The sequence below is a fragment of the Phoca vitulina genome, unplaced genomic scaffold (genome assembly GCF_004348235.1).
Source record: "Phoca vitulina isolate PV1807 unplaced genomic scaffold, GSC_HSeal_1.0 scaffold2, whole genome shotgun sequence".
NCBI lineage: Eukaryota > Metazoa > Chordata > Mammalia > Carnivora > Phocidae > Phoca > Phoca vitulina.
The window spans coordinates 46,151,245-46,295,423 of record NW_022589705.1 but is presented as its reverse complement, the minus strand read 5'-3'; the positions used below and the strand labels follow the sequence as shown (position 1 = coordinate 46,295,423).

At 42.9% G+C, this 144,179-nt stretch overlaps 2 protein-coding genes across 3 annotated transcripts in view; both read right to left on the bottom strand.

The window, feature by feature from the left end:
* DIRAS3 (DIRAS family GTPase 3) overlaps nucleotides 1-1,389 on the bottom strand; it is a 2,682-nt gene extending 1,293 nt beyond the window's left edge. The window contains exons 1-2 of the mRNA XM_032416474.1: nucleotides 1,242-1,389; nucleotides 1-126 (exon numbers count right to left, since the gene is read on the bottom strand). The exon at nucleotides 1-126 is cut by the window's left edge and continues 1,293 nt beyond it. Of these exons, the coding sequence (XP_032272365.1) occupies nucleotides 1-63 (63 nt within the window). The 5' untranslated portion in view covers nucleotides 64-126; nucleotides 1,242-1,389. The remainder of the gene's footprint in view (nucleotides 127-1,241) is intronic.
* Nucleotides 1,390-40,977: 39,588 nt separating this feature from the next.
* On the bottom strand, nucleotides 40,978-139,715 carry WLS (Wnt ligand secretion mediator). Of its 2 annotated transcripts, XM_032426448.1 has the most exons (13): nucleotides 139,307-139,380; nucleotides 98,471-98,614; nucleotides 97,889-98,161; nucleotides 74,449-74,573; nucleotides 68,930-69,091; nucleotides 67,785-67,921; nucleotides 64,460-64,628; nucleotides 62,986-63,083; nucleotides 62,564-62,627; nucleotides 60,462-60,605; nucleotides 59,140-59,223; nucleotides 51,466-51,619; nucleotides 41,126-41,912 (listed from the first exon to the last, which is right to left on the bottom strand). In XM_032426448.1, the coding sequence occupies exons 3-13, from the start codon at nucleotides 98,130-98,132 to the stop codon at nucleotides 41,803-41,805; spliced, it is 1,491 nt and encodes a 496-aa protein (XP_032282339.1). In that variant the 5' UTR covers nucleotides 98,133-98,161; nucleotides 98,471-98,614; nucleotides 139,307-139,380; the 3' UTR covers nucleotides 41,126-41,802. The 2 variants fall into 2 exon arrangements, with proteins under 2 accessions (XP_032282337.1, XP_032282339.1); XM_032426446.1 differs by lacking the exon at nucleotides 98,471-98,614 and having other exon boundaries at nucleotides 40,978-41,912; nucleotides 139,307-139,715.
* Nucleotides 139,716-144,179: the final 4,464 nt, after the last annotated feature.

Here is a 144,179-nt window from a genome sequence, read left to right as displayed (position 1 = left end):
GGTGGGCAGAGGACGCAGCCGCTGAATCAGCCATTTCTTAAAGCCAAAGCAGTTATTGCCCATTGCAGGGAATTGGCGGGGAGACGGGCAGGCAGGTTATTGGCACGGACCCGGGAGCAAAAGATTCTTAGGGAGAAAGAACGGGAGAGTGAGATGGGAGTTCGAACTTGGAAGGTCGTCCCTGTGTCTCCTTGTCTAGCTGTTCCCTGGGGACACTCGGGAGGGTCTAGGCTCACTCCCCAAACCCACCTCCCTCCCTCCTCTGAAACAGAGCCAGGCTCAATGCCCACCCTAGGCGCCCATCAAAGGCGGTGTGAGCAGGGAGGAGCGGAGGCTCGCTCAGTCTTCCTACGATGCCTTACGTTTACTTCCCCAGTAGCCACACATCCATTTTCTTTCACACCACACTACTCCAATCTAAATACAGAATGAGAAGCTGAAACAATGGACAGCCCGCCAACCTGAGACAGAGTAGAGACTGGGGTCGGGTCCCCTCAATCCTGAGGGAGAAGCCCAGCATTCCTTGATAGCTGAAACCCTATGCCCCTTGGGTGGAGAGAAGTCTAGCAGGAATGCGGAGGCAGGACGCTTACCCAAGAGAGGGCTGCGCTACCAAGACTGGGGAAGATCAAACCAGGCTGCGCCAAGGTGGACCCCATCGCTGTCTCTTCATTGACTTTTTTCCCTATTATGATACTAAAAATCATGCCCGGGGTGGAGATTTAACATGTTAATTAGACGCGTGAGGCACGAAGAGGCATAACCTTTAAGTGCACAGGTGCTAATAAATTCCTGCCTCTATGTGCTTGGAGTCACCCTTTTCCACCTAAGTTTCTTTAAAAAATTCTCCCTGACCTCTCCCCAGGGAGTCAGCCTGAGGATTCTCTTCTTTGTGCTGTCTCCCTTGTGCTGGAGCATAAGCCCCAGTAAAGCCTGGCCTCGAACTCCGCTGGCCTCTTGTCAATTGCTATTGCTTGGAGACCCCCAAGGACCCGGTTCAGCAATAATGGGCGTAAGGACAGAGTGTCCAGGGAGCCCACGGGGGCCAGGATGCTCTGTTCTGGTGCCCGTAGAGACCTATTACCTACAGCGACTGTCCCCGGGACATCGAGGGACGAGGGACGGATAGCCACTTCCCCAACACCTAGGCCTCCCATTCTCACCCACAGCAGCCCAAACTGGTTTACCCACCACGTTTCACTTTGGAGTGCCCCCCAATAAAGGCGGAAGACAGCTTTTACCTCTCTCCAAGGCAGGAACAAGTGCGCTAGCGGGCAAATTCAGTGCTCCCAGAGTCAGCATTAGCGATGGTCGCAACCGAGCGTGCAGGCGGGCAAATTCACTGCTTCTGGAGTCAGCATTGGTGGGGATGGGGGCAGTGGCAACAGCAGAGACCAATCACAGCCTCGGGAGCGCGGTCGGATGCAACCTGTGAGCCGCGAGGCTCGGGGGGACGGCTGGAACTGCAGGGCTGGGCCTGAAGCGCCAGAGGGCGCAGGCTGGGCGGCTCTACTGGCACCTCCTGCGGAGGAAGGACCAGTGGGGGGTGTGCCCAGTGTCCCCCATGTGAGAGGAGCTGTACCCACCGCCAGGGGGCGATGAGGGGGAGGTCCTGGGTTCACAGGCCCTGGCCATTCGGGTGGGGGTGGGTAGGCTTCCAGAATTTGCACTTGTAGTTCCGTGCAGGCCTCCTTCACCACTTCTGTGCCCTTTCGCGGCTGTGGGGTTAGCCCTTTCCAAGCCTCGCTGCCTTCGCTTCACTGCAGAATGGCCAGTTAGAATCCTCCCCACCACCGGTGCCAAGCACTTCATGGCATCTGATCCACTTTGCTCAGGAAACATTTGTCCAGCACAAAACCCGGTTTTTGTCCCTCCAGAAAGTCTCAACTAACACATCTGTCATAAGAGACTTCAGAATCTCCTCCTGGGAGGATTACCTGTGGTTTAGACAGGTTCTATGGAAGAAGGTTGAGGGATGGCCTCTAAACCCAGCAACCTTAAGCAGTGATCACATTCCTCACCACTGTTTGTACAATCGCTTTCATTTGATCATCATCACAAAAACCTTGTAAGCAAATCAGAATAAGAATGTGGGCAGCCTCTAGAAGCAGAGAGCCAGCAAGAAAACATGGACCTGAGGCCTACAACTGCTAGCAGCTGGATTTTACCAACAACCTCAATGAACTTGAAAGCAGATTCTTCTCTAGAAACTGCACAGAAGACCGCAGACCGGTCAACAACTTGATTTCATCCTCGATTAAGCAGAGACCATCCAGACTTCTGACCTATAAGATCGTGGGTTCGGTAGTTGAGCATTATTTTAAGCCAGGAAGTTTTTAGTCATTTGGTATGCAAAGAAATATGTAATTTGCTTACAAATTTGTTTCTTGTTTGCCAAAGAAGGACTAATGTAGCAGGTGAAATTACTTGTTCAAGTTTACAGGGCTCATAAATGATGGACATAGGCCCAAACCGGCTTTTCCTAACTTCAAGTCTTTTTCTTTTTCTGGTGCTGTCATTGTAGGTCATTAATCTGATATGCTATTTCTTGTTCATTAGTAAAAAAATTTCCATAGCTTTTTTATTATTACCCAAAAGCACATTCATGTTGGAGAGATCAAGGGCACATGCTTTACAGGCAGAAAATTTGGCTTAAAATGTTTTTTTTTCTCTTCTTTTGAATATACCTTAATATGCCTTTGAGCTATGAGATCTTGGAGAAATTACTTTTCTGTAAAATGGGAACTAATACCTATTTTAAAAAGAACTGTGGGGAGCATTCCAGGAGATACTACCAAAGACTGTCCACAAATCCACAGTCTTTGAGCATTTTAACAATGCCTTTTGGAAGTGTCATGATCTTTTTATTTAATCTTATCTAATCCTGGGTTAGAGTCCCACACTGGGCTCCCTGCTCAGCGAGGAGCCTGCTTCTCCCACTCCCTCTGCTGCTCCCCCCGCTTGTGCTCTCTCTCTCGAATAAATAAATAATATCTTTTAAAAAGAATAAAAAAGGGCTAAAGGAAGATATGATAATGGAGAATAATTTGAAATTTTAGAAAGGAAAGTAGAATCTTAAAATAGGTAAAAACTGGGGTAAATAGAATATCCTTGCCATGAGTTATTACAATCATATTTGATGACTGAAACATCTGATATTCGAGGTAATAATATTAAAAATTGGGGAAGGCAAAGGGACCTAAACAGAAGTAAGGTTTCCATACTTCACTTGAAGTGGTAAAATGTTGATACCAGCAGATTGTGGTAAGTCACATATGTTTATTGTAATACCTAGAACAACAATTTTTATACAAAGGGATAAACTCAAATACCCTAAAAGTAAACTAAGATGGCATTCTGAAAAATGTAACCCACAGGAAGGTGAGGAAGGAGAAACAAGAAAACCAAAAAACAAACGCTAAAATGGCATACGTAAGCTCAAATGTATCAAGAATTACCTTCAATGTAATTGGTGTAAATACACCAATTAAAAAAGCAGATTGGCAGAGTGGATTAAAAGAAGCAAACAAAAACAAACACAAGCCAATTACATGGTGATTGAAGTGAGAAGAAACTCACTTCACATTTAACGACACAGGGAGGTTGAAAGTAAAAGGATGGGGGCGCCTGGGTGGCTCAGTCAGTTAAGCCCCTGCCTTCAGCTCAGATCATGATCCCACAATGGCCTCCCTGCTCAGTGGGGAGGCTGCTTCTCCCTCTCCCTCTGCTGCTCCCCCTGCTTGTGCTCTTTCTCAAATAAATAAATAATCTTAAAAAAAAAAGTTAAAGGATGTTTTTGTATGGTAACACAGGTTATATGGAAACCAAAATTAAAAAGACAATATTATTTACAAATGCTACAAAGAAAATGGAGTACTGTGTATACATTTAACAAAACACATGAAAGATCTGAATGCTGAAAGTTACAAAATGCTAATAAAAGAAATAAAATTAAATAGAGACATAATATGTTCATGTATTAGAAGGTTCAACTTAGTAAAGATGTCAATTCCCTCCAAATTGACCTATAGGTTTAATGCAATTCTTGCCAAAATCCCAGTAAGGTTTTTGTAGACATAAACAAACTTATTCTGAAATTTATATGGAAAAGCATAGTACCTAGAATAGTTAACACACTCTTGAAAAAGAGACATAAAGTAAGAAGAATCACTCTTTGATAGTAAGGGTTAAGATATAGCTGCAGTAATTAAGACAGGGTAATATTGGCAGGGAGACAGACATATAGATCAATGGAACAGAATAGAGAGCCCAGGAATAGGGACCCACAGATATGCTTAGCTGATTTTTGACAAAGGCACAAAAGCAAGTCAATGCAGAAGGATAATCTTTTCAACAAATGGTGCTAGATCAATTGGACATCCATAGACAAAAACACATAAGCAAACAAAAAAACTTGAACCTAAATCTCTCACCTTACAAAATTAATTTAAAATGGATAATGGAACTTATATATAACATGTAAAATTATAAAATTGTTAGGAAAAAAGACAGAAAATCTTTGGGATATATCTTGATTGTGGTTACATATATACACATCTACATATATGATAAAATTTCATATAATTAAATACATACACCGATGAGTACAAGTAAAACAGGAAATCTGAGTAAGAGCAGTGGATTGTATTGATGTTAATATCCTGGTTGTAATATTGACTACGGTTTTGCAAGGTATTACCATTGAGGGAAACTGAGTAAAGTTACTCAGGATCTCTATTATTTCTTATAATTGCATGTGAATCTTCAATTAGCTCAAAGTAAAAACAAAACAAAACAAAACAAAAAACAACATTAATTTTAAGAAGTACTCGCAAAACAACAAAAATAACGCAACTCCATGGCTCCCAATTAAAGCCCAAATTCTTTCTTTTCATATTCCCAGCTCCCTATAAACAGACCCCAAATTCCCATTCAGATCTTACCTTCCGCGAGCCTTCTGTACACACTGGCTTAAAAATTCAATATTCTTGGAAGTTCCCTAGGTCTCTTAGCTCAAGCCCCAACCCAGTCCCCTCAGCCACACACCCCAGTTCTACTCTTCTTCAAGGTTCACCTCCAAATGGTACTTCCAGCTGGAAGGAATCCCTCCCCCTGAGTTCCCAGGCACGTTTTCACCTTGTATTAAAACTTTGTCAGTACTTGTTTTCTCTCTTCCACAAAGCAAGGAGCTTTTCTCTGACAGAGCGGAGATTCATTTAGCCTGATTCCCTCACAGGTGCTGGTCAGCGCCAGCAGGTAGGGCTCAGAGGCAAGCAGGATGGTACAGGTTAACGTAGATTCCGCTCAGAGGGGACGGAGCAGCCTAACTGCTCGCCAGTCCTGCTTTCACGACCTCTTTACAGTTTAGCCTTTAACCTCAGGATCCTCAGTTGATAATAGGGGAAGTACATGGCAAGTGCTGCATGTTAACAAGTACCTTTGTCAGTATCTGGCACAGAGTACATACTCAGACAATGGAGCTGGAGTTTGGAGACCTGCTCTCCAGTTCCTGTTTGCTCACATATTCGTTGTAGGGACTTAGACAAACAATTTGTTTGCCTTTTACATCGTTTCTTCACCTGTAAAATGGGGCCTAAAGTAGCTTTGTTTGAAGTAAGATTAGTTGGCTCTCTTGTGTAAAAGTTAAGCGGGGTGTTGCTTCTAGAATGTGACTGAGCTAACGTTCATTTGAGTGTTCGCCATGAGATAAGGCATTATCCTAATAATTTCACATGTGTGAACTCATTTAGTTCTATGAGTCTATGAAGTGGAGACTATTTTATCTCCATCTTCCAAATGAGGAGATCAGGCATGGCGAGATGAACTAAGTGGTAGAGGCTGGGAAATCTGGCTCGCTTCAGGGTTTCTGCATTTTCCACCATGCTGCCTCTTTAGCAGAGACAGGTGGTGATGTTCGGGACCCTCACAATTGTAATTTTAGAAGTCTGTTTTCTTTCACTTTCTTTCTAGGCTCCTCCCCCTTTTAAGCTCTGTAGAAAACTAATGGCAATTGTGTTTCCTATCCTTCACAAAGACATGGTATCTTTACAATTTTGATTTCCAGGCAAGGCTGCTTCCGAATCCCTTCTCTTATCCCATGCAAGCATTTTCTCCCATTCCTACCACTTCTGTTCCCGGCCTGACTGCTTTCTCCTACCACCCTGTGGCTACAAATAGCCCCTTGTTCACAGAGATATCATCTCTTACCTCATAAAGAAATAAGGCCACCAGATAAAACTCCACCAGCCCCTGGTCCACACATATCCTGCGTGATATTCTCTTTTCTCCACCCAGGGTGAACGCTTTCATCTGAGCCCTGGAGTGATTCTCAACCTGTGGTCCTAGGATCAAGTGGATTAGAATCACCTGGGGCTCTTGTTAAAAATAACCAACCCAGGGGCGCCTGGGTGGCTCAGTTGATTAAGCGACTGCCTTCGGCTCGGGTCATGATCCTGGAGTCCCTGGATCGAGTGCCGCAACGGGCTCCCTGTTCGGCGGGAAGTCTGCTTCTCCCTCTGACCCTCCCCCCTCTTATGTGCTCTCTCTCATTCTCTCTTTCTCAAATAAATAAATAAAATCTTAAAAAAAAAAATAACCAACCCACATCTACAGAATCAGAATCTATAGGTGAGACCTGGGATGGGGGGGTAGTTTGCATTTTAACAGGCCCCCCTCAGGTAATTATGATACAGACAAATCTTAAAACTACTCCTTTAGAAGCTTACTTGATCACTGTATTCCTTTATTAACCTTTCAATGTTCATTGTATCAGTAGTCACGATCCTTATTTCATTTCTGATATCAATAATTTGTCTTCTCTCTTTTTTGTCTTGGTTAGCTAGGTGAGTGATTTATTAATTTTATCAATCTTTTCAAAGAACCAACTTTTTGTTTCATTGATTTTTTGTATGTTTCCCAGTTAATTTTGTTGTTTTCTGCTCTAATTTTTTAAATTTCCTTTATTCTGCTTGATTTAGTTGTAAATTGCTCTTCTTTCTCTAGTTTTCTAAAATGAAAGCTTAAATTATTGCTTTTAGATTTTCCTTCTTCTCTAATATGGGCATTTCAGTCTATAAATTTCCCCTGTGAGCGCTGCTTTCTCTACATCCAGTAAAAAGTGTGTTGTTAAATCTCCAAATATTTGGGAGGGTTTTTTTAAATCTATTATTCTGTTATTGATTTCTAGTTTAATTCCACTGTGGTCCGAGAACATACTTTGTATGAGCTCTAGTCTTTTACATCTGTTCAAGTCTGTTTTATGGCCCCAAATGTGATTGTGTTGGTAAATGTTCCACATGAGTTTGAAAAAAGAAACGTGTATGCTGCTGTTGTTGGATGAAGTATTTCATAAATGTCAATTAGATCTAGTCGATTAATGGTGCTATTTAGTTCAACTGTATTCCTACTCATTTTCTGCCTGCTGGATCTATCCATTACTGAAGGGGTATTTAAGTTTCCAACTATAACAATGGGTTTGTCTATTTCTTCTTGCAATTCGTTTAGTTTTTGCCTCACATCTTTTGATATTCTGTTATTAGATACTTACATGTTGAAGATTGCTATATTTTCTTGGAGAATTGACTTCTTTATCATTATGTAATTTCCCTCTTTACCCCTGATAATTTCACTGTTCTAAAGTCTAATTTGTCTGAAATTAATATAGCTATCCCAGCTTTCTCTTGATTCATGCTATTATAGTATATCTTGTTCCTTCCCCTTACTTTTAACCTGTTTCTTTATATTTAAAATTTAAAATTAAAATTTCTTGTAAAAATATATATAGTTTGGTCTTTTTCTTATCTACTCTGACAGTCTTTGTCTTTTAGTTAATGTATTTAGATCATTCATATTTAACGTGATTATCGATTTTTTTTGGTTTAATATCTACTATGTTTGTAACTGTTTTCTATTCATTGTATTTGTTCTGTGTTTATTTTCCCCCCTTTTCTGCCTTTTCTGGTTTTAGCTGAGCATTTTATATAATTCCATTTTCTCTCCTCTCTAAGCATATGAATTTACAATATATACGTTTTTAAGAAATTTAAGTCCACTTTCAAATAACATTGTACCATTTCACATGCAATGCAGGTACCTTATAACACAGTATCCCCAATTCATAACTTCCATCCCTTATACCATTAATGTCATTCATTTCACTCACCCATATGCTATAATCCCCTAATAAATTGTTACTATTTGCTATTATTACTTTGAACAATTATCTATTGGATCAATTAATGAGAAAAATAAAAGATTTTATCTTCATTTATTCCATCTTTAACACTCTTTCATTCTTTATTTAAATCTGAATTCTAGGAAAAGCTTTATAGAGAACATGCTGTTGGAGAGAATCTTGAAGGGAGAAGAGGACATTGGGGAAAAGACATTTCAGAAAGAAGAATGATGTCAAAAGGGCACAGAGCCAGGAAAGTATCTATGGATGAAACAGTAGTTGAACTGGAATTTATCCTAGAAATCATCTGTGGTTTAATTACCTCATTTCCTAGATGAGTAATTTGCCCAAGTTTACACAGCCTGAAAGTTGCAGCACTAAGATTCAAACACAGGAAGAATAACTTCAGCACCTCTTCTAACCACAGAAGGAGGTTAAGACCTGTTCAAGATGGCCCAGACCATCAGACACAGCCAGGACAAGGCCTGTCCCTATCTCTCAGACCCTTCACCTTCATTCTCCCACTGGTACACATTCTGAAACATAATTAATGTTCAGAAATCCCTATGGAGATTTTAGAGATGGAGTTAATATAGTCTTCTGAGGTCAAAGAAGAAAAAGTTCCATAGGAATCAGAAATGATATATTCTCAGGAGGCAGAGAGGGTTTATAGAGTAGCACTAATTATAGCTTTGAATAAGCTGCCCACAGTCTTCTTAATGAAATGAGCTGGAATCCTTCCTTGGAAACTTTCCTAGACAATCAGGTCTGTGTAAGTGAATACTTATACTCTAGACTCAAGGGAAGGCACCAACCAACTGAAGCCTCCTTGAGGAGGGGGTGGTTGGGAGGAGAGTGTCAGACACCACAGTGGGACTGGCAAAAGAGGGTCCTTTCTTTCTTTCTTTCTTTCTTTCTTTCTTTCTTTCTTTCTTTCTTTCTTTCTTTTTCTTTCTTTCTTCTCTCTCTTTCTCTTCCTTCCTTCCTTCCTTTTCCTTTCCTTTCTTTTCTTTCTTCTCAAGATGCTCAACTTAGAATATTATGTAGCAATTATAAATATGTCATATATTCACATAACAATAAGAATGGTTGTTAAAAACATAGTGCTCGCTGAAAAAAGAAAATGGGATGAGATATATGGCACCTCACCATTTATGTAAATTAAAGATACATGCCTACAAAACAATATTATACATTTTTGCAGGAACACACACATACAAGATACATACTAAGTACATTAGAAAAGTTGTCTATGGGAAGCAAGGAAAGCGTGATCTATGCAGGATATATATGGTTTACATATTCACAATTACTAGACACACATGTTATATAAGGATGTAACTTGCATATCCTTATTACAAATTGTAATATGTAATTTATATGTTCACATATAAAGCATGTGTGTGCGTGTTACAACCCTGAACAATGATAAGATGCTTGAGGGTAGCATCTGTAAATGATTCATTTTAAAAGCCTCACACTCCCTGGTATATAGTAGGCAAACAATAAATATTTCTGAATGAATGAATGGTTTCATCTACAACTTGCCTGATGTTCTGAACATGACCTGCCAGACAGAGCAAAGACCTACTAACACATCTCTTACCCCCACTCCCAGTTCTTTATTTTCACCATGGTGGTCTATTAAAGTGGCAAAAAAGAGCTAACTAGAAAGAGAGGAATAATTATTAAAGAATGAAAATGATTTACCCCATCAAAACCAAGAAGCACATTTTATGTCCCTTTTAAGTAACAGAATTCTGCTTTCCAGTGTATTCCCTTTTGATTGTTTCCATATGCACAGTGTTTCTACTGTAAAACACTCATTGGCTAAACAAAAGTATTTTTTTGTGTGAGTCCATAAAGAGAAATCCATTTTCATTCCTTTGTGTCACTACAGCAAGGCTCTGGATGCTATTGTGGAACATAATGGCATATGCTCCTCATTTCACTGTTTGAAAGCAAAATCCTATTTCTGCCAGTAAAATTGAATTCTGCAAGTCTGATTTTTTAAATTAAAAAAAAATTTGTAACAGTTCTAGATTTACAGAATCATTGCAAAGATAGTAAAGAGATATGCCCCATAGACCCCACAGGCAGTTTCCCCTATTATTAACATCTTACATTAGTATGGTGCATTTGTCACAATTAATGAACCGACATTAATACATAATTATGAATGCCAAGTCCATACTTTATTCAGATTTCTGCTGAGAGGACCTGTTTTTCTCTTAAGGCCTTCAACTGATTAGATAAGGCTCATCCATATTATGGAGGGTAATCTGCTTTCCTCAAAAGTCTACTGATTTCACAGTAATCACTTCTAAAAAATATCTTCATAGAATCATCTAGATTTGTGTTTGACCAAACAACTGAGTATCATGGCCTAGCCAAATTGACACATAAAATTAACCAGCACAGATAGTATAGAGAGTTCCTATATATCTCATAGAGAGTTTCTCCTCTTATAAATATCTTACATTGTCATGGTACATTTGTTACAGTAAATGAACCAATATTGGTATGTTATTTTTAACTAAATTCCATTCTTTATTCAGATTTCCTCATTTTCTTTTCTAATGTCCTTTGGCTCAGGAACCCATGCAGGTTACTTACTGCATTATATTCATTCATCATGTCTCCTTACTTTCCTCTTGGTCATGACAGTTGCTCAGACTTTCCCTGTTTTCAATGACCTTCACAGTTTTGAAGATTACTGGTCAGATACTTGGTAGAATGTCTCTCCGTCGGGGTGTGTCTGATGTTTTTCTCCTAATGAGACTGGGGTCATGTTTGGAGAGGAAGAGTACAGACAGCTTTCCACAGCAGCCCTGTGAGGTAAGTAAGTACTCTCCATCTTGCAGATGAAAACAACAGGTGCAGAGAGTGACTTCAAAGAGGACAAGTAACTTGTCTAAAGTCACACATCTCATAAGTGACGGAACCAAGACCGAAATGCGTGCATTCTGGCTCTAGCGTCTGTCTTGCAGCCACTGTGCTCTACCAGCTCTGAAACTAATGAGCATCTACTGGACCTGGTATTTCCAGGTGGCTCCCTGAAGCCTTCTTCCTCACACATATTGTCTTCCCGTTGCCTGTGGGACAGAGCTCCAGCTCAGGATGCACTGATCTGACATGGACAAAACTCCATGGTCAGGCCCAGCCTCCTCTCACCCAGCTTCTCTCCCTACTGGTTGCCACAGCTGACCTAAACCCCGACACCCCTGCTCTTCCCCACATCTGTGAGCAGCTCTGTGCAGTGTGGGGAGCACGTCCTGAAGAGTCAGACAGAGCTGGGTTTGAACTTGGGCTCTGCAATTTATTGTTTCTAGAATAACCTTGAGCAAGTATATAATAACATCGACCTACTAGGATTTTCATGAGGATTCAAGGAAGTAATGTATATGAGTTTAACATAGTGCACACCTTATATAATACACACTTCCATAGTAGAAAAAACGATTGATATGGGAAATTCCAGTATTTCCACTTTCAAACATCTCATAAAATAGCTACTCATACCCAAAACTGGTTGACAGATCCTCTGCAGACCACGCATTCTTTTTTTTTTTTTTAAGATTTTATTTATTTATTTGACAGAGAAAGACACAGTGAGAGAGGGAACACAAGCAGGGGGAGTGGGAGAGGGAGAAGCAGGCTTTCCGCTGAGCAAGGAGCCCGATGTGGGGCTCGATCCCAGGATCCTGGGATCATGACCTGACCCGAAGGCAGACGCTCAACGACTGAGCCACCCAGGCGCCCCCAGACCACGCATTCTGGTTTAGGGTGTGGAAAATAGGGCTGATATGTAGCCAGTGGAGTGTACAGGGAAGAGCATGCACAGGGGCCTCAACTAGTCAGCAAAACCTTTCAGAGGAAGCTGCATTAAATTCAGCCCTGAAGGCAGCATTGATTCATCCAGGTAGAAATAAGTGGGCAAGTTACAGACAAATGCTCAAACACAAAAAGCACACAGTATTTTGTGGTGGTGATTTTTGTCTGGTTAATGGGCACCACCCAGGGGATCAGCGGGAGATAGGTTAGAAAAGTTAGCTTAAGGAAAGACTATAAGGGTCTTAAAATCCAGGCAAGGAAATATGAGATTGCTCCCTGCCTCCTTGCCTTTCTCTTATATAACAACAAAAACAGCAACAGAAAAGACAAAACCCCTCAGAGGAAAACAGCCCAGTTACTAAGCTGCACTCTCAGATTAAAAATTAAAACCCAAATCTCAGTATCCCACATGTAGATGAGGGAGCCTGTGGCCACACAGAAGGGTTCTGGCAAGTGTGTTCCTCTTAAAACAAAGCTCTCTGAGGGCTGCATTCCCTAGGGATAAGTCACGACAACTTGCAGCTTTGTGCTGTTGGAGACGGTTCCATTCTGCTGTGAGCCAATCAGTGTTCAAGGTGTTCTGCCCTCATGTAGTCCTAGATTAAGACAAAAGTGTCACCAGGACCAGAGGAGGTATAGGTTGGGTATGAACCAGGAGGAACCTCACAGAGTGAGCAGGGGTTGGTGGGTGCAGAGGGAGAGGGAGAGAGAGAATCTTAAGCAGGCTCCATGCCCAGCACAGAGCCTAGCCAGGGGCTCAATCCCAAGACCCTGAGATCATGACCTGAGCCCAAATCAAGAGTTGGTTGCTTAACCAACTGAGCCACCCAGGTGCCCCAAGAAGCCTTCTTCTAAGGTGTTTGGTGTTTGTTGAATTACCCTCTTCAAAAGTTTCAGGTTATATTCTGTGTGTAGCTTTTTTCCCATGAGTTCAACTTAATTCTTTAAAAAAAAAAAAAAAAAAAGATTTATTTAGGGGTGCCTGGGTGGCTCAGTCGTTAAGCGTCTGCCTTCGGCTCAGGTCATGATCCCAGGGTCCTGGGATCGAGCCCTGCATCGGGCCCCCTGCTCCACTCTCTGCTACTCCCTCTCCCACTCCCCCTGCTTGTGTTCCCTCTCTCGCTGTGTCTCTGTCAAATAAATAAGTAAAATCTTAAAAAAAAAAAATTTATTTATTTATTTTGACAGAGAGAGTGAGAGCACAAGCAGGAGGAGTGGCAGAGGGAGAAGGAGAAGCAGGCTCTCCACTGAACAGGGAGCCCGATGCGGGGCTCGATCCCAGGACCCTGGGATCTTGACCTGAGCCAAAGGCAGACACTTAACAGACTGAGCCACCCAGGCACCCCTCAACTTAATTCTTTTATTAGTATTTATTAATCTTAGGTAATTTCCCCCTTTTATTTCATCAATGTTGCTCACAAATTGTCACATCAACTATCACATTATTATAACTGATAGTGTAAACAAACAATTCTCTTAGATTGATCTGATTAAGGCAGTGCTGATTATTGAATTAAATTATTGAAATGTATGTCACATAAAAAAGAACATACAAATCATAAGCATACATCTCAATATAATCCAACACCATAATCAGTAGGACATTTCCAGCACCCCAAAGAAGATGTGGTATATATATACAATGAAATATTACTCAGCCAACGAAAAAATCAAATCTTGCCATTTGCAATGATGTGGATGGAGCTAGAGTGTAATATGCTAAGGGAAATAAGTCCGTCAGAGAAAGACAAATACCATAGGATCTCACTCATATGTGGAATTTAAGATCAAAACAGATGAACATAGGGGAAGGGGGAAAAAAGAGGGGGGGAACAAACCATAAGACACTCTTAATGAGGGTTGATGGAGGGAGGAGGTAGGAGATAGGCTAGATGGGTGATGGGCATTAAGGAGGGCACTTGTTAGGATGAGCACCAGGTGTTGTATGTAAGTGATGAATCACTGAATTTTACTCCTGAAACCAATATTACACTGTATGTAAACTAACTAGAATTTAAATAAAAATTAAAAAAAAAAAAAACAGAGACAGATTCATAAACACAGAGAACAAACTGGTGGTTGTCAGAGGGGAAGGGGCTGGGGGGTGGGTGAAATAGGTGAAGGGGATTAAGAGGTACAAATTTGCAGTTGTAAAATCAATAAGTCATGGGGCTGAAAAGTTCAGCATAGGGATTATGGTTAATAATACTGTAATAACATTGTATGGTGACAGTGGTAACTATATTCATCATGGTGAGCATAGAGTAATATAGAGAATTGTTGAATCACTATGTTGTACTCCTGAAACTGACGCTGAATGTCAACTATACTTCCATAAAAAAAAAAGTGTATGTATTTCAACCTGGTCATGTGTGTTCAGGCATGACTACAGGAGAGACATAATGAAGTTGGCAGATGCTTGCTCCTACTTACAATAAGTAAATTTGGATGTAAGACAATACTCAAATAATGTTTATTGCTGACACTTTTTCTTTATATTGCACATTTTGAGATAAAAGCTAAATGAGCGTGTTTGTGTGCATATACAAGTAGAATCATTATGAATGTGACAGCTACGAATGCAGACTGATACAGGTGGGTTGTATTGTTGACTCAAATACTAGAAGCAGTGTCACTGATGATGGAATATTTCTAAGTGGTGATCAATTCTTGGTCAAGTTCTGAAACTAAGTACAATCTTCCCTTGATTTACATGGGAGTTGCATTCCTCGAAAATTCAGTATATATTAGAACCATGTACAACATCCTTTTAAAAATATGTAAAATGGAGTTAGGTGCTAGGTTCTGGTAACTGTAGAGATTTTTTTTAACTATATGAAGTTCCAGTGGAGCATTTAAAATTTGTGTGGGGCTGTCTCCCTCACTGTAGGACATCAGATTTGTCCCTTGTCCTACTGGACAATCCCAATAGCAGCCCGTAAATATTGTGACAACCAGTCTCCCCACACCCAACAAATTTTCCAAACACTCCCCCAGGGAGCACTGCCATCTTTGTTGAGAACCTGTACCTAGTTCCTGTTAAGACAGCGCTGTCTCCTTCACTCCCACTCTTCTAAATCCTGAGCGAGCACAGCACGGGCTCTGGAGGATCCAACAAGCCACTTAGGAAGATTCTACATGGTATCATTGAATCACCTTTGTTTTTATTATTTTTTAAAATTTTCTTATCATCTTCCAAAAAGGATGTTTTGGTAAATTACAAACAGACATGTCCAGAGGGGGAATATACAGTGGGATGAAGAGTCAGAGAGACATCGGCAGGCAGGTGAAGCTGGAGGTGAACCTGGTACCTCAAACACACATTCCCAGGGCTCGCACTTTTGCTAAAGGTGAGAAGTAACCTGGTTGTCATGAGGGACATTTGATCAGCTACAGAATTCCATCGTCTCTGAAATAAAAACAAGGTAAGAACATGGAGTCTGGAGCTGGACTGCATAGATTCAACTTGGCTTCATCCTTACTAGCTTTGGGACCTTGAGTAAATCGCCATGTGCTTCAATCCCCCTGCCTATAAACAGGGTAATAATAACACCTATGATACCTACCACAGAGGTCTACTGAGAGGATTAGTTATGTTGATGTAATAAGGTGCTTAAAACAGTACACAGTAGCCAGTGTGTGTGTGTTATCTAAGCATTTGCCAAACAAACAAGCAAATCTCGTTGCTCAGAAAAAACACAGCCTTTCCTAGCAGTTTCTCTCACGGACTGATGTAGGACTGGATTACCTAGTTTGGATGCGAAGGGGAAACTTGACGTCATTCATCCATTCCAACCTGCTTGTGCTACAGTGCAGGAAAACCATAGCCAGAGTCTGGAAGGCTAGTGGCCAAGCTCGCGTAGCTAAGTTAGTAGAGGATCCAGGTCTCCAGCTTCTGGTTACTGCTCCTTCGAATACACCATGGCTAGAGCTGGCCTGGGGTGCAGAGAACTGGCCTGTGATCTCTCTTACCCAGCGTGCCCACAGCTCCCAAATCCAGCCTTCTCCCAACTATCCTCTTCCTCCTCAAACTCCCCTCTCTTCCTAAGTACAGAGAGCAAAGAACAAAATAAATCAAGTGTGAGTGATCCATAAACTCTTAAGGAATAGGCAAATTCCAACTGGATTTCCTTTAAATAAATCTTCTAACTTTGGGTAGGACCAGGGATGGGTAAGGAGCGGGCAAAGGTTTTGGCAAGAATTTAAAAGTAAACTATCTGGACTGGCGAAGTTCCTCCACTTTCTAGTTGAAACTGCACACAAAGTTCCTTCAGAGTCTCCACACCTCATTTGGTTCCTCTGTAACATGGGATTGCTGTAAGATTAAATGAGGTAATATAAAGTAACTAGCACCACGCCTGGCACAGAGTCGGGCTGATAGATGTTAATCACCATTGCTGTGGTTATTTTGGGCGTCAGCAACCTACCACAGGAGAGATCTTTCCTTTCCTGTCTGAAAAACTGAGGCCATATGTTATTCCACACCAGAAAGGTTCTATTTCCGTGTCTCCCTGCTCCACAAACCCAGTTACCTAGCGGAAGGCAAGGGGGAAGTCTGGAAAGAAAGAAGCTGAAAGCTAAGTTGCTCCAGGCCCATGAGAAGCAGTGCAAAGAGCATGGACGTGGGATTGAATCCAATTCAACCACTCGTGTAGCACGTTCTTGAACGTGTTGTTCTCCCTCTCTGAGCCTTAGACAAATATTCATTCATTGTCCAGAACATAACGCATGACAGGGCTTGCCATTACTAATGTGCTAAATATGTACTAAATGAAGAACTTTGAAATACTGTACAAAAAATCTAGAAAGGCAGTGAAGTAGGATGAATCTTCCGATGGTGATAATTCAGAATGATTGGTAGCAAAGGGCTTTGCAAAGTACATGTTTAAAAACACACTCTCTCTTTTACCAGGAAAATTATAAAACTATGTTGAGTCATAGCGAGAGATATTAGAAAACTTTCTAAAATGTTTTTATACCCTTAAAAATTCAATAACTCAATAGTTCCACTCCACTCAAACTTGTCATTGGAAAGACATGAAATGTCTTATTGCAGATTCTGATTTTCAAAGGGACTTGGACCTGTGGGCGGGGGGGAGGGGGTGGTAGTAAATGCCTTCTTCGTGGCTTCTGGGAGCTGCAGTCTCTCGGCACGCAGAGGTGTGGGGGGCCAGACATCTGTTCTCTGGGGAGTAAGGAGGGGCAAGGAGGATCCACCATTACCCAGATGTGTGCCTTCAGTATTCCACCCTATGGCTCCCTCCCTGTGTTAGGAAACCATGTTCTCCCCTCCTGCATTCTTGCCAGTCTACAAAACTGGAATTTCTGCCCTCTTGAGGGCATTAGAAAGCAGCTTGTCCCCATGCCTCTACCTCTCCTTCGCTTCTTCCAACAGGAGGCAATGACCTCTCTTCCCAGTGAACTTGCATGAGTCCCGAATGGTGGGCTCTCTTTTCAGGCTGACTGCACATGGGTTAGAGCCCTTTGTCACTGCCGCTGCTTTCCTGTGGGAAAAACAGCTGGATCCCAGCTTAGGGTCCAGAGAGCCAGGTCTCTTTCGCCAGAATTCATGGGTTCGAGACAGGCTGCCTGCCCCCAAGCATTGTGCCATAGCCCCAAGTCTGCCCCCACTGGGGGTCCGGACTCAGCCAGGGTAGTGCCATTTTGAAAGCCATTTGGTGGCAGGTGCGGTCCAACATGACCACCAATAAAGCTGCTATATCCATCTCTGTTTGACTAGAAATATGACATATTTTAATTGGTTCAGAACCAGAAAAGTCCTACTACTTAAAAGAGCTGAAGGAGCCAGAGAAAGGGCTCAAGCCCCTTACCGTGTAGGTGGAAAGCTGAGATCCGAATGCCCTCTGGCTGGCCCAGCCTCCCAGACCCCAGCAAGGTGCTGGCCACGTAATGAAGCGCATTGCCCGAGATTGTTCCATTGCCCTGCTGCTTTCAGCATGGCCCGCGCCCTGTGGAGCTAGATGAGCGGGCCCTCCATCAGACCTCACTGTGTCTCGGCTTCCTCCAGTAGATCCCTGGCCTCAAATTATTCTCTGCCTGTTGCTTTCACTCCCTCAGAAATACCTGAGCCTTCCTCACCCTGGCACTGCTCAAACCCTTTTTCTCTGCTGGGGGCATCACCCCCAGTGTCTCGGGATAAGATCCTGGAAGCTGAACATAGGCCTCCTGCCCCATGCCCAGTGCTCTTTTGGCCCACACCTGGGTGGCTACTCACCGTGAGTTACATACTTGGGCTTCTCTTCATATTGGACTCCATTAAATAGAACAATAGTTTTAGCTCATCATGTGACTCAGAGATGGTTGCTAGGGAAACCAGTGGGAATAGGTTTAATTTGTAAATCCTGTAATTGCCCTAAATTAGCACTAATTTGTGCTTTTGTTTCAAAAGGATTTGGGCTGAGCTGACTGCGAAGCAGGTGAGGAGGAGGGAATAATCACGAGTTGGCTTCCACTGCGATATGGTCACAGTCCTTATAAAGGGTTTTTTTTCCACTGCTTTGCCAAAAAAAAGCCAAAGGGATTAAAGAGGGAACTACAGGGAATACCATGGTGTCCTTCTAGTGGACGGGGAAAGCTAGAAAGACAAAACAGTCCCTCCTACTCTCCTCATGAATCAGATGGTCAGAGCAGAGTGATGGGGAGGCGGGTGGAGCGGAGAGGGCAGCGCCCTCCTGAAAGGGAGAGATTAAAGGATGTTTCATTTTAAAATGGATTTGGGGAGCGCCTGGGTGGCTCAGTCGTTAAGCATCTGCCTTCGGCTCAGGTCATGGTCCCAGGGTCCTGGGATCGAGCCCCACATTGGGCTCCCTGCTTGGCGGGAAGCCTGCTCATCGTCCCAGGGTCCTGGGATCGAGCCCCGTGTCAGGCTCCCTGCTCCACGGGAAGCCTGCTTCTCCCTCTCCCACTCCCCCTGCTTGTGTTCCCTCTCTCGCTGTCTCTGTCAAATAAATAAAAATCTTTAAAAAAAAAAAAGGATTTGGAATGAAATCTTGCCATTTGCAACGACCTGGATGGAGCTAGAGGGTATTAGGCTAAGCGAAATAAGCCAGTCAGAGAAAGACAAATATCATATGATTTCACTCATATGTGGAATTTAAGAAACATGACAGATGAACTTAGGGAGAAAAAAAGAGAGAGAGAGGCAAACCAAGAAACAGACTCTTAACTACAGAGAACAAACAGGCTTGCTGGAGGGGAAGTGGGTGGGTGGGGGGATGGGTATTAAGAAGGCACTTGTGATGAGCACTGGGTGTTGTATGTAAGTGATGAATCACTAAATTCTACACCTGAAACTAATATCACACTCTACGTTAACTGGAATTTAAATAAAAACGTGAAACTAAAAAAAAAAAAAAGCATAAGTAAATAAATATGTACAATTGTTTCGGAATCCTAAAATTGTAATTCATAAGAGGCTGCTAACTCCACATTAAAAGAATCAAGCTATTTGGGAAGTTCCATCATCAGAGAAAGACCTAGGGTGTACTAAATGTAGGATGTCAGATTTGGAAGACAGACTGGCATCGTCTCTGCCAAACCTTTTCTTGATTCACATCCGCAATCAGAGGGTTGCCCACACTCCACTCTCGGACGTTTTCAGTGATGAAGGACTCCTTCTCAAGGCAGTCAAATCTGTTTTGAAATAGCCGAGATAGTCACTGAATCTGCCTGATCTTGAGTTAAAATGGGTTCCTTCCTTGAGATGCAGTTGACTGGCTGAGTTCCGAGGCTTGTTTATAAGCCTGAGACGTACTCACCCTCTGTCCTATGTACCGATTCCTGAGCAAGCCACGTGGGCTCTGCGGCCCAGGACTACCCATCCAGTTGGAGACTCCCAGCTTCAGGCAGAACGGAGAAACAGTAGGGAAAAAATTCAATGTTCCTTGATTCAGTGTTTGATTAAGAACAAAGAGAACCACCTCTGTCTCTCAGGACCTTGTGGTGTTTACCACAATTTGTGTGATAAAAACCAAAAATCAAAGACCCTGTTGCCTGGGGTAAATGTCATATAAAACTCTTCTTTCCACAGTATCCGTATCAATGCAGGAGGACTGTGTTCCAGATGTGGCCAGGTGTGTTAAGTCCAGGGGGTAATCGTGCCTTCTTTTGGAAACACCCACAGTCCCATTAATGTGGCTGAACTTCACATTAGCTCGTGGCAGGTGCATCCCACTGGTAACCAGTGCAAACCCCCAAGTTGCTCTCTCCTTTGTGGGTGCGACATCACATGGCTCCCCACACCTGCTCTGTTGGTCTATGGGTGTCCAGGACCCCTTCTGGCCCCTTGGCTTCTTTTGTTGTCAAGTTCATCAGCTCAGCTTCAGCATTTTAAAATTCAGAATTGCAGGGACTGTTTACCTCACTGTGATGAAAACCAAAATCAAAGTGCAATCCTATCTCTGGTTCTTTAGCACCTCTCCAGGTTTTTAAGTCCCCAAGAGGTCACTGTGCATGGATAATTGATCTCATCTGCATGGTCCAGTTTTTTCAACTCTAATTTATCCAGACCAGCATGTTTAATGTCTAACCTGCCCTTTATCAATGGCTCTTCTCTCTCTTTCCAATTCCTTGACAGGAAAGTTGGAGGAAAGGCGGGAGCTGAGGAGTTCTGCTCTTTCTCGAATCTGTTGAAGCATCATAGTTAATTTGCCTGGCAATATATTGCCCTTGTGAGAGGTAATAGTTTAGGATTTTGGAAAAAGACTTCCCACCTGAGCGTCTATCCTTTGTAGGAGTGCTCTTACATTGTCTAGTACTTCTGTACGTAATTGTTTTTTTAAATATTTTATTTATTTATTTGACAGAGAAAGGGAGGGAGAGAAAACACTAGCAGGGGGAGCGGCAGGCAGAGGGAGAGGGAGAAACAGGCTCCCACTGGGCAGAGAGGCTGACACAGGACTGATCCCAGGACCCTGGGATCATGACCTGAACTGAAGGCAGATGCTTAACCGACTGAGCCACCCAGGCGCCCCTGTACTTAATTATTTTAACAAAGAGTTCCTAGGTCTATTAAAAGGGATACATTTGCTAAATTCTCATTCAGTTCAATTACTCTTGTGGAAAGTCTAGTTTATTTGCCACAGAGCAAGAAAGGTTTGCCTCACTGTAGAGAAAGAATCCAGGAAGAACTAAATGGTCATGAGTAGCGACTTTGTAGATTCCAAACAAGGAAGTGGGCAGAAATCACTGTCCAGGGGTCCTGGGCCCCAGGAGGTCCAAATCCCAGAGGAAAAGGGATCCTATTTTTCTCTCTGAATTCTGCTCAAGATTTACTAGGAAACTAGCTGCCATGCAAAACTAGAAATCCAGAAAGGACATATTTCTTGGAATGTAGGTATGTGAGTAACCTCAGTCTTAGAGCAAGGAGTCAGAATATGTCTGACCTAAGGAAATAGGCGTGGGAAGACAGGACTGAGTTCTGAGTCTGCATCTATGGAAATAGATCAGGACTCTACACTGAAAGTCAGAGGAGCGTACAAAGACATTTCAGTAGGAGAAAAGAAAAAATGTCTTTGGCCTCTAATGGGAAGGTGCATGGGCTTGGTGTCAAGGAACCAGGGGTGAGAAAAGAGGAAAGATGGTAATATGCCATAATTTTTCTACTATTTTCTTTTAAATAATGACCTTAAACTTAACATTGGTCACTGCAGTCAAAGTTTTGTTATAGGAAACCAAGTGCATGGCTCTGAAATTCTAGAATTCCTTGGTGCAGATTTGTGTCTGGGAAGAATCCCAGCTAAAAACAACTAATGGTCACTCTCCTAGCAATGCTCTGTATTTAAAATGTAGCTACATCAATAATATATACGTTCTTGAGTGGTTTATTAAAAGGCACTTAGAACCATTCATAAAGAGCAAATGCTAGTGTAAGGCAACATGCCCCAAGGGCCAGGAGGGGAGTCAGGGGAGAGCGCTCCAGCAAGATGTTGAGTCTGCACCGGTGGGGCTGGCTACACGGAGACACCAAGGGACCCCTGAAAGTGTGCCTGGAAGATAGTATCCTCAGGGTTCCCAAGACTCTGTGTGACCGCTGCAGCTTGACCGCACCAAAAGGCAGTGTGAAGGATAAAGACAGCATCTCTGGGCAGGAGGTAAAATCCCAGGCCCAGTGGCCTCCAGGTCTGGGACCCTCCCTCCTAGACCTGGGAAAGTGGGCTGTGATTGATTTCACCCAGGAGGCAAATTAATCCAAACTCTATTCCAGAAACTTGGTGAATCTAGGAACTCACCACCAGCCGTTCAACAATGCCAGATTTCAGGGCAGAAGAGTTCAGTGTTTCTCAGGCATTAAATGCCTGAGGCCTCTACACACACACAAACACATGCATGTGCAGGCACGCGCATGCGCGCACGCACACACACACACACACATTGTGACAAGGCAAACAAGCCTCACACATGTCCTGGTGCACCCTGGGAGGGGGAACATTTAATCCTCATGGCAAACCTGTAAGGCAGGTACTATTCTATTGCCCACATTTTACACAGGTAGAAAATGAGACAGGTGCACAATCCGCCCAATCCCAGGCACAATGCTGGAAGTGGCAGAATGGGGACTCGGACCCAGGTCCACCTGACTCAAAGCACAGGCTCCGAGGTGAACCTGATGCAGAAAAAGGCACATCCTGCAGTTTTGCTGAAAGCCAGCTCTAGAACCATCACTGCCCTCCCCACCTGGCTCTCTGGGAGATGAATGGAATTTGGGGTGGAAACAATGCTAAGGCCAAAGGGGTCCTAACAAGCACCACAGCCTAAGTTCAAAGGGAGTTTTTATCAGTCTTGAAAATGGGTATAATAATCCTTATATGTACATAACAGCTGTATACTTTCAAGTTGTTCGCCTTCCATCCTCTTACTTGGTCCCACTGATAGCTCCATGGTGTGGGTGATGTAGGTATCTTATAAGGGAAGAGTGGCTTCTTAAATCTCACACTATATATTGGGATGGAGAAAACTCCAGATGGCCAGTTCCCAAATCATTTGAAAGGGACATGTTCCCACCTTACTGGAAAAGGAGCTGGTCTTAAAGTAAAAAAGACCTGGCTTTGAATCCTGGCTTTTGCACTTAATAGCTATGCAGCTTTGGTTAACTTACTTCACGTCTCAGATTCTCAGATTCTTCATCTTCTAAAAGGGGTCATTAATGGGTCATTAATAATGTTTATATCCTCCGATTGTCTTGAAGACCAGATAAGGTCATGGAGAATTAGAAATGTCCACCAGCTGCCTCCCCCCTCCCTCAAAGAGTGCACCCACCTCTACCACTCAGCCCCACATGTGCTCTAGTCCCCCCCCTCCCACTTCCTTCTCCACTGGGACTGATTGGACCAAGGTGGGCAGTTAAGTTTAAGAGTAGTTAGCTGAACTCAAAGGAATCCATCCATATGCTGAACTGAGTCACTTAGAATCTCCTCTTTTGAGATTTTTTTTTTCACTGAGAACTGAATTTATTTTACTTCATTTTAATTAGCCACATGGGGGGTGCCTGGGTGGCTCAGTTGGTTCAGTGGCCAACTCTTGATTTCGACTCAGGTCATGATCTCAGGGTCATGAGATTGAGCCCCACATCTGGCTCTGTGCTGGGCGTGGAGCCTGCTAAAGATTCTCTCTCTCTCTCCCCCTCTGCCCCTCCTCACCCCACCCTTCTCTCTCCCCTTCTCTAAAAATAAATAAATAAATAATAAATAAATAATAATAATAATAAATGAATAGTCACATGGAATGAGTGGCAACCATATTGAACAGCTCAGGTCTATAGCCTTCTTCTCTGGAGAAGGTAAAACTGAAGTCAAAGAACTGGAATGAGTGGCAACCATATTGAACAGCTCAGGTCTATAGCCTTCTTCTCTGGAGAAGGTAAAACAGAAGTCAAAGAACTTGGAAGTAGAGATGATTGTGAAGATCAGGTAATTTCTGTCTTGAGCATATACACTGAAATACCCATGTTAGTAGAATCCAGTAGTATTAAAAAGCATTCTGGCATTATGGAAAACTATGTTTGATGGAGTGCTTGCTGCTATAAGACCAATACAACCTGATAAAACATACCTTTCATTTGATTTCCAGGCTTGCACGAAGAGATGGAGGACTCTTCCACTCGCACCCTATCCCAGCAGTAAGTGATAAGTGTAGGTGAAAGCAGTTCACCCACAGTTCACAGCAGCTGGCCCTGCTGGCAAATGTTAAAACCACAGTCCAAAGCTAAGTAAGCAGGCAGACAGATTAAGCCTGGGATGCTGGCAGGGGGCAAAAGTTTTTAATAGGTGGGTAGCACCCTCTGGCTCTGAGCAAGGGCAAATGCAAATGCAAATCTGGCTCTGCGCAAGAGCAAATGCGAATCCTCTCTAGAGGAAAGCTCCCTCCTTTGGCTTTCTAGGATTTTCACTGATTAAGATCAACAATATAAATATCAGCTCTCAGGAAAATACAACCAAACACTCAAGAAACCAAACCAAACCACTATGAGGAAGAGGAAGAAGAAACAAAGAACACCTAATTTAGAGCTTGAAGGACTTTAAGTAGTGGAACAATCACATATAAAAGCAAAATAACAATGTATTAAATCCGTAAATAGAATGTAACCTCACAGAAATAAGCATGCAAAGCCATCAAAAATGAAAAGGGAGATTTCAAAGAGAGTTAGATATAACTTTTATAAAGGAAAAATATTATTCAAATAAAACCCAGTAGATGGGTTAAACAGAAGAAGAGAGAATCAGCGAAATGAGAGATAGAGTTGAAGAAATTAAACAGGGTACATCCGAGGGAGAAATAGAAGATGATAAGTAAGAAAGATTAATAAATAATGATCATAGGTTCCAGATAAAAATAGTAGATTGAACACATACATCTAACTTTATTCCTTTCCCCAAACCCATTAAAACTGCAGTAAACGGATTTTTTTAAAATGATATAAACCTACAAGGATGAGCAGAATATGAGAAAAGATAATAGCAACAAACTTTTAGAAAATGGAAGGCAGATGAACGAGTGATAATAGATATAGAACTAAGAAAGCCAAATCCTAAATTGATGGTGAGAAAAGCTTTGAATCAACCTGATTTTCTAGTAAAACAAACACAAGTAAAGTAGGAGGAAGGATATAATAGAGAAATTAGTATAATAGGAAGCAAAAATACAATACAGAAAAACTACCAAAGCAAAAGTTGTTTGAGAAGACTATAAAAATAGATTAATCTCTGCTAAGATTGAGAAGAAAAGAGAGAAGGTGTGAATATATATGAACAAAGGGGCATATCCACAGATTGGCAGAAGTTTTTATTTTTTTATTTTATTTTTTATTTTTAAAGATTTTATTTATTTATTTGAGAGACAGAATGAGATAGAGAGAGGGAGCATGAGAGGGTCAGAGGGAGAAGCAGACTCCCTGCTGAGCAGGGAGCCCAATGCGGGACTCGATCCCGGGACTCCAGGATCATGACCTGAGCCAAAGGCAGTCGCTTAACCAACTGAGCCACCCAGGCACCCCTGGCAGAAATTTTTAAAAGGTGGTAATAGAATAAAGTATTTATATATACTTTCAAAGAAATGAAAAAAATTCTTGGAAAAATATTCCTTATAAAAGTAACTGAAGAAGAAATAGAAAATCTAAATAGCCTTATAATTATGAAACAAATTGAAACAGTATCCCAAAATCTTTCTGCAAAGAAAAGGTTCAGATAGTTTTACTGACATACGATTATATCATTTAAAAAAAATATTTTATTTATTTATTTGAGAGAGAGAGAGCACGAGAGAGCAGGGGGAGAGGCAGAGAGAGAGGGAGAGGCAGACTCCCAGCTGAGCAGGGAGCCCGATGCTGGGCTAAATCCCAGGACCCTGGGATCATGACCTGAGTTGAAGGCAGATGCTCAGTTGACTGAGCCACCCAGGCACCCCTGATTATATCATTAAATGGAAGAGCAAATGTCCAAGAAGAGCCAAGACATTTTGAAGACAAACAGGACAAAAGAACTTGCTTTTCTGGATTGCATGACTTACTAAACAGCTAACGCAATTAAAACAGGATAGTGAGGATAGTCAAATTGGTCAAAGGAGTGGACTAGAGAAATAGAACTACATATATATGATAAGTTGCTAGATGAAGAAAGTGATAGTAGATCACGGGTAGACCATTCAATACATGGGGCTGAGGTCACTGGTTATCCAATAGGAAAAATATGAAAGACAATCCTTATCCTCATATCCAAAACTTAATTTCTGATGTATTAAAATCTTAAATATGGAAAAGCTTTAAAACTTTTAGAGGAAAATCAGAATATCTTTATAACCTTAGGATTTATTAAAAGATAAAGTACCACCCTCCCAAATTGATAAATCAACTACACTGATATCACCAAAAGACACCATTAAAAAAGTGAAAATATCAAATATCTTGGTAAGATATTCATAACAGATATAACTGACAAGGGACGAATGTCCAGATTGTATTTTTTTTAATTCTACAAATCAATTAGGACAACACAATAAAATATGGAAACAGAATACAAATAGGCATTTTACAGAAGAAACAACACAAACAACAAATACACATATGAAAATATGCTTAATTTCAGTAATCAGGAAAATGAAAACTAGGACCAATGAGACACTATTTTATACACTAGACTACACACTAGATTGGGAAAAATTAATACAATAGCGAGTGTTTATGAGGATGTGGGTTAACGGGAACTTTCATACACAGCTAGTAGCAGTGAAATTTGTACAATCACTTTGCAAAACGATCACCATTTAATGAAGTTGAAAACTTGCATCTTCTATGACCCATTAACCCCATTCCTAAATTCCTAGCTAGGGGAACTCTTGCACACATGTGCTTGGAGACATGTATAAGAATGTGAAATGAGGATACTGCAGTTATATGACCAACTCCAAATGCAGCTCACATAGTTTTGAATTTTAGAAAGAAGTAGCTCATATAGCACATTATCTTTCCCTAATGTTCAAAAAAAGCAAGATGAAACAATATATTGTTTAAACGTTCATAAGTATGTGACAAAATATAAAAATAAGGCAAAGGAACAGTAAACAACCCAATTCAGAAAAGTGATGACCTGGAACATGCCAAGAAATCGTGTGGCGCAGGGCTCCAGGACATAGGCAGATACAAAACTGCTGGTAATACTCTAATTCTTAAGTTGTTGGTGGGCTTTTATTATTTCATTTAATTTCTTACATAAACATTACATACACATTTTGTATTATTAAATATTACATAATAAAAATTTTAAGATACTAGAGGAATATTCAAAGTTATAATAGTAACACAGATATTGGCTGCAATTTATTATTAGGTATTAATGCGAAGGGCCCAGGAATCTGCAAAGGGCTCTTTCTGAGTTCTGTTTCTAGAGATCACGGTGGGTTTGAAGCCTATGGCTGGTTAGGACCTATGTTGCCTCCCAGGGTCACACACGGGGTCCAGATAGAGGCACAGGGATGAGGTATGCAGTCAAAAGCTGGGGGGCTGGGCACTGGGGCTGCCTGCCCACCACATCCCCGGCCTAGCCCCCTGGAGGAGTGAGAAAGTTTACCCTTCTCACTCTAAGCACAGCCACCTGGCAAGGAGCAGGGAAGGTTCACCTAGTACTAGTCCGCGGGGTGAACAAAGTGGTGAGTTACTAGCTAGGCTGAGAAGGTTGTGTGGGGGATGCGGGTCCAGCCCAGGGGAAAGAGAGCGCACAGCAGGACCCCGTGGGACCTTGGAAGTCAGGGCCAGCCAGCTGCCCCACACATCTGTGTTCACATGAACCCAGCTCTCAAGACAGAGGGCTAGAGATCAAAGCCAGGGGCCTAACTGTTCTCTCTCTCCTCTGTTTAGCTGTTAGGAGCATTTGGGAACCATGGGTGAACTTGGATCGGTTGGTTCCACTGTGTTCCGTGGTCTTAATTCAGAACCCTAGACAGCGAATGGGTAAGGCTGGGGGAAGGAAGGACCCTGGTGGTGAAGTGGGGGAAGCTGGTGAAAACTGGCGCAGTGAGCAGCCTGCACACTAAGCCCGCTTCGCGTCTCCCTAGCTCTGAGAGCCTGGACATGTTACTGTGCTCCAACTCTACCTTCTGTCAAGAGAGGGGATCGGTTGTTCTCATTTGGGGGTGCGTCGACCCTGGGGACAAGCCCTTTGAAACATGCAGGGGAAATTTTTGGTTGTCACAGTGACTGGGGCACAAAATGCCAGTGGCGCCCCGAACGAGACACGCTCGTTCTTACCGCCCTTCGGGCCATCAGCATTTCTCTGTCATCTGCGTCTGTGATAGTCACTGCTGCCGGCCGGCCGGGAACCTGGGGGACCCTGTGTCAATGTGCACATCTCCCCCCAACCCCTTGGGACAGCTGGTTGCTGGCCCTAACTTTAGGATCTCGAGCGCCACAGATGCTCTGTTCTCACTTATTTCCTGCTTGGAAGCTGAATCATTCTTGAAGTAAGAAGATTTGGTTGAATTCGGTTGGAGAGGCCAATTACAGACACTACAGACCACTCTCGCTCCCTCGCTTGCTCATTCTGGCAGCCAGCGAGAGAAGAAAACTGGTTTGCTCCAGTTCTCACTGCGTTCTCGGAACAACTGTGCCTTCGGGCCTTTGTTGCCCGGTGCAAGGCTGAGCAGCGCCCTCCTTGGGACACACTGGGAAATGCACAGGAATGCCTGCTCTGGGAAAATGCCTTGCCTTGAGGACAAAACACCCCGCGGCTGTGACGAGCCAATCAGACCACAGGCAGCCCCTGGGGGAGGCAATCAGACCCCAGGCAGCCCCTGGGGGGAGCGAATCAGACCCCAGGCAGCCCCTGGGGGAGGCAATCAGACCACAGGCAGCCCCTGGGGGAGCGAATCAGACCACAGGCAGCCCCTGGGGGAGGCAATCAGACCACAGGCAGCCCCTGGGGGTGCCTTAGTTAACACAGAGGAGAAAGAGCCTGGTTTCAGTGTTCACCTGCTCCGTTGGCCAGTTGCTCTTGTGCAATACGTGAGATGTGCACTGTATTTAGTGGCCAGACCCTCTCATTCCCTGTCAGTCTGGTGACCCAGCCTTGGCTTCACTGAGGAGCCTCTCTCTGACTGCCTTGTGGTTGCCCGAACCTACCAGCACATACCTCCCAGACTCTAGCTCTAAGGAAATGGATCCAGGTGTCCAGCCCCCATGACCTGACCTTGCAGATTCCAATTTGCTTGTCCACTCACCACACCCGACTTTCTTCTATGCAGTCTACTTTAGTCCTTGCCTCCCAAATAATGCTTATGAAATTTCACCTTCACACTCTCACACCCGTTCTTTGTGCTTCCCTGTGATCCAGCTATTTGAAAGCTTGGCTCATTTTTGCTTCTCTGGGAAGCCTTCTGAGATGGCCCCAGCACAGGAATCACCGAAAATACTCCCTGTATCTCCTTTTGGGCACGGGCTATACAGCTCAGGCGTTGGTAGCCCTGCTGCCCAAGATTTATAAGTTCCTGGAAGGTAAGAACTGAATTTTATATCCTGTGACTTAGCTGAATTCCTGTATCAGTTCTAGCAATTTTTTGGTGGTTTCTTTAGGGCTTTCTACATAGACTATCAAGTCGTCTTCAAAGAGTGAAAGTTTGACTTCTTCTTTGCTGACTTGGATGCCTTTTATTTCTTTTTGTTGTCTGATTGCTGAGGTTAGGATTTCCAGTACCATGCTGAACAACAGTGGTGATAGTGGATGTCCCTGTTGTGTTCCTGACCTTAGGGGAAAAGAACTACCCTACGACCCAGCAATTGCACTACTAGGTATTTATCCAAAGGACACAAGAATAGTGATTAGAAGGGGAACACACACCCCAATGTTTCTGGCAGCAATGTCTGCAATTGACAAGCTACGGAAAGAGCCCAGATGTCCATTGGCAGCTGAATGGATAAAGAAGACGTGGTGTGTGCGTGTGTGTGCGTATGTGCACGTGTGTGTATAAAATGAAATATTACTCAGCCATCAAAAGGAATCAAATCTTGCCATTTGCAATGACGTAGATGGAACTAGAGGATATTATGCTAAGCAAAATAAGTCAGTCAGAAAAAGACAAATACCAAATGATTTCACTCATATGTAGAATTTAAGAAACAAAACAGATAAACAGGGGAAGGGAAGGAAAAATAAAATAAGATAAAAACAGAGAGGCAAACCATAAGAAGAGTCTTAACTATAGGGAATAAACTGAGGGTTGCTGGAGGGGAGGTAGGTGAGGGGATGGGGTAAGTGGGTGAAGGGCATTGAGGAGGGCACTTGATGGAATGAGTACTAGGTGTTGTATGCAACTGATGAATCACTAAATTCTACCTCTGAAACTAATAATACAATATATGTTAACTAACTTGAATTAAAAAAAAAAAGAACCAAATTGGGGGAGACTTGGCCCCCATGCTCACCTACTTAAGAAGCTCAATGAGCAGTTACCATAGTAACAAATAGCTTATCTTCCTGTTCTCTCTGATCAAAACAGACAGATAAACTGTTAAAGAGCAAGAAAGATGAGGATGCTCTCAGAAAAGACACTTGCTTAAAACACCAATGCTCCTCAAACTTATTTGACAGCCCAGTGATGACTCAACAATGTTAAACATTCGATGGAACTAGTGTCCTGTGGAATGCACCTTGGGGAAAACTGTATAGCCCCGTGGCATGCACAGATTCAGCTTACTTGGTTTAAATAGTTCCAGATGGAATGAGCCTATAGCATGGTAACTGGCAGCACAAATCTGAATCATGCTCGCTGCCTGGCTGGGGCTCTGGGCAAAGGTCTCAGTGCTGGGGGACAGGGACCCAGAGACCGCTCCCTCATATGGCTGGGCTGGTCTCTGCCCATGACTGACTGAGTCTATGGCAATGCTTATGAGGAAATAAAGACACTGAATCTCCGTGAATACTGGCCACCACATCAGAGGTAAGCCTTCATTCTGATTTAAATTGCTGGTTAACTTATTGTGAGAATATACACAGGGAACACTGCATTCTAGAAGGAACATGCCATCTGCAGAAACTCAGGAGCCAATATAGCATTTCTTATTTGTCACTGAGGGAATTTGAGATGGTCCAGAGCCATATATAGTCCGCAGGTGTCAAGAATCCGTGATGATGATGATGATGGTGATGATGATGGTGATGATGGTCATAGCCAACATTTACTGATAGTTCCTTACACGCCAAGCACTGTCCTAACTCATGTTTTCCTGACAGCAATGCTATGAGATGAGCAGTGTATTCATTTTACACATGAGGAAACGGAGCAACGGGGCTAGTTCCTCATTTCAATTCCTTTCATGTGAATTGTGACTTCTAAGATCTAGGTGCCAAGTGACTGGTGGAGACCAAACCAGCCAGACGATGAAGTGGTACCTGGGTCCCCCAATCCCTTCATCTAGCTCCCCAAGAGCTGAGAGCCTTACCCAGAGCCCCAGCCCAAGGCAGGTGCGATTCAAATTTGTGCCTCAGCAGAACTGCCAATTACCATGCTATGGGCTCATTCCTTCTGGAATAGTGTAAACCAAGAAAGTTGAATCTCCTTTGAGAAAAAGTCTCTCGTGTTCCAGTTTAGAGGTGCCATTTCAGATGGGAGGCAGCACTAAGTGGGCACGTGCAGACAGGAATGGCCTCAGTTGTGGGCCCAAGGTTGGGAGGGGATGCCTGGTTTGCCCGAGATTCTGCATTTCTTTCATGCTCCCAGGGGATGCTGATGTTCCTGCACTGTCCCGAAAGAGGGCATGGTGCTCGACTGCAGGTAGAAGTAACCTTGCACTTGCAAGGCCTGGGCTTTAGTCCCAGCACTGGCCCCCAGCTGCTGTGTAGCTTCTGCAAGCCTCTTCCGCTGGGCCACAGTCCCTTCTCTTTAATACTTGGAAAAACGCTATTCCCTGCCCTCCCCACCCCCATATAAGGCTGCTGAGAGCCTCTCCTTTAGTGTGGGGGACAGTGCTTGTCACCTCATGTTTGAACGCACTGCTTCTCAAGAAGTCCTTTCCAGCCCCCCCCACTCCCCCGCCCCAGGCTCGTGGCTGCCCCGCACTGGTGATCTCCATCACATGATAACCGGCCTAACCACCCCTCTCTCGGGGACACACAGATCTGTCGTCTCCAACAGAACCCCAGAGACAAACCTCAGACAAAACCCAGGGATACATTCTCTCTGCTTCTTGGGATGATACGTAGAGGTCCCTGGGTCCTAGAGGTGAGTCACTCAGTTTATCATGCTTCCCTCATCTGGGGACTTAGCATAGAGCGGTGGTAATGGAGTAATCCAGGCACAGCCTTGAGTGTTGAGTGTTGGCTGTGTAACCCCAGGCAAATGACCTAACCTCTCTGAGCTTCAGTGTACTCATCTGTACGTGTCATGAATGACAGTACCTATGCCATGGGGCTGCTGCAAGGGGCTGGCACATCATCAGTGCTTCATTTTTGCTATAACCACTGTTACTTGGACACTGGTTACAAGAGAGCACTCTGGGATATACTGTAACAGTAAACTCTTAAAAACTGCCTCTTAAAAATATGTTCTTCTCTCCTTATGAAATCAATATTTTGTCTGAGGTTGAGCACACGTGATGTTTAAAACTAACAAATAGATATCAAGGGCTTCTAAAAATTCTAAGACTCCCTCGCTCTTCGTGGGTCCTGCCGCTGTCCACCGCCCCCACCCCCCCACCCCCTGGCAGCAGCTGCTGGTGGTTTAGGGCAGTGCTCCCCCAGGTCAGGGGATGCCAGCTATCCCCGGTGCAGACCTGAAGTCCTCCTGCTGTATGCTGTCCCTTTGCCCCGGAGATCTAGCCCAGGCAGGGAAGAACTTTTGGTTTCATCATTAACTTCCAGATTGCCTCCTGCAGGAATCACAAGGACCTCAAGACAGGGGTCTGGAGCAGCCAGCCAGAGATTCAGCCCCTCCGGTGGCTTCCTTGACCTTCCCATCTGAGGGCCAGCGTCTGCAAGGAAGGAGGACAGGGAAAACAGCTGGAAGAGCCCTGCTGTGAGCTTGCACTTGCCAGGCATTCATCTCCCCACAACTACGTGGGGTGAGGGACTAGCTCGAGCGGCACAGTGGCAGAAACTGATGAGTGGCTGAGCCAAATGAGCAGAGCAGGTGTCTGCCATCTAATAATGCCCCTGTCCATCTAATATTGAGGGCAGGAAGGAGAGCATATCTACTAGAACATGAGAGTAAAGGGAATGTATGTTTAAGAACAGGCTCTGGAGCCAGACTGATTTAAACAAGGCTCAGTTACTTCCCAGCTGTGTGACCTCAGGTGAATCAGTCAACCTCTCTGTGCAGCAATTTCCTCATCTGTAAAATGGGAAATAATCATACCTAACTCATAGGATTGATTTGAGGATTGGGATGCCTGGGTGGCTCAGTCAGGTAAGCGTCTGCTTTCAGCTCCAGTCGTGATCCTAGGGTCCTGGGATCGAGTCCCGCATTGGTCTCCTTGCTCAGCGGGGAGCCTGCTTCTCCCTCTGCCTGCCACTCCCTCTGCTTGTGCTCTCTCTCTCTCTCTGACAAATAAATAAAATCTTTTAAAAAATGATTTAAGGGTAAAAATGAGTTGATAAATATCAAGCAATTAAAATACCGCCTGGCACCTACATAGCAAGGACTCTATAAATGTTAGATATTATCGTTCTTGTTATCAAATTAAATACTATGAAGGTAGGAATCTTTGCCTGTTTTGGTTACTGGTCTGTTTTAGAACAGTGTCTAGTACTTAATAGGTGCTCCATAAATATTTCTTGGGCAAATGAATATTGTTGCAAGCAGATAAACCGGTTTTTTGTAATGCAGACATTATTTATCTTGGCCAGCAGAGGGCAGCAAATAGCTATAACCGACGCTAATTCTGGGCAAGGGTGATTTAAATGTTAATTTCGAAGGCTAATAGGGCTGTCCTTCCTGAGCCGGCTGGTGGGTTAAAAGGTTGCCATTGCACCTGTATGAGTGGCCCCTACCCCCCCAATCACCTCTGTGTCAGTTGGAATGATTGGCAGAAATTTCAACTCACAACAAACCTTATTTCGATTTTTTTTCTCACCTGCCCAACTTCTTCTCAGTTTCCTCTCCACTCCCTCTCTCTTCTTTCCCTTCCTTGTCCTTGCTCTGAGTGTTTCTCACACACACCCTCCTCTGCATCAAGCTAGTATACAGTACACTCTCCCAAATCTTATCCGTACAACTGCTGCCTGTCTTCCAAACCATGACGTCTAGAGTGCATATCCTTATGCAGTATTCTTCCCAACTAATGAGGCGGAACGTGCATAATAAACACGAACATTTGATTTGATCAAAGTAGGCCCAGAGAGGTACTGTAACTTGGCCAAGGACACACAGCGATTAGTTGCAGAGTGGGAGCACTGGCCAGGGCCTTCTGCTCTGTCCACCCCATTCGGTCTCCACTTGCTTTTTTCACCCGCAGAGGAGGCCCAAGTGGTCCCTGTGTGCTGCGCTAATCACCGCAGCTGTCAGCTTCTGGCCCCGGATGCTGTCCCCCTGGGTGCTGGCACAGAGGAGCAGATTGCTTTCCAGGGCAGCTCACTCAGGGGCCCAGGGTCAGCGGACGGGAGGCCACCACCGCCTACTCACTCCTCAGTTCGCCCAGCCCCGGCCCACAGCTCTCACGTTTCCTCTGTGACCAGTGCAAGCCTGCCTTCCCCAGATGGTGCATTTCCTTGGCACTGACGGGGCCCACACCACCAAAATCAAAGGTGCGTTTCTTGGGAGCCTCTGGGGAGCCCTTGGGTGGCAGAACCCAGAATGCAGAGCCGTCAGCTGGAATACAGCTAGAATGGTTCCCCAGCTTCAGCTGGCAGCTCCCGACTCTCAGTTCCTGGGGTGGGCACCCCACTGCTATGGCCTCCCGAGTTTGCTTAAGATTCTGTCTTTCCCAATTATTATAAAAAAAATTATGCCGGGGGTGCCTGGGTGGCTCAGTCGTTAAGTGTCTGCCTTCGGCTCAGGTCATGATCCCAGGATCCTGGGATTGAGCCCGGCATTGGGCTCCCTGCTCCGTGGGGGGGGGGCCTGCTTCTCCCTCTCCCACTCCCCCTGCTTGTGTTCCCTCTCTCGCTGTGTCTGTCAAATAAATAAATAAAAACTTAAAAAAAAATTAAAACCTTTAAAAAAATTATGTCAGGGTAACTATTTGGAGAAAATATTTAATTGAGATTCCTACTGAAAAACAAATTCCAGATGAATTGACGAGTCGAAGAAAGAAAACTGAAAGAGGAAAATTTTTAAATTAGAAAAAACAGGGGTCATCCACTCCATTACCTTGCATTGTTGGTGCAGCATTTCCATTGGGTCAGCATGCGAGGGACGTCGTCCAGGCGTCTGCTGGGAAGATCTCCTGTGGTGGCTGCTCCTGTCTGTAGCTCAGTCTCTCAGGGTCCCTGAACTGGAGACATTCTGCTTAACTGGGAGTGAAGACCGTCCCCACCTGGGCTCACCCTGCTGGAAAGAGTTGCTGATATAGGAGCCACCTGAAGGAGCTCAGAAGAGCAACAAGAGGTGTGGGGCTGCAGAGCCAATAACTGATTGGGATCTATTATACTAGTGCCCCCCAGACGGTGATGCCCGGCAGATCTGGATCAGGCGCCCCTTATTACTACTATAGGACATCATTAGCACACAGCCTCCTTTATGATTCTTAGAATCAGGGCTGGTGAGGACTTGAGAGATTACCTAGTTCAAGGCGGGAAGTATGTGTGGCTCGGGTGCCCTGAGTGTCCCAGAGCAAAGTTACATGCAGAGCCAGGACCAGAATTCACTAAAAAGCGGTAATTGTCCTGGAGCACCTACACACTTCGCAGATTCCAAGGTCTGACTTTTGTCCCAAGATTTGCTCTGCGGTAGCTGTCATCCTCCGTTTGGCCAGAAGAGGGCAGACACTTGCCATCGATGGAGATGGAGAGCAGGAAGATCTTTTTTAGGCTAGAATAACATCTCCCTAATAAGGTCATTCTGCTCTAATGAGAGCTGCAGCTGAAAACACAATTCTTGATGTTTCTGCTACAAATATGCTACTCGAAAGACAGTGAGGTTCAGAGACTGAAAATCTCTTCTTCATTCCAATTTCAACATTTTACCTCTCCGAGATTCATTCTTTATTATGTGAAGTAGGATCTCCACTACGTGACCATCCAGAGGTGATATTAGGAGGAAAATAGGTAAATTAGAAAGTTCCTTATTACAAAACACACACAAAGAAAGGGAGGTCCACAGCAATGGAATGTGTGTGTGTGTGTGTGTGTGTGCGTGTGTGTGTGTGTGTGTGTGTGTGTGTGGAGAAGAGAGCTAACAAAGGAGAGATGGTCAAGCTGTGGGAGGGTTTTCTGGTCTTGGATGAATAGATTTGTAAATCCTCTGGCAATTGAAACCGACCCATTTGGCACTTGGAAAGGCCTTTACTACTTGCATTTATATTTCAAACTGTGCTTTACCTACTGAATCTGTGTGAGAATAGTGAACTATCACTGGGATACTTGCAAAGTCCTACAATTAAGTTGAAAAATATTGCTGAATATAAAAGAAGGCATTGGTGATATTCATTTTTAAAACTCTTAAGTGTTTGAGTGGTTACATGGTCACAAAAAGCAAAAAAGTAAGATGTGGGTATTTTTAAAAACCTGGTGCCATTTTCTGAGGATGTCGAGCCCCAGGAGAAGTATTCTTTTCACACTAATCTGTGCCAGCCAGAGCAACACTGCAGTCTGAGTATCCCATTTTGGAACAGCGAGGAACTAGAATGCAGTTAACAGGCAAGCAGTCACAAGGGAAGGGTCTGGAAACCAGGTCTGCCGGAGGGGTTTTGGAACTGAGACACGAACCTGGAGGAGAGCAGCCCTGAGTGGGAGAGGACCTACAGGAAGGAATTCAGTAACAAAGTCAAAACCAAAAAGGAAGGGCTGGTCTCGATACTGAAGGGCCTTCTCAACAGCCGAAGCCAAGGGCATTGCTCCCGAGAGGCAGCTCTGGACACTGGACGGTTCTAGGGGTGCCTAGAAGACCCTTCTGATGTCCAGAGAAAAGGCATCGCTGCATATAGTCTTGGCAACCAAGTTATCTCTACCCAGCCAAAGCAGTCATGCATCAAAACATGCTGGGTGAGAGCAAGCTTGCAGTAGTCAGAATGGTTCTCAGAGCACCACGGGATGAAGGCAGCTGGAAAGAGAGGGGACAAAGGTATAGTCGCGTGAATGTCAGACTGTACCAGCGAGTTCAGCCAAGTCAGGGGCACTAACATATCCCGAAAGGAGCAAGGTTGGCTTGAATGGAAAAAAAAAAAAAAAAAAAAGACAAGGGTCCTAAAGAATGTAGGTTTCCACTGCAGTCAGACTGAGATTAGGATTAGCCACGGCGTGTTCACTCACTCACCAACCCTCCCCGACTGAATTCCCACACTCTGCTAGGCACTTTGGAGGGAGCTGTGTGTATTTTCTTTGGAGGCTCCGGGATGATCCATCAGGCTTCACTGTGGTTGAGATGTTGTCTCTTTCTTCTGTGTCCTCCTTTAGCCTCCATGATTACCCGACATGGCAAAGGAGACCGTGCCTGGGATGATGGAGCCACAGGGAGTATGTGCACGCTGCACTGTAGGAGTTCATGGGCACTGCGGTCTATTGAGATTCCCCAATGTGACCAGCCAGCTCGCACAGCCCGATCGGTTTGAAAGAGCTGATAAAACATAGTTTCTATAACTGTCAAGGTGAGAATGAGACCCAAGACCAATCTCCGTTCTGATTTTCTTTCAACCTTCTCAAAAGTACCTGCCAGGGTGTGACTTAAGGGCTCCACCAGCTCTGAGAGATGTGCTGAGGGACTCGGGCATCAGAGCTGAGTCAGGGATCTACCTCCGTTCTGAGAAAGGTTAGAACGACCTGCAGGTCATGCGGGGAACCACTTACATCGTTATTACGGACATTTCCTTCCCGGAAGAGGAAGATGTAGGAACACCTAGTGAATACCCAATGTGACTGAATAACGTAAAACTGATTTTGTTTTCTCTTTGAAACAGCAACTGTTATTTTATTCGCTTGTTGAATATATTGGTGAATTTTCTTATTTTTTAAAAGCAGGTAATTGGGAAGCTTTATACTTCTTTTCTATCATATTCTTCAAAACAATCTGAACATTTTAGGACAGCTTGTAGAACTGGGGGTATACATGGCCAATATTTTTTTTCTCTAGATTGATGGTCCTTAATAAAGGCTTCTTCTCACCTTTTGGAGAGTCTCTTGAACTTTCCACAGATCGAAAATGGTTGTGTTCAACATGCACTCTTGAAACTGAGAACTTCTTTAGCAGAAGGCCAACACTCATTTCGTATTTGTGGAGACGACAGAACACCCCGAGGGACGGGCTGCAACCTCTCTCCTTTGGACTTCGTTTCTCCTCTAACATCCATCCGCTATTTCTCTCCCATTTCAGGATAAAAGTATCCTTTCACTCTTTCAAAACTAACCCTTCAACTTGTGTCCTTGATCCCAAATCTCTGAATTTCCGTGGGGCTTATGTTACCTCACCATCACCTTGACCTCATGGCTGGCTCTTACTCCTCAGGTTTACAAACTCAGTCTAGTTCTCTCCTCAGACGACAAAACACAAGCCCTCCCTTTACTCTGGTTCCTCCTGGAGCAACCACCCCACCTCTTCCCTTCCCAACATGACCACCCATTAATTCTGCTCCACGTCTGTCTAACTTCTGTCCTGCCACTTGAGAAGGTCACAGACTTCCAAACCACCAAATCTCACAAGCTTTATTCCTTAAATGCTGTCAAATCTCTCAGGATTTCTAACTTCTTTCCCCGTGAATCTGGCTCTTTCTTTGGCTTTCTTGACAACTTGCATTTTTCTGGGTAGTCTAGCCTCATGTTCTTTCTCTCACGAGGCTGTGCCCAGTTCACCACTCTTGCCAGTTACCTTCCCTGCTGCTTTGATGCTCTGCCCCAGCTGTACTTCTTCTTCTCAATGATAATGACTGCCAACCCTCCTGCCCCCAGTGGTCTGCTTTACCTCTCATTTCTAATTGTTAGCTTGTCAATTCTTGCAGAAGATGGCTTTTAAAACTCAGCCCAGGCAAATCCAGGTTCATCGTCTTGCCCATTGTGGCAGATCTTTCCTGAGTGTTTGCCCAGCTCAAAATGGATTCTTTAGAAACTGACCCCGATCCATAGGGTGAGCCACTAGCAGCAAGCTGACTCGGTTTCCTGAACACAGTTGACTGGCAAAGAGACAGGTGGCTGCCTGAGGCTGAGCTGCTCACATACTCCCTCCTAGTTCTGAAGTGAGACAGAGACTTGGACTGGGTGTAAATGGTAACAGCTTGAGGGGAAAGGTCCATGAATTCCTGGTGCTGGGGTCTCCTTAGAGTTGTCCCAGTTGCCAATCTTTCTGGTTAACTGCACTCTTCCACGGATCCATGAGATACTCTAGGAAAGCTCTAGTAAGTTCTTCTTTCGGCTAAGGTTGCTAGTTGGCTTCTACTACTTTACAGACCTTTAAGTAACAGACCCACTGACACATCTCTAGGAATCTCGAATTCTGTCAAGGACCTTACCATTCCCTCACCCAGCAAGGGCTTGCTTGCGATTTGACTCTGCTCTTCATTTTCATGAGGCTCACATTCAGAACGCTCAAACCATGTCGGCTTTATCTCCAAGTAACTTCCTCTCCACGTCCTCTACCGTCACCCTAGTTCTAGCCTTGGGAACCTCTTTGCTGAGCCCATCCAGCTTCTCCTTGAGCCACTCATCATTCTGATCATATCGCTTCCAGCCTAACACCTTCGGTTCGGTCCTACAGCTCTTACCATAGCATTCAAATCCCTGGTACATGGGGCTCATCTGCTGTTTCCACTCCTTCTATGTGCCAACCAGGCCTGAGGACCAGCCTCATCCAAACGTTCTCTGCTCTTCACTTCCTCTATGATTTTTGGACTGTGGTTGCCTCTGCCCTTTGGCCTTGGTAAAATCTTACTTCTTGAAAGCCTATTTCAGGCCTTTCCTACCTCCTTAGGAGAAACTCTCCCTCCAGCCTGCTGGACAGATCACTAGTCATGTTTTGCATTCGTCTTCCCTTCCCGACTGCAAGGCACAGGCTACACTGATTTCCTGGCACCGCAGTGGTTGATCAGAAGGTAGATGTTGAATGCGTTGGGTCACATACCATCACGTGTTTACTAGGACAGGAAAAGGCCTTGGAGAAGAGCCAAAGCCAAAGTGTGTCTTTCCATCATGGCTTGGCATGACTTTAGCCAAAATCAGGGACAAGAAAGGATGGGGGCTGCTGAGTGGGTAAATTCCATGGCATGTGCCCCAGACCCGCAGGCATGTGTGTGTGAAAAACACTTACAAAATGGTTTCTCGATCCAGGAAGAGCACATTTATACGGCATAGAGCTGAAGAAACACTTCCATATACTTTAACTCGTTTAATTGGCACGGCAACCCCGTGAAGCTGTTAGTTTAGGAATGCCAGTTTGTAGGCGAGGGAACAGTCAGGTCACGAGGCTTCAACAAGGTCACACTGTTAATGACGACAGCAAACTGTGCCTTCCAACACCCGATCCAGTATCCTTTCTCTCTGATGTGCCATGTGGCCTCTCCGATGGCAGAGTTAAAATACAATGAAACCAGCTACTTGGGAAGTGAGACTAAGGGGGTGGGGTGCTGATGTCTGCTTGTACATTCTCTAACTTTTCTTCCCCACGTGTGAGCACTCATTGCCAGCCTAGGGAGGTTAAGCACCTAGCACAGAAAATATTACCCTATTTCCAGAAATTGATACCACCCCCCGAAGCACTCTGATTTGGTGGCAAAATATTTTAATTTTTCATAAAGCTGTTTCCCCAGCCATTCCCCACCCTGCAGAGTCAGCAGGGAAAAGACTCTGTGGGCACGTGTACTGGTGGAGGAGGCGGACGACGTGTGCGTATACGTATGTGCATATACATACAGGTTTATTTAAACGATCAGATCTACACTTTTGGAGGCTGTTGGAAGCATCTTATCAAAAGAAAACACATTTTAAGCAAGAGGTTAAAAAAGCTTTTCAGACCCAAAGGCCATTTAATACAATAAATCCTACTCGGGTAGTTTAGCAAACATTTTTTTAAAACCCACATCCAACAGACTGGTTAGTATTGGATATACAGATTTGGTTTCAAAGCTGAAATGCCCCTGGCGTAATAGACCTTCTCACGAAGTTCAGTTATTTTATATTATGCCATAAAAAATAGGGACACATATCTATTGACAACTTAAATATTAACTCAATAGGCTACTTGGTGATATAAATAGGAAAAAAAAAACAAAAACAACAAGTGGTCACAGACTAGGTTTGAGAAGACTATAACACCAGCCTATCCTGGCCTGCAAAGATGTTAAAATCTACCCTAGAATCTAAAACAGGAAAAAGAGTCAAATATTCCACTCCATATAGACCCCGTCTGGCCCAAACCATCCCCCAAGGAGAACACCCCCAACACATGAGGTTTACTAACCACCTGCTACAGATGTTACTATGTCCCTAATTAACAATGATCACAGAAAATGTGTCATATCAGAGGTTTTGTTATCATACACAACGCATTAGTGGCCGCAGGAATCGTCCTCGGAGAGCACAGTCAGAAGGCGAACTAACAAACGTCTATGCTGCTGGCCCAGGAAACCACAGCGAGGAGTCTCGAGCATTCGTCTGCACGCTCCCCACTCTAGCTAGAGGGGCCGGGACGTGGGGACCGTCCCAGCCAGGTGCTGCAGCCTCTTACTCCTGGGCCTCCTTGCGGGTCAACTTGTAGATCTCGGTGGGTCCGTCCACATGGGTGATGGTGGTGGTGAGCTGGAGTTCCTCCCCACTGTGGACACCCAGATCACCTGAAACAGGGTTTTGGTGTTAGACGTGTGCAAGGAGGAAGCAGCAAGCTGGGATTCGCCTCGGTAACACTGGCCCAGCACCAGCCCTCTTCCACATCCCGAGCTTCTAGAGACCACCAGGGCACCACAACCTGGGCCAATGCGCACCCCTTTCAGACTCTGTAGTACTTTCAGAGCATTCCTGTCTCTCAGGGAAGAGATATTAATGACAGATGAGTCAATGATGCTTCTATCATGTGTAGTCATTATTAACATTTAATGAGAGCTTACTTTGGACCCGACGCTATTCTCCATGCTTTCTATGTAATCGGAGTTAATCCTTCCAAGAGCCACCCCAGGTGGGCGCAGTGATCGCAGCAGCAGCTTTAGAGATGAGGAAACAGGGAGGGAAGTAAGGACACTGCCCCAGGTGGAGGGGCAGACACACGACAGGGCCGGGAAGGAGGCCGGGGAAGGAAAGTCTGACTCCAAGGCCCCGTGGTGTGGACTAAGCCAGCACAACACGCCTCCCCAGCGATGGGGAGGGACACACGTACACACTTGCTGTGAGTAATTTACAAAGCAGCTACGCCATGCGAGGGCAAACAAGACCTGCCTATATTTACCAACAGGTAGGGCAGGGGAGTGCATGTAATACATTGAGAAACGTTTAGGGGTTTTCTTCTCCTGGGGGAAAAAAAAGAAAAATCCCAGAAATGGGCTCTGAACTTTCTGCTGCCCCCAGGATTCTGTACACAACACCGGTGTTTTGGACTCATCATCAGTGACAGACGTGTTCCCCTCTGCTAAAACGGAAAAATGCGGTTTTTTCTCCACTAGCAAGAAAAAAGTAAGTTTCTGTAAATTGAAGAATCCTACCTGCCATAAGGCAAACTAAATGAACATATAGCTGGCAAAAGGAAAATGGAAAACATTAGGACATAACTGCTGTCAGACTGTGTCTGTGTGGGGTGCACACGGACTTGCAGATTTGCAGAAAGAGGTGCTGGAGAATGAAAGCTCAGGGTTACGTCTGTGATTTTTTTTTTAAAGATTTTATTTATTTGACAGAGAGAGAGAGACAGCGAGAGAGGGAACACAAGCAGGGGGAGTGGGAGAGGGAGAAGCAGGCTTCCCACGGAGCAGGGAGCCCGATGCAGGGCTCGATCCCAGGACCCCGGGATCATGACCTGAGCCGAAGGCAGACACTTAATGACTGAGCCACCCAGGTGCCCCACATCTGTGATTTTTATATTTTATATGTCTATGTTTATTACATATTATATTTTATTATATTATTATATATCATATTTTTATATTTATACTGTATACACATACTTTCTGGGACTAAAATTTTTCCTAGTTCAAAGCACAGAATTAAATAAATAAGTGCTGTTTTCAACTGGGCTTGAAACTTAGAAGAAAGCTTTGGCCCTATGCTTACAACTAATGTCTTGTCACTAGTCTGAGAACTGTTGGGCATCAATGCATCTGCTGGCCTCAGAACCCCAGGAGCCACACCACATGCTGGTCCCACAGGCTGCGTGGCTGGTGCTCTTCACGTGTGCCACGTGGTATTCGTTCTTCCCCACAGACCCATTCTCAGCAGCCGTGCGGCTGAATCAGTCTTATTAAATGCTGGTCTGCGGCTCTCTGCCTGAGACTCGCTACTTTCAGTAGCTGGGTCATTAGCTGTTGAGGAGGACTGCTAACGGTATTTGGGGCTCTCTGCACAAGGGTCCGATCCACAGGACTGGGGGCAGAGCAAGTAATGAAGGGGGTGTATCAGCCCAGGCTCCAGCACGTCCAGCTCTACCCTCCCTTGGGCCAGCACACAGACCAACAGGGTGCAGAGGCTGTAGAAGACTTATGCAGGGCCCCCGGGGGCCACACGGAACCGTTATTTGTACAAGCAAGTTTTCCCAGGTCACCAGCTTGCTTTCTCACTGCTGCAACTTCTAGCCCACTCCTTAGTCTAGCACAATTGCCTAGGCCTCAAATTTCTCCGTCAAAGTTAGTTCTGGATTTGCATATCTGGGTGAGCCATCAAAACTTCAAAGCCACTGTCAGGATGTGGATGTCTGTGTGAGTCATTAAAATTTCAAAGAAAGTCCTGACCACCCCAGTAAACCCATTAGCACCTCCAAGTGTTTACCTAAAGAATCCCTTTCACTGAAGACTTAAAAATAGACACATTCTAGAATGTAATTCTACTCAGGTTTTGAACCCAAGGTGCTAATTCTTTAAGCTTAAAATGCGGTTCTCATTAGCATGTCCTAAAAAACGTGTATGATTCTACAGATTACTTGAGCCAAATTACTTTGGCTTCCTTATTTTAATAAGCACCCATATTGGTCTTTATCATGTGCTGACACCGTTTTGAACACTTTACAAATACAAATATATTTAATCTTCATACCAGTGCTTTGACAGAAATGCTGTCATCATTTCCATTCTATTGATGAGAAAACTGAGGCACAGAGAGGTTAAGTAACTTGCCCAAGGGCCAGGTTGGTAAACTGTGATGTGGGATCCAAACCAGAGCAATAAGGCTCCAGAATCCAGGCTGTCAAACCTTTAGGCTATGTTGACTCTTTGTAAACAATCTAGTTTCTAACAGCCAGAGAGACTGCCAGCAAAGGATGAGTCCACACGCAACGTGTTATGGTCATAAACATATACATGCAATAATCCGGATGAAATGTTCAGGATGTTAACTTTGCTTCTGTATTTGGTGAAAGAGAATTTATGGCACATAATTTATCAGTGCACAGGTAGTAAAGACAGCTGTTATTTTTTAGTATTTACCCTATGCACTATTAGGGGCTCAGCATGCCCTGTATTTCTTTATAAACAGGAAGACACTGAGGGTCGAATAGGCAATTAATTTTTCTAATGTGATTCAGTTTGCTCCCAGCAGAGCTGGGATGAGGACCCAGACCAATGGGACCCTGGCTGGCCAAATCTATGACTCATCGCGTGTGGTCTGATTGTACCTTGAAGGCCAACTCTCCCCCCACCCCTTAGGGGGTGAATGTGGGAATATGGCAGTAACATGGCAGGAGTGGGGATCCCTCCATTTCTTTCCAAATTCCATCAACCCCTACTTCTGCCAAGGTCTTGCTCCATCTGTTATTCTCCCTCTCTCTTGGCTTCTGCTACTTAGTGCACAAACATGCTCAGAGTCTTTTCTAAGACAAAAACAACAAAAACAAAAACACAAAACCCTTTCCGAAAATGTAGTATGTTTCTTGTTTAGGGAAGAGGAGAAGAATAAATGGGGAAAAAATTTAAAAAGGTAAAGAAAATAATTCTTCAGTTTGCATTAAGCCTCTTTCCCTGCTTATGGTGTCAGGTCCTCTCAGCTAATTAACAAGGAGATGAGAGCTTGTTTCTGTCTAACCGTTGTGAAATGAGACTAATCTCTGGCATTGGATTTAATCACCAAGGACTATCAACGGATCCATATTTATGATATGGCATCCACAGGTATGTAGCTGCTTGCTGCTTGATTCTCACTGACTGGAATGCATCCTGGAGACACAGAAAGCCATATAAACTACACTATAATGAGACACCAATAACCACAGCTCCCGAAGACTGGCATCATTTTAATGATGATTCCTTGTGTATCTGCGGCTATTGTAGTAAAAGGAAAGAAAACTCGCTAAGATAATTCCAAGACTGTTTCACAGAATCTGGGAGACCAGCAGTCTTCGAACATTATGGGGCTACCTAATTCTGTCCTCACAACCACTAAGGCAAATGAACACCCCACTGCCCAGATCTGGAAGCCAGAAAGCTCCCACACCATGAGTTCATATTTCTTTAGGTCATACTCAGTCCACATTGGAGCCAGGATTCCAAACCATCTATGTCTACCTCCAAAGCTTATGTTCTTTCTAGAACACTCGTGACTTCATGCTGAGCCATTCCCCACCTACCTTCAAAGTACCTCCAGATACCGAGTACCAGGCAATTCCAAGAGGGTGGACACAATAAAACCTAGACATTTTGAGTGAAAACTTAATGTTACGGGCTGAATCATATCCTCCCAAAATTTATTTGCTGAACTCCTAATTCCCAGTACCTCAGAATGTGACTATATGTGGAGATAGGGCCTCTAAAGAGGTAAGGAAGTTAACATGAGGTCACAGGGGTGGTCTCTAATCCAATACGACCTATGTCTTTATAAGAAAAGGAGATCAGGATACAGAGACACACAGACTGAAGACCATGTGAAGACACAGAGAGAAGACCATCTACAAGCCAAGGAAAGAAACCTCCAAAGAAATCAGTCCTGCTGAGACTCTGACCTCGGACTTCTTGCCTTCCGAGCTGTGAGAAAATACATCAGTTTCTGCTGTTTAAGCCTCTCAGTCTGTGGTATCTGCAACAACAGCCTTCCCAAACTGAAAAATTTAGGAGGCAGAAAGTCACTCCCAAGAAGGTGACTGAGAGTGGGGTGATAGTCATTCGAGGAGCCGGGCAAAGATGCTTTGCTTTGCCTGGGAAAGGAAAGATCAGGTCACTGGAAGGACAGCAGCCCCGGGAGAGGCGGGAGGCAGAAAGTGCCCAACTCCACCCAGCAGAGCAGGACGTGCTAGGCTGGTAGTGGCTTGTCGCCAGCTTCCCATCTTCATTAGGAAATGGGAGAAGGCCACGGAGACCCACTTCAGAGTCTGGGTCCAGTCCTGGTGGTAAGACCACTTCCATCACTGCTCACAGACATCAAGAAGCCAGGCTAGCCACGGGAGGGTCATCTCACACGCAACCAGGGGAAAGGCCTCAATAAAAGGCGGCCACTGTCGAAGCCTCATGACTCAAACCCAACATTTATTGCGGCAACAAAAGCCAAAGCCACCTTTCCTGTGAAACAAGCAGCAGGAGACCTTAGAAGCCTCTGGCAGTAAAACTGACACAGCGTGGTAGCAAGCTACCAAGACATGGGACCCGGGGTTGCTGCTGTGGCTTCCAGCAGAATGAGTGTGTCAGACAGAAGACATTTAGTGCGAATAGAAATAGAAAGGAACCAGTTGGCAATTAGAGTGTTCCTGTTCCCTTCGTCATAGTCATCCAGTCAGGAATTCCGTTTCTCAGTCTTTTTTTCTAAAACCTTCTGACAAGAATTCTATAGACGAAATAACACAAAAATGAAAGCTATTATTAAGAATTGTCTGACTTCATAAGCAGCTCCAACTTTTTTTTCCACATGAATTGGTGGCTGAGGGGGTTTGGACAGTTCGCTGAGCGTGCAGAGCATCAATGCTGAGCCCCTGGGAGATGCTGCCTTCGTTCCGCCCTAAGATTAACATCAGCCTGCTGCAATTCGTGTCTGCCTGGGAAGACATCCAGAATGATTCACAAATCGCTTATGGAAACAGGTAAAAAGAACAACTTTAATGAGAAGGCAGCAGGAGCTGGGCAGAAAATGTGAATGGTCCTTAAAAGAAAGAGGTCTAAAATATCTTTGCTAAATTAAAACAAATGATATGTCTGTTTGTATATATGTGTATACCAACATATACAACATGTATGTACACACACATATACACATAAAATGATTATATTTAAAGATAAACATATATGTATGTATATGAAATACTTGACGTGAGAACGTTTATATCACCAGCTATGGTAAATCAACCAACGAGATGGAACCCAGAGCTCCACACCTTTGCAGCACCAATCAGCTGCTAAAAACATGAAAGTGTTCTGGCCTGGAGCTGTTCCGCCACATCCCGAGTTTCTAGAGGCAGTCAAGGAAGCCTTGTCTCTCAGACCAGGCTGCTGGCTCCACGAGAGCAGGGACTGTGTCTTAGTCCCTCCTTTGGGCTTCATGTCACTCCATCTGATCAAACCTGACACAGTGCTAAGTACTGAGGTACTCAGCGGTTCATTTCGAAGGGTCACTTTCTGATCCACACAATAAAAGAGAAACAGATGTATAAGAAAAAAATGCTCTTTGGAAAGCCAGCCTTTCTAGAACCTGCCATCTGCTTTGTTTCTCTCAGTCCATTCCTTGACCAAAAGGGAGAAGCCAAAATCTATGCTCTCTGCTTTCATTTCCTTCCTACCCACTCCCTCCTGACAGTTCTTGGCATCTCTCTCCATGTCCAAACAAAACAACCCCTCTCAATATTCTTTCTCTTTCCTTAGCCCCTTTGGCTGCATCAGAAACCACCTGCCAAGTTCCTGGAAAGGAGCTTTTTCCAGATGTCCATCCAGGATCCATCTCACAAAGGCAAGAAGCACCACACACCTGGGATTCATTCTCCATAGCAAGAGATCTGAGTACTTGGCTCTGGACCTTAAAAGCAAGGGAGTGGGGGAGCCCAAGCCACCTTAAAAATAAAAACTTTCCATGAGAAAGGAAAAGGAGCACGGGAAGGCTGGGGGAGGAGAAGGGATGTCATCCAGAGACCCAGAGAATTTAAAAATACAGTGTATCCCCCTAGGAGTTCGTTTTCTAGGTTTCCATGTAATATTTCAAACTAGCTCTTTCCAAGGAGCTTCAAAATCTTGGCAAATGCTCCACAACTCCTGGGAGACACTGTGTGGTCTGGCCGGTAGACGAAGAGATGAAAAGTGAAGGAGGGCAGAGAAGGAACATGATCAGAGAACCCAGCGTGGAAAAGCCCCTTCCAAAGGCACGAGGTCACAGCATCATGTGGGACTGGAAGGACACACCAAGCTGCGGGGGGCTCACGGGCTGCTGTGAAGTCACGGCCGATCATGTTACCATCATAGAACTGCTAAGTTGTGTGACTCGTGTTTATGACTGGAACAGGGTCCCAAAAGAGTCTGCCCATTTAACTGCTTGAAGAATGTTTTTTCAGCAAGGGCCCTACTGGCATTTTAGGCTGGCTAATTCTCTACTACAGGAAACTGTTTTGCTCACTGCAGGACACCCAGCATCCTTAGAACGTGGCCTCTAGACACCAGTGGCACCTCCCAGTCATAGTGACAATCCCAAACAAACAAACATGAATACTTTTGGCAAGGGATTTGGGGGATATGACCTCCTGGTGAGAACCAGCTTTTGAGCTTTCTGTGAAATTACAGGTCAAGCTGCCTTCAACCGAAAAAAAAAAAAAAAAATCTGATGGGAACAGATCAAGTGCTATTCTCATCTGCAAGGTTTCAAGCCTCAGAGGGCGGCTGCTATGCAGAGTAAGAAGCCTTAATGGGAGCTGCCTGATACCTGGCTTGCAAATCAAGCATCTGGCCCAACAGGGTGGCAGGCAGTCAGCCTGTCTCTGCAGGGATGGCCACAGCTCTGGCTTCCCACGTGCCTAAAAGTGCTAGGATGGGCAAATTCTCACCAGTGTTGGGAAACCCCTCACCTGTGACAGATCACCCTCTGAGCTGCCCCTTTATGACAGAAACCGCTCTTCTTTGCCAACAGGAAGAAAGAGAACCCCACAGAATTTCATGGTTCCAAGACTTTAGGAGATCACACAACTGGGAGAAGTGGTGCACAGAGGTTAGGCAGTGTGCCAATAGTCACATAACAAAAACCACCGGAATAGTTTACATAAAGTGCCTTAGTATGTGGTCAGTATGCAGTAATGACGGCCCATTAGTAGTGTCATTCCAACTTCCCAGGAAGTCCAGTGACTGCTTTATAGGGCATTTCCCTGGAAGGCAGAAACTTCACCTACTGGGTTCCTGCTTAATACTCTCAAGTCAAGGACACATCCATGTGATTTCTGTCAAAGTCCAACAGGATGACCATGAAATGAAATCGAGATTCTTGTTCACAAGCCCAGAATCCCTTCCTGCTGGCGTTCTGGAGGTCCACTGTTTGAGAGGCTACGTGCCACCATTTCCCACGCTGAGTGAGACCAGCCAAGGAGCAGGAAGGAAGACAGGCCTGAAGGACACTCTTACACAGAAGAGGGAGGTATAGTATTGGAGGCAGATGGTGGCTGAGAATCATCTACGGCCCCAACCTTCAACAGAGATGCCCCTCACTTCTCACACCATCTCTCATGTCATCACCCTCCTCTCCTTCTAACCCTAACTCTCTAGATCATTGGCCCATCTGTGAAATATGAAAACTAATCTAGAACTCTCATTTCTAAAGCATTAATTCAACCAACATTTTCAAAACACCCTTAAGAACCTGTCCTTGCTCTTAAGGAGTCAGTATTCCAGAAGGAGAGAAAGAAGATACAGGCAAATTCATCTACTACCTTTATACAGCAAGTGTCATGTGAAAAGTATAATCGTGTTTCCCCAGGCCTATTCCTTAGAACACTACTTCCAGAAAAAAATGCACTGCTTGGAAAAAGGGGTCCAGGGCCAAATGATTTAATAATTTGGGGAAATGCTGTTACTCTCACCTATTTAAAAAGACCTATAGTAAAAATTAACGTATTAAAGGCATTAAGATGTCTTGCAGTAAAAACCTCATTAATGCTGATTAAAAACCCAATGGTTCTCAAATTTGTTTCACTACTAAAACCTATCAATATTCCGTGGCAACAATATTCTATTGAATGTAGTTTGCTGGACTCCAACTAGGGTGATCAGGAATAGGTTTCAAGAAAGAGGAAGCATTTTGAATGAGCCCAGGAGACGGGCAGGGTTTTATTAGGCCCAAAGGGACCCAGGGAATGAATCCATTCATTCAATACACACATGGTAAGCACTTCCCGTGAGCAAGGCCCACCCGCAGTGCCACGGCCGACATGCAGACTGTAAAGCCCTGGTCTCTCCTCCAAGGCAGTGAAGGGCACTGGCTCTGATTTGAGAAAGAGCATTCTAATACTTGGGGAAGAGCCAGAACATGGCGAGGGTAAAGCCAGTGTGAAAAAGACAAGGCAGAATAAGGGCGGAGACACACAGTGTAGGACTGAGTAGTCAAAGAAAAAGGAGCTATCAGATCTGTTGTTTACCAGGCCACCTATTCCAAGTTAAGAGCATGGCCTAGAGTTGTGACAGTCATTTCCCTCTGCTGTGGCTGGAACAGACACCCCAGGCAAGCGCTTCCCTTCTCTGGGCCTCAGTTTCATCATCTACAAAACAGCCAGACTGGCTAAGGTTCCTAAGGCTCCGTGTGGCAGCAATCGCACTTAGGGAGAAGAAGGCCATGGGGACAGAGGAACAGCTATTGGTCTGGATGCATGTTAGCAGCCTTCCACAAGAATGAGCAGGAGAAAAACAAAGCCAGCTCAATCTTCGACTCTCAGAACCCAGGCCCATTCCACCTGATAGCTTAAGATCATGCTTCTCAAATCAGAAGAATAAACCTAGCATAATCTCCAAGAGTCAATTTTGCTCAAAAAATTGAGGAAAGCAAATTTAAATTTTATACTAAAACTGGCACCTCAGACTAAAATGCAATCTTCTCAATGTTTGAAGATTTAAAAAAAGAGAGACAACGACTTAAAGAAGTATCTGCCTTGTGCTGGCTTTTTTTCTTATGGCTCCCCAGTCCCCAGGGGTGCTCACTGACATTTGCAGGGAAAGTCTGACTGGGGAACCCAGAGCCTTTCCTAAGTGGATCTTGTAGAGACTGAAGCTGAATTATCCTGAATAAAGCTCTGCTGAAGAGACTGAAACTCACCATTGGACTGGTCTTCCCCATAGTTCTTATGGGATGGCGCATACAAGAACATCAGAGCAAAGACATACAGGTTCCACATCCCATAAATGCCTGTGAAAAAGGCACTGTTCACCTGGACAGTGACGCCGCCCCACTTCCAATGGCCTTCTGTCACCTATGGGAAAAGGACAGTAACATTCAATTGGAACCAAGAAGAAATATAACACCGACACAGGAACCAACCAACACAAAAACCAAATGTCTTCTACATATGGGAAAAGTAAAGGGCCATGTAAGACTTCTTTTTTTCTTTTTAGATTTTTTATTTACTTATTTTAGAAAGAGAGAGAGAGAGAGCATGCGCTCGAGGGAGCACAAGTGGGGGAAGGGGCAGAGGGAGAAGAAGCAGATGCCCCGCTGGGCAGGGAGCCCGATGCATGTGGGCTCGATCCCAGAACCCTGGGATCATGACCTGAGCCAAAGGCAGACGCTTAACTGACTGAGCCATCCAGGCGCCCCTAGGACTCCTTTTTAAATCAAAATCATACTAGTATGAATTTAGGTTCACTGAGGGTTTACTGTGTGTCAGGTACAAAGTCAGTGGTTCTCATGTTGGCTGCACATCAGAATCACCCAGGGAGTATCTCTTTCTTAAATAACAGTACATAGTTACCCCTAACTTAAGGAAACTGTGTTTGAGTCTCACACTTATCCACAACTATAACCCCTCCTCTGTAGTCTATCTTCGCAGCTCGATGTAAACTCCCTGCAGGCAGAGACCACTTCTGACTTGTTCACTGCCATACCTTGGTGCCTGATGCCCCACAGTGGAGTGAAGACAGTGAAGTGAAGACAGGCTGATTAAATAATCAAATGAAGCCTTAACGGTGAGTAGCCTTCCTTAGTGGGGCAGCGTGGGGAAGCCGAAAAGACACAGGCTTGGAGTCAGAGACCAGGATTCAAATGCAGACTCCACCACTCACTCTCTGTTTAATGTAAGAGAAGAGTTAAGACTCTAAACCGCAGTTTCCTTAGGTACAAAATAGAGGGGATGCCTGGGTGACTCGGTCGGTTATGCATCTGCCTTCAGCTCAGGTCATGATTCCAGGGTCCTGGGATCGAGTTCCACGTCGGGCTCCCTGCTCAGTGGGGAGTCTGCTTCTCCCTCTCCTTCTGCCCCTGCTTGTGCTCTCTCTCTTGCTTGCTTGCTCTCTCTCGAGTAAATAAATAAAATCTTAAAAAAAAAAAAAAGTACAAAATAGAAACTTGCAGGGTTACTGAGGAGAATTAAGTAAAAATGTTTCAAGAAATTTCCTAAGACAATAAACAATAAATCTTATGTCTATATAATGTCACTCTATGTAAGTCACTCATGAAGGTAATTATGAAGCTTTCACACACCTTACAATTCTCCAGGAATGTTTTGAGGCAGCTTTTGTCTATGTTAATGACTTGGTAATTGTTTGGAGGGCTGTCTGATGACGTATGGATTACGCTAAGAACTGTCAACAGAACTATTGAGCCGAGTGACTAAAAATTTGTGCCAGTTCTGAGATCAATGAAATGATTCTGGGGGCGCCACTGGGTGGCTCAGTCGTTAAGCGTCTGCCTTCGGCTCAGGTCATGATCTCAGGGTCCTGGGATCGAGCCCTGCATCGGGCTCCCTGCTTGGCGGGGAGCCTGCTTCTCCCTCCCCCACTCCCCCTGCTTGTGTTCCCTCTCTCGCTGTGTCTCTCTCTGTCAAATAAATAAATAATAAATAAATAAATAAATAAATAAATAAATAAATAAAAAGAAATGATTCTGACCACTTCTGCTTGCTACAGGAAATTTTAAATGGGAGTAGAAGAATACTGGACAAATGTCCCTGTGAGAACTTACTGAGGCTGGGTTATGTAAACCATCTCTAGGAGCCCCTTCTTCTAGGAGCTAAAGTGTAAGATGGTAAGCTGTATCTAAATGTTAATGACTTTAACAAGCAGGTGGATTTCACCTCCTGTTCATGAGGCAATGGGTCTATATTCACCTGACACCTTCTTTATAGCGCATGACCCACTGGGGCCCCAGGCATAATAAAGCTGTAAGTATAGGTGTTTCCTTTTGAAAGACGTGGAGTATCAGTTAGTTAGGTTAACTAACTCTAGACTTACCAATTTTAGTTGGCCTTGGTGATACATAATTTTTCATTTTTGTGATGCATAAACCATTATCATGAACCCTAACTTATTTTTGGAAATAATTCACTTGATACAATGTGCTCGGGAATATTTTTGGCAAAGAATTTCATAACCATTACTGATTTTAGAACAATGTATGAGCATTTAAGCTACATAGAACTAACTTCTTAGAAATGTCTCCAAATGTCAGTCTTCTTAACAGAATACCCTAGCTTTATAAAAATTACAGTACCTAGGGCATACTTAAGATGATTTTAATGCATATAATGGAAGAGGAAAGGAAGTCTTAAGATAATTCCTGGAAATCTATGTACCTGCTGTCATAACAAAGGGAACTGTTCTGTATGCGAGGAAGGAGGGTAGGATGGGCTGGGTGAACTATAGATACGATGGAATAAGGCAGCTGTAATTTTCTTCTACTCTGTTAAGGCAGTAGACCCCTCAATAGGTCTCTCTCCTGCAAGAGACCCTACTTCCTAGGACATAAGCTGGGAAAACTCAGTACCTTTTTGCTGAAATTGATTCTTGTTAGGACTGGCATGACCGATCTAAGGAAACGCCCACCTGTATGCCTGGTTCACAATGGTATTCGACAGACAGATGTTTGTTGAATGAATATGGACAAAGGTACAGGCATGTGCAGGAATGCCAGTGCAAGTACATGGAAGTAGAAAGGGAGGATAGAAACAGTTGCTCGAAGGAAATATCTGATGCCAAAGTAAAGAGAAAATATTGCATTCTATAGTAAAGAATGATGATTGTACTTAAAAGTAAGTCAATGGGTAATAAGTATTATTTCACTTAAATATTGCTCTCTAACACAAATATTAGCAAAACTCAGACTTTTTAAAATAATAAGGGTAATGATAGTTAACATTTATTTATCCAATGCTAATATGTCAGGCACTACAGTAAGAATTTTAAATGGAAGATATTATTTAGTCTTAACTTTATGGGCGCCTGGGTGGCTCAGTCGGTTAAGTGTCTGCCTTGGGCTCAGGTCATGGTCCCAGGGTCCTGGGATCGAGTCCCGCATCGGGCTCCCTGCTCAGCGGGGAGTCTGCCTCTCCCTCTGCCTGCCGCTCTCCCCTGCTCATGCTCTCTCTCTCTCTCTCTCTCTCTCTCTCGCTCTCCCTCCCACTCTCCCTCTGTCAAATAAATAAATATTTTTTAAAAATAACAACTTTATGGGCGCCTGGGTGGCTCAGTTGGTTAAGTGACTGCCTTCGGCTCAGGTCATGATCCTGGAGTCCCTGGATCGAGTCCCGCATCGGGCTCCCTGCTCGGCAGGGAGTCTGCTTCTCCCTCTGACCCTCCCCCCTCTCATGTGCTCTCTCTCTCTCTCTCATTATCTCTCTCAAATAAATAAATTTAAAAAAAAATTAAAAAATAAAAATAACAACTTTATGAGGTTGGCAGGTAATATTTCCACTCAACACAGGGAAAAACTATGCCTCAGTGAGGTACATTATCTTGCCCAAGATTGCTCAGTCCGAAAGTCATGGCTCTGACTCCAAAAGAAGGTATTCTTAACCATTATGCAATATAAGAGTAGGAATATTATCCTAAACAGTGGTGAGTCTGTTAAGTTAGCAAATGGAGCAACTATTGTGGAAGATCAAATTTCCTTTGAAAATTCACTTAATTAACCATAATGCAAATTATTATACAGTGTATATATACACAGGTTTGCATATTCAAATCCATAGAGTAATATCGATGTACTATATATCCTAGACATAGTAATATAGGATATTCAAAACTGGATCTATATGCAAAATACAGCTTTACAGTAGAAGCACTGAAATGAGATGCTTATGCCATGAGGGGTACACAGGTGCTCAGACGGCCTGAGGAACTAGCAGATTCATGCCCCCATCTCAGGTCTGCTGTGAGACGCCTGCACCTTGTTTGGCATAAGGCTGCAGAATTACCCATACTATTTAATTTGTAATCCCTAAATGTATTATTTCCTGCTGAGGGCAGAGAGTTGCATTTGCATAGATGAGCTGTATACAGAGAGTCACTCGACTGTGCGTGCGTGCCTGTCTCCTCTCTCGGTTATTCCTGCCTGGGACCTCCAGAGTTCTGAGCACGTTCCCACCAGCATGAACCACAGTAAGCAGCCTCAACAGAGCGGCCCTTGTCAATCCGAAATCTTATTAATGCTAAAGCAGAGAGGTGACAGTCACCCCATTTTAACTTCCGGAGGAAAAAATCAGATAGCCCTAACCAAAAAAGAAAAAAGAAAAAAAAGAAAATCATCTTCCCTCTGCCTAAGTCTTATTTCTAAAAGTCCCTGTTTTTCCTGATTTAACATTTGAACAATTTACTTTTGTGTAAAACCACCCAATTATACCCCTGGAGCCAAGTGAAGGTCAAATCCCTTTACACCCAGTAGTCTTGACAACCAACATTCCACTTAACAACAAGATTTCCAAATCCCAGACACAGGCTCTCTTACTGGAAACATTTCCTCTGTGAGTAACAGAATGAAGTGATCACACACACAAAAAAGAGCTGGGGACAGGCTCTCTGGGAGTTTGCTGCATGTGGCTTGACCTGAATGTCAGGCACCTGGGGGTCCCCTTAGTGAAGGTTGGTGACCTTCTCCCCTGCATTGCACTTCTGTTCCCTACTGCCTGCCACCTCTAAACGGAACGCCTCTTTCTTTTCCAGAGGGAAGGGGCTAAAATACCAGACTGTGATGTACCATCTCTCGGTTGCTATGACTGAGGCCATTAAAATGGCAGGCATTAAAAGACTGCCCCTCAGGACCCAGCTACAAAGCCTCAAGGTCACTGCATTCCACAGCTTCCTGTGGGCCCTTCATTCCTGGCCTCAGAGCTTCAATATCCTGGCGAGATCCCCTCGCATTATATTTCATGGGGCTTAAATGCAAGCTCTCTCAGCAAGCCCGAGAGTATAATGGGAGTTTTAATACATTCCTTTTACCTAAGGCTGGGATCTATTTCAAAAAGTTACCCAATAGGTTTTCTTTTAGGTGAGCTCATTGCTGAGACATTCCAAAATGACATTAAAAAATAAATCCTCTGATGACTATATTAGTACAGTACCTGGGACATCGAGAGTTATGCCTGAAAACGTCTTAGATATCTATAAATAAACCTTAAAAAAATAACCCAGCAGGAGGAATGTGAGGAGCTAATGGAATCCAAAAGAACTCGCTGCTACCCCCTTGGAGTTGAAATCCACTCCGGGCTGACTGTCGCTGCGGCAGATATAAAAAGCCAGCCACAGTCTGGAGCCGTGTTAGAAAATACTGGGGCAAATGGAATATTAATCTTTTTCTCCAAAGAAAAGCCACAAACTCTGCTCCTTGGAAGAACTGGCCTCCCTTGCTTGAAAACGGTGCACTATGTAACATAGACAAGGCTAAATTCGGGCAACATGTGGCTGCCTTCAAGATCAGCAGCCGTCCCTTCTGGACTTCACCTGGAAGGGACTCTCTGCAGAGCCAGGTGCGTAAGTGGCATGGGGCTGTGGGAGCGTGGCGGCAGCTTTCTGAGGGGGCAGAGACACAAGTTAAGACCCAAAGTGCCCTTTGCCTCTGCCTTCCTGAGAACATATCTTGAGACTGCCTTTCATTTCTCAGCCCAGCTTACTTGACACTTCTGTTTCTCCAAGCAGTGTGCCCTGCTCTCTTGGACTCATCCAACTGGCCCTATTAAGTGTCCCAGTGCGTTACCGAGGCACTGGAGGACTGGACACTCGGGTCATATGAAGGAATCAGCCAAAGGATAAGTCAGCCCTCAGACACCCTTGTTTGAGCCTCAGCTGGGTGAATAAAAAACTCATTCAGAATTTGAAATATGTTACTGCATTTGGAGCGATGACTGAAGTTTCCTCGGTTTTATAAACAGTCTGATACAAACACAGCACTGGTGTAGGTCACAGCAGATGTGGTAAGCAGAACTTTTCGAAGACAGATATGTATTATTTGTTTTGTTTGTTTTCCACACTCATTTCAGCCTTCAACAGCAACACTCACACTGCCCAGTGGGCAGAGCCCACATGTCTCTAGAGGCCCCTAATGTGGGTCGGAGGCACCCTTGGGTGTCCCTGCAACAAGTTCAAGAGGTCCATGGACTGGAATGAGAAAAACTGTATCTTTATGATATGAAAGTTACCATTTCTTTCAATTATAAATGTAGAAAACAAAGTCCTGTTAATATTAGCACTAGCACAACCTGTAATTTTGTTACCCATAAAATCATGACATTTTCCTATCAATTACAATTATAGATACGTATCTGTAACATCTGTAACATGTATAATTGCAGATATCTTTGAAATCCAAAGTACTTTATTTTACTCATTTAAAAACATTCAACGAAGACACCCATAGCCTCCAGCAGGTTGCCCATGGGATCTATGCTGCAGAAAAAGCACAGGAGCCCCTCTACTAGAGGGAAACGAGCCAGCACAGTGAGACAAGTCCGGTCCTAAGGCTCCACCTGCACTAACATTCTCAGTTTTGGCCAAATACAGGGATGACAGAACAGTTGGCAAAAAAAAAAAAAAAAAAAAAAGTCAAAAGGACTGGGTTCTGGTCCCCAACTTACTGAATGTCCTTTGGCACAACATTCACCCCTTTTGTTATTCACAAGAGCACAGCTATTCCTGCCCACGATGTGCCAGGCACTCTGCAAATCACTCTGCAGGCATTACTTCCTGTGGTCCTTACAGCCCCCTTTTGTGGCGGTACTATTATTACATGCATTCTACAGATAGCAAAATTAAACCTTAGAACTGTTAAGTAATCATCCACTATCTCACCCAGCTGGAAAACAGCACAAATGGGAAATGTCTCTAAGGCCATTCGATTTCATATCCTAGCAACTGAGATAACAACCCCAACCACCCTACACCCACAGGATTTTTGTGGAGCTCAAATGAATGGCAGATAGGTCACCTGTCAGGTTTAAACAGTGCTTTCCACTTTCCAAAGCCAGTTACCAACATTTTAAAATTATTACCACTATTGAGGTTTTCAAGTATAGCAACATTTTGAGTTTTGGAAATAACCAGCAGAAAGGTAAGAGTCTATCAAGGGGACTTCTGAATTGTATTTCATGTTTAAGTGGCAATATAATTATTACAAAGAATGGCTGATGGACTGTAAAAGGATCTATGTTAATGCTTAGATAAAGATCAAGTCAAACGAATACTTGCTTGTTGGTGTTCTGCTATAGGGCTTAAAAAGTGTATTCTCTTAAGTAAATGAAATAAGTGCCCTTCAATCTGGCTGCAGGCTTTTAATTTATGTAGCAACTTTCTTCCTCCTACGAGGCTATACTGAAAGGGAAAATTCCATCCACCTCTGGCCAGGTGGTTCAGTCCCAGAGTAGAGCACCTTAAAAAACATGGCTTGAAGAGGTGCCCAGCATTACAGCCTCCCTGCTCCTTCCTCAGCAGCTCTCTAGAATTTTCTGTGCAGAGTGGAGGCACCCCTCCAGGGACATTCTCACCCTGACGCGGTTCAGGGTCCACTTACCTGGCTAACAATGAAGAAAATGACAGTCATAGCGGCGCAGGCCAAGGTGATCAGCATGAGGAACTTGAACCTGAAAATCAGCCCCTATTGGGAAGGAGAGAAAGAGTAGATTACCACTCTCCCAGCTAGCACCAATCCTTTTCTCAAGATATAACTCTGTAAAAAACCAATTAAAAAAAAATATCTATAAAACAAAATCCCTAAGAGGGACTAGTAAAATAATTTCATATAGTAACATTTCTCCTACACAGGTGAAGGTGACTGAAAAATTTATTGGGCCAAACATTTCTTATGTTCTTATCTCTCATGAAACAGTGATACCAGAGCCCGGGAAATTATATTCACGGCACGTTGTGAGGCTGCTAATTTCCCTGCTAAGCTGGTTATGCTTCTCTGCAAGGGTTCAAAGTCACCAAATCCAAGTTTTCTGTGGTTGTAATAAAATTCTGCTCCAGTGAACAAAAAGAAATGTGCATATTAATCAACATGAAGTGGATTTGGTTGAATTTTCTCATGTGTCACTCTAGCTCTAGAGACATGCAAAGCTTCAGAAAGTGCCCAGGGTTTCCTGAGAGCAGGATTTAAGGAAACCTGTGTTTCAGGGAAAGACACCTCTTACTTGGGGGCTCTTAGCTGCAGATCCACTGTATATAAAAACCCTGGGGTTCTGCAGTTTCTGTTTCTTTTCACAAGAGGAATTAGGCCCATGTCTCCAGGGACAGCCACTTAGGCATGAATCCAAGGGATCCTTGAAAAATTAAGAATGTGTTGCCTGCATTAAGAGATCGGAGGATGTTGAGCGTTTTCTCTTGAATGAAGCACATAATCTATAAACAGAGATTACTGAATTCTATTTGATCACCTGCTGGATATTTTAGGGGAAATGTGGCCTCTCCGAGTCTAAAAAATCAGATCACCTGGGCTGAAGCCCAGGCTCCAGGCTGATTCTCAGCAAGGGAACCTTACCTAAAGCCTCACCCCAGCCAAAGCCCTGATGCCACTCTAATCAAATCTCCCATCTAGTATCACCCACATTCCATCCCAAAGCTGAAGAACCTGCTGAACAAGTTCACCCCTTCTGAGGACAGAAAGACATATAGACCACAGAAAACTCCAAGATCGACACAAGCCAGCTAGATGCTTCTCAGAGTCAGAGTTAGCCTCTTATTTTGCCCAGACATCTTCCGTGACAGGAGAATCCCTCCATGTGTATCTGAAATAAAGGCTTCTCATCTCCAGGTGTAGGTGTGTGGTGTGTGTTTACACACCAAGCAGGAGCTCCTGAGTCACCAGGTCCCGCGTGAGCCGGGAGGTTTGCTCACCTCATAGTGCAGCCGCCGGACTTTGCTCATGGCCGGCAGGCTGGACTGCTTCCCACTGATGTTCCGAAACACCTGAAACACCATGAAGCACAGAAACAGGAAGTAGAGGCAGAGGCAGATACCAGCCACAATGATGAAGGCCATCTGATGGTTTCCAGTAAAGGAAAGGGCAGGCTTGCTGACACAAACACTTCTCCTCAGCTCTCTTGGCAAGGACACCCATGGTCTCCAAACAGGGGGATAAAATATTAAAACTTGGCATTCTAATGCCAGCGATAGAGATTTTCGGACACAAAAGTACAACAGAGTGGAGTGTTCCAAGTTGTTTTCTAAGGCAAGTGAGAGGAGGAATGGAGCCTCGCTTATTAGAAATGCAGACTCCAGGGCCCACCCGAGACCTACTGGATCAGAATCTGGCTCGTAACAAGATTCCCAGGAGATTGGTATGCACGATCCATTTGAAAAGCACTAAAATACTGGGTATTGGTTGCAAATGACTGGTCAGGTAAAACGCTGCATTAAAATCACCAGAAGAGTTACAATACAGCCCAGGTTCCACGGCAGATCTATGGAATCAGATTTTCCAAGAGCAAGGAAACCAAGTATAATCGTGGTTGAGAACCAGCGGGCTAGTCCTTGGATTTTTAGAAGGAGACGGAGACACCGTGGAATCAGGAGGTGATGACGTGGGGGTTGGGAGCAGCAGCTTCAAGGGATGCTGGGCATGGGACGGAAGGCCTTGAAGTAAAACCAGGGATGAAGTTCTGTTTGCAATTTTCTGTCACAAGAAAAATCTTGTCAAATGGAACAGAGAGCAGAAGGACAGATGGCCAAGGTGGGAGATGAGGGTGGGGGCAGTATATACTTTGAAACTGATCAGGGCAACTCTAAGACCCATCCTGAAAGCTCAACCTGAGAACTACCAAGGCTTGGGGAACACTGAGCTGGCCTGGGAGGCAGGTGACCTGAATCCAAGTCCTTTCTGCTATAACTCTACCCCAAGCTGCATATTTTAAAATATTTTAACAAGCGTGCACTCAGTGTGTATATTTCATTAAATAATATATTCAATGCAGTTTCTCCTTCTTTCCAAATGCCAACAGTACCCCAGAATGAAGGGAATATAGCTTTTTTTTTGCTACAGGCCCTGACATTTTATTTGCCTCCGTGGACCTTCATCATATATGGACCATGAAAGGGCTGAAGTAGACTTAACGTTGTAAGGACTCCCCGTGTTGTGCAGCTCACATTTTCGGGAGGAAGGATGGGAGTAGGGCAGAGCACAACTCTCTCATCTTTATTAAGGTAATGATACTACTGAATCAGTTTGCTCACCAAGTTCTTGTGATACTAAGAAGCCCAGACAAACATCATGACCAGACAAAGCATATTTACCAGCACATGACAAGATATTATCCATCAAGAAATAATACAACTCCAGCCTTTCTCCCCACTACAACAGAGGAGAGTCTTTTTCTCCTAAAGCACTTAACATATTATTCAGGAAGATAAAATATTTAAATCCAGCATCCTGAAGGGGATAAGAGAAGACTGTCACTTCTGTTTCATGAAGATGACTCAGAGTTTATGCCAACCAACCAGAAGCCTCGGCAACTCCTCTGGAACTAATCACCTTAGCCTTATCTCCATGCGGTCTCAGAAATGAATAGCAGCAGCGTGGTACGCTGGTACACCAAGGTCACTGTAAGAAGTCTCGCACATGGAGGACTTCAGAAACAGGCTCTCCCACAGGGGCCCAGAGGTGAACCTCCGTGGCTCCAGGGAAAAGCTAGTCATGCTTGAGTCTGCGGTAAACAAGTGTATCACAGGTCATTTGCACAGGCTGTGGTAAGACGAGCAACTCTGAGCCCTCTGCCACGGGGATATGCTGCACCTTCCTCATTTTGCCTGCTCTCACCGGGCTTAAAAGCAAGCATTAATTCTTCTGATTATTTGCATTAATTGTGCCATGATCATTGGTCTGAGGATCAAAGCTCTGGCTGAGCACACATGGAGAATATTAGCAGGACTTAGAAAATGATCTGGGGGGACCCGACGGCTGTGGGAAGAAATGAAACCCTGAAGTCATCAAGGAAGGATACAGCCAGCTCTGTCCCGACATCTGTAGTCCAGATGCTGTAGAAGGGATTTGTGAGTTGTACCCCTCTAGAAAGAAAAACAAGATGGAAAGACACAATTAATACAGAGGCAAAGGGGGACTTTCCTTTTTACACATCCTCTGCTTCTCAGCCAGAAGGGCGGGGGCTGTGTGTAGACTAAGAAAAGTTCACAGACTTAAAGAGAAACAGAGTTTGAAGGATAGGACCAGCACAAATATTTTCCATCTAGAAAGAGCTTTGCCTTTGATCTCAGCCCAATCCTTATCTGCGGACATAACCACGTCCAATGCTTCCATCCCACAGGCTCCCGACCACCCTTCCTCTTTTTGAATCCTCCTCCCGAGGAGCTGGGGTGGACATGGGGATGCACATTTCAGCCCAGGAACCCACAGGCACCTGCTCACCTCTCACACATGTCAAATATGAAGAGACAGAAAGAGCCAACAGCAATTGGTCCGACTTGCTTCCAGTACCCTGCTATGTGATTCCGCTCGTGCTGATCCTGAGGGAAATGGAAATGAGAAATGACATCGGGGAGAGCAAAGCAATTCTACAGGTAAGTCAGTCATTCTAACAATCCTGCTGACCACCTGTTGTATACCAGGCATCATGCTAGACTCTAGGCATATGAGAATGAGTAAAACCAAAATCTCTGTTCCAGAGGAGCTCATTTTTTATCAGTCCATCCATAGGGGCTCTCATAGCCATAAGAACAGGATGCTACGGGAACACAAAGAAAGGCCTTGTATCCTCAGCAGTGGAAGTTCTGTGGTTTGCAAAATAACTCATTCCGAATTAAATTAAGCGGTTTATCGCATGTGTTTGTCAGGCGGGTGGATTCCCAGAGGACAAAATAAACACTTTAAGGCATTAAAATATGTCAAGAGATATATCAATATCTCTCATGGTTAGGAAAATAGACGTATGTTCTCCCTACCTTCATTAAAAACAAGAGTGGTTCCTCTTGGTAGATATACAAAGACACTAAGAGACAGAAAATGAAGGAATGTAGAGCGAGAAAACGGAGAAAGGCAGAAGACAAATCTTAGCACCCAGGCTGAAGACCAGGTGCGACAGTCCACACAAATCCACTCTGGGCCTCCACCATGGCTCGCTGTGCTGCTGCTGGACCCGAGTCCTGCTGCCAAGGGCTCATTCTCAGAGCATCACCACTGGAGGACCCCTCCCGCCTACCCCAGGCACCCCAGCCATCAGCAAACACCTCTCTCTGCTCTCACTGCTCTCCTAGAAGGGCTGCAAGACTGCAGAAGCAAGGATCAAACCCTAGTGGAGTTTAAAAGCAGTCCACTACTATGCAGCTGGTTGCCTGCCAGGAGGACCAAGCTCCAGCTGGCATATCACCTGAGCCACAACGTGAGGACCGCACCATTCTTATTTTTAGCCGTGGTACCTTCAATCCCTCCTGAAATAGGATTTGATGTCTGTGCAAACTGAGACCAGGGAGGTCAGTATTTCAGGGTAACAGGGGTTACCAGGCCACCTGGACAAATTGCCAGCTGGAAAGAGCCAGACCCACATTCTCTGGGGGTTACCTTGGTCCTGGGGACAAGCAGAGCTGAAGCCAAAGCAGAAGAAACAGTAATAATCACTGACATTTGTGTGTTTACATTCTGTGAAATACTCACATTATCTCGCTTAAATCTCACGAAAACCCTATACACCAGGCCTTTAAAATCCATGTTACAGATGAGAAACCGGAGATTCTGGGCCAGACAGTCACTTGCCGGAGGCCACGTGGCTAGGTAACAAGTGGGGGAGTCAGAATTTGAACCGGCGTTCTGACTCCAGAGCTCAGTCTTGCAGCCACTAGTTGATCTTGTCTCACCCCCGTCCCTTCCTCCCTCAGGAGGCTCTTACCATCATGTGCTCGCCACAGAAGATGATCCAGAAGGAGAGGAGCATCGCGTAAAAGATGCCTTGCCGGATGTCGCCGAACAGTAGCATCCAGGTCCAATCAAATCCAATGGAAAACCATTCCACTGGGATATTGATAAAAGTCATGGAAATCCCAAGGGCAAAGATGACTCTGATCATGAGAAAATAGCAGGAAAACCACTTTATTCATCTGGGAGGCAGATTTTCCAAAAAAAACCCAAAACAAAACAAAACAAAAAAACAACCCAGTTTGGGGAATTGAGATGTTACCTATTGAGACTGAAGCCATATGATCAGTTTCTTAGCTCTCATAATGAGTTTCTACACCCAGACGCAAAATGCCTTGTGTTGTTGGCACCACTGCGGGATGAAGGAAGCCTACATTAACCTTTCTATATAATTGAAGCTAAGCTCCTTAGTGCCCTGCACTTTATTTTGGTACCACATCAGATTAAGAGCTTCCTACAATGTTTTTCCCTTCCTTTGCCTTCTTAAACAGACCTCACTGAACATAACTATCCTCTTTTACCTATTTAGGTAATCATTAACTTGATCATTAAGAACACTCATGATTATTATTGTGATGATGATATCCTCCTCGGCAACTATGAATTGGATAAGCATGTTTGTTTCAGTAAGAAATTATTCCAAACAACAAGAAATACAACTTCTTTTAGCTGCTTGTTTAGTTTTCATTTTGCTTTTTCCCTACTGCCCAATTAATTGCCACTGCTCTATCAAATATCATTCATTTTGTCACTGATTTATTCATACTTTCAATCATACCTATGAAATACAAGTGTTAATTAAGCACGGATCACACGCCAGACATTTTGTTAGGGCCATAGATGACCAAGCGAGGTGGTACTCTTCTACTCATGGAGGTAGATTTAGTGGCTGAGCCAAATAAAGTGTGACAAGAGATATGACAGAAGTGTGCACAGGCTGCCCCAGGGACTTCTAACCTTGACAGAGACAGAAATGGAGAGGAGTTGTGAGTCACAATTGGGGAGGTGGAAGGGCATTGCTAGCAGAGGGAAAAGCCTGAATGGAGGCACAGAAGCCTGGAACAGCCTGAATCATTTGGGGATCCGCACATGGAGGAAATGACAGGACATGAGGAAATGACAGGACATGACACCAGAGAAGTAAAAAAGGCTGAGCTCATGAAGAAACTCACCTACCCCATTAGAGAACTTATCTTGAAAAGACTGAGGCTCCAATAAGAAGTTTAAACAATGGAGTGACATCATTCATTCATTCAACAAATTCATATTTATTGAGCTCCTACTATGTGCCAGTCACTATTCTAGATGCTGGGATACAGTAGTAAACAAAGTAGGCAAGGATCCTGCTCTAATGATGCTTGCATTTAGAAGGGGTGAGAGGAGGGGTCTGTGAAGAAAGAAAACAAATAAATAGAGAATATATAAAGAAAAATAAAACAAGGTAAAAGAATGGAGAGAGAAGGGGTATTACTTTATATAAGGTGGGTAGGAAAAAGCCTCTAAGATAAGAGACATTATGCCTGGGCCTGAAGGAAATGAGGAATTGAGCCACAGAGATATCTAGGGAAGAGCATTTCAGATGAAGAGAACAGCAAGTGCAAAGGCCCTGAGGTGGGAGCCTACCAGGCATGTCTGAGCATCATCAAGGTGGTAGAGGGCAAGGAGATGAAATCAGAAGTGGCAAGGGTCCAGGTCATCAAAGGCTTTTTATAGGCCAGGGCAAAGGAAATGAAAAGCCAATAGAGAGCTTTGAGCAGAGGAGTGACAAGATCTGATTTACACTTGAAAGGGAACACTGGCTGCTCTGAGAATAGACCGTAGGAAGGAAAAGAGTGGAAGCAAGAAGAACAGTGGAGAGGCTATTTGCAATAATCCAGGTAAGAAATGAGAAATGATGGGGAGTTGGATTAGGGGGTAGGAATGGATATGGTGAGATTTCCTGGTGGATTGGATGAGGGGTGTGAAAAAAAGAGAGAAGTAAAGGATGACTCCTACTTCTCTAACCTGAGCAGCTGAAAGGATAGAGTTGCCGTTTCCTATGATGGGGATGCCTGGGAGAGTAGCAAGTTTGAAGAGGGAGGAAATAAAATGTTGTCCTTTGTATGCATTACATTTCTGTGCAAGTGAAGATGTTAAACAAACAGCTGGAATTCTTGGATTTAGGGCTGGGAGGGGCTGAGGTTGAGGATATGAATTAAGAGTCATCAAAGCCTGATGATTTTTAAGACCATGAGACTAGATGACATCACTTCAGGAATAAGCATAGCTAATGAAGAGAAGAAGTACACAGACTAAGCACTGGCTCCAAAGTTTAAGAGGTTGGAAAGATGGTTGGAAACAGCACTGGAAACAGAGTGATGGTCAGCAAAGGAGGAGAGTGGAAGAAGCTCTGTGAAGAACAAGGAAGTGACCATTTATGTCGAATGTTGGTGATGAGTCTAGAAAAGTGAGAACTGAGAAGTGACCATTGGATTTGGGGTGTGAAGGTCATTGGTGATCCTGTCAAGAGCAGGTTTTTTTTGGTTTTTTTTTTTAGAAGATTTTATTTACTTACTTGGCAGAGAGCGAGTGGGAACACAAGTAGGGGGAGTGGGAGAGGGAGAAGCAGGCTTCCTGCTGAGTAGGGAGCCCGATGCAGAGCTCGATCCCAGGGTCCTGGGATCATGACCTGAGCTGAAGGCAGATGCTTAATGACTGAGCCACCCAGGCGCTCCAAAAGCAGTTTTAATGAGGGGCGGAATGGGCTCAAGAAAGAACAGGTGGAGAAGATATATAGGTAAGGTTTTTGAAGAGGTTTGTTGTAAAGAGGAGTAGAAAAATGGTGGGGTGGTTTCAGGGGGAAGTAGGAAAAGTTAAGAGTTTTGTCCAAGAATGAGAAATGGTATAGTGTGTTTGTATATTAATGAGAATAATCCAGCAGAAAGGAAAAGTCAGTAATGTGGGACAGAAAGGGCATGTATCTACGAGAGTATTGTCCTTCTGGAGGTGAGAGGGTTGGGCTTAGGAGCAAGGCAATTTGTTCACTGTGACAGAAAGAAGTATTCGACCCAGACCATGGGAATGAAGAGCAAAGACAGAATAGAGAGCCAGAAATGTGAGAGAGGTTTAATCCCTAGGATTTAATAATAATTTGCATGTGAAAGCTGAAGGAGAAAAAAGAATCCAGGATGATTCATGGTCCAATCACCAGCCCAAGTAACACACTGACCACTTGAAATAGACCCCAGCAAAACCAGCACCATGGCAGGCAGATCTGGGATGCCAGTGTTCCTTAAGAGTGCTCTGAAATCAGCTCTTACTTTTCTAGAAGCACTGGGGGTCGGGACATCATAGTGATCCTCCTCCAATACCACACCATAATGATGAAGATGCTGGGTGTAAGGAAGGTCTTCATGGCAAACCACACCTTGGTGAAGCCTCCATTTTGATGGATTCCCTAGATAGAGACCAATCATAATTTTGAAGGTGAATATATCTTAGTGTTATTTTCTATCAGCAAATGCATTATGGGGAGAGGTGAAAGCAGATCATTTCTGCTGAACTTTCAAGATCAAGAGCTTTAACACTCATAGCATATACTCTCTTCATGTTCTCCCTAGCCCCTCCTCAGGCACTGTAGAAATCTAAATAAAAGGCAAAAAAAATGGACCCAATCTATAAACAGGAATCATTAAGAACATGATCTCTAAGGTTTTTTATTGAAAAATTGAGACATTTTAAGATGCTAAAGATGTTGGGACTGGTAAAATGTGTTAAGGTAAATCTATATAGTGGAATGCTAGCAGCACTGCAAAGTATATTTATATTATATTCACAATATACTATTAAATGAAAAAAAGGAAGAAGGCAGTTGAGTAGGATCTTTTTTTGTAAAGGATATATGTATCTATCTATATAGAAGAAAATCTATAAGGATTATAGGATATAAGGATATATCAAAACCTCAACAATGATTATTTCTCTAAATATTGCAGGTTATTTTTATGTTCTATATGTTTACTTGTGCTTCCTAATTTTCTACAATAAATATGCACTTCATATGTGACTTTTTAAAGATTAAAAAAAAAAACAAAACCAACCTCTTGCTCCATGTTCTATTTTTCGCCTGTTAAACAAATCAAATGGAAAGAACCTAAAACACCACTACTCCCTTTTAACATTTGTGCTTGCAAGGTGAGACATGTAAAAAAAAAAAAATTACTTTTATCTTGGTGTTATTATGCAATCATGACCATTATAATAAAATCTTAAATGGGCATAATAATTGTATTACTTTCCATTGAAGCTGTCAGCCATCATGGGCATGTTATTTCTATTTCTCAGGTGAAGTAACGGACACACAGAGACATCCAGAGTGAGCCGGGGTTCCCTGACAACACACATGCCCACAGACCAGTGTTCTGAGCCCGTGTTCTACTGTCCCATGCTGCCTGGATTCACTTACCACCAACTGAATATCCTTTATTTCCCCAATCCCAACGTTGATTTTCTTCTTCTCATTCACAGGCAGCCGGATGTTCAGAAGGTAGTACTTATGAGCTACAGACCCGATTTCCATGAAAGGAAGGACATCACATTCATAGTAACGGCCCTCATACTCTGGGGTCTGGAAGAAGAGCAGAGGTTTGAGGCAGAATCACTATTTCCAATAGACTATGTCTGAATTGTCTCACCCTTGCCTCATATCACCAGTGCTAAAAAGCTAACGCTTAAAGGGATACCTTAGGGCTACAGATAACAGGGTGCACTGGAGGCATGGCGTCCATTGGCTGCTCCTCACCGCCCCCCCCCCAAAAAGCCCAGCCACATGTGAGGTAGAACCAGAAATTTTATTTTTTTAAGATTTATTTATTTGACATAGAGAGAGAGCACAAGCAGGGGGAGCAGCAGGGGGAGCAACAGAGGGAGAAGCAGGTTCCCCGCTGAGCGGGGAGCCTGATGCGGGGCTTGATCCCAGGACCCTGGGACCATGACCTGAGCCGAAGGCAGACACTCAACCGGCTGAGCCACCCAGATGCCCCAGGAACCAGAAATTTTAGATTAAAAAAAAAAAGATAAAAAAAAAATTTTAGATTAAAAAAAAAAGAAATCTTATATATCCCTTAACACTTCCTCAGTTCTTCAGTCCTCATTAAACCTCACATGAGACTAAGCTGGTCTCCCAGGACTACAAGGGCTTTTTATTTGTAGCACATCACTGGACACCTCCAAGGCTGTATGGACCGGTCAACTTCTGAAATGTTCAGGAGGAAGCCCTTGCTGATGTTCATCACACTCTTAGATGATGGCTAGTTATTTTCACGGTTTTGGCCTGAAGGAAGCTACAAAAATGTGAAAATATCTTCTTTTTACTGATTTAATAGAAAAAGAAATCAAGGAGCACTTAGAATTTGGGGAAGATAGAAGGGATAAAAGGTAATGTGAGATTAGTTTATTAGAGATGCCCATTTGGGATTTTCTGCCTAACTGCCCAAGAGGTAAGATGGCAGAAGGGAGCAGAAATTTTAGTTAAACCAAACTTAGCCCAATTTCTAGAACACCTCTTAGACTTCCTGCCAAGGATTGAAGAGCTCCTGCCCTGAGCATGGTTGTGGGAGATTAAAGAGTAGGGGTACAGGTTGCTTTTAAAAACTAAATTCTGCTCTGCCTCACCAGGACTCCTGGCTATGTGTTCCTGCCAAGAGGTCAGGGTAGGGAAGTAAATATGGGCACGAACAGGCATGAGCTTTAGCAGCCAGGGACTTTTCCCTATAAAAGAGATGAGTGTCTGCCATCAATGTAGGGTTTATATGTCAGCTTCACTATTTGCTGGGTGTACACCTCTTGATCAAGTAAGGGAAGACCTAATTTGCTCTTCCTAAACCTATATTCTCAGGGCCAACATCAATTTTTTTATATCTTCAGAGTAAAAAGTCCAGTGGAGAAATCAGAAGGAAGATAACAAGGAGTCTGCACTTGTGTATGAAGAGTCTCTGACCCTTTTGTGATCTTGGGGAGTTCTTTATTGGACAGTCAGAACTTAGAGTGCAATACACAGAATTTTGTATAGAGACAAAGACAAAAGTAGAGGTAGAGCAGGCTAGTATCTGGATTTTACGCTTCCATTCTTCCCTTCCTCACTCACAGCAAACATTACTAATCAATCATGATAGTTTTTCATCTTCTACGGTTTGAGGGGCTCTTCCAGAACTATTAGTTGACTACACTTGGCTTAAGAGATTTTAAAAATTCTTGTGTAGAAAGCTTCCTACTTCTTTCCCAAACTTCAGCTGCGGACTGGATGAGTCTTCCTCTATAGATTCTTTCTCCTCTGCTCCTTTCTTTTACACTTAAAAATCAGGATGAGTACTGGGGCTCGAACTACTGACAATACAGTAGAGTCTCTAATTTGGCTTCAGATTAAGCTGCATTGAGGAAGCTGATTACCCTCTGTGGTAACAGCATGAAAAAGATTTTCTGATATGTTTCCATTGAGGGTCTTGTTTTATTTCTACAAATTGAGATTTTGAGAGGGAAGGGAATAAAACTTACTTAGTCTAATGCCACTGACTTGATTGTGTTTCTCACCCAAGGTCCCAAAGTAGTAGGAGTACTGGGTTGGGGACATGGGTCTTCCACATCCAGCCTCCAACTCTGATGGAGAAGAGGACCCTCGAGTACAGCAGGGAGAAAAGAGTGATGTTGCCTCAGACATGCCTAATTGCAGGCACGGTGCTGTGGTAAGGAAGGCACCGGACTCCATGCCAGGAGACTTAGAATCTAGCCCAGACCTGGCCCCCTGCTGGGGGAAACATCATCCACCTCATTCAGCCTCACTTGACTCCTAAGCAAAACAAGATCTCTGCGGTTCCTTCTAATTCCCCATCATGGTTCTCTGGGTGTCCTCTACTTCCCTGTCCTAACAGAGAGGGTAACACTACCACTCCATGAGACAAATTTACAAAGTTGAACAAATTAGACACATCAGATTCTGGGATCATGGCCTGGTCTACCTGTCTTGGAGACAAATTCACTGTATCCTGTTGGGGACTCTTCCTTATGCACGGAGGTTCTGCCAGTATTTAGGGCATTTAGGAAGAAAGACACTCGCCCCCCCTTCCTTTCCCCCATCCCCCTCAGCCCTCCCCCAACTCCAGCATGAGACTGGCTAATTAGGACAAATTACAGCAGGTGGCAACTTGACTCCCCCCGCCCCCGACTTCACAATCCACCAGGGACTAAAAAGCTTTAAAGCAATTTCTCATTTAATCTTCAGACTCAAGACTAAATTTCACTGCAATCAAAAAGCAGAGATTTGATGATTCATTTCCTTCACACTTTTCAAGGTTTAATATCTTTCTTGAAAGGGATCAACACATCCTAAAGATAATTAAGCAGCCATCATTAAGAAGCAGTTGCAGACTTCTTAATGACCTCCCCTTCACTCTGCTTCTCAACACCCTCCAAGTGCATAAGGAAGGTGAGAAATGACTTTTCCCTTTTCCGAGGATGAAATTCCATATCCCAAGGCTTTATATCCTTTAACTTAGATATCCAACCAGTCTCACTTCTCAAAGATGCATTCAACTTGCAGTGACAGTTAGAAAGGTTTTAATTAGGGGCGCCTGGGTGGCTCAGTCATTAAGCATCTGCCTTCGGCTCAGGTCATGGTCCCAGGGTCCTGGGATCGAGCCCCACATCGAGCTCCCTGCTCCGCAGGAAGCCTGCTTCTCCCTCTCCCACTCCCCCTGATTGTGTTCCCTCTCTCGCTGTGTCTCTCTGTCAATAAAGAAATAAAATCTTTAAAAAAAAAAAGAAAAGAAAAGAAAGGTTTTAATTAATTTCCTGCATTGCATGCAAAGATCTGAAAACATCAGATATTCCTCTTCTGTTACCTCCAGTTTCTCTCTACCATTCATTTTCCCCTGCAGATTACCCCCAAGCGCCTACCCCAAACAATTCCAGATGACTTTTTTGGGGGGTGGTGCTATAATTGGCAGCCAGCGGAGGATCTAAGGCAATGACTTTTAAATTTTATCGAACTTGGGGCACCTGGGTGGCTCAGTCAGTTGAATGTCTGACTCTTGATTTCAGCTCAGGTCATGATCTCAGGGTTGTGAGATGGAGCCTGCATCCGGCTCCATGCTCAGTAGGGAGTCGGCTTGAGATTCTCTCTCCCTCTGCCCCTCCCCCAGCTCGAGTGCACATGCTTGCACACACTCTCTCTCTCTAAAATAAATAAATAAATCTTTAAATTTTATTGAATGAAGGAGTTGAAATCCTATTAAAACACAGATTCCTTGGTCCTATGCCTTGAGATTTTGATTCAGAAGGTTTTGGGTGTGACCTGGGGATTTGCAGTTCCTACAAGCTCCCAGGTGATACCAGTGCTGTTGGTCCTCAGACCACACTTTCCCCTAGGAAACCTGGGCAAGGGAGAGTTAATAAACACCAGGTGCCCCAGCAGGTCCTATGTATAGAGGGTGTATGGCTTGCCCACAAGAGTCCTGGTGGCCCACCTGGTTAACATCCCCTTTCATTCTCAAACATATCCTGGAGTGGGTATTGAATAATAAAGTCACCCTGCTGATGTTCATCATCTCATCTAATCCTTATAAAGAATCCCAAGGCAGGTATTATTATTCCATTTTGCAGATACGCAAATGAAGCTGGGACAGATTAACTACATTTGCCAAAGGTCATATAATAAGTAAGTGATACAGCCTAGAACCGGAGCCAAGTGTGTGTTGCTCCAAATCCACACTTTTACCTAATGTTAACACTGTGAACCTGCCCCTCCCCATCTTACTCCTCTTGGGGGTAGAATGGACAGCTGGGGCACGGTACTCAGTAGCTTCAACGTGCCACTCCTACCATTCCACAGGAACCCCAACTTTGCAGTGAGAGGGAAAAGTGAGGCCAGGGAAGGCCAATGCTAGAAGAGGAACTAAACTGATCAATGCAGCAGGTACTACAAAGCTGTCCAAATCCTTTAAAAGGAACTGACCTGAAAATACCAAGTGACAAATGGCATAATCAAGAATGTGCTTCAGTGTACTTCACACACAAAAAATGAGACCATTTCTGTACCTGAAGGGACATCAGAGATCACCTCTCTGAGGGTGCTCCATGTCAACACCCTTGAGGAATGTGGGTAAGCATGAGTAACAGTAACTATGGCTCCATTTCATCTTCACAGAAACTTTCACAACTGGGGGCTAAGTAAGGTAGGGGAGTCAGCATCTCGGGAAGGCGTGTGTGCGAGGACAACACTTGCCTGAAAAGGGCCCCTGGCTAATTGTGACCTGGTCCTTATATCATCGAATCTTACTATCCTCTGAGGGCCACTGAGTCCATCTTTGCATTTTCATTTATGAGGAATCATAAAATTGCCAAAAAGAAAACATCTCCCTATTTTCAATGCAGGAGAGTAACCTCCCTCCCATGGGCAACTGAATGAGTCCTTCTGGAAGAACCAGAGAAGGGAGAGCCTTAAAAATGGGTTGGAAGACCCAGGTCTCAAATGAAATTAGATTTCCTCCCTCAGGGCCTCTTTTTGTGTGTGGTGTTCACTGGGATTTTTAGTCTTTGTACCTGCACATTAACTCTGGCAACAAAGAGATGCCTAAGAAACAGAGAAGCAGATACAAGCATTGATCCAGTATGAACAGATTCTCACACCTCAAAATAACTTAGCAACGTTGTTCAGACACTCTCAGCGCTTAAGCAGAGAACGAAGAGTTTATTTTTATGGAGGTATTTCTGAGAAACATCTACATCACTTCAAACAGACGTTCTTCCTTCCTGTGCAGGGACATAAAATCTCTGCATTGCCCTTTTCTCTATTAAGACAAAGGATGATGACTAACACTTGTGGGTCATGCATACTGAGAATAAGGAATGTATCTATGAACTGTAAAGTAAATCTCATGTACCCGGAACCCAAATAAAAACCCTATCAACTTAGACATCAAGGCATCCTACCTTGGGGGATGTAAAGGTACATTTGAGTTTCCGGGGCACTCGCTCATGGGCCATTTCAGTCCATTCAGCAAACATATCATCACGGTAAGCCAGGGAAACATCCATGGAAACTTCTGCATTTTCTCCTGCAAGAGAAAAGATGCACAATTCCAAAATGGCATCTGGGAATGTATTTTGATAACAGCTCAAAAATTCTCATAGGCTCTGCCATGGAAACCAACAAAAGAAACATATTAGTTCCTAACAAACTCCAAATCCAGGTCTCCAAATCTGAGAACTTAAAAGTCATAGGGTGAATGTCAAAGTTAGATGTTCAGTCCCTTCCATTACCACTCTGCAAGGAGTCAAAGAGCTTCCACTTAAACTCCTCCAGAGACAGGGGTCTCACTGTCTCTGAAGCAGCTCAGATGGTCAGACTGTGACTCATGGTCAGCACTTACCTTCCTGAGACTTGCAACACTGGTCCTAGGTCTGCCCTTAAGAGTCCCATGGAAGGTGAGATCCTTTTTCCACAAAAGTGCCTTACGTACTTGAAACCCATACTTCATCTGCCTGTGTCTTCTTTCCTCTCTGATAACAATTTTCCAACCACTCCTCAGAGACATGATTTAAGTACCTGTCTTCTGAACATACTCTAGTCTCAAGGCATCCTTCTTAAAATTACTCCCCAAGAAGCTCTCAAATATGGGATCTGTTACTTCTCAAAAACTCAAGACCCATCTGCAAATTCTGGGGAAAGTTAATGTAAAAGATGAAGGGTTTTTCCAAAGTTAAAGACTTATACGCAGGGGCGCCTGGGTGACTCAGTCATTAAGCATCTGCCTTCGGTGCAGGTCATGATCCCAGGGTCCTGGGATTGAGCCCTACACCGGGCTCCCTGCTCCGCGGGAAGCCTGCTTCTCCCTCTCCTACTCCCCCTGCTTGTGTTCCCTCTCTCGCTGTGTCTCTCTCTGTCAAATAAATAAATAAAATCTTTAAAAAAAAAAAAAAAAGGCATACACAGATAAGGATCTAATAATGAGCATGTAATTGTGCAAATGAATATTCACACGTACTTCCATATCAGTAAGGACCATAAGTGGGTTTAACTCACCACAGAACTCATTAAGAAGATTAGATTAATGAAAATCACATCTATCCATTTTGTCTGTTTTATACTGTGCCGAGCAAGTTCAAGAACAGAAGAGTCTTAATGGGGCAAAAAAAAAAAGTACAGATCACATTTCCAAAATGACTGGAGAACCAGCTCTCACTGGGGTTAGGAGATGGGGCTCAATTCTAAGCTCTGGAACCTGAGCACATAACAGGTCACATGGGGAACAGTTAATAACTGCTGTCTGGAGAAGTAGGGCTTTCTATCCACTGGCCCAGTGTGACTTGAAGCCAGTTTGACAATGTGAACCCCAAGTTGTCTGAAATCCAGAAAGAGAAAGAAAGAATGCAAGAAAGGAGGAACTTGAGGCCACTTGGATTTAGACGAAACCCTCAGTGAACATCGGTGCCCCGCTATTTATTGGTAATATTTAAATCCTCACACACAGTGAATTGGCCATTCCTCTTTTCCTCCTCTCCCTCCTGAAATACCACAGAAACAACAGTAAAGGAAAACCAAGGACATTAAATCACAAGGGGAAAAAATGGTAATGACATGAGCAGACCAGAGAATGCAACAATTTTTTTAAAAATGAAAAATAGATGAGGTAGGGCTTCCTGACAGCCACAGAAAGGGGCACAGCCTAAATTGCTACAGAAGAGATATTCTGGAAAAGTGAACCATTATGTCCAACAGACATCCAAGGCCTCAAAATCTGAAAACACCCATGTTGCAGAATGCAGAAAACACCAGTGAGGTAGGGGGCTCATAACAGGGTAACTGGGTTGAAGTCTGTACACAAAAGTCATTGGACCTCTAGCTCTTCTGTCTTTTCCCACCTCTGCAGACTTTGAGGGGAGACTCTGGACTTGAAGACACCAGGCAGTGCAGAGACTCAGGGCTGAAAACAAGGAAAATACGAGTCTACACATACGAAACTGTGGGACACTCAGCTCCACAGAAGAAAGGCTCCGAGTTTGTATGTCCTCTTGGTTGGGGCCCAAGCTGTCCAGAGATGCTCCTCACTTGACAGCCTCAGTGGTCAACAGAATGAACCAGCCGAAGCTCTAATATTAGGCACCAAGCTACATCCTTTTCATTTCTAACACTGGCATTAGAAATTGGGACTTTCAGCTATGTTGAAAGAACACTTCCAGAACCACAGGCCTCAAGAGTACAAATCTGAAAAGCTATAAAAGAAGTTATCAGTCCTTGGAGCCCCAGAATTCAGAGCACCACTGGCCTTGGACATCGGCAGGAAGGCCCTGAATCTGGGGTCCACATTTTAAAGGGCTCTGCTGTCTGGCCCTCTTCCAGCTACCTTCCTCACAGGAAGAGAAACCCTCAAGTGAAAGGGACATGCCCAACCAGAGCCTAACCCTTACCCCTACTTTTAGAATATGCTCCAAGAACTCAGACCTATTTTCCATGGCGTTGAAGGGCTGAGAGTCTTTCCCAGATCTGGCCTCCCAATGTCAACTACACAACCACTTAAGCACTCCTGGGCTCATAAGTGGTCAAAGGCTATTGTTAGTAGGATACAGCCAGATATTGAGCACAGAGGTTGGGGTGTCCACAACATAGCACTCAAAGCTCCTTTTTGTAGGGGATGGAGCCAGGGGGAGAGAGCAAAGGTGTTCAGGGGCCCACACTCCTTGGTCAGTTCCATTTTGGTTCAGAATTCCAAAGAGTCCAAGAATCCTAAATTCAAACATGGCTTTCCACTTCATTATGAAGGTAAATTTGTTACACTCAGATAATAGAACTAATTTGGCTTAACATTTTTGCTGGCCCGATTTATCACTTTTAAGTATTTAGACATATGACAGCTATGCTTTCGTAGGCACTCTTGCCCTGGGCCCCACAAACATTAGGGATGAGCCTCATTCAGAACAGGTGCCTCAGAGAGAGGGAAGGCCAGGCAGACTCACCTCCTGGCCTGCTCCCAGCTTTAAGAGTTATTCCCATCTGTTGGGAATCCCTAAAGGAAAAACTGTTTTAAAATATGCCATTAAAAGCAAATGAATTTTAAACACTGCTTTCATGTATGATTACTCTGTATTTAGCCCCTATGACTTCCGTGCTTTCATTTAAATTACCTCACTTAATGTTCCCAACAAACTCTATGAAGTGGGCACAGGTATTTCCTTTTGATTAGTGAGTGAGCTGAGGTCCTCAGATATTAAGTAATTCGCCTGAGGTCATATTGTTGTTGGTAACAGGAGGGAGACAACTATTTTGAAATTGCCTTAAAAGACAATCATCTTTTTTACATTGCTCAAAGAAGACTGGCTACCTTGTGATGAAAACAGTCCATCAAACTAATCACAAAAAATGAATATGTATGCTCTGTGCAGACACCCTCTGCTTCAGGCCTCACACCCATCCAGTGGGGAAGAGGTTAGTAAATGGCAGGGCTGGGACTTAAACCTGGGTCTGCATCACCCCAGAACCCCACTTCCCTCTACTACCTTTGTTGGTAGAAAACAGCAGACTTTCAAAAGAAACTTAACAGGGGGCGCCTGGCTGGCTCAGAAGGTAGAGCATGCAACTGTGTCGATCTCAGGCTCAGGCCCCACACTGAATCAAGCACCGTGTGCAACGGGCCACTCAACTCTAACCCAACACCCTTCGCAGCTTCCTGCAGGAGAGAAATATGTGGCGCTCCTCCCAGGCCATGCGCGTGGCTTGTAGTGTGTCTGGAGTTCTCTCCTAAGCTTTGAGGTGAAGAGCTGCTGAAATCTACACAGCGCCATTTCAGAAAACTGGAAAGTGTGACGTGGCACGACGTCACACCGCAGCCACCATAAGGCAGGACTGGGCAGTCTCACCAGACCTTCTGCTCTTGTCAAGAGAAGACAGAAATGCAAATTGTTTTAAACCTCTCTCAATTTCTAAATGTCAGTAATTAATTCACTAAAAACAAAAATAGGCTAAAACAAAATGAAACAAACTCTCTGTGCAGTTCATCTAATAAAGTATCAGGTGACCTGAGTCATACTGTGGAGGAGACACTTCATACAGCTTCCGCATCACCATTCTTTTCTTTCCATTTCACCATCAAGTAAAGTTCTTCCTAAAGCTTTCTATTATTGTTCATGAACTGTATCCCATGTTCTGCCTAATCCACACACATCCCTTACTTCCTGTGCAGTCTGGGGCAGGTGTCATCCTTCCTGAGGTAGAGAAGTCAAGACTCGGAAAGCCCCGCCTCTAGAAACATCAGAATCAAGCTTCTAGAGCTTCATGAACTGTAGTCCTATGCCTTTTTGCTGTCTTTCATGGTGTACTTAAAAAACAGAAACCACAAGGAGAATGGCAGGTTCAAGTGACCCTCTCTTGCCTTCCCTCACTGGACTTTGTGATATCACCGCCCCCTCCCCCAACCCCCTCGCTGGGATGGATGCTCAGGCTCCTTACCCTGTTGGAATAAGACTTGCCTCCTAGGATTCTGGGACCATTAAGTTAGTTACCACATGAAAAACTGCTTAGAACACTGCAGAAAGCATGAAGGACTAGCTACTGTTTTTATCATTTTATTAGGGAAGTGAAAGTCTTATGCCTACCTTTAATTCCAAATAAATACCAGGTTTCAAGAACATGGAACTTCCCACTATGAATCCCTATCCAGACCTGGAACACAAAACTCAGAAACAGGAAAGCACTGGCCAGAGGAACCCAGCAAAGCTGTGAAGTCAGCCACCTGAATCATTTTCCCTTCTGCTGCCAATGGACTCGGAAATAAAGTTCAGCTTTAATGACTATGTTGCATGTAATAAAACACTGGTTTCATGACTCCCGGGATACTGCGTGGGCAATATTGCCCTCCCCCCCACCACCACCCCCAGAGATAATGAAAGTGAAAAATCCAATTTGCACTCCCTGGGAGAATGGCAGGAAGGCCAAGTGTCCTTGTTTTACCAGTTCCATAGGGTAAAGCGGTAAGGTATCAATATAGGGCATTTATAGATTTGGAACAAACAGTTTTCTACACGTATCCCAAACCAGCAGCTTTGCTATCCTGTGGGCTGTCCAAGCTTCACATTTCTCAAATGGCTTTGGAGACACATTTTGGTTGGGTGGAAAATGCATTTAGAATCCTGGGAAAGGAGGTGTGGAAAGATACTGTGGTTCTTCACACTTACTATTTCCATCCTGTTACAGAGGTGGTGCTCTGACATGAGGAAATCTGCACTCCAGGGTTCTCTAGGTGCAGACTCAGACTGCTCTAGAGTATCATTACAGGTGGAAAGATCTGTGCCTTTCCGTATTGGGAAGCACCGACCAATCACATCCTTTGGAATCACGGAACCTTCTCAGTTGAACTGCCCTGCCCTGCATAAGAAAAGCATTTGCCAATCAAATCAGTTTCCAAAGACAAGTAGAAAGCCAGAGAGGAGAGCATAAGCCAGAAATGGTTGGGGAGACAAAAAGGAAGAATCTGAGCGCCCCAAGAAATCGAGGGCAGCTGCTTAATGTTAAGAATGGACGCCGGTGGGGTGAAGCAATGGAAGATGAGGCTTCACTGAGGAAGCGATCAGGATGCTTCTCACTTAAGACTTTTTGAAACTGGCATTTGCCAGCCAAGATAGTACAGAGTTTGCAAGCCAAAGAGATCTGTTTTGCAATTCTATCTTTACGACTTGCTGGATGAGTGACCTTGAATAAGTCTCAGTTTCCATGTATGCAAGATGGAAATAGTGGGACCTTCTTCCCAAGGCTGTTGACAAGACCATTTGGTACACAAGCACTTAAACATACTAGTTTCCCTTCCATCCTGGTTCAGGATGGTTGGGTTGACCAATAAACTGGAAACAAACGGGAGAAAAGGGAGGGCAAGCTGCATGAAGAGGAAATAAAGAATTATTTTATGGTTGTCTGAAGCTTTTAGGTTCCGTGAGAAACCTTGGTTTTCCTAGGCCCTTGCCCTGGGAAAAAACTAAAGAAATTTCAAAACGCTCACAGGCATTCCCACATTCCATCGGGGAGCTGCTAGTCACCAAGGATTGTTTGGGTAACCTCAGAAGGAGGCCGCACAGATGAGCCTCCTCCCAGCCTCCAGCAGACATATAATCTGGGGTTATTTATGCCAGCGTTCCTACCCCAATCAAAACCTCTCTGACCTGGCTTGTATTTTCTTGACGCTTTCAATTAAGGAAATAACAAAACCAACCCTGTCCTACATCCATGGTTAGGCCTGGCAAAAATGGACTCAGCTAATTATAAATTTGGCCCTGGCTGTTTTCTTAAGATGCCCTACAGGCCTGGGTGTGCACAGTTATAAAAATGAATGAGTACAATTATTTCGCAAACCAGCCTAACAGTTTAGTTCACATTATTGCTTTCGTTTGTCTCCATCACGTCAAGCGTTTGCGTTTGGGAGAAATATTTTCCACGTGTAAGAAGACATTTTTCTAAGATCGTCAAAATGATCCCTTGCTATATTGCGGAGCACCATCTCCTAGTTGAAGTAAGCAGTCTGAGATATGCAATGGGGAAAACGTTCCTCACACTGGGCCCTTTGCAAAGTGACATCTTCTTGGAAAACATCCGCTTATCCTTATGGTACCCTATTGTACTACTTTTAAAGGCTGTATATTTGGAAAAGTAGCTGGGGATATCAACTGTTTTGTAAACAAATGGATCTGAAGTACCACAGGCTATAGAAAAACTACATCCGTTGGTGTTCACGAGGTCGTAGAGTAGCTCCCTCCTCTTCTCACTCTCTACGCTTGCCCTGAGAGGTCTCATCTGCCGCTGGGATACCAGTCCCCTTCTCAAGTTCAGATTTTTCTCCTGGGTTTCAAATCTGCACACTCACTCCCCATGGGATGTCTCTACTTCCATGGTTCAGAAAGCCAAACCACCAAGGTTGGTAAACTCTCTGCTCATCAAGTCTTGCAGATGTATTGCCCTCTCTCCCCTCACTGTCGCTCCTCTTGCTCAAGGCCACCATCATCTCAGGCCTTAAATAACTCAATCAAATGCCCCATTCCTGTCTGTTCTTCACACTGTAGCCAGGGAAATGATTTCTAAAATACTTTCAATGCCTTTACAGGGTCCACCTTAAAAGGTTTAAAAGTTGAAACTCCTTAAATGGCAAAAAAGGCTAATATCTGGCCCCTGGTTGGCATCCTAGGTTCGTATCTTAGGAGTTCCGCCCCATTCCTGGCACCTGGGCGGCAGGTAACCTTGAGTGTAGCTCACCACTCCACCTCCAGCCTTGGAATATGGGTGAGAGCTCAGGCTGGAGAGAGACACAGCCTGGAATCGTAGCTCACCTTAGCCACTCGGTGCCTGCGCAGTGATGGGCAAGTCACTGAACTTTTCGATCTATAGATGAGGATGAGGCTAATGCCCATCCCCTATGGTTGCGAGGATCAAATGAGATCAAGTGGGAACTGCTCAGCACAGCCCTGGCATACAGTAAACACTCAGCAAATGCTGACTGCTATTTTAAGGCTGCTACTCAAGGTTACCTACCCTGGTTGCCCTCAAGGTGCCTGCTAGCACCCCAAATTTTAAAAAGGTGTCCCCTTTGAGAGGATGAATTACCAGAAGTTTCCTTTTCCTCTGGGCTGTAGACAGTACTCTGCAGCTCCACTCATACCAGACTCCTGTTCATCTTCTAGAATTCCACAGATTCACTCCCAACTTCCCTCATTCACTAGAACTTGATGAAGTGCCCCTTCTCTTACTTCCACACTACCCTGCGCATCCAACTCTGTAACACTTATCTTACGATGGTGCAACTACCTCACAATTTCTCTCCCTACCCACCTCCCACTTAGATTGAGAGGTTCCCGAAAGCCAGGAACTGCCTCTGTCTCGCTCACAACTATTATCACCCATGTCTTTACATGATGGATATTCATGAAGTATCTGCCAAATTAACATCATCCTTCTTTCTCCAAATACTTCTATGACCCCAAATTTCTTCTGTTACTCCATCGCTTCTATATCCTACATGTGTGGTCCATAGTTTGCTCTGTTCGGGTGGCATTCATTCTTTCCCCAATGCCTGCTGTCCTTCCCCTACCCCCACACACGTGCACATATACACACACACGCATCCCTCAGAAAGAAGACGTTCCTCAAATTTGGCCCAATGGTCCCATCAGGGAACAATGCGCCTGTTCCCCAGGATTGGATGGAAGGGGAACTTTTAAGGGAAGTGATCCTGAGGGAGGTCCTGTCCCCTTTCCCCCTCTCTATCTAAATTATAATATGGGGTTGCACTAATATTCTGCTTGAGAGGGCTCGTCAGGGCAAAGGAGGAAACAAGATGTAACCTCAGGGGCTAGAAATCAGAATTCTCAGTTTAAGGATTAAGCAAAGCAATAAAAAGGTTGGCCTTTGAGGTATATATCGTGCCTGTTCCAAGTCTGTAGGGATAAGAGAATGGATGAGACCACTTGCAAGAGAAGAAAAATTGTATAGCATTCATTGAAGTATAGCATGTCACATCTTTGGTAATCTACTCAAGCCTCCTTTGCCATGTTGGAAGGGAAGCCTATGAGGAACTAGGAACCCAGAACAGCTGGTGTTGCCAAGACAGAATCAATATACCTCTGAAACGTCTGATGCTTATGGCCCATCCAGTCCAAATCCTTCTTTCATCCACCAAATATTTTTAAGCACCTCCTCGTTTCCATCAATAGTGGGGGATAACAAAGACATACAAGGCAAAGTTTGCCCTTAATTGTTCATGTAAAGTAGGGAAGGCAGGCATAAACACAAATAAGTATAATCACATGTGGTTGGTACTACATTCGAGTACATATAAAGTATACAGTCAGCACAAAAATGCCAAGAGTGCCGGCTAGGGGGTCAAAGAATTTAGCACAGAATACATGATCTTTTGGATCACCTCATCCATAAGAGGTGATATTTAACTATGACTCACAGTTTGAATAAGAGTTCATTAGGTAATGAAGAGAAAGAACTGCAGGCAGAGGGAGCTGCATGTATACAAAGTCACAGAAGCATAAACAGTGTCCTGTAGTCAGGGAAATGGAGAAATCAACTAATTCAATATGGCTGAAAATGGGAAGAAGGCGTGGAGAACAGGAAAGGCTGGAGAGCAGAGGGTGTGATGACAAAGGGAACAAGCTTGCTCTGAACACTGTTAGCATTTTGTTTAGAGAGATGTTTAAGCACAGAGACCTGGCAGTTGTGTGAAAGGCAGACTGGAATTTGGTAGGGGAAGTAGGGTAGAGAGATCTAGAGATCACTGAGGCCCACTGCACTTCCACAGTTCTCAGCATGCTTCGGATTACTTACTCTCCTAGAAACTATCACCAGAAGGACCCTCCCTGTATTCCAAGTAATTTGAGACTCAACAATGAACTAATCTTTGCCTAACAAAGCTGGAGAAATCAGAACCATCCAAACTGGCAAGTGTTAAAACACAGGGAAGCAAATATGGCAACAGCTCTTTCCCATTTGACCATAAGCAACAGAAATGTGGAGAGAAAACAAACTTGACAGCCAAGGGAGGAAAACACACAGTGGGCTTCTTTGCTTTCTCCCCAGGACTCCATCAATGCACAGAGCATTTAGATTAGCGGATTTGATGGTTACAAAAATCTACCTGCCTCCTCTCTCTCCCTCTCCCTCCCCCTTCTCTCTGAAAGCAATTAGAGAAGAGAGCTTCATTCACACTGAATCTAAAAATAGATGATGGCAGAGTTCACAGACTGACAGCTGCATTCTCATACAGTAACCAGGAAAGGAAAGGGATGGCTAATTTAACTTAACAACTTCCAAAACAAACAGTGCAGAAGTAGTCCAGGATAAAGAGAAAACACAAAGGTCAGTTCTTCAAAGAACTGGAAGAGGAATGGGGTCACGCTGTGGCAGTTTATTAGTCCTCCCCAAATCCTGATGAAATCAGCTAAGTATTTTGCCCAGATCTGCCCAGAGTCCTTCAGACAAGAGCGCTGGCAGATGAAGCTGCTAAAGGAATCCAAGCAAGATCAGGCGGAAGGGCCGTGACTTGCCCTCTTAACTTCTTCATGCATCACCCAGACACCCACAAGCTAAGAAAGTCACTATATTTTCTAGATAAGATAAATGAGCGCATCTCCCCTGCCCCCCCCCCCCCCCCCACCCCACCACATCTAAATCACACTGCCTAGCCCGGGACAGGGAACAAGAAAAAGTTACCCAGCAAATAAACCAGGATCCTTAAGAGGGAGAAATCAGGTGTCTAAAAGGAGTGGCCATTTCTTTTCTTCTCCGGGGTCCTAAAGTGTTTTTGTTTCTGTCCTCATGCTGGCCTCCCCCGGGAGGGGATTATGGTTGGGCTTCAAAGAAACAAGGGCATGCTTGTGGGCGGGAAGCAGGGTCTCTGCGGCGCTGGCTCCCAGGGCTGGCTCTCTGTTGGAGCACTGCACCCCAGCATTCCCGCACCACACTGCCTCCATCGCCCTGGCGACTAAGCTGTTTCAACAGCTGGGTTATTGCTGGAGTCAGGCCAGTGTTCTCCACACAGAGGATTTGTTTCGCGAGGCTTCTGTGGGGAATTCAGGATTTGGGGCTCTCTTTGCAGCTCAGGTCCTACCCTTGATCAATTGGCAAGGGCCTTCCCTGGACTCCAGTCCCAGACAGCCATGGGACCACATTGGGCTGCCACCCAGCTTTCCAGGAGATGGACAGACTTGTAAAAGCATAAAGGTGGGGGGGGGGGGGAGGCAATGTGTCCAAGAGAGAGAGAAGCAAAATCAAAAACCACCCTTGGCTGAGCCCCAGAAGACCCCCACTGCCCCTCCCTCAATAAAAGGCACCCGTACTAACAGGCTGCTTTTCCTGCTATTCTCTCCTGCCATCTCCCTCAGCCTCTCCTTTGAAATAACTTCTCTTTCCTTTTAGGTGTTGTTGGCACCCCCTCCGCCTCCACAAACTTGCCCCTGAACACGAAGTCCAGGTAGCTCGGCCCTCAACCCCCGGCCTCCCCTTCTCTCATCACATCACGTACACTCATTTATGTTCCTGTCACCTCTGAGGTAAGCAGAGCCTGCTGACTTATCCCCTCACTACCCCGATCTCTAGGCTCTGTGCCCAGCACGGGAGGCACTCCTTTACTAACTGCTGAACAAACCACCCAACGCCTTTGCACTGCGGGGTGACTCTTATTTCCTGGGGGTGGGACCAATTTTCATTTCTAGTCCATTCTAGGCTGCACCTAAGAGCTGGATCACCTGCTCTTTCTCCTGAATTCGCACCAAAGGCAATCGGGCTATCTTTTCTGATATTGAAGAGATCCTAGAACTGTTGAGTTTTCTTATACAGAAGATATTGTATTTTTAAAAGAAATAAAAGGATGATTTCTAAAAGCTCCTATTTGTGAGTGCCTACATTTTCAGATGTGTAGACATTTTCAGATACATCCATGCCAGCCTGATACGGATGATCAGCTGCCGTCTCAACATGAGGAAACTGAGGCCCACGCTCCTACTGCTAGTGCCGGAAAAAGGCAAAATATGAACCCAGGGGTGCCTGACTCCGCAGCTCCGCAGCTCCACAGCTGTTTGCCATTATGTCACACATTCATGGAGTGAGGAGACCGGTTTCTTGTTCTAGGTAAAGCCACTCATTAGCTGTACAATTTGAGTAAGTCATTTATGTATTCTTTCATTAATGACTGAAGTTGGATCCACTAAGGTCCTTCTGGTTCCAACATTCCACGAATGTAGAAATCCTAACACACCACCGACTACCAAACTACCTTCTGCTCTTGAGGCATTGCGGCAAAAACAAAGAACAATAAAACAATCCCTGCCCTCAGGGCACTTGTAATGTCTTTAGTGACAAGGGATAAAAACTTCAGTCTGACTAATATACGAGTTAAACCACACCAAATACAAAAACACCAGAGTACAGAGCAGTACTTGAGAAAAACACTGTCCTAACTGGAAAAGGACAATAGTACATTTCAATAATGGTTCCTCTGCCCCCCCCCAACCCCCCCCTCAAAATATCTTTGTGCTGCCAGCAGGAAAAGCCAACTACCAGAAGGGATTCCATCTGTTTCACGGGAAAGCTTTGTTTCTGACAAGTTTCGTAAAGGAAAAAGTAGGCTAGAACAAGCTTTTTATTTCCAACCCACCTTTTCTTCATTCCCATGAATGAGGAGGGGATACAAATGAAGGCAGGCAGCCAGGGAGAAAAATAATATGGCTGGTGGTTCCTGACCTCTTGGATTCCTGCCGTCAGAGAAGCCCGAAAGGCAACATTTAATTGTGGAAAAACCAGCCTTGCTCTTCTCTTATCTTTTTCCTCTGTGACTTAAACCCACAATTACTGGCAACCCCTAGATTCCGAGTCACTCAGCTGGTGGCGGCAGCGATGGCTGTGTCTGTAGCTGAAAAGCAAAAGGGGAGTCAGATTTTACCTGCCTCGGAAGGCAGCCTTGCACGAACAGCCCTAACCCAGCTTTACGACTTCTCCCATTAAAAAGTTCACAGATGCCCTCCCGTCGGGAATACCACCATGCGAGAAGTCCAAATGGGAAAAAAAAAAAAAAAAAGAAATGCAGTTTCCAGCTGCTGTATAATACAAAGGACAAGCTATGAGTCTCGAATCCTGAATTCCACATTTTATTTCAGCACTAGAAACGCGATTTTTCAATTTCTTTTCTTAAGGATCCAACTCCAAATTTCTTTGCCTGGCCCTCACTGTAACTCACCAACAGCCCCCTTAGTCTTTCAGGAGCTTATCTTCTCTCTCCAATACGGAATTCTTCTGCAGCCTAACAAATGGGCTCACTGTCCTTCACATACCACGTGTTCTTTCACAGCATTTCACAGTGGGAAAATAAGGATCTTAGTCCTGACTTTCTCACCTGCAAACCAGGTGACACTGGAGAAGTCACTTCACTTCCATAATTTCAGTCTGCAGAGCTTCAAAAGGTTGTGTCCCAGATACTTCTACACTCATCTTAAATTATTATCCTATCCCAAAACATTTTAATTTACATGCTAACATGTTTATAGTCAAATGTCATTAAACCATGCCCTGTGGGCATATTCTCCCAAGGATGCTGAAAATTTTCCACATCTTCTATTTTAGGGTGTTCACCAATTGCTTAAGTGCTGAACAATATGTAACTTGAAGCTCATGGGGTCTATCTAGATCATGAAGTTGGAGCTCTTACCTTGAGATTCATAAACCTCTGAATCCCATAGATAACCTCTGGGGATTCAGTTGAAGAACTATGAATACAAAATGTGTGAATGGGATCCTATGCACATTTTTCTCCCAAGGTCAAGTTCTCTGATCCAAAGTTAAGAAACACTGTCCTGAAGTAATGAAAGGCCTATGGCCAGCAACCACCCAAGTCCTTGTTTTGCACACTCAGCCTTGCTGTGCTTCTTTCTGGTCTTCTATGTTCTCTCCAGAACTCACACTCCTCCTCTCTGCTCAAGTCCAAGAATAATAATAACTCACCTTTACTGAGCATTTACCACATACCAAGCACTTACTGTGAAAAAGCCGCAAGTATTATTCTAGTTTCATCCTTAAAACAATCCTATAAGGATGGCACTACAATTACCTCTATTTTATACATGAAGAAAATGAAGTACAGGAAGTTCATTAACTTAACCAAAGGGGTCACGAAATTTAGCCCAAAACTTTGGTTTCCCTGAACAAAATACAGCTTGGACTGTTCCTTTGCCATCATATATTAGATAGTCACAAATTTCAACATCTTCTGGAAGATTCCACCCTTCAAGACTCAATTAAAAAAATTACCTTTTCAGTAATCATTTCCCCTTCTTTGTTCATGGAATACTCTGGGCACTTAACACTGAACACATCGGGGTAATTTTTTATTTCTTTCTCTCTGAACACATTGGTGTAATTTTTTGTTTCTTTCTCTCTGGACTAGACTGTGAGCTCCTAATTAATTATTATGAGTACATCTTGAGTATTTATACAGCCTGGGGCTATGCTAAGTATGGAGATAAAAAGATGAACAAGATACAGTCCCTGCTCTCAAAATTCTGTCTTGCAGGATAGAGAGAAGTAAACAAAGAAGGGCCATGAGGTTTTTTGAAATTGTAGTATAAAGGATAAGGACTTAAAGTACGAAAAATGCCAGCACATAGTAGAAGCCCAATAAATGACCACTGAATGAATAAAGGAAGTTGGGAAGAGGACCTCAGAAGCTGGACTGTTGAATTAAAAGATCCACCTTCCCTTTACGAAAACTCTTTGAGGTTATTTATACACTGACTCACCTAAAAACTGCTTCCTGTGTTGGTGTCTATGATACATTTTTTAATGTCAGACTAAAAATACACTTCCAGTACACCAACCCTGTCTGCCTACCCAAGGACTAGAAATGAACACAAGGTAAACAAATAACAAAAGAAAATACTAGAAAACTCACTCATGTCAACACTAAGCTCACCCACTAACAATGGGGCATCTTCTAAAATGGTTCATACTTGAGGGTCTGTGAAGTCACCTATTTACAAAGCTGAAGGGATGGATACTCATAAGGTTTTTACAAAGCCAAAGAATCTGAAGTGAGTCATGGACTCTCAGCAAAAGATAGGACCTCAGGGGTCATCTGGTCTAATGTCCTACTCAGAATAGCTCCATAGCACTACAGATGGACTCAGGAGTACAGTGCCTTGGCCCCACCCCGAGATCACTTTTGCCTACAACCCCTCTATTTCTCAGCTGTGAGACTCTGGACAAGTCATTTAACCTCTCTGGTCATCCATTTCCTCTCTCTGCCAGAGGGACCTGTTGAGATGATCAGATGAAATAAAAGCAAAGTCTTAATCAGAGATGATTTGAATCCCAATTTTGCACAAGCGAGAATCTGATTGCTCTCCTTGGGTGAAGGGCCCATCCTAATCCAATCAGCTGTGGCTGGAGACCTGAGCTTGTGACCAGTGGCCCACTCAGCAGGCACAATGGAAGCTCACAGTCTGAGGGAGGGCAAATAGGCAAGTTCCACGGGAATATGGCATGAAGCCAAAGCAAATGGCTGGCAACAAAGACAATGGTCAGCATCTCTGGTACAAGAGTACTTTGTAAAGAAAAGGCCACCCAACATAAGCTATCACTGTGGTCATCATTACAATTCTCTCCACCCCAACCAGCTTTTGCTCGATAACTACCAGTGACAGGCTGCTCCATACTTGAAGAGACAACTCCAACTATGTGACAGCACCTTTTTTTTTAAGATGCTGAATTCAAATATTTTCAATCCTTACTTTTAAAGAAGATATAATCTTGCTTGTTAGGTTAGGCCTGGGCTTTCCTTATGGCCATAATATGAGTAACAGGTAAGGCAGGAAAGATACGTTCACTGGACAATTATTTTAGGAAATAACCAAGACCAGAACAATTTAAAAATTAGAACATCCTCTTGCTTTAAAGAATTACTACTACCTCTCCAACCAAATTAGCACTAACTTACCAAAGCAAAAGAGGAACTGGAACCATTTCTAGCATCAGTGTGCATACAATAGGTAGATATTAAGGGAAATTTTTTTTTTTCCCCAAACGAAGAGTCCCTGGCAGTTTTGCAAGTCGAATTTGGCTTTAACAGAGGGTTTTCCTTCTCCCATCTAACTTATTTTTGCTTTGAAAAGCATAATCCAGAAAACAGTTTTTCTTCACATTTTCTTACGTTAACCAAAATAAAGATAGGATTCTCAGTAAAATAACCTCACATTAGCTATGTGATGACTGACTGGCATTTAATCACTGACAGGAATACCCCAAGTTAGAAGAGGAGGTAAAAAAAAGAAAAAAAAACTAAAACCACCTTATATATAGTGGGGGTGCCATCAAGGAATCTGCCGCTGCTAGCTACTCTGCTATTCATATTCTTCATTGATGTCACCAGGATTTATTTTAGTAACCAGGATATACTTGTTATGGATGCAAAGAGAATCTCCTCGTTTATATTCTAAACTCAGAGCAGGAAATCAGACATGTGGGTGATCTGCAGCTGTGGCACTATAAACAGATTCTAGACTGCACTACATTCCCTGAACTACAGATTGGGAGATTTAAAAGAGAAAAATAGAAAATACACCATTTTAGAAAGACCAGTGACACTTCTGTCCAAAAAGGTTTGGGTGCTGGTTGGTAGAAGGCTCACTGGCCTTCATACGGTAGTGTTCTTGTTGCCACGTACCACCCCCCTACCTACGTGGTTAATGTACAACGAGGAGATCCTGCTTTGTCTAGGGCCAGCCGTGCTATAGGGGGCCAGTATCTCAGGGTATAAGGTTTCTTCATCCAGGAAATTAAAGCATTAGCCCCTTTAACATTTTGGGATCAAGTAGCCAATTTGAAAACTCGACAAAAGCCACAAACCCTCTTCCTCCAAAAATACATACAATAAATACGACTGAAATTTTATATAGAATACCAGGGGGATTGCTTGGCCCTTGAAATTGGAAAATCCACCCATAGGCCTCTCCTCGTTGAAGATTACTAGACTAGCAGCACTCTAAAGTTCCTTCCAGGGCTCAAAGTCTGCAATCACACAGTTGATGTTTAATAACAGTTACTGCAAATTATTTAAACCATAGATGAGTGGTTTGTTATGACTAGAGACTGACCTGTTATGATCTCCTTTCCATTGTTAAATTGACCCATAAGCCAATGGATGACTGGAAGGAAGTAGGGGGGACTGGATATACCAAACGATAAACATTAGTTTAAAAAATTGTAGGAAGGTTTTAGAGGAGCCCAACTCTTTCTAGGCTGCATTTCTTTATTTGGATATACATAACATAACACAAAACCTTTGTGCCAGATAATGGAGATCCAGAGAGTTTTATAGTGATGTTGTCCAAGCACTGAGCTTACCAATAATCACACCCAAATAAAGTGAAGCCAAAGGTTCCCATTTTCCTGCCAATATAAACTTGTTCACAATGGTTAATTCCAGAGTTGTGCCTGAAGAGTCCCTCAAAGGGAAAGATAATCCATAAACGAAAGCAAACAAACATGATGTCCCTAATCTCCACTATCCTGGGTTAATCAACAAAATACAGTCTTCTCCTGTGATTTTAGTTTCTTTCTAACCCAAGTCAGTAAGTAAGACTGATTTATATTAGAAAATTCTAGGTTCTCGCCTGGGTTTGAAGGGAGCATATGACTCCAAGAAAGCAGACTGGCCATATAAACCCATCTCAAATATTGACAACCTACCTTTTACCCACCTCTGCAAACCTTACCATATTTAAGTCTCCTGGATCTTTCTGGTGTATTTTGAGCTTTTTCAGTTTATCTTTTTTGGGGAGGCGAGGGGAGAGGGCAGAGGGAAAATGTGAGGTCATTTCTGCTCATATTGACTCCAATTAAGGTAGACAAAGAAATTGAAAAGATAACTTCCAAAATACTCATGACACCAGCCTGTAATAAAAACTATCCAATCAGGGGCAGGTGGTGCAGTTGGTTAAGCCTTGGACTCTGGGGCTTGGGTGGTGATCTCAGGGTCTTGAGATCAAGACCAGCGACGAGCTCCATATGGGGCTCCACGCTGGGCAATGAGTCTACTTAGGACTCTCTCTCCTCCCTCTGCCTCTCCTCCACTGCCCCCTCAAGTAAATAAAAAAATCTTAAAGAAAAAAAAAACTATCTGATCAGAAATGTTTCTTATAAACAGAGACTGTAACATGGTCATGACTCAAAGAAGGTCTCTTTTGAAAGGAATGGGAGAGTAGAATCAGATTTCTTCTTAGTAGTTGCTACAACATATTTTGTTAAAAAGGACTATCTGATAAAGCATGGAAATCTAGCTGCATGAATAGCATTGTACCAATTAGCTGGTGTAGTTTCATGGCATAAGGAGTCCTCTCCCCCATTAAGCTCTCTTTGTGGACTCTTCCCAAAGAGGCATCTGAAAACAGAATTAAGAACCACGACTCTTGCTAATGGCCAAGAATAAGTTCACCCCTAATCATTTTAGATAACATAAGTTTGTTTGTTTGTTTGTTTGTTTACAGTTAACAGACTGTTCTTTTATCCTAATTGTCTTCATGTGATATCCAAATGGAAGAGCACCATCACTCTGTAAAAAGGCAGGACTCTCAGCTATGTAACTTGAGAACAGGGTAATGTTATCATTCTAATTTTTTTTTTTTTACTAGAAATATGTTTTACAGGAATGTTTTCAGCTTGAAAGAAGAAAAATCACTTGTCAGTTATAGAAATAATTCCATCATTTCATGTAGTCATTCGCAGTAATGAAACAAGCAAGTAAGACTTAATACTCGATCCTAGCGTACAGCACAGGGCTCAAGGCAAAACATAATGACTTCATTACCTAAGAAAAGAATAGACAGGCTGGCTTTTCCTACCCCACAGCATTCTCCAATATTTTTTCAGCCTAAGGAATTTTTAAACCCCTTAAAATTCTAGATTTACTACTCAACACAGATCAATCCCTCTTCAGGCTTTCTGCCAATGACTCTCAGTGCTTCTATTTCAACAGCCTGTAGATCTGAAAGCTGGGTAGAGACATGTCAAAAAAAAAAAAAAAAAAAAAAACTTTCTTTGATCTCTGCACCCAGGTTCCTCAAAAGAAGCCCCATGGAGAGTCTGAGGTTATGCTAAGTATGTGACTTGCAGTTGTAATCAGTAGAGTGACATTCCTTTTTACAAGTAGGCACCATCTTAGCCAATCCAAACCTGTCTTTCACAAATACATACATAAATTGAGTGACTGATAATACACTTTAAAAAGAATGAGGTACACCCACTTTGGAGGATATTTTCAAATAACAGAATTTGGTGTCACAGAAAAATCAAAGCCATTTTTCCCAATGATTAACTATATATCCAGATGCCAGATGTTTCAGCTAACTCTTCTCTGACACCCTTTTCAGGGTACTCACACTCCCCTCCATTTCCTCTTTGTAGTAAAAACTGAAGTCCTATGTCCCTTACAACTCTACAGAAGCACCATGCTTGTGCCCTGACAAACAGGTTAATTTCAAGCCTTTGAAATATTCAGGAAAAAGTTAGCACTGACCCAATCACAGATTTTGACAGACAGGTCTGCTAGGAATTGGTCATTGCTATTCACCAAAAGGTCAATTACTCCTGATTCCAAGCATCTGTAAGTCTCCAGATTCCCTTCAATGGGCTTCCCCTCTCCAGCTCCAACAGCCTATATTGTTTTAAAACTGTCACCGCTTCAAAGTTCAACTGGCTACTTTTTATACTTATCACTGAAAGACAATTGTAGGTTTTTAAACATTTATGTTTAAGAGGTGAAAAGTAGGGGTTCTGTTTAAAACTGCTTTTTCAAACGAGGATTACCTTTTTTTTACATAACTCACATGGAATATCTTCTTTGTCAATAATTAGATATAATATACACAATCTCTAACCACTTTTATTACTATAAATTTCCCTCTAATGTCACCATTTCCCCCGTAAAGGTATCAATCTGATGAAATCTTGGAATGATTAAGTAATGACAAGCTTTTAAAGAGTCAGTCAATGATTTCTACTTTCTGAGGGTTTGTCAAGATCCCAAATTCTAGCTAAAACCTGTATCACCTTAAATGGAAAAGTTTAAAAAGAATATACATTTAACACCAAGTGACTAAAAGTCATTTAAAATACATAGTTCTTAGATTATTTTATCTACTCAAAGACCCTTCAAAGGTAGGTGAAAACTCTGGTCATATTTACATTTGTCTTGGAAATCCCAACATTAATTTCATAGTCCAAATTATAAAATCTCTTCTCATTATTTGAGATCTGGAACTCATTACACAGACTGCCTGAGAAAGTTTAAAGAAAAAATAGAATTGGTCCTGACTTTTCCTTACATTTGAGGTAATACTGTTACAGCTGAATCTTTGATAAACAGGAAGTCATCCACATATAATAGGATCTTGTTCACTACATTCCTGATCCCTTTTCTCCTGTCCTACTTATTGCTGCCAGAAAGGCATCCAAACTAATGGTAAAATATAAAAAGTAGACAGAAGTCTCATGCGTTCTTAACATAAGGATCAGAGGAAAACAGAGATCTACAGTATCTTATAAATATTATTATAATTAAAAATATCTCTATGAGCAAAGACATACCACGACATACCACCACTATTTAATTTAATGGATGCCTTCCTCAGTGTCCATTAACAAAGGTATAGAGAATAAATTTAAGAAAAAAAATATTCCCACAAACTTAACACGTAACCTTCTCATATTCAAGTTAACAGCTCCCACCCACGGCTACTGCCCCAAAAAAGTATTTTTTGACCTGGTTTTCTTGATGGCTCTATGATGTCAGTTATCTTCTACATTCATTGAAGGAACTGTTAGTTGTCTATCTTAATTTTTTAGTGTGCCCCTATTAGGTATGGGCTCTCACGTTACAAGAAATTTAACAGTTTTTTAAGATAAGACTCTTTAATACAATCTTTTTTTCTAGATGAAGATAAAATATATTTTGGAGGCAGAATACATACTTGAGAGAGAAAAAATGTAAGACACAGTCAAATTCATTTACATATAGAAATGTTTTAGTTATAGCCTCACCAATGAAGGCATTCTTAATGTTTAGAATTAATATTTGCTGGGAAGTAGGGGTGTCTGGTGGCTTAGTCATTTGGGCATCTGCCTTCGGCTCAGGTTGTGATCCTGGGGTCCTGGGATTGAGCCCCACGTTGGGCTCCGTGCTCGGTGGGAAGCCGGCTTCTCCCTCTCCCTCCCCACCCTTGTGTGCGCGCAGGCGCGCTCTCTCTCTAATAAATAAAATCTTTAAAAAATATATTTGCTGGGAAGTAATTCATGTAATAAGTTAAAATATGTAATAGGTTCTGACCACCAAATAAGATGTGTTGTGTGTGTGTCGGAGGTGGGGGTCCCCACATATCCAACAATTCTCAGACACCAGCAGAGTGTCCTACAACATAACTCAATTCTGACGCTATCTACCTGGGGATGGCGTCTAATCCCCCAGGTTAAGGTCTCCGTCCCACAGGGTGCCCTCCACTGCAGATGCCAATCTCAAGCCCAGGGTGTTACCTGTACTTCTGACCAACTGGCTAGCAAATGAGAGGTTCCCACAAGCCCCCACTTGGGTTTAATTTGCTAGAGCAGTTCAAAGAATTCAGAAAACCCATTTACTCACTAGATTACTGATTTTTGACAAATGATATGAACCAACAGCCAGATAAGAGATACATGAGACACAGTCCCTAGTGAAATTCCTTCTTACCTCAGAGTTTGGGGCCCGGCAGGGTGGCATAAGGAAGCATTCTGGTTTCCCAACCTGGTACCTCTCTGAACTCCATTCCTTTGGGGTTTTTATGGAGGTTACATTATATACACACAACTGATCAAATCATTGGCTATTGGTGACTGAGTCGACCTACAGCCCCTCTCCCCTCCCTGAAAATCAGGAGTGGAACTAAAAATGCCAGCCCTCTATTCATGATCGGCTCCCCTGGCAACCAGTCCCCACCCTTAGGCGCTTTCTAAAAGTCACCTCATTAACATAAGCCCAGTTGTGGTGGAAAGGGGCTTGTTATGAACAAGGCACCCATTTCACCTTTATGGCTTCTGATGCTTTCTCAGGAACTAAGGACAAGAGACCAAATATGATAACAAAAGATGCTCTCATTGTTCTTATCACTCAGGAAATTCCAGGGATTTGGGGAACTGTGAGCCAAAGACCAACTACATATGAGAAATATGTTTTGGTGATCTGGATGACCAAATATCTATTTCTTATACATCACAGTATCACAACATTGCCTATCCCCCTCATTGCAGCACATACTTTTCTTTCCTTTCTGTTTCCCAAACATTTTCTTTCCCAACTCCTTAAAAGGACATGTTTTGTTCAGTCTTGTATCCCCAGTACTTAATGTTTAACATACAACTGGGACATAATAAAGTTTGAATGAGTAAATGAATAAATGTGTTGCACAACCAACAAAGACGACAATAGGTAAGAGAATGTGGACATGAGAAATGCGAAATACCACTGGAGGCTTTGGGCTGTTGTGCAAATCTGGACCTTCCCATCAGCCATTCCTTCCATCTACAATGCTCTTCTATTTGTCCCCACCCTCAGCCCCAACTTCTTGTCAGGGTTTTCACTCTTTAACACTCACTTTACATATCTATTTGCTCAGCTCTACACACACACACACACACACACACCCCAAGGCAGTCTTCCCTTACCATGTTCTAAAACCTTTTCTTTGTATTTCCACAGCCTCCTGCGCGTACTTTGGTTGCAGCCCCTAGCACCTCACACCGACATGATCGTTTATTTGCCCATCATTGCACTTGACTGTAAGCCCCTTAAAGGACAGTGTCTTCACCTGTATCCATATGTCTAGCCATCAGCACGGTGCCTGGCAGTAGTAGGCCCTCCAAAATGGTTTAAAATAACGGGTAAGAGACTGAATGAATGGAGGGGGCTCTCCATTCTGGAAATTATCTCAGCATATCTATTTGTTCCCGGTAAGATGTCCACCAAGCACATACACTGGCAACTCCTAAACAAAACAAATTTAATGATTATATATGGAGATTATTGAGGATACAGGAAAATTAGAATTAGAAAAAGTGCTTTAATCCAAGGACTGGCCCCAGGGAAAGAGGTCTCCAACACACTTCTTTCTCTTTCCAACTCACCCCTGATACTGTGTCAGTAAAAAATGTTTTCTTCTCAACCTAAGGTTCCCTATACTGTTCTCAGATGCCACATATAATCTCCTCCTCATGAAATGTTTCTATGTCCCATGCCCTCAGAATCTTGAGACACAAGTGAGTAAGCTACAAAAAACAAAAACAAAACAAAACAAAAAAACCAACCCTGGTTTTATGGGAAAATGAGTGCTCATGGGTTGGCATTCCCATTTTGACAGGGATCTGTACTAAGACGATGGCTTTTCTCAAAGCCTAGTGGGAAAAGACATTTTGAAACATGGGTCCTTTCAGAAATCCTCAAATCACTTTGCTGAGATGAGCTCCATCCTAAAACTACAAAGGTGATGAAGCTTGGCGGTTAGGGCAAGGCTCTGAAGCCAGGCCGCCTGGGTTTGAATCCCAGCGCTTCCACTCTCTCACCTTTGACTGTGAACAACCTCATGGGGGCCCAAGGTTTCTATCCGGAGAATGAAATAGTAAGACCTACCTCACTAAATTGCTAGGAATAGGAAATGGGTTAGTACAAGTAGGATATTCAGAAAAGGGCTTAACAAGTAGTAAGTAGTCGGTAATTTTCTGTTCTTAATATTCTCATTTTACTATTACTAGAACTGGCTCTGAGAGAACCAGAAGAGAGAAAGTGTCCAAGGTAGGAAAGGAGTGAGAAGAAAGAACACTTACTGATTTGGTTGTTCAGCTTGAAAGCGATGTCCAGCTGCAGGATAAACAGCATGAATTGGAACCAAGGACTCATCTCCATGGAGGGAAGGGGGATGTGGACCGAAAACACAATGTCATTGGCTTCGATTTCCCTTGGGATTGCTTCCTCAATGTCTCGGATCTTGTCGCATTGGTTGGGTCCCCAGGGCATTAGCCATTTTGTCTTGTGATGGTTTTTACGGACATCCACACATTTCACCGACATGTAGGACACTGCCGTCGTGGGCCCCGGGGCTGAAAAGAAAAGGTTTTTCTGTTTTAGAAAAATCATCCACTGAAGTGCTCATTTTGGGGCTAACATTTGCCTCCAATGTTCATACTGCCTTCTCTAATTGGGATCAGTAATCCCTGGGGATCCCCTAAATCCGGGTAAGGATCCTTCAGTGACCTCCACAGGTGTCATAAAGCATCTCCAAGAGTCTTCCCATTAGGTTTTCAATCACTGTCATTTTCACTGAAAGAATACGTTTGTAACCACTTTGGTTCAGTGACTTCCTTACTCCAAACAAAGGTCACAAAAATCAACTGTGCTTCCGTTCCCACCTGCCTGAGGGCGTGGAGGGCTCCGGGACTTCACAGAGCACAGTGTCTGAAGTCAGATGACCTGCGTCTGAAGCCTGGTTGAACAACGGACTGCCAGTTCATCTTGGGTAAATTGGTGAAATCTCGTAGTTTCAGGACCCTCATCTGAGAAACAAGATGGTTAGTTTCTAAGACAGTTGGTTTCTAAGATTCTCCTTAGTTCTAACACTGCATTTGATGGAGAGAAAGAACGACGTTGACCTCAGGCCCTCACTTAGTGTGGTAACTGTCAGAGGTGCGGACAGAAGCAGACTATACCGCAGAGGTATCCAATCCATGCATTTGATCTGTGCACTTCAAAAGCGATCATCACATTTGAACTATACAACATTAAAAAAAAAAAACCACACCATTTTGTGATTATAAAACGGTTACAGGATTATAAAAGAAAATCTGCAAAATACAGAAATTTTAAAGTTCAAAACAACATAAACCCAAAATCCCACTAGAGGGAAGTAACCACAGTCAGAAAAACATCAAAATACTAGCTTTTCTATGAGCGTGTAATTAGATAAAAATTTATAAACAAATTACATTATAGAACTTTAAAACACACACTAATATTAACATATATTTCTATAAAATAGGATCACACCATGCGTAGTTTTAGGGCTTCTCTTTTTTATTCATGTAAAGAAGCAGAGTAGCCAGTGTGAGTCCCACCAACTCTGGAGCCGACCTGCTTCTGTCACCAATAACTCACACTAAGAAGGATGGGTGAATTTGGGTGAATGATTAAACCTATCAGTGTATTAATTTTATCATTTCTTAAATGGCAATAATAATAGTATGCACCTCTGTGAGTCAGTGTATACATTAACAAGTGAACATGAAAAGTACAAAACAGGGGCACCTGGGTGGCTCAGTAGGTTAAGCATCTGACTCTTGATTTCAGCTCAGGTTATGATTTCAGGGTCATGAGATCAAGCTCAGTATGGGGCTCTGCATTAGGCATGGAGCCTGCTTAAAATTCTCTCTCCTTCTTCCTCTGCCCCTCCCCCCTCCCACGCTCTCTCTAAAAAAAAGTGCAAAATATTAGCTATTATAAATATTTTCTATATAATTAAAATTTTTCAACTAGTGTTTGCAAAATAATCAGTCACAGGATATATCAAATTTAATCTACCTAACCTAATCCCTCCCCCCCAAGCTTGTAAAGGTTGTCTATAAATAAGAATAATTCTTTGCCTAATATTTTTTGCTAGTAATTTATCTTAACTTTTCCATCTGCTGTCTAAATTTGTTTACAGCATATTTAAATGTAGAGAAGTTCCAGATTTTATAGAATATCTCTTTACCTGGGGTGCCTGGGTGGCTCAGTCAGTTAAGTGTCTGACTCTGGCTCAGGTCATGATCTCAGAGTCCTGGGATCAGCCCTGCATATCTGGCTCCATGCTCAGCAGGGAGTCTGCTTCTCCCTCTGCCCCTCCCCCACCAACTCATGTGCGCGCGCTCTCTCTCTCTCAAATAAATAAAAATAAAATATTTAAAAAATAAATAATAGGGGCACCTGGGTGGCTCAGATGGTTAAGCATCTGCCTTCGGCTCAGGTCATGATCCCAGGGTCCTGGGATCGAGCCCCATGGGTTCCTGGCTCAGCAGGGAGTTTGCTTCTCCCTCTCCCTCTGCCTCTCCCCCTGTTCATGCTCTCTTTCTCTGTATCTCTCGGACTCAAATGAATAAATAAAGTCTTTAAAAAATTAAAAAAAAAAATAATAATAAAAAATAAATAAAATCTTTTAAAAAAAGAGTATCTCTTTAGCTTTATGTTTTCCCCATGCTTCTGTGCTTAGACCTTCTTTATCTCCAATTCAATAAACAGCCACCTTTATTAATTTCGTTATTTTTTTTTTACTATTTCACGTTTTAAAATATGTAAATAGTTGATACATCTGAAATTTGTTGTGATGTAAAAGATGAATTGAGGTCCCAAGTTTTATTTTTTCTAAATATTTAAATTATTCTTTACTGAACAGACTCTCTTTTCTTGTTGATTTATGACATCACCTTTATCTTATGTATACCTATAGATGGTTTTGGACAATCTGCTCTATTTCATGTATTGGACTGTCAGTTCATGGCTTAATACAACACTGTTTTGAATCCTATAAGTTGATGGTTTGTATCAATATCTGACAGAGTAAATCCCCTCCCCCAATCCATTTCAAATTTATCCTTTTTATCCTTTTGCTGGGATTTGATTGAAATTACATTAAATCTACAATGTGGACAGAATTGGCATCCTTTCCCAATAATTTAGTTTTCCTATCCAAGACCAGTGATTGCTTCTCCATTAACTGGAGTCCATTTTTCTATCTCTGAAAATTTTTGCAGCTTTCTTCATATGGGTCCTGCTAGTACTTTTAAAACTATTTTTTTATTTTTATATTTATATTTATAATATATATCTCTGAAAATGAGCAGGGAAAGGAAAACAGTATAGATTATGATAGTTTAAATATGTTTAATTCTGTGTATATGATAACTGGCATACTGTGATTTCACACCTTTTATGAGCAGAAATCATTTCTTATGTAATAGAGATCAGGTAACAACTAGAGAAATACATAAAGCAGAGAAAAGTCACTCAGGAAGCAAAAGTGTGAGGGTGCCTGGCTGGCTCAGTCAGTGGAGCGTGCAACTCTTGATCTCGGGGTTGTGGGTTCAAGCGCCATGGTGGGTATAGAGTTTACTTAAAAAAATAAAATCTTAAAAAAAGGGGGGGAGGCAAAAGTTTTTTTGCCCTGCTTCTAATGCTCAAATACATTTTTTTCCTATCCCTAAATATCTGTCCTAATGGTAAAGTTTTAGTAAAATGTTATGTTTGCAGTAAGTTGTGGCAATGTGTACTCAAACGTACCAGAAAACACAGCGCAACTAAACTCTAGCTTAAAGTCCTTCAGTGCACCACAGAATCACCACTAATCCATGCAAGGGAAGTTTTTCTTTAAAACTCAAAACTGTATCACAAAGACATCTTACACCTAATCCACCTAAAATCAGGCATCTAGGTTATTAGAAATACGAATCAATTAAACTTTGGTTATCCTGACTTAGCCAAATAGCCCCCCTGACACTAGAAAAACCAAATGGTACATTTAACTGAACCCTTTTTAATGTGGCTGAAGAAATAAACAGGGAGACAAAACTCATGAATTCTATTTTTGGCTAACATACTCAAACTGACTATTTGCTACAGAAAATAGTTACTACATTTTAAAACGATTCTTCTAAAATGAACCTAACCTTTTTTCATTTCTTTTCTTCCCCTCCCCACTTTTGAAAAACAAGTCTCTCCCTCCTTAGACCAAAATGAAAAATAACTAGCTGAGTTCCTCAGCTAAGCTCCAAAACCACATTCCAAACTTAATAACAGAGAAGCTGAACACTTTACGGGCACAAAGGCTGCATTTTTAATGGACACAGTGAACGCCTGCCTTTGTAGCAGCCTGAATTATTTTCATTCTTTCATTAGCCTAGTGTATCTTGCATAAAGAAAAAAATCCCAGGAATACTAATATTTTCATAAATCTCATGGCAGTGAACTTGGAGAAGCCTCAAGTGCATCTCAAGCTGTATTATGGGAATCACAAATATTTTTCTTCACTTGAATAAATTAGTCCTCTAGTCTCTAGTCTCAGAAATCTTTTACATAACTTAAAAACCTAAAGGTAATTCAACATTTTCAATTTTCCCAGTAGTGCTCAAAAGGCAAAACACGTTTTTTTTGAGAAAGTTAATCAACATTCTGATATTCAAATATGGACAGTTAATGTTCTCCCAATAATATATTTACAACTTAAGAGAACTTCCTACTAAAAGTAAATTCCCAGATGTTTCTTTAAGTAGAAAGCCTATCAAAGTAAACTAAAAACAAAGCTTATAGCTAGTAGAAAGGATTTTCACTAGGTATAGCCAAAATTGTGAGTACATGGATCACAAAACAGTGTCTAAAATTTAAAAAAAAGTTTGATTTCTATCTTTAAATTAAAAAAAAAAAAAGTCTGAGGGATTTTACTGTAAGAGGAAAGAATAAAATAGAAAATATCGAAATGTTTACCTGCAACCTTTGAAGACACCACAATCAACTAACTAACAGGTATATGTGCTGAAGGCCCTACTTGGTCACTAGCATGGTTCTAGGGATTAATAGAGTTTGTATATTTAAGAAGGGACTGGATGGATTCAGGTCAACAAACTGAGTCATGTTTGCTCAGGTGAAAGCTAAAAATAACCACTCCTCAGTATTCCTAGGATAGAAACGCAATATCACCCAGCTGCCTCAGCACACATTTTAAGTGTCCCCTCTACCTATCCATAGCATTTAATCGGGCGGAAAAAAAATGGGCCAAAAGCTACTTCAACATCAGTACAATTTAGTAGTCAGAGCAATCTGGCCAAAAATGAATGTGCCCAGGCACTGCGGATTGGTTAACTTATGGTAGATTAAGACAGCATTCAGACCATGCACAGAAGTCATAAAACCATGAGCTCTTCTTTGAAAGCTCTGACCTGTTTTGAGTTCAGTTCTCTTTACTATGTCAAACATAGGCCATTTTCCCCTTCCTTATCTGTACTTCAACTGCCAGTATTTTTGGCCTCTGCCTCTCCCACTGCAGCACAGGAATTGCAATATGTGATACTGTATGACATTTAATTTTAAAGGGTTATGAAATCAATAAGACTTCTAATTCAAAGTTGTGAAAAACTGCCCAAACACCTCTTGATGCCTCTTTGAAAACCCAGTGGCTCCTCAATGACATACATTACAAAGGTTCATACTACATTCACCAAATGTGTCTTGAGTACCTACTACGCGCTAGGCAATGTTAGGTGCTACAGTGAACCCAACAGACATCAGCCATCCAGCCAGGTGGAACGCACAAATAATGGGGGGAACCAGGCGATAAATCATAATTACAATAAAAAGTAATTATAATTGTGGATGCTACATTTACCCTGACATTACCTGCGAAAGGGCAACAGAAAGATACTTGGGAGGTAAGAGACATGAATTCACTAGAATGAGGTAAAAATTCCAGTCATCATTACAACATAACCTTGAGTAAAAATGCAAGTGAACAATGACTAAACCTATACTCCTTTTGGAACAATATTGACTCCAGTCAGCTTCCTGTTATAGCATCTCAAATGGTTGTCCAGTTTACAAATTACCAGCTAGCCAACCACTACCGCTATCATGCTCAAAGTTGAGTCAACATCAAATCATTAGCCCCTACTCTCTCCAGAACCTGTAATTAAAGAGTTGGAAAGAGATACAAGACTTAGTTGCCTCCTAGAAAAGTTAAAATAAAATTAAAACAACATGCTGACATGACACATGGTCTCCGTTTAAGCCAACGCAGACTATTTCTTTCTTCGCTTTATTACAAATAAAGAATCTTCCTTTAGCAATCATCTAGGAGTATCACTATTATGTGGGCATCGGGCTAACTAAAGATAGAGACAAATGACAGCCCCAGACCCCAAGTTGCTCACAGTCGAGTGTGGGCGGTGGAGAAGTTGGCAGAGAAGTACCTCCAGATTGAAACTTGCTCGGACAGAGGTTTGTGGGGGACGCACCAGCTGTAACAGAGGCCTGGGGGGGGTGTGGGGGGATGGGCACTGCTTCTGCAGGCCTGGACTTAGCCTCCAAAGACAGCAGGTGCTGGTTAGCCAGGGGAAAAGGGGGGATGCCGAGTGGGGAAGACGCTGAAGAAGAGCAGGTGCTAGACTGCAGGCTATCTAGAACATCATGAATTCTGCAGATGTCTGCACTTGAGTATTAAAATTTACAAAGAGCTCATTTGAGAGTTGAAAATGCACACACCCTAACTTTGTTTGCTTGCTCTAACCAGTGGCATCGCTCTACTAGGTGCCTTGACTTCTGCTCCCCACGGCCTCTGCTCCATTCTGCAAAGCAGTGGAAGGAAGAATAATAAAGAGATCCACCGATAACAAAGAAATTGTATTTAGGGGGAATCTTTCCTTCCAAGACTCCCATCTCTGTCCTGCAGGCAGCCACAAGGCCAGACATGAACTCTGCTGGAAGGAGGAGCAAGAGGGTGGTGGGGAGGAAATGGCAAAGTTCTGGCTCCTATTTTGGCAACTGGGCCTCCGAGGAGCCTTTGAAGTCTAGATCACCTAATCTGGAGGAGGAATGTCTTCCTGCAACAAAGACGGTATTTTTTTTTAAAGATTTTATTTATTTATTTGACACAGAGAGAGAGAGAGTACACGCAAGGGGGCCGGCAGGCAGAGGGAGAGGGAGAAGCAGGCTCCCTGCTGAGCAACGTGGGGTTGGGGGGGGCTCGATCCCAGGACCCTGAGATCATGATCTGAGCTGAAGGCAGACGCTTAACTAACCGAGCCGCCCAGCGCCCCAACAAAGATGATATTTCAAGATTAATCTGCTTTGGGCTACAAGGGAAAGGAATGTGCAGAACAGACCAGTTAAAAGGCTAAGTCATGCTTACAAACACGAAAAATCAGAAACCCTCAATTTGAAAAAGTCATGATTTTAAGTAAAAATGGTCAAACATTTCAGAAATCTTTAGAGAATTCTGCTTTCACCATAGCAGTTAGCTAACAGATATGAAAACAAAACTATTCGCCCCGACTTAACATACAGACAACTGCTAACAGATTCCTTCCTCTACTGACTCAAGGAGGAGGTTGCTCTCACTCCTGAAATCTAGCGTCAGTTAAAAATCAGCTGTCATGATTTCTGCACCTGTAAAAATACAAATGCTTGATTTATTTATTTTTTTAATAATGTCATTTATTTTCTACCTCATTCCTAAAAGATTTTGAGTTACTAGGAAGTAGACATTAGACTTTATTTAAAAAAAAAATAAAAGAATTGAGGCTGATTTACAAGGACAGGATTACTGTTGGGTGGGGGTGGGGGGCAGGCACTAAGAACGACTTGGCCGGGGTCCACATCTACAAAAGGAGAGAACAAAAAGCAGTAGCTGAATAATGTGAGCCCCCACAACAGTCACATGAGCTACTTTTCATTTTGTAACGTAGACAGACCGTAGACAAAACTTCCACTGCCTCACAATGAATGGGATTTATAATTCATTCAAGATTATATACTCAAATCGGTTCTAAGCTTTTCCTTCTGAACATCTATGTTTGTCTTAATGAGAACTTATAGGAAAGGTACTGGGCATTCAGGCCCTTGGAGAACTCCAGGCTTTGTTCACGATTTTTTGATGCTCCTCGGGGAGGGGAGGAGCCAAGGAGGGGAAAAGGAACATAGGTGGCAGAAACCAAGGAGACCAGATGAATTTCTGATATTTATACAACTACAGTTTTCATTCAAAGCCCCCCCTCCCCGAAAGCACTTATTTAACATAAAAGAAACTTCAGCTAAATTTAGAAATTAGCTTTTAAATGTGTTCAATTGAGTTCCCTCAAAGATTCTGCCTCCCTTTCTCAAGCTCAAAAAACTCCTGCTTTATTTCTCGTTAAAAGGAAATGTGTGGGATATACTGTACAAATGAAGTAACCAGATCATGTTCTCTGAGTCGTGAGGGAGGGGTTAGACCACTAGCAATTCCTTGAGCCAATTCTGTTTGTGGTTCCCTCCAGGTCAGTTCCTAAAAAGATTTCTTCGTGTCTGCTATCACAGGTATCCAAGCTGTAGAATGTCCCAGTAGAATGACCGCTTCAAAATTTTCAGCTAAAGAAAGTGTAAATACTTGTGTTAAACTGACTTAGTGCTTCGGAATTAGCCAACTCAGTCTGTTAATTCCTTTCCTGAAATTGCTCCGAAGTTATAACGGTCAGACATTCACTCTACTTATGCCACTGACTTTGAAGATGAAATTCTCCTATACTTCAATCATACCAATTAAATCTCACTAGATTACTAAGCGAAATATTATGTCACAATTCCATCTCAATTACTGGGGGACTGAGAGTGGGTCTGCAGGGCCACGACCTGGAGAAATGATTTTCTGAATTACCCTAGCTATGCCCTAGTGCATGTAAAGGGGTATGCTGAGTGAAATGTAATTCATTCTTGCCAGTAATTTTCAGTAAGTAGTTAATTATGCTAACATCTGTTCCAGGAAAGTTAAATTTTTAAACACAGCAGAACATTCCTCTACACTAAACTACCACCACCAAAACACACAAAAACACACATACACACACATGCACACCACACAGCAGCGTTGAATGCAAAGTAATTTGTATGGTACGCACAAAAGTCAAACACTTATTTAAAAATAGTTCCCTACAACACAAACTCATGGATAAATGACACAGACATTTTGACGACGGCAAAGTCTCAGAAACTGTAGCAAACACTTGCGTAATTCATTCTGATAAAAAATATTGAAAAATATTATATGTTTTCATCTTAGGCTGATGAGAATTTTAAATGCTTGGCCTGCAACCTCAATTGTTCTGGAGCCAAAGATGTAACAGCTTTGAAGAACAGAAGAATTACTCTATATTTGTCAGAATCTACGCGGCAAGCAAGCAGCACCACTTGGCTTCCATTACTTGCCTGGCTTGGATCCCGTGGAAATGAGGAGCGTTGGAACCAAGAGGAAAAAAATTAGAGTGCTTTGGGACACAGAGCCAAACTCTTACATAGTATCTGAAATGCTGTGGTAAACATGAAATTACTTTAGGCTCAAGATTGGTGCTATTTTGAGGTTTGTTTTTTTTTTAATCTCTTTGAAAAAATAATAAAATGCACATAAAGGGCCCTGCACAAAAGGGCACATGAAATCTACTGACCATTAGATGGGCTATTTGGGGGAGAAATCCCAAATCCTGAATTCAGATTAAAAAACTGACCCTCACTTTTAACATCCAGCAGCAAAGAGAGACTAAATCGGGAAGCTCAACATAAGTACGTTAAATTACTAATTCTAACCTCTACCTCTGAAAAATGCCTGCAATTAGTGTTTTTCCATCACTCTAGAAATATTCAAAACAGCAAAAATTAAATGCACATGAAGTAAACACAAAAGACCTCCACAGAAAAACCAAATGGCTCATCTGTTGACGCTATTGCTCATTGCTCGGCAAACCTAGTCATCTGGGCTGAAGTTTTGAATTTGTGCCAATGCTTCAAAATCAGCCACCTTTTAGCCAAAAGGCTGTGGAAGGTAGCCAAGACCACCTATGGAAAGTGAATTATAGCATCTTATAATTTACTACCTTGGCTATGATCTCATAAACCCAGCATGGAGGGTGAACCAGCTCTTGTGTGGGAAATCTCTCAGAGCTCGGGAGGGGGTAGGAGGGCTCCCAAGTAGGGGTGACAAAAAGGTGGGCAACTGGCCCTACTTCAAGAGCCAGTTCGCCACCAGCACACTTTTGTATTAAAATTTTAGGGTTAGGAAAGCCCCCCAATAAACACTGTAGGAGAAACAGCCGCTTTGTTCTGAAATACCTGTTACACTCTATAAAATTTCACACATTTGCTATCTATAATTTATAAATCACAAATATTCTACTTTTGTCAATATTGTCAGTGTTAATAACAAACACAAATACTAACTAATATGTGGACTGTGCATTACATTTTATAAAGCACTTTCACATGCTTGGATCGTCTAATCCTCACAGGAAACAGGTCAGTCATGATAACGACCCCCACTGCACATGAGAAGACTGGTGGGTTTCATCCCACCAGCAAGTGGCAGAGCTAGGACTAAAACCACCATCTGACTTCAAATCTAGTGCTCCTTCCAACATACCACACTGCCTCTCAACTGCTCGTTTATTATTAGCTCACCCTATTTATCAGTTCTCTCAAATTACCTGAGAGGTAATGTGCAGGGCAAAGAGATGGATGAGAAAGACTGAATGGGGCCATCGGGCACTTGCTGAAGCTCCACAGACAAGACACGACCCAGTGCTGGACTGGGCACCATACAAAGGGAACCATTGGGATAGCTTATCTGGGCAACTCAGTTGGCCACAGAGTATCTCCACAGAGTTCCTTAAAGGGATGGTGGGATAACATGCTGCCAAAAATACCACTCAACTCACTTGAAACTAATGGCTACACTCCCATAATTCACTGGGGTTCAAATTCTGGGCTGGAATGTCAGCCTAGGAAAAATCCAACTCAGAAACACAAGATAGAACTGCCATGGATGAGTCTATGACACATCTCATAGGCAGAATAAGGGCCAAGGATACAAGTTAGACGCTGGCTAACTTCAGAGAAACCTAACACAGAATTTGCTGGCAATTCGGGTAAAGCCAACAATGGCACAATCTGACTCAGGGAAGGGTGAGTCCCCCATCCATGGAAACATTCAGGAAGTAACCAAATAGATAAAAGCCTGAAGTAAGTAAGGTTTTCTCAGTGACACCAGAATGATAACGTCTCCTATACACACATGTGAAATATTAGGGAATGGAGACTGTAAGACCCAATAAAAAGCTTCATGCAATTTACTGATTTATTTTTCTCTATATTCTTACCCATTTCAGAAAAATAGACAAATCAATTAAAGGAACAGAATATGGGGCATTCCAAAGGGTCATAGTACAAGCTGAGGCTAAGGTCAAGCAAGACTTGTTAACAGCTTTATCTGGAATTTCACAAACGCCAGGAATAATCACATCCCCGTCCCTGAATACTCAAATAAAAGGTAAGACCTTAGAACTTCTGAATTCCCTAAAATTGGAGGCAAAGAGGTAAATTTTAAGGGAGACCTGAAATTTTAACAGTCACACTCTTAGGAATTGTTGGTTTTCTTTAAAACACACTAAAATAACAAAATTAAGTAAAATCACTACATAACTGTTAAATATTTTAATATTTTCATCAGTTCTAGGTTCTGGCTCAAGTGCCACCTCCTTTGTTTAATTTGTTAAATGCTTAGAATGTGCCAACATCTGAGGCCTTCACCAATTTCCCTTCAGTAACAAATGATCCTTACTTCCTCAGATGTCAAGATCACCTGGCCTATGTCTTTACTATAGCATTCCACTTTATTTGCAAACATAACTCCTGAGAGGAAAGACCACATCTTATTCTTCCTTACGGCACCAAGCATAGAGATTTAAACACGCACATCCTCCAAACCTGAATTAAAGAGACTTTATGTCCTAATAAACACATTAACATTATATTATGCTAATTTAGGGGTGCCTGGCTGGCTCAGTCAGTAGAGCCTGAAACTCTTGATCTCTGGGTTGTGAGTTCAAGCCCCACATTGGGTTGTAGAGATTATTTAAAAACAAAATCTTTAAAAAATAAATAAACAAATAATAAATTACGTTGATTTACCTAACAAGCTTTTATCAAACACCTAAGAGGCATCATTTAAAAAATGCCATAGGGAATTAGATCCACGGCCTGCCTATATGAAAGTACAATTAAGACTGGCATTCTGAGAGTTTGGGAAGCAGCCATGGCTGTCTTCCATGATGCCAACCTCCCAATGCTACTCCTGTTCCCCTGTTAATGTCCACTTAGGATGGTTCCTCCAGATCTGTGTCAACCTGTATATAAAATAAATACTGAATTTTGAAGACCAAAATGAACTTTTCCTGGAGCACCTGGCTGGCTCAGTCAGAAGAGCGTGCAACTCTTGATCTCAGGGTCATGTTGGATGTGAACATTACTTAGAAAAATAAACTTTAAACAAACAAACAACAACAAAAACAAAATGAACTTTTCCTAAACTGAAATACTATCATCCCAATCCACAGGAAAGAAAGTAAATTTACACATCAAAAGAATGTATAGGAGACACACAACAGGCAAGCAAAAACATGGTAATTTCTGAAAAATGCCTCCCAAAGGGATTGTAGCCAATATTAAAATTGTGGGAGCATGTTTAGGAAACTTTTTTGGAAACTGAGCATATTTTCTGGAAATTGAGGTTCTCAAAAGTAGGACTTATAGTTATTCATCCCATTCGAGCACTGCCCTAAGGAGATCAAGGCCTGCATGCTAGAAAGAAAACAGGAGACAAAATGAAATAAAATATTCACACCTTAGCCTTAAATGCATATAATTCACAGCTGCCTATTTGAAGATTTTATAGCAAAATCTATATTGTTAATAACACACAGTGGGAAATTTCAGGCCATTTCATTAATATCCTCCAATCAAGTCCTACCAGAAAGAAAAACAAACACCCCCTTCTAAAGACATCAAATCCTACTTTTGAGGTCAAATCTACAAAACAGGCTCAGACAGAAATTTGGGCAAAGGAACCTTCAGATGGACATATGGTCTATTTACCCAGGTGCTCTCAAGGCGTTTTTCTCTCTGGTCCAATGAATTACGTATGAAAGTTCCCAAAGAACTAGCAGTGAAAGGCAGTGGAAGACCTGGCATGAAGGAACTGTGGAGCGCCAGATGGGCACCAGAAGTCTTGAGATGACACACGGAACTTCTGAATGGGGACAGGTAGATGCAACTGTGACAGGAAGGAAGCGCTATTTAGGAGGAAGAATTTGCAGACCCTCTCAATTCGATTCGTGTGGGATGCGAGTGAGAAAGAGAAGTCAAGGATGTTCCCAAGTTTCTTGCATGGGTAGCAAAGGGATGGCAGCATCATTTGCTAGGGAGGGGAGTCAAAGGAAAGTAAGTCATATCACAGGTCGGATATGCAGAAGCTGCGCTGCTTGTTAAAGAAAGGAGCTCAGTTTGGAGGGGGGCCAAAGGGGAGAGGTTAGAGATAAAAGGTCAAATACGTGAATGATGAAGATTTGGAAGAGGAATTAGATTTATTCTAGGTAGTCCCAACGTTGCAAGTTCTAAGGAAGGAAATCTGAGATCAGTAAAATCTGATGATCCCAAGTTAACCTGACCAGTTGAAGACAATGAACTGCCCATATTTGTGTGAAGAGAGGTGCTCCCGCTGGTACCACTTGGAGAGTGCGAAGCTGGAACAGGACATCTGAGCACTGGATAGGGATGGAAAGAGCCTCTAGGGCTTTCTTCATCATTAACATTCTATGACCCTTCTTCACACATTTAGAGTTCCAATTCTGGGCCACAAATCTGTCTTCTGTTCCGGAACTACTGCAGATTTGAGAAGAATCTTGGCAGAATGAATTATCCCACAAAACAGGATTGCTGAGTTCTAGTGCTGGATATACTACTAACCAGGCAATCGATCAACAGTGGGCCCCAATTCTCTCAATTGTGAAAGGCAGTTTTTTTTAACTATTAGTCACTTCTAACTTAGAAATTCTGTGACTCTTGGGCGCCTGGGTGGCTCAGTCAGTTAAGTGTCTGCCTTTAGCTCAGGTCATGATCCCAGGATTCTGGGATCAAGCCTGAGCTGGGCTCCCCGCTCAGCAGGGAGTCTGCTTCTCTTTCTGCCTCTGCCCCTCCCACCATGCTCTTGCTCTCTCTCTCTAATAAATGAATAAAATCTTTAAAAAAAAAAAAAAAAAAGAAATCCCGTTACTCTTAAGGAAATTTATATCCTCTATGTTATGGTAAAAATCTTTCTTTTAAGGTTAAAAATATCCTTTTAAATTAGGGTCAATTTATATGTCAAGAATGGAGGCCACCAAGCCTTGTCCATCTAGGCCCCTTCTCCCCTCATTTTCCTTGTATTTTCACATCTGTTAGAGGAAAAGACCTTAATCCTCCTCCTCTGTTCTGTTGCTCTTAGGAGTCAGAAGGGGCTCTGGGTGTTTTCTATCTTCCAACAACTGGTGAGACCAACGAACTCTTCTAGAGAGCAAGGGCAAACTAGAGCCAACTGTAAACCTTCATACTGATGTATTCAGCATGACAAAATGTATCCCTATAATATAAACTACGGGAAGGTGGGTCCAATCCAATCATAATGAAATCATTTAAGGCATAAAAAAGCAAAACTCCATTCCAGCTTCCAGCCAATGGCCCATATACTCACAGTATAATACAAAGACATTCCAATACAATGAAATAATTTGGAGCATGTCCAACCTCTATTTTTCAGGATGACAGAAATAAGCTCACCAGAGCTGAGTCTATTATTCAGAAGGAATGGAAGTCATGGCACACACTGCCCCAAACCAAAAGATCATTGACAAAATTTGCTAATGAGACATCAATTCATAACATTCAAATTTTCATTTAAACTGTTGTGTTCTTAATATATTTCAAAATTTACCCAGATTACCCTTTACATATTCCATAGGAGAAAAATGATGATTACAGTGCAGTAAGGGAATTGCTTTTACAGGAAGGGTTCTTTGTGTTGCTGAAAAAAACAAAATATTCTATAAAATCAGAATGAGAAAAAATTAAAAGCAAAAGCTGTAGAGGCAAAAAACCTTGGAATTCAAATCCCAGTTCTGTTACTTACTAGCAATTCAGTCAGGGAACTTACATAGCTTTACAGGATGCCAGTTTCCCTTTGTAAAATTCCACTAAGAGTTCCCCACCTCATAGGTTTCTTGTGAAAATAAAATAATTAATAGAAAGAGCCTCTTACAGCACCTTGCACATAGTGAGGCCTTAAATGTTAACTTGATAATAACATGCTGCCAACAGATGGAGAAGAATAATCTGGCAAGATGGCAACATACTCCTTGTTCTCTATCCTGTCGTCTTCCCCTGAGGGATGTGTTAACCAACATTTAGGGAACGAGAAGGTCTGGATCTTGGGACCTTAGGTCATTAAAGACAGAGGTTCTCCTTGTTTCTCAGTGAATAGCCCCAACAATCAGAGATGATTCTAGAAGAACTTTAACTGGAATGTTTAAGATGTCATTCCCTGAGAAATATCCCAGGGATATCCTAAGCAGCCTGTTGTTTGAGGGATACAGAATTAGCCTTTAGGTTTCTCTTCAGTGAAATGGGACTAAAACATCTTTTCTCCACAATTATTTTCACAAATTATAAAATAATTATAGCCAAAAGTATTAGCATGGGTCTTCTCTACTCCTTCCCCTCCTCCCAACAGACACAGAGAATACCTCTTGCCTGTTCTGTTGCATGCCCTCACCTGCCCTCCCTCCCACCCACCCCCATGGAAGTTCAACTGTTGCTAGATGGGCTCTCTGGGTTTTCATGATACACAATCAAGAGAAAGGGGCCAGTAGAGAAGACAGGCTTAGGTTGGGGGAGCAGTTTTATCAGAGGAGGTCTGTGAGAGATTTTGGAAGAGGCTAGAAGCATCAAATGGAAGGTAAAAGAAAGGGAGATTTCTAGAAATACTGCTACAGATTATATGTCTTCTTCACCATATTCTGGCAGTATATATAAAGAATTGAAGTTATTAAATTATTTTAAATTCATTTTTGGTTGATTGCCCATTTCTGTGACAGAATCACTACTTCAAGACTGGACCAATTAGGTCAGTCAGGTCTTTAGTAGGGACTAAATAAAAAAAATAATAGGCACAAAAACCTCATATAAACCTTTGGCAGGATTTATTTAGTTAGCATATGACATTGGGAAGGTGGAAAGGATTGACCTCTTAGAAAGGCACATTAGGATTATGAAGCTAGACTATATGAGGTTAGAGCTACAGCTACCACCAGGTCATCAACTTATTTCAATATTTTGTCCAAAGTCTGGGCTCCTCACCATCGGAGGGCTACACCTACCAATTCCTTCTTAGTATTCCTGGATGGCCTGCCCCAGTCCTTCTATCCCAGGGTTTCTCAACCTGTGTACTACTGACATTTGGAGCTGCATAACTGTTTGTGGGCCATCGTGTACATTGTAGGATGCTAAGTTGCTAGTCCCACCAGTTGCTAATAGCATCTTCGCTCATCCCCTAGCTAGTCGTGAAAATCAAAAATGTCTCCAGATATTGCCAAATATCCCCTTGTGGGCAAAACTGCTCCTGGTTAAGAGCCCCTGTTTTATCCCAACCACCCAGGCTTAGAAGAAATGCTTCTACCCAAGCCATTCTGTGACACTCCCCTTTCAGAGTGTACCACTATAGGGATTCCAAGTTCTCAGCAATCCATGACCATTACAGTTGCCTACATATGCTGGGCTGCCTGCATCAGGCTGTCACCTACAAATTATAAATGCTTATACCAGCTACCACTTGTTGGAAATTTCTTATGTGCCAGGCATGGGGCTAGGGGATTTAACTTGATTTTCATTCTTATACTGAAGTGGTAGATATTGTCTCCACTTAGAGAGAAGTAAAATGAGGCTCTGAAATGTAAATAACTCATCCAACGTCATAGCCAGTAAGTGGTTGAACTGGGGTTTGAACCTAAATTCATCTGAGCCTACCATCTCTCTTTGACTCATGCCACACTATGACTCCTCATGAGAAAAACCAGTGCAGAGAGAGATTTGGAAAATGCATTTGGTATAAGTTATAGGAGCTAAAATGGTGAGGCCAGAGCATAGACTGCTGCAGAACTCACAGTTCTCTGCAATAAACTGACCACCAGCAATATAAATGCTTTTGTTCTAAGGACGTTACCATGTTGATTTTTAAATTATGGATTTTCTACTGCAAACAGGAAAATGGTGGTTTCCTCTCAGTTGAAACAACAAGCAGTAGCTAGTTGCCATAGTAGCCAAGATAAACTTAATCTTGACTGGGAATACAATCACCAGAGAGGGATAGCAGGTATGGTAAGGAGTCAAAACCAGACAAGGAGTGTTTTTCCCCTGGAAAATAGAAAGTCAACGGACAGAAATGGTAATTGTTTTCAATTATTTGAAAGGCCACCATCTAACAGAAGGGAAGCACATGTTCTAGATTATTTCAAAAGGAAAAGCCAGGATTTGTAAGTGGAAATTACGATGTGATAATGGAGGCCAGTTTTCCACTAAATGATAAGAAAGAACCTTTAACCATCATAGTGTTTCAATTGGACTGAAAAATTAAACAAGCTGTCTAGAGAACAACTAACTCATCACTGGAATGGGAAGGTGATGGCAGGGAGGTCGTCCCTGTTGGGAGACCCCAGGGTGGGTGAGACTGGACTAGGTAAATTCTCAGGTGCCTTACAAAACAAGAATCTGCTTCTCTGAACAACTGGGAAATAGTAAATTTCTGTTGCAAACAGACAAATGCAGGTAGGGGCAGTGGGAGTTTCCATTGGGCAGAAAGCACCAGCAGTAGCTTCATCACCATAACAGGAGAGGTAAACGCCAGTCATGCCTGGGAAGAAAATATTTAGGTGAGACAAGATACAAGAGGGGAAGGAAGACTCTGGGGGGGGGAGGGGGAATTTTTTCGTTCTGCTCTAAACAGATGACCAAGAGATAGGGCACTAGGGTTAAAAAAGAAAGAAAGACCAAGAATCAGACAGCTCTTTCTTCTGTCTGCCAACCCTAAAACACTGTGATGCCTCTTTCTTGGAATTTACAGCCACCTCTCACAATTTTGGCTTCAAAAGTCCATTAAAAGAAAATAGGCAAACACACAGCTAGAGGATAGCTAAAGTAATAGTTGATTAGCTCTCTTGTAAACACTAATATTGCCTTTGGTTTCACGACCCTTGATTCACCTTCAACCAAGAATTTGTTATAAAACATCTCACCACTAGAGTCGGGGAATGGAGAGGACAGGGCTAACCTCAAACTTCCCTCTTAGAAAACCAACCACATTGTAAATTTGCAGGACATGTCTTGGAAAATTAAATTATTACAAAGTCAACCTCTGCTAAGGCACACAACTTCCCTTATAAAAGGGAGGTGCTGAAAGCATAACAGGTTTTCAAAAAAAAAAAAACAAAACTATACTGATTCATCTTTGCATATTAAATATGAATAATACGTAAGAGGATTTTCCCTATCTCTTCATCTCCAGGGCACTCAAAGCATTTACAGTCTCATTATTCTACACAGTGCTGGTTAAGTGGGTACCAAAGATTACTATCCTCCTTTGATTTCTAAGAAAGCAACTACAGAAAGATTAAACAAGTGAGTTGTCCAAGGTTGCTCGGTAATTGAGATGCTTGGAGTTTTCCATTCAGTGCTTGTTTTAGGAACTTAGTACTGAAAAGTGATTGAATCTTGTAAACTCACCTGAACCCCCAAGTCTTACCCATCTCTCCCCCACTTCCCACACACAACTGAAATTTTCATCATCTAAACACAAAGCTGCCACCATGTAGATCTTGGACAAGGGTATCCTACCAGACCAGTGCCACCACCACAGAAACACCTGACTTGGTTTTCCAATCAGAACCGACCCACTTCTTTAACAAGTGAAGTTGATTCTGCCTGGCTGTGTCTGGGAAATATTTAACCCCTCAGTTAGCTATTAACAATTGGTTTGACTCAGACGAGACAGAGGACAAAATAATAGTGGCTGAAAAAAATGCCTCCACCATTCTGATTACAAAGGAGGCATGATTAACGAAGTTTCCTTTGTGTCTAAGCTCCATTCTGAAAGCCAGAGAAAGAGCTTTCCACTCGCTTTGTTGACTGCTGAGTCTTTTCCTACTTGTCTCATCACCCACACAATCTGTTCATAGCCCAGAGAGACAATCCAGCCAGTCTGTGGAGAGTTCCTAAAACATTCATGTCGTGAAAGCAGACAGGATGAACAGGACCTCATCTCAACAAAGGATGATGGGACATTCAGCAAAAGAATTCACAAAGGAAAATACTGACCGAAGGCCCTGGGCTGAATGGATTTTCCCACAATGTCTAACATAATGCCTGTCCTTATGGGTATTTGTAAACCTTCTGGTCAATTTACAACCACCTCCAGGTTTTGTCCCCCAAACTCCATTTCTTTTAGAATAAAGGTTTTTTTTTTTTAAAAAAAAATACAATTAACAAGTTAAGGAAGTCCAAATCACTGCTTTAAGGATCCTCCTGTCTCTAAGACCTTTAAACATGAAAACAAAAGTGAGACAAAGATTCTCATTCCCAACTCAACCACCTCAGCAGCTGAGATAATGCATATAAAACACTTAGCATATTGCCAGGCACACAGTAAATGTTCAGTTAATATTACCTAACATTTTATAATACGCTGCTTTGTTTTCTTAATAATATTCTTGCATATGTCCTGCCTATCTACTCAGCTAAAACAGTGCCACTTTGTCTTTGGTGTATTACAAAAGATAAGCACCATCTTTGTCATCATCTCCATCTTCTTATACATCATTATCATAGATCCTACTGATCTATGGTAGGTTATGGATGGGATACTAAAAGCAAACCTAGTCTCATAGCTGGCAAGTGGTCAATTCCCAAATTTGTTCATTTCATATCCAGTGCTTTCTTTCCATATAACACCATAGATGAGCAGATGAGCAGGTCTTGTACCTCTTTATATTCCTCAGAATTCAGCAAAGTACTAAAATATACCTTAATCACCATCTAAACAAATTTCTAATCTGTAGGTAACCTAAAGGCTTTGAGGCTTTACTGAGGGTTTTCTAATAGAAAGAAAAGAAATGGGTGGAAAGGCCAACATATTTGGCTTTGAGAAAGACATGCCTCTGTTTTTATTTGCCAAGGAAAAGCGTTCCCAGGTCCACTTAGCAAATAATAAAAGAAAGAAGAAGCATGGGGATTGAAAGATACATCTAGGGAGGCAAATGGGGCTAGAGTCAGATCTCTTGATACTCTGCTCATGGCTTTTTCTATTAAGCTCATTTTTAATTCAGTGCCTTAAATGAGGTGAGTCTTGTCGTGGATTATGCACATCAAGTTGTGCTTCACATGATCACCCCATACTTTAAAGGCCCAGGTAAAACTCTTTAGTTCGTCAAAAAAAAAAAACAAAAAACACCTTTTTATCTGATCTGAAAAATGCTTAGAACACACTCTATTTCACCCAACATTGATCTTAATGACAAACTGTCTAATGTTATTGATCCTGTCTCTCCAATCAAATTTAAGTTGGTCGAAGGCACCACGTGTGCACTTCCATCTGTAGCCCATCACTAACCCAGTTCAGGAACTATCGTAACATGTGCTGCCCCATTTTTTGTTCTGCTTCACAGACTCTTGGGTGTCCTAAAGAAACCTCAAGCCATTGTAACATCTACTCAAATTTCCCAACCATCCCCAGAAATACTGCTCTGCTTGGGCAGTCATTAAAGCTTCTCCTATGCCTTCAAGAACCTCATTTTAGCTGCTGGGACATCCTGTTGCCATCCATTTCACACAGACATCCAGCTCAGCAGGAGTATGCGTTGCAATGAGCTTCACTTCAAAGCCAGCAGCCTGGCCAAGCTCCAGGAATTGTCACTAATGATCTTCACCAGCCACTTGATGCTCCAACAGTGGTACAACATACACACACAAACACACACACACACAAACATCATTTCAACCACTACTCTGGTTGGACGAGCTATGCCTCCAGAGGTTGGTTCCATACCTGATTTTATCTTTTATTGTTACAGAAGACTTATTCCATGAAACCTGAGCAAACTCTCCAGATACACCTTCTGCAATATAGCAATGGTCTCCATCAACCTATCCTTAAACCAAGATGCAGTAAGTGCATCAGTCTGGGGTCTTTTGGTTGCAAGAGAAATGGAAATCTTGCTCAAGGTTGCTTTAGCAAAAATCAAATGATCAATCAATTAACAAGGTGAAGCTAAAAAATGTCCAGAGACAAAGCAGTCTTTAGATAGAGGTTGTTTTGAGAAATCACATTATGTGAACAGATCTCACTTCTCTACAGTCACTGAATTCTACCCTATATTTTATTAGTTTCATTCTCAGGTTTCATTAGAGGGACTCCAACAGTTCTAGGCTCATATTACCTGAGTTCAAGTTCAGCAAGAAAAAGAAAAGACATCTCTTTCTGGTGGCCTCCAACAAGCCTCAGAACTCACTCTGAGTAGACTAACCTGAGCCATGTGTTCACTGTGGCTTGGTTACGTGTCCATCACTGGAGACAGAGGTGAAGATTCTCTTCAACCACACAGATGGGGAGTGGAGAGGGGCAAGTGCAACAGGGAAACTAGGGTCCTGCTATCAATAGAACTGGGCTGAACCACCCTCCCCAATAAGTCTTCTCTCTTTCCCTAATCTCTAAGAAGTTGTATTACAGGGATGGAAATAAAGGAAGAAAATAACCAAGCAAGTCACAAAAGAAATAAACAGCCAAAAGCATAGGAAAATAGATTCATCCTCACTAGTAATCAAAGACATGTAAATTAACAGAAGATATTCTTGGCAGATTAGAAAATTTTTAAAAATAAAAACAATGCCCAGGACTGGCCAAGATGCAGGGAGATGGACACTTCCAGACTTGACCAATGGGTTCTATGGTGGTTATTAATAATCTGAAAGGCAAGTTGGCAGTCTCAATCAAAATCTTTAAAAATGAGCATGCCTTTTTTTTCTTACTTTTATTTATTTATTTTAGAGAGAGCGAGTACAAGTACGTGAGAGCAAGGGGAGGAGATGAGGGAGAGGGAAAGAGAGAGAGAAGCAGACTCCCTGCTGAGCACGGAGCCAACCACACAGGGCTCCATCTCATAACGCTGAGATCATGACTGGGCTGAAATCAAGAGTTGGACCCTTAGTCAGCTGAGCATGCCTTTTGACCTAAGAAAAATTCACAGAATGAAGTTTCCAAGGAAATAATTAAGGGTATGAACAAGAATTTAACTACAAGGAAGGTTTCCCCAGTATTGCTAATATACAAGCCCCAAAATGGAAATATCAATGTCCAGCTACAGGAAATTAGGTAACTTAATTATGGTACATCCATTCTATGGGATATCATACCAACATCAAAAAGGACCTTTCAATGCATCTATATTGGCATGACATAAATAATGGAGGACGGCACACAGAAGTGTTAATGCAGTGAGTGACCACACCACAACCCCATTCACTTGCTAAATGTAGTAAATTAGTTTCATTCTCATCTAGGCACTCCCTAGCTCCTTCTTAAGATTTACGACAGGGTTCTAAAGACCAGATTCTGCTGAAGAAAAGATCAAAACATCTGGATATTCTTAGGAGGCTGAAATTTTGTTGATCTTTCAAAGAGATATTCCTGATATACTCAACAATTTTTTATGGGAACATCTGAGTGTTACACCAGGTTAAGGTGAAGAAAATGGACCACTGATGGCACTGACTTTTCCTGGAGACAGTTCAAAAAGTAATGCTTGGCTAACATAGAGTGACTTCTATGACAAATCATTCTCCGTATCAAAAAACCCAGCTTTTTTCCCCCAGTCTTCACTGTATCATCATATAGCAATTAAACTTCAAATCCCCAGAGTAATTCCGCCACAAACAAATCTCACCAAATCAAACTTCCATAAACAAAACTCACCACGGACACAGCTATTTTCCCTCTCAGTTTCCATAACTTTAAAATGTGAATATCCTTGGTGAACCCACCTATCTTAGAGTGCTCTTGATAAGGCCAAATGAGAGGATTTCTAGAAAGTGCTTTGAAGAAGGATAAAAGCACTATACAAATGTGAGGTAGTGAGATTATGAATTCATCACCTAAATTTAACATACACTCCACAAAGCACCTGGGAGTCCACGTCAAGCCTCTGGCTCTACCAGAGCTCTACGTTCCTTCCCTGTAGTCATTTCTGAAAGCCAGATGTTGGCCTGCAAAACCTCCCTGCAACAAAAGGACAAGGCCTTCTTTACTTTCAGATTGGCCAGGGTGATCATAAAAATATGGTGTTTCTAGCTGTTGAAACTGAGGTAATAAAATAATGGAGGGAAATGTCAAAGATAATCCAAAAAACAGTCATGCCTGGTATAGACAGGAGCCTGAAATGGAAATGGACAGCAGTATGAACAAGTAGACGGGTTAATGGTTTTCATATTATCTCATTCAAGCCATGGCAATTAAAAATCCCAGAAGACAGAAGCTTCTGAGAGTGAGAATTCTTTTAGAATTAGCACCCAGTACTAGTACGAGCAATATTTTATAGCACTCCAAATATCTTCCCAAAGGAAATCACTGCTTAAAAAAAAAAAAGTTCTTTCTTGGTAGTGCTGTTTCTCTATACTACAGACTTATATAGTGTTTCTTCTACAGTCTCTTTCCCATTTTGAAGAATGGTAAAAGTTTAAATAAAGCATGGATGGGTCAATAGTAAGTACACTGAAGTTCTTAAATGCCCTTCTTTTTAAACCTCTACCCCAATTACATCCCTCCCTTGAGGATATTTACAATCCTCTATGACACATGCTCTGTACCTTCTTGGTTCAAGGAAAACACACCTACAGCATTTCAAATTAACTACTGACCCTTACTCTCACACTATAAACAAACCCTTTTCAAAATCTCAATTGCATTGTGTCCACATTGATTAAAGCTTGAAGCCTGGTGACCTCATGTGGTGTTAACTTCTCTCATGCACCAACAGCATTCTGCCTTTCTACTCAATTACCCCCTTTGGTGCCAGAGGATCGCTACCCAATGAACATACACAATGGACTTCTGCTTCATTACACTAATCAACAGCAGGATAGAAATAAGCAGAAGAGGAATAAACAAGCTAATTTATCATGAGGACAGAGCAAGCTTTCACCAGTCTCACCATGGAAAACTTCTGTGGTTAACGGGAATATCAATGGTCTGGGGGTGATGTTTATGATCTTACAGATTATAGACAGAGCCACCACAGAACCTCCGTGATTAAAGAATTTTGCAGAATAGCAGGTGTGAACAACACGCACACAAAACCCAGCCATGCCTTTAAAAACCCTAGGGTCCTACGTAAAATCTACTTCATAATTATTTTGAGAAGTACAACCCAGGGCTTTGGATAACGTGGACCGACACCCTGGTAATTTGCCCCAAGTGTTCGACTTAACTGTGGGGCCTCTCTTATTCATCTTTGACGAGGTGGTCAGGAGGGACCCAGCCTCTTTGTGAGAAGGATCTGGATGCCCCCCCTCCTTCATTAGGCATGGCAAGGGCACAGCGGCTGATTGAATTAACAACTTCGGAGGGCTTCAGTCCCAGTTCCCAGACATTAGCACCATCATCCAGAACAAATTAAAAGTCTCACAGCAATTAAGCAGATTTTGAAAATGAATTTCCCATGGTTCAATGGTTCAACAAGCAATCTTGAGTTAAGTATTAAAGGAAAGTTTAGGAGGAGGAGAGGAGGAGTTGATTGCTGAATCTTCAGAGTAAACATTCAATTGGTGAAGGCATCAACAATAAACTTTTCAGCCTCTGCTAACTAGGCTTTTCTACTTTTTTATATGAAATTGGAAATATTCAGTCAGAGAAAGAGAAAGAATAAAAAATTAACGTGGATTTGTATTAAAATGGTGAATTAAAATGGAGGATTTTTTTTCTTTGTTTTTAATGCCTTTAACATCATTGTATTCTTGTTCAAAAACATAAACAAAAATTAGGAAGGAATGAAAATGTATGATCCTAATCTCTAGATTTTATATGTATACAAGGGAACCTAGACCTGACTCTAGAAGCATCTACATCTCTCTGAACCAGTATGGCCAGGTTCAGAGTAGGCAGAAAACCTACGTCAGTGTCCCAAAGGACTCCAGTGAATCAACTCCGGGAACTCACTCCAGGATTAAAAGAATAACACTAACAATAAAACAGCACCTAGCATATTCTAAGTGTTTACTATTTATTTGCCAGGCACTGTACACATTCGTATCTCATTTGATCTTTTCACCTATTATGTCATTGAATCCTCATAGAAATGTCATGAGATGAACATTACTGCTCCCATTTTACCCATTTGAGAGAAAAGGAAACTCAGGCTCTCAGTGAGGTCATTTGCTCGGAGCCACATGAGATGAACATTACTGCTCCCATTTTACCCATTTGAGAGAAAAGGAAACTCAGGCTCTCAGTGAGGTCATTTGCTCGGAGCCACATAGCCAGCAAGTGGTGCGGCCAGGATGTGCATCCCGTTCTTCCAACCCCACAGTTCTTGCTTACATTTATAATAGCAAACTCCCATTGCCAGTGTGGTTTTACCCAGTCTTTGGAGTCCCGGATGGGGCCATAGCAAAAAAGAAGTGTCATTACTCTAGAGGGAGAGAGTACAGGATGACATGATGGAGCCTTTCTTTTAAGCCCCTACATTCTCCCAACACCAGAGCCTCCCTGTCCCCTTACTTCATGCCAGCTCTGTGTCCCTTCCCCCGCAATACTCCTCCTCTAGCTAAGAGATGTCCAAGTCCAGCTTCTGTGGAGCTTTCTCCTTGGCTTTTGCTTTCTTCCCTCCCAGTTTACATCTGCTTCCTAAATCTCTCCTCCCATCTGCACCTGCTCCACTAGAAAGTCAACAGGCCCAAGTTCCTCTCTGCCTGCAGGCATGCACTGAGCACAGCACGCATGTTTCCATACCCTTCAGGAACCTGGAAGACTATGTGGAGGAATTCATTGTGTCCACAAGCTGAACACAGTGGAATGCAGAGGTGGTTATTTGGATGTATTAGGCTTTCTTGTCAAGGGCAGTTACGAAAGCTGACATCATAAATATATTATTACCCATCTCTATGAAGAACTGCAGATGCATCTGCAACGTTCTTAGGAGGGAAACTCTGAAAGATGTATTTCCCATCTTTAAAAGTTTATAGAAAATTAAACTATGTGCTCTTCTTAAAGAAGCCCCTAAAACCAGCCCTCATGGAGCAGAAGAAACACATTTACTTCTTAAAGACAATAAAACACAAAATTGTTATTATCATTCAATGTTCTCATTTGAATATTCGAAGTTTGAAAAGTACAGATGGTAGTGTGTTCCTTCCTCCCAGCAAACCTTATCAACAAAGCAGTCAGTCAGTTCTTTGCCCTATGGCCAAGTGAAGACCAATAGGTAGACTAGACAGAATAGTAATCAGCATAACCATCGGCATGGGTAATGAAACACTCCACTAGTGGTCAGGACACTTCCTTCCAATCTTACTGTCTCGCTGTGATTCCTCTAGGCCTTAGTCTCCACAATATAATAGGATAAGGTCCCTTTCCAAAACTCCAAAATTGCACACGTTTATATATCAAAGCATACAAACCATGAAGGTGGCACAATCTTTTAAGTTCAAGCAAATAATAAGAAACCTTTCCTCATTTAACTATAAAAGAATAGCTTGGAATACAATGTTACAAGTCTTAGGGCAGATCTTAAAGTTGAAGCATTTTAGCTCTCTCTGCAGTAAGTACAAATGCAAACAAAGCCTTCCTTCCTCCCTCCATCTCTTCCTTCCTTTCTTCCTTCCTCTCTCTTTCTTCTGTAAGTATTTCTGGGCACCTCTGCCACACTACACTGTGGTAACCACTCAAGATGATAAGCAAATTAGACCCTTCTTTGCTCTCATGTAGCTTACAGTCTTATGAAGGTTGTATTTTCATCTTTATTTTTTCTTTATAATTTCTTATAACATTAAATTCTAGCTAATGTCTCAGAAGTAGTTAGTTAATATTTTATAAGAAAAAGATCATTTTTTTCCCTACAAGTTTGACTTTCAAAGGTCTTTGTCATTTATGTTATATCCGGAAGCAAAAAAATTTCCCAATGGATGATAACTTCAATTTTATAATTTAAAACAGAACAACTGGGATTCATTTTGCAGCAAGCATGGATGGAATATACCTCTTCCATGTATTAATCGGTATCTATTTAAAAGTCTTGCTACCTGGGCTTACTATAGAGAGCCGTGAAAACTGGTCCAGCATTTTAAAAGACAAAATCTAGGATTCAAATGAAACCTTGGTGAAAACTATCACTAACTGGCTCAAAAAGTGAATCGCTCTAATTCACCAAATGGGTAAATGACATGCTTCTTAAATTGTTGGCTAGCATGGACTGTACCTAATAGAAGGCTATCAAGCAGGGTTGCTGGGTTTCTAATTTTATATACTCCACTAAGAAGCAGAAATACCCTGCCATGAGCCTAACCAGACAGAGGATGACTCAAAAGAGAGAAAGAGAGAGAAAAGAGAGAGAGAGAGATGGAAAGGACGAACCTTGAGAAGTTAATTAGTTACAACCTATAAATCAGGGAAATAGCTAACATATATGGATTGATCTAACACGTAGGTGTAGGTAACTTAAGTTCATTAAACCCTACAACCTCCCTATGAAGGGGAATTTTTATTTTATTTTATTTTAAGTAAGCTCTACACCCAATGTGGGGCTTGAACTCACAATCTTGAGATCAAGAGTTGCACGCTCTACTGACAGAGCCAGCCAGGTGCCCCAGGAGAAATTTTTAGATGCGGAAACTGAGGCTCACAGCATATAAATGGTTTGTCTAAGTTACAAAGCAAGTCTGCTAACAAACCAGATCATACCCATTGATCAACCGTAAAACCACATGCCACCAGTTAGAAATCTGATCACTCTGAATGGAAGGATCTGTACGTTTATCAAAATCAGAAACATCATAAGGAAGACCTTGAACCAACACCTTGCTTATAGAGTGACTGTTTCCTAGGAATCCCATAAGAAGCCCAAGTCATCAAAGGCAATTTTCAAAATCATTGCAGCAGTTCTGCTTAGCCAAGAGACTTACTCTAACGTGAGATAGAGGACTTCCCTGGATGGAGCTGGTATCAGGACCTAACCCAAGTCCTGACAAAGAAATATTATTGTCTCAAATATATCTTTATGCTGATTTTGTTCAAATCCCAAATGTATTGCTCATCCTTCCCCCAAACTCTATTTTCTCTCTTTCCCTGTTTTAACAGGTGGGTGAGGTAGGGAAGAGGGGAATGAAGATTCTTCTGATACCTATAAAAAAAAAGAAACATGCTATTTGAAAGGTGACCTTAAATGTCCTTTTGGTTTAAAAATCTTGTGTCTAAAAATTATCCTGTTTATTTCTCTTTCATCAACTATTATCCAGAAATATCATGTTCTTATAGTGCAAAACTCTTTTCTGTTTAGGTATATTTAAAGAATGATGCTGCGTGATTTAACACCAGTTCTCTCAGGGACCTGCAAACTTTGTAAAATAAGGAGGAAGGGTGACTAAAAGGATGCCTAAGGTCCCAGGGTTTCCTGTCACAGCTGAGCCCCACCTCACCCCCCACTTCTAATTCTGAAGAAGCTGATCCTTTCTAAGCTTATAGAGGTGTGTTCTATAAGTGACAGCCAGGCCCCATGGTTCAGTCTTTTCAAAGCCTCAGTAAAAATCTTATCTACAACTTCCCTTAGCCCAGGCACGCTGGGGCTAAAGTTGGAACCCATTTCACACAAGCCAGAACTAGCTCAACAGAACAGAGAAAAGAAAGGAATGTGGGAACGTGTCTTTTCCACATTTAAGGCATTCCGTTCTCGGGCAAGTTACAACCTAAATGAGAGCAGATAAAATCTATAAGAACCCAGAGTAAAAAGAATAGGGCCTCAAAAAGACCTGATTTGCCTTGAGAAATCAGGGCTGGATTTAATAAAATACGGAACCCAACTTCTGGTTGTGATCACCTAAAGACAAGCATGTTAAACAGAGACTTAAAAGTCCAGATTTGAGGCAAGAATATACAATGGGGAAAGGACAGTCTCTTCAATAAATGGGAAAACTGGACAGCCACATACAAAAGAATGAAATTAGATTACTATCTTACACCATGCACAAAAATGAACTCAAAATGAATTAAAGACTTGAATGTACGACCTAAAACCATAAAACTCCTAGAAGAAAACATAGTTGGTAGGTTCCTAGACATTGGTCTTGGCGATGATTTTTTGGATCTGACTTCAAAGGAAAGGGCAACAAAGGCAAAAATAAACAAGCAGGGCTACATCAAACTAAAAAGCTTCTGTGCAGCAAAGGAAACCATCAACAAAACGAAAAGAAAATCTACTGAATGGGAGAAAATATTTGCAAAACAGATACCCCAGGGTAATATTCAAAATACATAAAGAACTTCCTTGCCTGGCTGGCTCAGTCAATAGAGCATGCAACTCTTGATCTCAGGGTCGTGAGTTTGCGCCCCATGTAGGGTTTAGAGACTACTTAAAAAAGCTTAAAAAACAAACAAACAAAAAACTCACACAACTCATGAACAACAACAAAATCCAAACAATCGGATTTAAAAATGGGCCGAGAATCCGAATAGACATTTTTCCAAAGACATACAGATGGCTGACAGACACACGAAAGATGTTCAACATTACTAATCACCACAGAAATGCGAATCAAAACCACAGTGAGATATCATCTCACCCCTGTTAGAATGGCTAGTATCAAAAAGACAAGAAATAACAAGTGTTGGCAAAGATGTGGAGTAAAAGGAACCCTTGTGCAAGGTTGGAATGTAAGTTAATGGAGCCACTATGTAAATAGTGGAAAACCTATGGAGGTTCCTCAAAATATTAAAAATAGAATGACCATATGATCCAGCAATTCCACTTCTACGTATTTATCCAAAGAAAATGAAAACACTAATTCAAAAAAAAATATATGCATCCCCATGGTCATTGCAGCATTATTTACAATAGTCAAGCTATGGAAACATCCTAAGTGTCCACTGATAGATGCATGGATAAAGGAGATGTGGTGCATATATACAATGGGAGTCTACTGAGCCATAAAAAAGAGTGAGGTCTTGCCATTTGCAACAAAGATGGACTTTGAATATATTATGCTAAGTGAAACAAGTCAAAGACAAATATATGATTTTACTTACATCTAAATCTAAAAAACAAATGAACAAACAAAACAAAACTAAGAGATACAGAGAACAGACTGGTAGTTAACAGAGGGGAGTGGGGTTTGGGGTTAGGCAAAATGGATAAAGGAGGTCAAGAGGTACAAACTTCCAGTTATAAAATAAATAAGGCATGGGAATCTAATTAGTTTACAGCATGGTGAGTATAATCAGTAATATTGTATTGCATATTTGAAAGTTGCTAAAAGAGTAAATCTTAAAAGTTCTCATCACAAGAAAAAACTACTTTGTAACTTTGTATGGTGACATGGTCACTAGACTCATTGTGGTGATCACTTCACAGGATATACAAATATCAAATCATTATGCTGTACACCTGAAACTAATGTTATATGTTAATTGTACCTCAATAAAAAAGTCCATATTCATTCCCGCTAAGTCAGAGGATGCAGAAAAAATAGTGCTTTGTGACTCTGCTTACTTTCAACAAAAACGCAGAGGAGGAAGAAATTACAATGTAACGCTTGTACCTTTGGAAATACAAGAATATGCATGGCAGTCACAATGGCACGGAGCTCTCAACGTTTTAAGCCCTGTTTTGGCAATTTGAATTTTCTGCTTGCAATTACCTTCAGACTAAAGAGGTGGCAGAGATAAAGAATGAGCAATTTTGTTGTCTCTTTTGTATGCAAAACAGACCAAAAAAATATAGGGCATGTCACTTCCCCCAGACTCACTACAACTTCAGAATTATGCCTGCCACACATTCCCTGAAAGTAGCAGTTAGTCACAGAATTTTAGACAAGGAAACCTCAGCCTGATTAAGTCTTAAAACTAAACACAAGGGGCGCCTGGGTGGCTCAGTCGTTAAGCGTCTGCCTTCAGCTCAGGTCATGGTCCCAGGGTCCTGGGATCGAGCCCCGCATCGGGCTCCCTGCTCCGCGGGAAGCCTGCTTCTCCCTCTCCCACTCCCCCTGCTTGTGTTCCCTCTCTCGCTGTGTCTCTCTCTGTCAAATAAATAAATAAAATCTTAAAAAAAATAAAAAATAAAAAATAAATTATGTGGTATTCTTTGAAATCCACATAGAACAGCATAACACTATATGTAATTCTATCACTAAGAATATTAAGTATACAGGGTGCCTGGGTGGCTCAGTTGGTTAAGCGTCTGCCTTCGGCTCAGGTCATGATCCCAGGGTCCTTTCAACAAAGGGATCCCTGCTCAGCACAGAGCCTTCTTCTCCCTCTGCCCCTTTCACCCGCTTGTGCTCACTCCTGTGCTCTCTCTCTCGCAAAAAATAAATAAATCTTAAAGAATATTAAGTATACAAAGGCAAGAGGGAGAAGACATTAAAGTTAATGTTCTTTTCTTTATTTTTTTTAAGAGGGAGGTGGGGGAGAGAGAAAATCTCAAGCAGGATCCAAGCCCAGCCTGGAGCCTGATGTGGGGCTGGGTCTCACCACCCTGAGACCATGATCACAGCCGAAATCAAGAGTCAGATGCTTAATCAACTGAGCTCCCAGGCGCCCCACTATTTTATTTTCAAGTAACAGGAAAGTCAGTAGATCTGTAGGAACCACAAGTAAGGAGATCTCTGCACATCAACTGCACGGCCTTCAGATGATCATCGTGGTGAAGCTCAAAAGCAGATACATGCTTCCAGGGCTGACTGGCATTAGAATCGGAGTCCAAGCTATGGAGCTGCCTCTAATTGTGTAAACTGAGTCCCTGCCCTTTCCTGGGACTCTGATTCCTCCTCTGAAGAAGTAAAACAAGATGGTTTCCAAGACCCTTTTTGCAGTTTAATAGCAAAGGCCCCACAGTTCCCATTCAGGCCAAATACCACCAAAGTGTACAGATAAAGTGGACCAACCCCACAAGCTGCACTCATGGCAAGTGATAAGATCCACAGTTTTAGAGCAGACTCAATTATCATATTGGCCTATAATGTAATGATGCCACCAAGGGGGAGCTTACTGAGGTGTGCAGTGATTCACCTGTATCCCAGAGACCCCAGAATCCTGGGCATTCTTCCTTTGTCCTCATGTTACCTGCTCTACTCTTACACCTCTCTGCTGCCAGTGAATTTTGGTGGCCAATAATCCCAACTTTTGTAGACTTAGACAACGGCATACCCAAGCTCTATTAAAATTGTGTATAAAGCAGGGGCGCCTGGCTGGCTCAGTGGGTGGGGCATGTGACTCTTGATCTTGAGGTCATGAATTCAAGCCCCATATTGGGTATAGAGATTACTTAATATTTTTTTTAATTGTGTATAAAGCAAAAGTAATGAACCTCAAATATAAGCATGAGGAATTCTCCTGGGAATAAAATGTGCATGCTTTAGGACAATGATTTAGACTTGCATTCTTATTTACTAACAATTGATAATAATATTAACGTCTACCCTTTGGGGAAGGCTCATTATGAGACATTCGGTGATAACATGGGAATTAGTGTTAGAAAGCAGGATAATCTCTCTGCGCACTCTCAAACCCAAACCAGGTATATTTCGAGTCACTCCCATACCTCCTGAATCTGGAGGTGTTTGACAAAGTAGTGATGACTTAAGGAAGACAAAGAATAGAAAACAAAGGGGCACCTGCGTGGCTCAGTCTGTTAAGCATCTGCCTTCAGCTCAGGTCATGATCTTGGGGTCCTGAGATCGAGCCCCTTGTCAGGCTCCCTGCTCAGCGGGTAGTCTGCTTCTCCATCTCCCTCTGTGCTCTCTCGCTCTCACTCTTGCTCTCTTCTCAAGTAAATAAATAAAAACTTAAAAAAAAAAAAGAATAGAAAATAAACAATGTCATAGTTAAGTTGCCCCAGATCTAGAAAGACAGAAGAACAGAGAAAAAAAAGTAGGAGAGATGGATATGGGGTTAAGCAGATGGCTTCAGTGAAAAGTCCTCTGGGAATCTCCTCTTTGGTGGGCCAGGTTCAGTGAGACAGCCCAACGGGTGCCATGTCTTGGAGAGGGTGGCTCTTCACAGCCATCATCCATGATGTAGGAGGGCTCTGTCCCACATCACAGTTGAGGGGCGAGCCAAGGAGCTTTTGTGACTTGAGATCATTGAGACCACACGTGGTCTGCAGAGTTCGAGCCAGGTCTCCCTCCACTATGTGATGCTACCCTGAGATCAGGAGCTCTCTCTTTGGGAGGGGCTCAGCCAGGACTAAGGCAGCAGTTAACTGGCCCCCAACCAGGTCTCATGAGCTTAGCCTTATTAATCTGGGCTTTGCAAAAAAGCTGAGCCAATCATTTACAGATCCATTACCTTCTTTCTAACGAAAAATCATAACGCCTTGCCAACAAAAATGTAATAACTTGGCCTCTTCTTTCAATTACCTCTGCTCTCTTGGAAATGTCTATTTGTGGATAAAGCTTCTGAGTTAACCCAGGGAATTAACCAGAAGTTTAAGAAGGCCCTATAATTCCTAGGGGCTAGTGAAGAAAGAACACCTCTTTACCAGTAAATATTAACAGAATGGAGTAGGAAGGAAAAAGAGGGAGCAGAAAATTGCCCTTGAAGGCCCAGGATTTCAAAAGGCACAGAAGATAGAAACACTAGTTTAATATGGAAGAAGAGGATGGTATCGGAAATAGGTTTTGGAAATCCAAGTACAAGCTGTGTCCCAAAGAAATGGCCTCATATTTCTATAAAGGCCTTAGTTTTTCTCTCCTGCATCCGTAGTCTACTCCCATCTTCCTTTCCCACACCCACATTCTCCTCTCCTGTATTCGGTAGCTATATGCAGGATCCCTTCTGTATGCTAAATCCAGGAGGCATTTGGGGCCTTCAGGAGTTTGGTTATCTTGACACATTTTCAATGACAACTCTCAGTTCCTCTTTGCGTGTGTACGAATTTCTTTCTGGAGGGAGCTGGGGCATTATTTTCTCAGGTCTGGCCCTCTCCAGCATGGCCTGCAAACACCGGTCAACATTTACAACGGCTACAGTATACAAAATTGGGATCATTTGTTTAGGAAGCAACTAGGTCAATGATTAGTACCCATGCAGTGACGGAGGATGTGGTTTGGGAAAGAGGTAGAAACAGAAAAGGGGGAGACTGAGCTTCCATCTTCTATTGAATCTGTGTAGAATCAATTTTATCACACTCCAACACCTTGTTTCCTGTAGAAATTGAAGAAACAATAGGAGAGTGGCATTAGCCTTAAGAGCATGACTTAGGATTCAGTCAAGGATCATGCGCTTGAGTGCCTGCCCTCATTTACTATCTCTGTCCCCTCTGAGAAGTTCCTTAAATGAGCATCTGATTCATCTGAAATCTGGAGAAAGCACCTGCTTCTCTAGGTTGTTATGATGGTTCAATGAATCAATACATGTAAAATACTTTCCATAGCCACCCAATAAATCCTCAAAAAGCAACAAATCATAATTAACCAAATCCCTCACTACTGGTCCAATGACAATCTGATTATTGCTTTTGCTCCCCTGTAAAATTTAATTAGAGGTGGAACATGGTGGAAGCAGGGGAGAAGAGGTGGTAGTAAAAGGCAAAATGGAGAACCTAAGTATTTTTGTATTCTAAAACATGAGTTGCCCTTCTCTGCTGTTTAGCAATCCTTTTAGGTTAGCCCTATTATGAAAAGCCCTATCATTTCATCATCAAGTTTGAAATCACCAACGCCCCAAGCTCCCCTTCACTCCCATCCTCCTCCCCATCCGTGCATCTTCTCTCAGAAATGTCCACATTGGGCACAGCTGTCTATTCTATTAGGCAACCCTTACAACACCTCAGAAAAGACACAGGACATAAATGAAATAGACACGATTATTTCACGTCTTGATGGTCCCTGTCCCCCATCATCTCTTAGAGTCTCTATCAAAATTGAGAGCAGTAAATCTTTGAATAAAGAAAGTCTAGGGGCGGCTGAGTGGCTCAGTCATTAGGCGTCTGCCTTCGGCTCAGGTCATGATCCCAGGGTCCTGGGATCAAGCCCCGTGTCGGGCTCCCTGCTTGGTGAGCCTGCTTCTCTCTCTCCCTCTGCTGCTCCCCCTGCTTGTGCTCTCTCTCTCTCGCTCTCTCTGTCAAATACATAAATAAAATCTTAAAAAAAAAAAAAGAAAGAAAGTCTACCAGCATTTTTTCCAAAGAACAAAATGTACATATTCATGGTGTCAGCATGGAAGCCTCTAGTTTGAGATGCTCTCATTATTAGGCATGGGTGTGTATACAAACAGAAATTTCCTTTGGAGAACAGAACTGTCAACTTGGAGTGAAAGGCTCTTCTTTCAATTGCTCTACCATCCCTGCCAATCCACACCCTCTAAAAGCCTCTCCAACCGGTTGATTGCTTCTCTCCTCTTCCTTTGGAAAAGTCCTGATGTATATAACTGCATAAATATGTTAAAACCACTAACCTGAGAAAATAAAATCAAGTAATCTTCCTTAAAGTAGAACTCAAACGTTTTTATGGATAATGAACTTGGCTGCTCAGCCAACTGGATGATTCAGACAATTACAAGAACTAGTTTGAACCTGTAAGAAATTGGTCAGATGGGCATATGCAGCCTTCTCAAAAGGTGTCCTCCCCTAGCCTTGGCCAGGATCTGCTGTTATGTAAAGCTGAACTCAATTTCATTTATCATCACATTGGATTTTTTTTTCCATTTGATATGTTACCTAATGATTAAAATGAGAAAGCAGCTGCATTTATAGTGTTACTCATCTTCTCTTTCTGGGTTTAAACCACATTCATTCAATCTTAAAAGTCAAGGCTTTGGGAGGTGAGGGCAGGGTAACCTGATGGTTGAGGATTGTGGCTCTGATGTCAGATTGACTGGAGTCCATTCAGAGCTTTAACCCTGACTAGCTGGATAATCTTGACTCACTGGGTAATCTCAGTTTACTTACATGTAAAATAGGTACAGTGCTACCAATCTGGCAAGGCTTTGCATGGATTAAATTAGGTAAGGTCTGGCACACAGCGCACATTTAACTAACATGCTAAACATTTGTTGTTATTATTTTAGTAATACATTTATTTCAAGATGAAATATTAATATAATTATCTGACAGTATAATTAACAGGGCTTCTCATTTCACATGTTCTTGGGTTCTCAGTAAATAAGTGAGAATTATCTTGATGCTAGACATTTCATCATAGGAAATCTTTTGCTGGTGAACTTGGATTAAGAAGTGCTGTTTTCTACCTCTGGCTCTCCCTAGGTTACTCAGGCTTCAAGTCCCCCTCTTTCCTAACTCCCAGTCGGCATTGCAGCCCTATCCTGGGCACACAGCAGGCTCTAATCAATATTTTGCATGTTAGGTAGGTGACACATATGAGCTCTAAGCTAAGGACTTTCATACAATCTCAAATTCTAAATCTCCATAGAAACACCTTTATGAGGAAGATAAGGTAAGAATCTTTCCTCAGTCTATATGAATGTAAAAAAAATTTAAAGGCCAAATTATTGCAAAATGTCAACTAGCTAGGAAAGGCTTTGAGTCTAGATCTGAGTTCAGGCAGGAGATCTGAAAACCTTACAAAGCCATAAACAACATGATTATCTCAAGGAAATGGTTCTCACTTTGAATAAGGAAAAGGCAAAGTTCCAGTAGAAGGCTAGACAGGCTGTACGGAATGATTAGATGAAAGCATGATTAGAGATTATTACAACAAGCATGATTTTGTTGCAATAACCAAGTAGATAATTAAGTTTTTGAAGAATCAATAATGTAATTTCCACTAGAAAAAATTTCCCACCTTTTTACAAGAAGAATTTTTGAGATTGCACAGTACTCCTACAAACCACATTAGATACTCCAGTAGTTTAACAAAGAGAAAAAGATGACATGGTTTAGTCAGGTATGAAATTTCGCAAAACAAAAAGGAGAATCAAATACAGAAAAAAATGTGGGCTAACATCAACCAAAAGCCATTGATTAGTTCTTTTTGAGACCAGCTACCCAAACACTGCAGGATTACAGGTATTACATTATCAATATATGCTAAAATATAATATATACCACAACAAGCTTAAAACCTAATTACTGGGAAGCAAACCTTTACACACTCCGCATAACTCTAATTTTATTTAATTTCTTAAAATCCTGCAACTTCCAAATAAGCAATAGTAGCAGAAACAAAAATTCACATGAATGGACCACAATCAAGGCTACCAACAGTTCTCATTTAAATAATAATAGCACAGTAATATGGGCTATATCATTGAAAAGCAATAAATAAGTCCATGTAAAAATTGAGAAAACTGATTATATATGTTTATATTATATGTACGTAATATTCTCAGCATTAAAGAACAAAAAAGGGAACTCATGGTAAGCTTTTGAAAGAAAGCAATCCTCCCTGAAGATAAAATAATGGGCAATTTGTTGATACTTATGCACAGTTTAAGTCTGGAATATTCTCATTTAATGGTATGATTAAAACAATGCAATCATTTTTCATTCATTCAGTTCTGATCTTCACAGTCTTCTTAACAGTTTTAGAACAGGTGGGAACAGTGACCTGCCTTTTCAACCATTATTTCCCCAAGACATGACTAATTTGAAGCTGAGCAAACTGCACATAATGGGCAGGGATTCAAGTTCATGATTTTTAGTAGGCTGTACTCTTGTTTCAGGGCACATGGTCTCCCTGCCCTCCCCCCTTCTACCACCCCTGCCCTGCAGCTGCCTCTCTGCCTTATGAAATCAAAGGGAAATTATTTTTTTACATTTTCTGCAGGCTTATTTTTAAGGAGGATAAAGATTAGGCTACATCTTTAAAAATATTTTCTTTTCCTTTAGGGGTTCTTAAATTTTTAAATACATTCTAAATACTAAAGAAGCTAGCCACTTAAGAACCCTTCTCAACACATAAGAAAACAATCAGATGCATGATTTTATAATGGCTCAAAGATTTTATAGAAGCATGGCATAGTTCAGTGAATTTTTAAATACCGCAAATTCTACCATATAAGATATTGCTTTCTAGAGCCTTTTTACAAAATACCATCAAAGGTTTGCAGTAAAGAGACACTGCCACAAGAAAAACTAACAACCAAAACAAGCAGAAAACAGAACAAAAACCTTGTTCTAAGAAGGCCATTGAGCTAGGGAAGTATTTAAGCTGGCTAAATGAAAACCCAATCCCTCCTATTTGCTTTTTATCTACTGTTTAAAATTTCCCCATCAATTCTTAGAAGGCTGCAACCAAATACCAGTCCAAACATCATCTAAAACTCTACCAATGAGGAGAATGAAACTTGGTTAACTGATTTGCCTGGTCACTTTGGGGTGCATGGTTTGTCATGATTGTTTGGGGGTGGTGGTTGCTGGCTGTGTTTTGAATATATGTGTATGGGGTACTTATACGCTTACAGTCAGGAGCTTTGCCATTCAGATCCTCCCCTTCCTAGGCTGCCATGTTTTCTTTCACAGGGGACAACAATGATCAAAAAGAAACAGATATCATGGTCAATTCAAAGTGAAGATTTCACTTTCTCACTTGGCCTCTGCAGATGCATTGAGAAACACTTCACCACCACCCCCAACCTGTCTTCCTACTTAACAGTGGAATTGAGCAGTGAAAGAGTCTCTGCTCACTGGAGAGAGTGGAGGAGGAGGAGGAGGTCTCTGAACTTTACTTCAACTTTCCAGCCTACAAACTGCTTCTTCAACCACTGATTCCACTTGCCCACTTTGGTGAAGTTTCAGTCGTTGCTCAGTTTCACCTGCTTTTCATTTTAGGGAAGTTTGGTGGGAAAACATCCCACTTACCTTTTGTTGATATTTTTTCCCCATATTTGGGTCTTGTACTGTACCCAAGTTCCTAGATTTAACAGAAAAACAAAAACAAAAACAAAAAACAAAAAAAACCCACCTCTCTAAATGGTTGAGATAAGGGCTAAGTCACTATTCCGTGTTTAAAAGTGAACTGGATCTGATCTTTGCGGCCAGAGTGGGGACACAGTCTTGGCGACTGAGGAAGGAAGGAAGGGAGTTAAGCAGTCAACTTACACAATTTCCCCCAAGAAGTGTTACACATAGATGTTTTTCTTTTCCAAGTAAAGTTGGAACTAAAGCAGTTTACCTACTGAGAGGAATCTAGTTACAGGACCTATCACTAACTTTTTGAGATGGTTATCAAGTACAGTCACCAGCCAAATTCTCTGGGAAAAACAACCCTTGGCACCACGTCCTCCAGACAAGCCCCTCTTTGAACATACAACTGCTCTGATCCTACAACAACGCTAATGTCCAGCGCCTATCACCAGTGCTCTTGCACCTTTCTCCACAGTACCAAGATGCTAGCAATTAAGCTAGTTCACGAAGTGCCCTAAGAAACCTACAACAGTGGATAATGGGCTCTTCAAGGCTAGGCGATCAGCTTCTTAGGAAAAGAAAAAGAAACACACACCAACAAACACCAGGGAACTATGTGTAATGGTTCGCTGCTTGTGCAAAAACCTCAAAGAGGATGAAGGTCAGACAGGGATAATAGGCCAATTTAATTCTGAAAGCACAAGGTGCAAGAAATTTTAATTATGGTCTGCCACTGAAATCACACAAGATCCAATGGCTTCTAACTGCAACTGCTCATCAAGGGAGACAAGAGGTGTAATTGTAACCGCTGCATAATCACTGTGAGGGCACAGGGAAGGCTGCCTTCAGCTCCCAGCAGAGAATGTATTAGGAGCCTAGAAAAATCCAATACAGGGAAACATGGAGATTGCACGTAGCCACACAGGGGCTCCTAACAGGAAAGCCAAACCCCGTTGTGTGTGTGTGTGTGTGTGTGTGTGTGTGTGTGTGTGTGTGTATTTGAGGGGTGAGAGTTCCAGGAATAAAAGGTTAAGCTATTTGGCCCAAATTAAGAATATGAGCTTGGAAAACTCTGAACCCCTTTCTGCTTTGTGGATACATACACAGAGAGAAAGGCATGATCTCCTCCAGAAATTTCTGCCTCGGTGAAGCTTCACCCACTCTCCTTTGTTTAAAACAATTAGCTTGGATGTTACAGTGATTTACAGAACCAGACTCCCTTTAATTTGTTCCCATCAAACCCAAGTCTGGAGACAAAACGCCACACACACGGCTCGAGGTGCCCAAGCCTGTGCAGCTCGCACGCCCGCGCCGCGCGGACTCTCGTAAAGGGACCGGCAGAGAAAGCCCCTCCGTGGATCTCCAGTCCGCAAAGTTTCACAGATCCGTGAAGAAAGCAAAAGCACCCATCCGCGCCCGTCGCAAAGTTGGCGCTGAAGTTTGTGCCGGGATGTCCTAAATCTCGAGGGGCAGGGGACGCGAGTGTGCGGCCAGGCTAGAGGATGGATGGAGATGGAGAGACAGCAAGAGGGAGTTTTTACGAGTGGAAGATCCGTGAGACCATCTTCTTCACCCGGAAGCCTGTGTGGCTCCCAGAGGTCTCGGAGGTGCTCGCCAGGGGAGGCGCCGTCGCCGGGGGCCGGAGAGCTGTCACCTGCGGGGAGCCGCGGCGGGGGCGGGAGGCGCTCTACTAGGCGCCCGGGGAGGACGTGGCGGGGGGGTGGGGGGGCGCTTCAGAATCACCAGCTCTCGGGGCTCTGAGAAGTGGGGGAGGGGAGATTCGCGAGAGGGCAGGAGGCCAAGAGCAACACCTTTCGGATACGCTTTTCCCCTCCTACCTCTCCAACTTCCCTCAGCGCCAGCAAGGACTTTCTCCCATCGCACCCTACCGCATCCCGCCTCCGGGCCCACCTCTCAGACCTTTACGCGGCCGCGGCGGGGGGTGGGGGGTGCGGCCAGGAAGCAGCCGGCGCGAAGGTCGGGACCCCAAACGCAAACTCTCACCCCCGAGCCGAGACGACCAAATACGTTTATACCGGCAACGATCACAGCCCCGTAGCAGGGCTCCCGGGTTAGCGCCGGGCGCAGTTCCCTGACTCTTCTGTTGTTCCCAATAAAGTCGATTACGTTGCCCTCCGGGAGCTGACTGGGAGGGAACGGAGAGGAAAAGGGGGGAACGCGGGAAAAAGCAGGGGGAGCAGCAATCAACTTTGTAACCCAGCGCTTCCTCGCGCGATCCGTCGCCATGCTTAAGATTCCCACCCCCGCCACCCCCCTCCTTCCTTTCAAGTGGATACTGAAACTAGGCCAAAACTTTTTCCCCTCCTTTTCTCTTAGCCACTAGACTGGATTGTGCCCCACGGAGCCCCATGGAGCTCTGCTTTCTTAAGCACAATAGCCGGACTAATTAGATCATAGAAGCAAGGCAGTGATACTGTAACAAGTAGCCCGAGAGGCAAAGAGGGAAGGGGCCCGAAAAGAGAGAAAGGGGGAAAAGTTTGCAGCTCTCGCACTTACCAATCAAGCCTCCCACCAGAAAGGCGATGATTTGGAACACGAGCAGAATCCCACCAACAATGCACAGCTTCTTGGTGCTCATGTTTTCTATAATTGCCCCAGCCATTTTTGCGCCCCCCTTTTTCTTTCCTCCTTGAAATAAATGTTTTTAGGGTGTGCTTTTTGCCCTTCTCCTCTCACGCTCCCTCCTCCCTCGCCTCCTTTCTGGGCGCTGCAAAACTTCAGGGGTGTGGGAGCGCGGCGAGGATGGGACCGGGACGCAAGGCGCCCGCACGGATTCCCCCGGCGCAGCCGGCTCGGGCTCCCCCAATGCCCGGAGCTGTGATTGTGGCCGCTCCGCCGCCTGTGGACGCTTAAAGGAGCAGGGAAGCGGATCACATGACGCCGCCTCCCTCCCTCCCTTTCTTCCTCCCTCCCTCTCGCGCTTCCTCCCTCCCTCCCTCCCTCTCTTCCTCTCCCCCTTGCCCGCCTGTGCGGGGCTTCGAGCTCCGGAGGGTGCTGGCGCCCCGCTCCCAGGTCTGGCTGGCGGTCTGTCCCGCCCGGGGCTGGTGTCGTTTGGGGGTTGATGCTGTTGTTAAGTGGGTTTCCCCCACCCCGCCTCTCACAGGTTTCCTTTTCTGGTTCGAGATTTAAATCACCCACGGACAGCTTTGCAGACCTTTAACTTACGCGTTGACTTTAGGAAATGGGCCCCACCCGCAACTGCCAGAACTCTTCAGGAAAGAGGAGGAGAATTTTTTAAAGGGACCCAAAGATGCTTAAGTCAGAGCACAGAGATGCAGAATAAAGTCTTTGGCTTCCTTTGACCTGACCCCAGCCTCAGTTGCTGGGTATATACCCAGCTAAATCCCCCCACTGCACCCCTGAAGGAACCCTGTGCTCCAGCCAAATCAGACAACTGTTCATTACCACATTATCCCCCACTCCAGGGGTTTCCAGAGCCTTGACCCTGGCTCTTAGAAACATGTATTCTACTCCGTCGGAGTTTTAAACCTCATTTAAAAACCAGCTTGTCTGAAAAGCCTTTCTAATTTTCCAAATCTCCCCCGTGTAATATTTCCTTGAACCCAACCCCTACAACTCCTGTGTTTACATTCTTAGCTCCTATTGTAAGAACTTGTGTGTACACGTTTGTCTCCACCACAGGGCTGTAAACTCCTGGGGGATAGGGACCGAGTTTTATTCATCTTTGTACCCACCCTCCCCCAACCCCGTGGTTCCTAACAAAATTCTAGCTCTAGTAGATCCTCCATAAACTTTTGTGGAATGAATAAATAAATAAATGTGAAAGCAAGCCCACGTTTTGCATTTCAAGAGCCTGAAAGAGACCTTATTTGATTTAGCTGGTACACATATTTAGTTGCAATGTTTGTTGTCTCTTTGTGAGGATATATTTCTATTTACACTTAACTTCTAGGGGGAAAGGAGGGTGGGACTCTTAAGAGAGTTCCTGTTCTATCAAGCCTAAATTCCTGGGCCTGGTTTTTCCATGTTCCATAAACGGGTCACTTGGCCAGCACAACTCACATTGCCCAAATAGACCCTTGGTTTGGTCACCCCCCCAAACATGGTTTGCCACCCCTTAGACACCTGGTTTCTTGCTCCTCCCCTCTATCTATACCCTCTTCGTGCCAAGGGAATACTGCAAGTCACCCGTCCTCTGCTCGATTTCTGAGCTTACATTGCCCTTATGGAAGATGCCATGCAGGTTACCCTTAACGAAAGTATTCATTTCTAGTCTCCAACTAGACTAGATACTCTTTAGGACCATACCAAACTTTATATATATGAAAATCCATCTCCTTGGAGTCGAACAGTTCTTAAGAGTTCTGGGGATATAGTTGCTATTTATTCATTCTTTCCTTCAACCCTTTAACCAGTAGGGCTCACATATTGAGCCCTTAACCTGTTCCAGGCTTTCTGTTCTAAGCCCTTGAGGATACCAGGATGTGTGTGTTTTCTTTTAAAGATTTTACTTATTTATTTATTTGTCAGAGAGAGAGCACAAGCAGGGGAAGCTGCAGGCAGAGGGAGAAGCAGGTTCCCTGCTGAGCAAGGAGCCCCAGAAGGCAGTCGCTTAACCGACTGAGCCACCCAGGCCTCCGGAGGATACCAGGATGTGAAGACAGTTGACAGTCCTGGAGGAGCCCTAGTCCCGCTGTTATTCACTGAATAGTGATTAACAACCTTCACTTCAGAGAACACCAGATCAGATAGAAGAAGCAGACAGAACTGCTGTCAACAGTAGTGGTCAGAAGCGTTTGGTACCCAAACACAGATAGACGAGTGTGGCTTATTTGCCTTCCTTCTTTACCTTTTCAGAGACTTACATCATTTTTGTTTCCCCTGACAGGAGTAGGTTCCAGGGCATCAATAACAGACATAGGAATGCCCTTCTCACCTCTGTTGCTAGTTAACTCCACGTTCTGTGTTCTTATCTCAGCAAGCTGCCAACTTCCACACATTTGAATAATAATGATGCCTTTGGGTTAGAATTTCTTTTTAATACCAAGGAATTTTTTTAAATTAAGGTTGATAGGATTCAATATCAAGATTTACTCTCCATTTGATGCTATGTTTCGCTATTTAAGAAGAAAGACATGGGAGGCACCTGGGGGGCTCAGTCTAAGCATCTGCCTTCAGCTCAGGGCATGATTTCAGGGTCCTGGGATCAGAAAGGCTGAGTAGGGCTCCCTGTTCAGCGCTCAGCAGGGAGTCTGTTTCTCCCTCCACACTGCTCATGCGTGCTCTCTCTTGCTCCCTCTCTCTCTCTCTCTCAAATAAATAATGAATAAAATCTTTTTTAAAAAAGAAGAAAGAAATGGTGTTCTATGCACTTCAAATATGAACTGAATCCACAAGAATGTGTTTAGTAGTCCCCCCCCCCCCCCCCCACCATCCACGGGTTAGTTTTCTGTGGTTTCACTTAACCTGTAGTCAAGTGAGGTCTGATGGTCTGAAAGCAGGTGATCCTCCTGACCTATTGCCAGAAGGTCAATGAGTAGCCTAATGCTATGACACAATGCCTTTGTCATTCACCTCACTTCATTTCATCATGTAGGCATTTTATCATCTCCCATCATCACAAGAAGGCTGAGAACAGTACAATAAGGTATTTTGAGAGAGAGAGTACATTCACATAGCTCTAATTACACTATATTGTTATAATTGCTCTATTCTCTTATTAGTTATTGTTGTTAATCTCTTATTGTACCTAACTTTATCATAGGTATACATATGGAAAAAACACTGTGTATATAGGGTTTGGTATTATCTGAGATTTCAGGCATCCACTGTGGGTCTTGGAACATACATCTCACAGATAAGAGGACTACTGTATTTATTTAACATTAGTGAGCTCCTCAACTCATTTTTCTATCAACTGTTACAACACACTCTACTCATTCAGCTCCCAAATGCATCTCTTCAGAGTAACTGGCCTCACTTCTTTGGTTCTAGTTTCCCCATCTGGAAATGAGAGGCTTGGAATAAAATACTGGTTCCCCACAAAGGTGGTCCCCCCCTTTTTTTAAAGGGCACTTAATTAAAAAGAGCTATATATAATTTTTTTTGAGAGAGAGAGCGAGCACATGGGGGGAGGGGCAGAGGGAGAGAGAATCTTAAGCAGGTTCCATGCCCAGTGCAGGCTCCACAGGGCTCAACACAGGGCTCCTCATGGGGCTCCACATGAGGCTTGAGGTGGGACTCACCACGGGGCTCCAATTAGGGCTCCACCTCACACCCCTGAGATCATGACCTGAGCCGAAATCAAGAGTCAGATGCTTAACCAACTGAGCCACCCAGGAGACTTTTAAAAAGAGATATTTCTAATTGCTAATCAATGCTTCTAACTTGCATGCAATTACCAATATTGCCAAACTGAATGTGGGACAGACACTTTCAGTATTCATCACCATGAGTTGCTTTAAGAAAAATTTACCATTTCTATTATACCTTTTTAAAAATTAAAAGTGACTGTCAGATCCTTAGTTCTCAAGGGAATAACACAGACAAGTAGAAAAGAGCATGAGTGAGTTGTCCAGTTTTGGAATGGAGCCTGGACCCCAGCTCTGCCCCTCACTTGCTATATGTCACTGTGAGCCACTCCAGTCACCCAGCACTCTGAAGCTCAGCTTTCTCATCTGTAAAATGGAGATAATGACAGTACCTGCTTCATGGTAATCTTGCAAGAGATGATGATAATGATGATTATATTTAAGAATCCTTAAGGGAAATCAATAACCTTGCATTAAAAACTAGTAAAACTGATCATTAATTGGTTCTTCCTCAGCTCTAAAATTTTACCATGTTGTAATTATTTTTTGAAGTATATTTTAGGAGCAGTCTGGGTGATTAACTACCTGACAAGGGCACTAGTAAGGCCAACATCTAGTATGGGATTCTGAGCAACACTCAGTGAACTTGAAACCTAGAAACATTCTATTCTAAAAAATGCTTCTGATCATCAATAAAGCACTTGTCATGGGTCCTTAGATAGACTGTCCCAGAGACTAGATAATCTAAGAGTGCAATCCAACTCTTCCAACAGCATTTGATCATTCCAAGTCCATTTCCCTAGACTTTTAAGTTGGAGATCCTGATTTATCCATCGTTTTTATTTGAAGGGTTTGTCTTATGGAAGATCATATTGATGTTCAATGCATATTTATGGAATGGATGAATGAATGGATGGATGGATAAATGAATAAGTGAAGGTAAATTAACTGCAACCAGCACCCCCCCACACACACACACACAGACACACTTCAGTTCCTATATAGCATATACTGACTAAATGCCTATCTGGTATATATACCCTGGGCTGCCGTTTGCACATATATCTATATATGTGCTGTATTGTCACCCTGGTTTG

Excerpts from the sequence above, each read along its gene's own strand:
- WLS (XM_032426446.1), bottom strand. The coding sequence starts at position 139,412 with ATGGCTGGGGCAATTATAGAAAACATGAGCACCAAGAAGCTGTGCATT. Across the intron at positions 69,092-74,448 it reads GTACCTTTACATCCCCCAAG|ACCCCAGAGTATGAGGGCCG; the intron begins GTAGGATGCCTT and ends CTCTTCTTCCAG. Across the intron at positions 62,628-62,985 it reads ATATTTGACATGTGTGAGAG|AGGGGTACAACTCACAAATC; the intron begins GTGAGCAGGTGC and ends TTTTCTTTCTAG.